The sequence below is a fragment of the Hippocampus bargibanti genome, linkage group LG15, assembly GCF_051943395.1.
Source record: "Hippocampus bargibanti isolate YZ-2025 linkage group LG15, ASM5194339v1, whole genome shotgun sequence".
NCBI lineage: Eukaryota > Metazoa > Chordata > Actinopteri > Syngnathiformes > Syngnathidae > Hippocampus > Hippocampus bargibanti.
This window is the reverse complement of record NC_142748.1, coordinates 10,035,713-10,157,608: the sequence shown is the minus strand read 5'-3', so window position 1 is coordinate 10,157,608 and position 121,896 is coordinate 10,035,713. Positions and strand designations below refer to the sequence as shown.

Below are 121,896 nucleotides of genomic sequence, written 5' to 3'. Positions count from 1 at the left end.
AAGAAGACCAAGACGACGACCAAGAAGACCAAGACGACGACCAAGAAGACCAAGACGACGACCAAGACGACGACCAAGAAGACCAAGACGACGACCAAAACGACGACCAAGAAGACCAAGACGACGACCAAGAAGACCAAGACGACGACCAAGAAGACCAAGACGACGACCAAGAAGACCAAGACGACGACCAGGAAGACCAAGACGACGACCAGGAAGACCAAGACGACGACCAGGAAGACCAAGACGACGACCAAGAAGACCATGACGACGACCAAGAAAACCAAGACGACGACCAAGAAGACCAAGACGACGACCAAGAAGACCAAGACGACGACCAAGAAGACCAAGACGACGACCAAGAAGACCAAGACGACGACCAAGAAGACCAAGACGACCAAGACGACGACCAAGAAGACCAAGACGACGACCAAGAAGACCAAGACGACGACCAAGAAGACCAAGACGACGACCAAGAAGACCAAGACAATGACCAAGACGACCAAGACGACGACCAAGAAGACCAAGACGACGACCAAGAAGACCAAGACGACGACCAAGAAGACCAAGACGACGACCAAGAAGACCAAGTCGACCAAGAAGACGACCAAGAAGACCAAGAAGACGACCAAGAAGACGACCAAGAAGACCAAGAAGACGACCAAGACGACCAAGACGACGACCAAGAAGACCAAGACGACGACCAAGAAGACCAAGACGACGACCAAGAAGACCAAGACGACAACCAAGAAGACCAAGACGACGAACAAGAAGACCAAGACGACGACCAAGAAGACGACCAAGAAGACCAAGAAGACGACCAAGAAGACGACCAAGAAGACCAAGAAGACGACCAAGAAGACCAAGACGACGACCAAGAAGACCAAGAAGACCAAGACGACGACCAAGAAGACCAAGACGACGACCAAGAAGACCAGGACGACGACCAAGAAGACCAAGACGACGACCAAGAAGACCAAGAAGACCAAGACGACGACCAAGAAGACCAAGACGACGACCGAGAAGACCAAGACGACGACCAAGAAGACCAAGACGACGATCTAGAAGACCAAGAAGACCAAGACAACGACCAAGAAGACCAAGACGACGACCAAGAAGACCAAGACGACGACCAAGAAGACCAAGACGACGACCAAGAAGACCAAGACGATGACCATGAAGACCAAGACGATGACCATGAAGACCAAGAAGACCAAGACGATGACCAAGAAGACCAAGACCACCAAGAAGACCAAGACGACGACCAAGAAGACCAAGACGACGACCAAGAAGACCAAGACGACGACCAAGAAGACGACCAAGACGACGACCAAGAAGACGACCAAGACGACGACCAAGACGACGACCAAGAAGATGACCAAGAAGACGACCAAGAAGACCAAGACGACGACCAAGAAGACCAAGACGACGACCAAGAAGACCAAGACGACCAAGACGACGACCAAGACGACCAAGACAACGACCAAGAAGACCAAGACGACGACCAAGAAGACCAAGACGACGACCAAGAAAACCACCAAGACGACGACCAAGAAGACCAAGAAGACCAAGACGACGACCAAGAAGACCAAGACGACGACCAAGAAGACCAAGACGACGACCAAGACGACGACCAAGAAGACCAAGACGACGACCAAAACGACGACCAAGAAGACCAAGACGACGACCAAGAAGACCAAGACGACCAAGAAGACCAAGACGACGACCAAGAAGACCAAGACGACGACCAAGAAGACTAAGATGACGACGGCGACGACGAAGAAGACGGCGACGACGAAGAAGAAGACGGCGACGAAGAAGAAGAAGGCGCCGACGAAGAAGAAGACGGTGACGAAGAAGACTAAGACGGAGACGGAGACGATGAAGAAGACGATGATGATGCAGAAGACAATGACGATGTAGAAGACGATGATGATGAAGAAGACGATGAAGAACTCACCCGCAGAAAAAAATATCCTGTGACTGTAAAGTGTCCTTGAGAGTTTTGAAAAGCGCTTTAAATGAAATGTATTATTATTAAGAACACGACGAAGAAGACGATGAAAGACGACGGAGAAGACAATGACGAAGATGATGAAGATGAAGAAGACGGTGACGAAGATGAAGAAGACGAAGACTTCAATGAAGAAGATGACGATAGAAATTAAATTTCTTCTTCTTCTTCTTCTTCTTCTTCTTCTTCTTCTTCTTCTTCTTCTTCTTCTTCTTATTATTATTATTATTATTATTATTATTATTATTATTATTATTATTATTATTATTATTATTCTTATATTGAGGGCAACAAGCTTCAGCTTTAGTTTTTTACTGACACTATTTGGACTGTAAAACAAACCAAAAAAGGCCTGCAAGTACATTTGCTCCAGCATATAAAACAACTGTATGATATGTTCCAAATATTTAAAAAAAATGTTCTTGATTCCTTCCATTGAAGAAAGCAACCCAGGGTTGCCGTGGTAATAACAGAGACACGATACGCTTTACGTTACAAGTTACACCATGAAAGCTTTTCTACAAAGGCTTTATAAAGTGCAAATATTTGATGAAACGATAACAATACATCCAAACTCTAACATGAGCGCAATGAATAAGCTGTCTGCATAGCAGTCCGCGATCCGCCTTGTTTTCATGTCAGCTTCGTCCTATATTACCATGGCAACATGTAGAGGATCTGTAAGTCGTAGCATAGCGACCGCGTTGTTTATTCGCACACACCCCCCCACCAGACCTCTTGATTCATTTTAGCAGAAAGTTGGAGGTGTGTAAAATACCACTGTTTATTTGGTGTGTATCTAACACCACGCCGTCACTGCTGTGCACCCGTGCGTTTCACGATATCACATGACAATCCGTAATGGAGGCCGACAGCCACCATAACGCCCTCGTATCCCGTTTGGCCGGCGTGTCTAATAGCTTTTATTAGCATCATGCTGACACTTGTCACTTGTGTTACGCTTTTGTGAGCGCACACGCCAGTTAAGTGATTCTGTCACTGCAACACTATATGTGTTCATTTAGAAAGACCTCTCATATAGCTTAGCAGCTTGTTTGTGACCGCTATTCATGCTTTAAGTTCATCATCAAGTTCAAGCATATTTGTGGTTTGATTTATGCTCCAACCATAGCCTGGTCTAATATTACATCGTTGCTTTGCCGCCATCTTGTCACCTTAGTGCAATGGGCAGTCGCTCTCCAGTCCCCGTTTCACATTGAAATTCAGATGACAAGCACCAAGGAGAAATCAAGTGGTGGAAGATTCACAGCCGTGAAGAAGTAAAGCGTAAAAGGGCGAGTGCGGTCATCGTTCTCCGCGTTCTACATTGAGGTCTCTCTTGCCCATTCAGCCGAGTTTAGCCCAAACGAGGCCCTCGCCGCCCCATCCAACTGACCCAATTATATCCAGTCTGAAGGGAAAGATAGCCCACTTTTAGCAACGCGAGAGACGTCCCTTCAAGCTTGGCCTGCCGTAGCCTTCTTTCATACCCCCCTTTATTTATTTAGTATATTGTTTTATATAACAAGATGTGTATTAGTTTCTGCTTATCTGTGGCTAGCTGAGTTTCAGCTGGCAGGCGAGCCCTTTTCCTAAAAATAGGCGTCCTTGGTGAGGTAAGGATGTGAAAGTCGGCTCAGAGATCCAGCATGCTTATTTTGCTCAGGACATCCAGGGGTAACAAATGCAGTCAGCCGTGTAATTACTGAGAAGCAAGATTAGCGTGGTTAGGTTAGATATTAAATAGATAAAATACAAATATGGCTGTCGGTGCCGTGTATAAAGAGGCACTGCATTGCTGAGAGCTATTCCATATTAGGGTGGAGAGAATTAAAAACTACGATGAAATCCAGATTTTTTTAAAAGCATTTTTTAAAAAACTATTGTGTTTCTTGGCTGTCATCCGGGATTGTGTGTTTGCATATATTTATTTCCATTATCTTCTGCATCTTACAAAGCAGGTGTGAGGGTTTTCTTTGCCTATAAACGTATGATAGTGACCCCCAACTACTTCCTTGTCACAGAAATATAAGACTGACGAAGGTTCCGTTTTCTGGTGGTGTCACCGGAAATCACTGGAGCACCTGTGACGTCACCGTCTGTAAAACAACCAACGTGGCACTTGAGTGACACACCGCATCCGAGCGATGATTGAACCCGGTCTGAGTGCTCTCCATCGCTCCTCATCAGTGACAGCGCGATGCGAAGCTGAAGGCTAAGTAGCCCGAGAAAGAGAGCAATATAGAGGACACAACTTGGCCGCTCTACTTTTGCCGGCCGTAGAAGTGGGGCAATCTGTTCCTTGGTTGATCGCCAATTCTACTTTCCGGGGACTGACACACCGAAAATATATCTATACACTCGCGCTGGCCTACATAAGCAATAGAGAAAATTGACAAAACAACGAAATGTGGGTTGTTGATTGATCCTTTTGTCTGGTGCCGCACCAAATATTCCCCTTTCGAGCAGAGTTATGAAAGGAAGAGGAAAGGAAGAAATAGAAAAACAAAATACAGAGCTGTATCTGCTATAAGCTAAATGTTGAAAGCGAACACAAAGCTGTAGCATCAATTAACGAACAGAGATTGTCTCACATCTCCTGTCCCACGTAAATCCGCTTCAATTCCATGCCGCGTTGACAGATGCAAATGTATTTTTTTACGGCCATTTCATCCCTCAGATCGTGTCCGTGTCTTGCTGCGACGTGGTTGGGAATGGCTTTTATTTCTTAGCGTTGAATTTCACGTAAACGAGAACCTCAGACGACTAAAATGTGACTGACTTCTCTGCCTTTTGTCCCGCAGCATGTTTCAAAGGAATGACCCCCGTCTCTCGGAATAGCCGCGTTTTATCTTCACGACAGTATTGTCACTCGCCCTTCTCCGCGGTGACCCCTGCGCCGCCAACCATGCTGGGAAATAACGAGCGCTTTTATCCCGGTCAGCATGACCGAGATGAGGAGGATGAGGAGCAAGGCGGAGAAAGCCGCCAAAGGGAAAGTGGACGTGACATCGACAATGGATGGTTAGACGGCCTGGGCGAGGAGGAGATGACGGGAAGAAGACAATCCTGGGACAACAAAGTCGGCGACGCGGCCCAACCGGCGGCCATTGTGCGGACCGGCTGGTCGGGTAACCCAGGAAAACGGGGGATCACTTCAACGTCCAATCCGGCCACCCTCCATCACCAAACGGCCAATAAGACGCAGCGTCATGGCGCGGGGTCCAATCAGCATCGGATAGGCTTGAATGGGGCTCACAAGAGAAGAGCTCCGATGGAGCGTAGCATGACCACCATGGCGCCGGCAGAGAACACGTTCCTGACCATGATGCTGTTCCGCATCGGGATTCCGGACATCAAGAAAACAGTAGGTGTCGAGTGTCGCCACCGACACAATGGCAGGCCCTGACAAACTATGAAGGCCAAATAACATCGTGCATCACATCATTCCCGATTCAGAGCAAACGTCTTGAATCTGAGGCGCCGCCATTTTTCCACACTTTGTTTAAACCACATCTCATTTGACGGTGTTGTCAGTCTGGCGAGTGACGACTCCCAGAAGCAAGCGAGAGAAAATAATGAGCTTGACTTCACCCGCCTCTGACGGCAGACATTGCAAGCACGTGCCCAAGGGTCAATCCGTTTTTTTTGGTTAAATAACCCAATCTGGCTGCCTCCTATTCACACTGAAAGCCGTTCTCGCTTCTGCAGAGGTGTCAGGTGAGAATTGACAAGCCCACACATTGCACGATTCAGTGCAAAACAGTATGTGCCCCCTGTGTCAGCCCCCCCGCTCCCCATTCGCTCCTTTACATGCTGGCCGTTCTACATGTCAGCTAATCTGCCCTCAATGTAGCAGTAATTGCTAATCATCTAATTGGATTTTAATGAGTTTGGGGAGGGATGGGACGCAAGGATACGGATATGGAATGCGGCGTATAGTACCCGCCTAAACCGCTGGAACATTACTTAAGTGATGAGAGAAAAGTGACCTCCGCATTCCCCCAATGGGAATACAAACTTCCATCTTGCAATATGGCGGAAGTGACAAATATGCACAAGTTGCAGTAAGGTACAGATAATGCAAAAAAAAAGGTACCGGTAATGGTAGACCCCTTCATGGATGATCCTGATCTGCCCCCAGTCTTTTCTTCAGTCTGTTGCATATCGCACACCGCACGATAAGCGCACACATATACCTTGATAATCGAATCTTATACGTCCTGTGCTGTGGCCCCTTGTGGCGGCAGGGACATCGCTACGGCAACGGTGGGGGTTTGCCTCTTTTAATGAAGTGGTTGCCATGCCAACTCAAGACTTGATAAAATGCTGTCAGCATTTAATGTGATGCGGTGGTGTGAGGAAAATGCCCACTCGCCAATGACCGTAAACTCCCAAAATGCATTCATGCGCATATTTTATTATTTTTTTGTGGCCGGGGAGTCTCAGGTGGGTGTCACATGCTCATGCGCTAATTTGTGCTTTTCTCTGCCGGATTGTTGCACAAATTCACCACATGGGATATACTTTGCCACGTACCCATCTATAGTCTTATTACAATGAGTTTACTCAAGGAGAGGATGAATTATTGAAAGTTTGTATTACATCTGGCCCTCATTTGGCTTGATGGCATAACATCAGAGTACAAAATCAGCTACTCTTTGCGCCAAATGCACCATTGGCGAATGAATGAGATAAGGAGACTTTTTCTCTGGGATGTCTTACAGAGTTGTGTCCAGTTTGACCAGGACTGCACGGTGTGGAACGCCAAGCAGCAAATCATCGGCTCACTCACCGAGACCTTGTGGGACGTCTACAACTACGGCCTCTTCCAGCCGGCGGCGGAAGGCCGGGATGCCAAGTTTTTGGAGGAGGAGAGGACTTTGCAAGAATACTCGCAGTCCTTTGAGAAAGGGGTGCCTTACCTGGAGGTAGGAGACCAAAGTGGAATAAGTTGTCTATCGAGTTCCTTTGGAGAACTAATATTTACTGCACACTTTTCTTTTACAATCTTCCAAACTCTCCCCTATGTAAATTGCAGATTTTGTTTCCAAGACACGTTATACTTTGGAATTTAGCAGCAAATGCAGTCATGAAATATTAAATGTGAAAGCAATAAAAAATTAATAAAACAATCCCAAGCAATCACTATGACATGTTGATCTTCCACCGCCCTCTGCTGGTGAAGCTTTCAGATCAGATCAGTTTTGATTTAATGTGCTAGTTTTTCAACGTTTAACTTTTTTTTGCATAACATTTTGATGTAGGCTGTATTTTATTATTATGTTTTTTGGCATGCAGTAACAAGTGACTGATTAAAACAACTTTTTGTCCACTCCTTAGTTTCGGTATAAAACCAGAGTATATAAGCAGACAATTCTTGATGAAAAGGCACTTTCCAAGCTTTGTGCAAAGGTGAGTCCATTTTTGAATCACTGAAAACATTGTTGTTCACCGCCATCTTCTTTTTTAAGCACTTTAACCTGTCTTGTACAGGCCAGTCTCAAGAAGTTCATAGATTACGTTCAGACTGGAGCACTGGATAAAATGCTGAAGGTCCTTGAGAAAGGTCTCGATCCAAATTTTCACGACCCAGAGAGCGGAGGTGAGTTTTGTTGTTCAGTTGGCGTTCTACCCGCGCGCGCACTTGTACATTTTCTCTCAACCTGCGACCTAGAGACCCCCCTGACGATGGCGGCGCAGTCGGGTCTGGCGGTGGAGGGCATCAGGACTCTGGTTCAGGGTGGAGCTCATTTGGACTTTAAAAGCAGAGATGGTCTGACTGCGATGCACAAAGCAGTCAGGGTCCACAACCACACTGGGCTGCTGGTAAGGATTTAAATGGCGAGGAATGACATTGGAATAAAGTGGCTTTCCACAGATTTTGTTGACAATTGGCTTCAGGTTCTCCGGTTCTTTTTGCTTGCTCGCCAGGCCCTTTTGTCATTGGGAAGCTCGCCAAACTTCAAAGACCGCTTTAGTCTGACTCCGCTGTACCACACCGTTCTGACAGGGGGTGACACCTCCTGCTGCGAGACTCTGCTTTATTACCGGGCCAGGTTGGGGACCAGAGATGAGAACGGTTGGGAGGAGTCCCGTCAGGTACTGTTGGACCGCTACCCCGTGTGTCCATTTTTATGTGCTTTGCGTCGTCTTGACATCAACTCATCTTTTCACTATCTCTCCTTCCTCTCATAGCACAGAGATGAAGAAGAGTTTGGAATGGAAGAAACACACAAGGTACTTTTCGTAGCATCTGATCACCACTCACAGGAGCCAATTGTGGCTCTCCGTGTAGCTCATATGTGGACATTATAGCACTTTTTTGCTGTTGAAAACATGACTCATCTTGTGCTAATTACCGCAAATGCGTAGCAGTGATCTGTGTGTGCGGGTACACTCAGACGCGGGGCCAGAGCTTCCTTCCATTATGCCTCCGTGCCACTCTGACTGATGAATGTGTGCTACAAGCCCGTTGTCATGGTATTTTATTTCGGTTTGCTCTGCTTCGTGCCTTTTTTTCCCCCCTTCCCTCTTTACTCTGCTGGGCACATGATTATTTTAGACTTTGCATGAAAATATGAGGAAACCTCTCTGGCTTTAGATAGTGTGGATGTTTCAATTCAAAAACATTGAATTTGCTGTTTTCTACCCCTATTACCTTGTTACGTACACCGTTTGCCTAATTTAACAATGTCCCCCACGGTTTTGACTTTGAAAGGCTTGCCAGAACGGCTTCGCCCAACACTTGGAGCATCTTCTGTTTTATGGGGCTGACGCGTCCTCTCGGAATGCCTCGGGGAATACCGCACTTCACATTTGTGCCCTGTACAACAAAGCAAGTAGAATTAATCCCCTCGTATCAAAGCGACTGCCAATAGAGCGCGTTATTAATGCTGCTGGTGATTCCCGTCACCAGGAAAGCTGCGCCCGGGTTCTTTTGTACAGGGGAGCAAATCGGGAGGCAAAGAACAAACGCGGTCAGACCCCTTTTCAGGTAAGCTCAGTGGCACCTCTCACACATTACATTTGGCGTTAGTGGTGCGTGCCGCTGGATTGCTTATTTAACTTTGAACAGCTTTGAAATGGGCGGTCCATGTTGTTTTCTGTTTCCAGCTAGCTGTCATGTCCGGTCACTTTGAACTCGGGGAAATCATCAAAAACCACAAAGATTCCGACATAGGTGAGTCTTCCTGCCCCGCACGTCTTTCTTCTTTGCGTTTTCCCTTCACTTTACACACTTCTTATTTTTTCTAGTTCCCTTTTTGGAGTCACCAAAATATGTCCCCAAGCGAAAAGAAAGTGCCCATACATTGCCTCTCCCCTCACTCCAGCCCCACCCCTTATTGCGAGCTAACAGCGACAACACAATGACGCATTCTGGTGCCGTGGTTATTCCCAACCAGGTCGCAACCGCTCCCAACCCATCTCAGGTAAATGAAATTGTACTGTGATGAAGAGGTAAGAGCATTCATTTAAATAGGGAACATTGACTTGGCATGGCCTGGCGAAGCAAATCTGCTCCACCAAGATGCCACTGGATGGGGCCAACATAGTATTTTTACATTAGACGTGACTGACACAAAGCCTGAGCACAAAGGGCTGCGAATGACAGATGATAGGTTCTCCTAAAAAAATCTGCAAATGGACACCTTTGCCAATAGCGGCCTTCTTGAGTGACAATCTTAGTCACCGACCGCATCAAAGATGGTACCCTTGCACTTTACGCAATCTGCAATCTTGATGTGCTTCTGCAGGGCCGCCGCAGGGCTTCCATCGGCCTGCGAAGTACCAGCAGCCCCAGAAATCGCACCCGTTCGCCATCGCGAGGAAGAGGAGGCCAGAGTGACACTGGGGAGAGGCACCGGCAGCTGCGAGGCAGGCAGGGGTAAGGAGTCCGCGGGGGATCGATAGCTTCTCCATCTAATCATGTCCTTTTGCTTCCATTTATAAACTGTGCTGAGCTTGGGTTGTCCCACTTACGTTTTCCGACTAATTATGGCAGTGTGAGTGTCACATTGTGGTATTTAGAGTGATCAGCTCGTGAAGTTTTATTCATAGAAATGGAGGGAGCAGTTGACGTCGCTTTGACCTCTATCCACAGAGTGGCCCCTGCAGCCGGTGGAGGAGGTCAAATGAAACGACTGTACGGCGCAGTACCGGGGCGAATCTATGTCGCCACTCGGGCACACGCTGCTGGTGGAGAGAGACAGCTGTCGCTCAAAAAAGGGGACAAAGTTAAAGGTGCGATGAGCTTAATTCTAAAAAGTGCAAGTGTGTAATTTTTTTGGTTTCTTGGCAGTGATAAGTGTCGGCGAGGGCGGATACTGGGAAGGAACGGTGAAGGGCCGCACCGGGTGGTTCCCCTCAGACTGTGTGGAGGAAGTGGCTCCTGTCAACAAGGACGATCGACCAGGTCAGATGTACAAAGTGGAAGAACTTGGGAGCTGCTTGGCAACCAAGGAAAAAAATTGATATAATCAGATAATTTTACCCAAAGGCAGTGATGCACTGCGAAGGTACAGATTGTAAGTGGTAGATATTTTTTTTCGCAGTACAACATTTCATTGGAAAAAAGGGCCGCTAACATGACTACCACTACAAATGTGACTCATTGAAGCCCCCTCAGCCCGGATTACAAAAATGACATGAAAGCTTCATGCATTGTCATTGGAGTTCTCATTCTGAGTAATTATTGGCTTCATAAGCGCAATGCTGACGCATTCAGATAAGAAACCATGAAAAAAAGCGTTACATGCAAAGTGATAAAATCCAAAAGGTGCCATAGGTGTTCCAGAATGTGTTTGCCTTGCAGAGACGCGGAGCGGGAAAGCCAAGAGGAAGCTTTTCCGGAACGTGACGGTCGGCGCCTACGACGGCACCGATGGACCCAGGTAAGATCCCACCCGACTGGAAGCACCCGATCATGTAATCCAACGCCCGCTTCCTGACCTCGCACCGCCGCCAGTGCTCAACACATGACTAGTATGGTACGGTTGTGCTATACTGGCTTTTATTTTATACCCTTGAAATAAAGGTTTGACAAGCGCCAATGTCAAAATGTGTCTCTTTCCTTGCGGCATCACAAGATATGAAATGATTGCCAGTGTAGATTGTGCAGAACACGACGTCTGTCTGTGGTTGTGGGAAGCAAGTGATCTGCCAGTTTGGTGGTATTAGCAGTGTGGAAGAAAACGCAATGTCTTTGAGCAAGCCCACTTGTTCCTCCCGCTGTGCTGCGATGTCTGCACTTGTGCTACATCACCAAGCGCCGCATTCTCTTGATTCTGTGTTTTGTCCTTTTTTTTCCCCGGAGGGTGTTGTTGCAGGGAACTGGACCATGTATGTCATCTTCAGCTCCTTCTAGCTCCATTTTTTTCAGTTTAATTTTTAACATCAGGCTGTACATGTTTTGCTTGGGAGTCGCTGTGTGCCTCGTCTTTGTGAGTAAATACATCATGTTGCTGATGATGACTCATGAGCAGGCTGAGCGTTGGTTGCATCCCTGGGCTAGTGAAGGGAGTTTACCCTGAGCTTTTACAGCCGCTTGCACACTGGGCCTGACATGGCCCTTTTTTATGCTGTATTGGAGTTGTAGATTTAATGAAATTGAAAATCGCAACGGCTACCAATTTCTGGGAATGTCAAATCGTATTCCATGTAGCAACTGGGAGAAGTGTTTGTGATGAAAAGCCCCACCATGTTAAAAATCTGCAAGTGTGCGTGTGCCTGTGTCTCAGTCTAGGGTGGGAATCAGCTGTTGGCCAATCTGATTCATCAACGCTTCAAGAGCGTACATTTGTACACCCTAATTTTATTATCGTCACCCTGCTATCTCACACAGACACACAAATATCTAATCCTCGAAATCTCATGTTGTCAAACTCTTCTAATGTCTCCACTCTTTTTCCTAGCTCGGAAGACAATTCGGTGCAACTTTTTGCCTTGTTGGTGACATACAATTGTCCTGCCCGCTACGCGGCACAGCATTTTAGACTGCTACCAAAACGCGAGATAATAACAGGTTGTAATTTTCATCTTTTTTTTGTTTTACCCATGACACAGTTGTCATCTTGTTTTAGCCTCGCTAGCAACATGTAGCTTAGCGGATTCTTCTGGTCATTTGTCATTCTATCGTAAGAAATACTGTATGTTATTAGTGCGCAGGTCAGTCATAAAAAAATGTCATTAGGAAAGATATTGTTATTCTCATATTTCACTAGTAGTGACAACGAGCATACATGGAAAAATTGTAATCAAAGCTCAAACGGCGTCTCATACGAGGTTAGTCATCCTCTCCCGCTCTCCCTCTCTCTCTTCCACTCCGGTTGCCTGAGCTCCCGTTGGATGGAGGGGGTAGAGAAGGAGGAGTGGAGAGGGGGTGAGATGGTAATGGGGGGTGGGGGATGCAGTGAGAGAGATTGCTCTCTCTCCCTCTCTTCTCCGTGGCCATCAGTGGGGCCCAGAAACCGGAGCGTGTGGTTCATTTACAGGTAGCGGCTGTTTCCTCGCTCATTGGCCGGCTATGGATGTGAGGAGAGGACAATGGAAAGAGGGGAGAGGTAGACCAATGCAACTGACAGACCATGGCCTTTTTTTTAAAAAAACCAAAAACGGCAAATTCATGCGCCCGGCGTAAGCGTTTCCATGTGTGTCATCGTTGCGTTTTGTGTCCGAGCGTGCGTGCCACTGCGTGTGTGTGGTGAGAACACACATAAATGCATTTTAGTCAGACAATGTGGGTATATCGCATTCTCTTTGCCTCACAATTACCTTCAAGCAGATTTTCATTTGTAGGGGCCGGGCTATTTATAACTCTCTCTTTAAAGACACATTGTATATAATTCATGATGTGTGTTCCTGTGCAAACGGCGTACTTTTGTGTGTGTGTATGTGTTAATATGCGCATGCCTTTTAGCGCCGAGAGAAAACGTGGTTCGGTCGTAGCACATCGGATCCTGTGGGTATAACCGCCGATATGCCAACACTGTTTAATACGTCGCCATCCTGTGCATGCCACAGACATTCATCAAATGCATCACTTCTGTGTGTCTGTGTCTCCATTCCATACTCAGCGGTTGGACAGAATAATAAGGGGAAAAAAAGCAAACCTGACTCGAAAAGAGGAGCTCCTGGAGGAGCGACGTCACGAGTTCGTGTTTCCCCCTCATACAAGGGGGATGCGCAAAGAGCCCAATGTTACCGGTCCACCCACTCTGTGTTACTTTGATCTTCAGAGAGGGAACGCGTGATGGAGGACAGGGTGGAAGAAAAAAGGAATGAGGTGTGAGGAGCAGATGGCTGGAAGGCGGCAAAGAGTTGGCGAATGAGCGCAAGGGAATGGACCATGGCGAGGGAGAGTGGCGATCGTCTTCGCTTCGGCGCTCAAGTTATGGCCTACCTTGTAGATCTTGCCACAGTTGCCCAAGTCCCAACAAATATACAGTGATTGCATCATCGTAACCTCTTTTGCCAATCTTGCTGGTTGCCTCGGAGCAACAAAAATTGCTTGTGGCGGACGATTAGAGGCCTGTCCAAGCTCCATTTGTACATCATCTCAAGTGTCATGTGTCTATGACTGACCGCGTTGCTGGGCAGTCCCTGAGGCCTCATCCTCGCAAAAGCAGCCTGGGGCTGTGAAAGCTAATGCTGCCGTTTAGGTACATTTGGTAGTCAGCGCTGGCGCTCAAGTGTATGCACGCGTTTATTTCATTGTCAAGTCAACCGAGGCTGGATCATGATGGAAGTTCTTTGCTATCACCATGTAGTTGTGCAACTGCTGTTTATTTTGACCCTGATGTTGCTTTTTTTCTTCTTTGTTTTCCTCTCAAATTCACAAAATTTACTTTCCTCACGCGACAAAACTCAAATGACTCCACTGTCATTTCTTGTCCTTGTAGTGACTACATCATTAAGGAGAAGACAGCTGTCCTACAGAAGAAAGACAATGAGGGATTTGGTTTCGTCCTTCGGGGAGCCAAAGGTGAGTGTCACCTCGCTCGTTAATCTCATATCCATTCATTATTTCTGCATAATCCACAACAGCTCAGACTCCCATAGAGGAATTCACTCCGACGCCAGCGTTCCCGGCGCTGCAGTACCTGGAATCCGTCGATGAGGGCGGCGTGGCGTGGAGGGCCGGTCTTAGGATGGGGGATTTCCTCATCGAGGTGCGTACGCCTTGGAACTGGTCATTTTCATCAGTCACGTGAATCGTCCATTTTGGAGGTGGCAAAACCGGATTTTGATGACTATAAGGCGCACCCAAAAGCCTTGATTTTCTTGAAAAGATGACTCTGCGCCTTATAAGCAGGTGCGCCTTAGGTGTGAAGTCATATTTAGCCACAACAGGTCTCACAACTACTGTGGTGTGCGTGGCCCATGCTAGGATATATAAAATGCTGTTTCATTTCATTAATCCCTTAAAATTACTTTGCAAGTAGGAATTTTCTCTTGATTACGGTATTCCCAGTACACATATGTAAGCATTCGATTAGTTGCCATCTGCAAATGAAGCAGTATGTGGTTCTCTTCAGGTGAATGGCCAGAATGTGGTGAAGGTAGGACACCGGCAGGTTGTCAACACGATCCGACAGGGCGGCAACGTTCTCATGGTGAAAGTTGTCATGGTTGCGAGAAATCCCGAGCTAGAGGATACTGCTCGAAAGAAAGGTTATCGCCGCTTTTTTCCCCCCGCTTTTTCATTCGCGATGCGACGTGGTTGCTTGTGTGTGTGGACAGTAATATAAAAGTAAAAATCCACCCTGAACTTGGCCCATGCAGCCCCTCAGCAGACGAAAAGACTGACCCCTCCCGCCCTAACCCTGCGCTCCAAGTCGATGACATCAGAGTTGGAGGACATGGGTGAGATTACTTTTTTTAACGACGTGTGAGGACAAAAAGGCGACAAGCAATCTGAACGCGGTTCCTGATTACTTGTTTACTGCCAATGACCAAATGTGTTTGTCTCATTTTTCCTTCCCACCCGCAACCCCCTTCAACCGAAATGTGCTGCGCTCAAGTGGAGAAAGGTGGGAGAATCACAAAATCGTGCGCTCTTATTGTCACTTGCGTTGCCATCACCATCCCTCCTCTGCATTCACACCGTCTTGTGTCTTGAGTATGTATTCCATCCACTCATCTGCCATATCAAACTAACGAACACAGCACTTGGATTTGCACCTCATTAATATTTCCCATTACGTATGCTTCAGCTGCCTCTCCGTGGAAAAAGAAAGCAGGTGAACGTCAGGCTTTATCATTTGCTCAATCAGCCCCGAGTCCTTAATTAAAAGCTTTTTGATGTGAGCGTTCCCCCCCCCCCCCCCTCTCTCCTACAGACTACGATTCCTCTCAGGGTCCAGATAAGAAGAGGACAGTCTATCAGATGGCACTGAGTAAAAAAAAACCAAAACGCTTGAGTGTTTTTACACCTTCGGGTATCAAGAAACACTCCTTTTCATGTATTTCTCTCTTTTTCAGATAAACTGGATGAAATCTTGGCTGCTGCCCAACACACGATGACATCAGACAACCAAGGTCAGAGAGGTCACAGAGACAAGAGGGACCGGAGCAAGAGTATTGTTCCCAATGTTCCCAATGAGGTATTTTCCTCCCCGAGTTCTCTCATCATTCTAAAATTTGGCAACCCGCGTGGTTGATTTTGGCCGTTCTCCTATTCCTTCCGACGTTGTCAGCTGTGGACTTGATTCTCACTCCTGCAGAGCGAGTTTCTGCTCTCCTCTCTGAAACTGCACAGATTTAATCATGCGGCCTTCCTTTTTTTCTTTTATCTATTGGGGAAGCTCTGCTTCCCCAATAGAGCATTTGAACATGATTGACAACGAGGAACCCACGCCATTGGTTAAGTCTGAGTCAGGCTGCGTCTATTCATTTACTCTGTTTGTTTGATTGCACGACCAATCCTCCAGGTTTTTTTGATATTGTCACGTGTTAAAATGAGCCACGCACAGTTTTTATTTGATCATGCATGTCCATTTCCGGCCTTCAAGCATTGCAATGACATTAAACTGTCCTTTTCTTCTTTTAATGACGTTTGTAACCTGAAGCAATCGTTCAACCATGCCCACTATCAACCAGCACAGCATGCAGTCATGGTGCGTCAGAAATCCATAGGTAAGACGACGTGCACATCTGTGTAACGCATTTACAAACGCATTTCAGGAGTCTCTCTCATTCAACTTTGCGGCGGCTTGCGTGGTTGTACTAAGGTATCACTGAAGAGGAGAGGCAATATCTTCATCCACCGGCGATTAAGTTGGCTCGCAGCTTGTCGGTGCCAGGGCCGGAAGATATCCCCCCGCCTCCGAATACGTCTGCACCCGAACCACCGTTATCTGCCGGCCCTCATCCTGGCAGGGGTCTTGCCATGCCCATACCTCCCGTCTCCGAAGCCCACTTCCAGCTGCAGTCCCAACCGGGCCATCCGAATCCATCAGCCTGGGAAAGAGGAGGCGGGATGAACCAGCAGGTCATGGTCACCACGCTCCGCAGACAATCGGAGCAAGAGGCACCCAGGCGAGGTGGCGGAAAGATGGGGGGTTTGAGAAGAGGCTGCAGTAGCGCCACGCCGCCGCCGAGCGCCAACCCCAAAACCCAACAAAATACGCCGCATCATTCGCACGGAACCGCGAGGGAGCAAAGCGGCGGGACCAGCAGGGGCGCAGCACGGCGGGGCGGTCGCGGCGCTCTGACTAAACAGTCTAAAGTGGAGGAAGGACTGCGACAGCACCGCGGGAAAGGCGGCGGAGCCAAAGAGAAGACCTCCATCCCCATCCCAACCATCATCATCAAAGCGCCCTCCACCAGCAGCAGCGGTCGAAGCAGCCAGGGCAGCAGCATGGAAGCCGAAGTGTCGCAGGATGCCGAGGACGCCGCCGCCTCCCTTCGAGGATCTGCGGAAAGCCCCAATTCCGCTCTCCCGTCACCTCTCACCGCCACGCCGCCGCCGCCGCCCACCGTCGCTCCTCAGGTTTCTTTGAAGCAAAACGCGGAGAACATGGACGCATTTGGAGGGGGAGGCGCACGCAGGGAGAGGCAACGTTTCTGTGACATGAGAAGAAAAAGTGCTTCATTTTTCCTGTCGTCTGAGGACGACGCGCAGGTGGAGGCGGGAGGCGGTGTTGGCGAAGGCGGGGAAGCGCTCAACGCGAGGATTCTGCCATTACAGAGCTCACACATGGAAGTCCCAACTCCTCGACTACGGCCCTCCAAATCCATCGACGAGGGCATGTTTTCCGGAGACAATTACGTCCACTACTCCAGCAGCATGCCTCCGGCCTTTGGCCTGCCCGAGTATTCTTCTCCTGTCCTCCATCAGGACGGACAACCCAAGTCGGCGCCGTCAACATACGGGTCTCAGCCAGCCACCACTTTCATCCACCCGCTCACCGGTAAGGTTCTGGATCCGTCATCGCCGCTCGGACTTGCGCTCGCCGCCAGGGAACGGGCCCTCAAGGACGACCGCAGCAGGACTCGCCGAGAGGAGAGACACTTTGTTCGACAGCTGTCCACGGCGGGAGCTTTCACCGCTCCGACTCAGACTCCAACGCCCTCCCTTTTTACAACCCCGACACAATCGACTTATACGTCCCCCGTTTCCCTTCACTTGACTTCCCCCACTAATACCGCCAGCACCTCGCCTGCTTCCCAAAGTCGGCCTCAGTCGCCAAGGGTCTTACGCGTGGCGGGAGGAGGTGAGAAATTGGAGCGAGAAAAGGACCCGGGTCATCGAGAAGGCCTGAGAGTTCGTTTCTCAGAGGACAGAAACAGCCAGCATCACTCCCCAAACGCCCGGGAGAGAGAAAGAGAGGTCCCTGATAGCAGACCGGTTCCACCCGTCCAGCCTCCGCCTCCCCCGTCTCAGCCCGCCCCGCGCAGGCCATCCTTCCTGCCGATGGAAAATAATCCGCACGGCAACTATAACCCTCACTACGCCGTCCTCACGGCACCCGATGCCATGGTGGAGAGCGGAGGAGAAAATCTGGGAATGATGCATCTGCCCCCCCCGGCGCCCTCGATAGATGTCGACGAGGAGTTTGTCTTTGCGGACCCTTTGCCCCCTCCGTTACAGTTTGCCAATGGCAAGAGCGGAAGGGTAAAGGACTACTACCCGAACGCCGGTCAGCGAGCCGCCGCCGCCCCGCCGCCGCCTCCTCTCCCGCCTCACGGCGTTCCCCAAACCTCTTCGCAAGGTGGGGACTCGGCCACCTCCAGCCTTACCTCCTACGACAGCGAGGTGGCCACCCTGACGCAGTCGGCTCTCTCGCCGTCTTTACCTTGCCCCGCTCTGCCCGCCGCGAACCTACACAGACCGCACCCCATGTCACTTTCCCACTCGTATTACGGCGGCTCCAACGAGCCGTCCGCGGGGCGTGACGCCGCACCTCACGACAGAGCTGCGGCCACCCTCACCGCGACCATGACATACGTCACCACAACCATGACGGCCAGCGCGGCCGCCGCCAACGATTACGGCGCGAGTATGGGAGGCGCCAACGCCGGCTTCAGCCCAGGGAGCAGAGCCGCCAACCATTTTAACCAGCACGCTCATGTCCCCAAAGGTGGAGAATGGCAGGAAGCAGTGGTGGATTCTGGGATTGAAGAGCTGGACAGTCACAGCAGCAGTGACCACCATATCGAAATGTTGGGATTGACGGGATTCCGAAAAGGGGATGCGGTGAACGACCCTTCTCCAGTTTACCCTGGCGGAGCAACGTTTGAGGTCCCGAACACCAAATTGGCGAACCCTGCGTTTCCCAAGACGACTCATTACAAGGAGGGAACGGGCAAGGTACTGCCTGTTGCTCTCCGCAGGCAAAACAGCATCAACCCCGCTCCTCTACAACTGCAGAGACAAAACATCCCGGGTCCTATCGGACTCGATGGACCCCCGCCTGACGAACAAAAACTTTTGCAGACTCGGCCCAAAATGGAGGAGGACGACTTCAGCGCGTCGTTGGCGGCCTGCCTGGACAGGCCTCTTGACGCTCGGTCGTCAGGCTGGGGTAAGGTCGGGGAACACGAGCCGCTCCAGAAGTCCGGCGTGGCGTTGGACGGGCGCAGGCTACATTCGCCTCTCTGGGGTGTCAAGGCTAGCATCATCAATGAGCTGAGCTCCAAACTTCACCAAATGAGTAGCATGAGGAGCATGGATGACTGGAGCCAAGCCCCCAAATCTCCCACCGTGCACAGGTTGGTTCTTTTCAATGTTGATTCTTTTTTTCATTTGGGTTGTTTGGGGACAAATTCTGATATTTTTACTGCCATCCCCAAATTTATTCGGGGATTGAAAAGTATGACGTTGAGCGTTTCGCCCAGATAACTGCAGACACAAGTCATTTAGGAATTAACTGTTTTTTTTCTGATGAAAGAAGAACGTCTAATGCCGTATTGAATGTTTATGTGGGGACTAAAACTCAATATTCTGTGCGTGAAAATGACAAAAACCCTGGCACTGGAATGGACACTGTTTTGCACATGGTCTGACAGTGAATGAGTTTAAAAAAAGATATCACAAAAGGGAAAGTTTCGGGATCTTCCTGAAGGTGGCACTCAAGGACCACATGAATGACTCACTGTTTGATGCTTGACGCTTGCTTTTTTGTCGTCCAGGTATTCAGCAGATTTCAGCGATGCGTTTCACAGCCCGCCTACTGGCCGCACCACCTCCCCCTTGCCCAGCTGCCCACCTCAACACCATCCGGTACTCCCGCCCAACCTGTCAGCCGCCCCCTCTGCATCCCCTTCCCCGCAGGTAACAGGGCAACAACGCACCCGGACCCGTTCGCCTTCTCCGCAGATGCCCACGTCCCCGGTTCACTCGCATCCCCCCCACTCGCCGACCTTCTGCCCGTACCCGACGTCGCCCAAACACCGGTCCAAGATGCGACGGCAGACTTTTGATTTCCAGTGCAGTCCCACCAAGGAGATGCGATCGGCCGTTTCCCGGCGCCGCGCCCCCAGTCCTCTGATCTATAACGCCGAGCAGCCCAACTGCTCCCCTCCTAGGCCGTCCTCCCTTCCCATCCTTCCCAGCACTCCGGTCTACAGCAACCCGTTTGAATTCCCAGGGCCCCTCACCCCTCCGTCTCCAGGCCTCCCGCTTGGCGACGCCTTCGCGGCCTCCGCCCCGCCGCTTTTCTCCCCATCCGGCGCAGCCAGTCCAAACCCATTGCTGGTCTCCCACTCTCTCTCCCCCACCCATTACCTGTCGGGGGCCTCCTCCCCGTTGCACTTGCCCCCGAGCCCGTCCCGCCTCACCTTCGCGCACCTCACCCCGCCGACGACGACCAAACCCTTTGCTCTCAAACCGCTGCCCTACTGGACCAAGTACGACGTGGCCGACTGGTTGGCGTACCTGAACCTGGGCGAACACATCGAGCGCTTTATTGATAACGAGATCGACGGATCTCATTTGCCATCGCTTACCAAGGACGATTTCTTGGACTTGGGCGTGACCCGCGTAGGCCATCGAATGAACATCGAGAGAGCGCTGAAGAAATTCTCTGACAGGTGAGGGAGGACTGAAAACGTATCCGGGGGTCTGAGAACACAAAGGAAGGTGAGCGTCCTTCCCGATAAAGCCGCGTCCTCCATTTTCTTTTTCAAATGTTTGTCATTTGAAGTTCCTTAACCCTTCGTCCATCGCAGATGACTTGAGTTTCCTTTTTGCCCGTTGATTTGTCCCCCCTTTTCTCCCCAGCTGGCCCTTTGCATGTCGCTACTTTCCCCCAGAGACTCAGACTGAGAGTGTTGGGGTGATAGCGAGGTGACCAAAAAATGTGTAAAAAACACTGGACGTGGCAAAGTTAACGCAAGATGTGGAAGAGGACGACAGTGGACTCAGACACGGTTTGTCAGTCTGGTTCTGGTTGCACTGGATCAGATTTTTTTGTTGGAGGATTTTTTTTTTGGGTGGGTGGGTAGATGATGAAAGTCTTTAGAATAGTAGTTTTCATATTTAGCCACTTTCCCCCAATTTATTTCCAACGATAAGCTTTATATATGTGAGCACTAAATATGTACCACATGTTTTACCTGAGTAGCTGTTATTAGCTTTGTACTAGCAGCAAACTCGTTCGCCATCGCTCACTTTGATTAGTTGTGCTGAGAGGGAAAGACGCTTTGATTTTAGTAGCAGCGGTGAGGCAAAAAAAATTGTTGCGTGATGAGGGAAAAAAAATTAAATTGGGTTGTTAGATTTGTGCCGCTTCGATGTAAAAAAGGACTACACAACTGAAGTTCACCATTACCCGTTTCCGCCATATTTTTAATGCCACATCATTTTTATTTATAGCCGTGCGACTTTTGTCCTGTAGTATTTCGACTACTTTGTCACATTGTTACTTATTCTTCTGGTCATAATATGACCTCTTTTAAAATTGAGACGCACTGTCAATGTGGGCGCCAAGTTCACATGGCGCATTTTAACTTGCATTTTAACACCTCTTGAATTTCCAGCCCGATAAGTTACTCAATTTTATTAGTCGGAAAACCGATACTTACCGATACTTACTGATGAAATCGCTCTTTTGACTTTACGACATTTTTCAAAGTTTGACAAAGTCAAATCCATGTGAACGTTTTGAAAATCTGTCTTCCAAATCGCATACTGGTGTGTTGTTTTATTTGGAGATGTGTGTCAAAGCCTTCTCTTCTGCCGCTCGACCCCGGGGAAGCCGACACCTGTTATTGAACGCATACTCTCGCCACGTGAGTAAGAAAAACACGACTCTATTCTTTCACGCTGAGTGGCCTCGGATGTGAAAATGGACTTGAGCTGTAGTGTAGGAAGAAGCACTACGACGTACCACGAAATAATTTATACAACTATTTTAGCTCTAGTGAAACGTATAACAAATATGGTCACAAGTGTCCCGTATGCAGAGTCTAACAAAGTATATATGAATATAAAGTTACATTTTAAATGCGATAGAAGTACAACTGTGACGAAATAAATACTTAAAAGTGATTGTTTTTATTCTGTTGTTGTTCCTTGAAATGTAACCAACCCCTCCTTTGAAAAATAATCCGACATTGGGTTGAGTTTGACTCGTTTGGCAGCCGCAAAGACAGACAAATGTTTTTCACGGGCAGGATTATTTTCCCATCAGGCCTAATAGCAGCAAAAGGATGGCGCCCGCTGGGAGGCACGAAACCCTTTGGTTTAATTCAAAGCAAGCAGAGGCCGCAGTTATGCAGTAAGTCAAAAAAACGCGCCCATGAGCGATTCATGTGAACTTGGAAACGGATAAATGTTTTTTTTTTATGTTGTTGTTGCTGTTTTTCCACCCCACTGCTCAGCTTCACGTTGGGAACTTTGTAGATTTGCTCCGTGAGGTCTTACAGAATAAATTAACAAGATCACGGAGGTTAGTGTTGGGAGACCTACTTCCTTTTCGACAGGATGTATTAAGAAAAAACACCCTGGGCTTTCTTTACTGTACCGCGACCACCTGTGATCTTCCGTTTTTCGAACTCAGCCTTGCATTAATATTTTCCATTTATCCAAAAGAACCCATGGGGTCCACGGTCACCGCTTTTGTATCTGATCATCATGTTGCCCCACGTGTTTCCATTTAAAATGAGCCGTGTCCAAAAAGGCCCCTGGACAGGCAACCACACAGCTGTTTTTGTTTTTTTTGTTTTAAACATACAAGCATCAATTCTTGTACATATGTACAGTTTTGACTTTTTCCCTATCTGAACATGAAAGAATGTCACCCACTGGCTCATAAACTCACATGATGTCGCACCAATTGACACAGGTCAAAATGACAGCAGAGCATCCCCTTAGCACCATATAGAGAGTGACAGAAGGAGGGGCAAGTGCAGCTCTGGATAGGTTGGGGGCTGTCCGGGGGGTATCCCGTGAGACTCCACAAGTGATAGTCAAGAGAAACAAGGGGATGGACTTCAAGTGAGGGGGGGTAACGGGAAGAAAAGAAGTAAAGCTTCAAGGTAAGACCGATTTGACTCCTAATAAGATGTGTGCGTGTCTAACTTGAAGTGAGGGTCATTGCGGGTGGGTGGGGGTGCGAGCCCTGGGTAACAAGCGCTGCTCACTTGAGTTATCACTGGTGATTCACAAACATGTAAGTGCTTGTGGCTGTGACTGAGTGCTCTGCTTCCACCTTGGCTTTGTTTTTGGATCACCCGCTCTGTTCTCTTATCACGGCTTTTGTGTGTCTTATTCCTGTCTGTCTCTTTTTTTTTTAAGGCTGCCGCCGATGACGACTTAACCCCAAAATAGACATGAACATAGAGAAGCCTTCTGCACTTGATCCCTACATGTAGCTTCATGAAAACATAGTCACTTAAAGCCTGCGGTGCCTAGACCTATGTTCCACTGAGTCATCCCGATGCTTATCCACTGCGCAACGAGGCACTCTAAAGAATACAAAACCCCTTTTCAAACACTGCCTCTTGTAAAATTAGTTTGGGGCCAACAATGAGGCACTCGTGAGCGGCATGCCGCTCCTAAGTACTAGTCCGACTGCAGCCAGTCGGGGCAGACTTTTAAAAACTGAAGTAAAATACAATAAACGTCACTCGTCAGTGCGTGAACTTGTGGCTGACAATGCGACACTTTAAAGCGCCTATGCTTTGGGCTCCCTCTGTCCTTGTTTGCCTCTGCTTTGTCACGAACGAAAAGGATCAGGATGTTATCAGAAAAACCGGTGGTCTGCCACTGAGTGCAGTTTCCTTTGATTCCATTCGGCGCTTCAAAGCAGCAAGCGTGGCTCCGTGCATTGGTGGGAGCAAAGGGAAAGATGACCTTTCACTGCTGTTTATTTTTGGGGAAGAATGCAGGAGCAGCTGTTCTATTCCTGCCGCTGCAATCCTCAATCCCAGCCCCTCCTTTGTGAATTCCCGTCTGCCACAGGGACACTTATCCGACCTGAGAGCGCTATAAATAACAAGTTGTTCGTTTTGGATGACATTTCTTAAAGTAGTCATTCAAAATGTGTGCCGACTGAAAGGTACGAGCCACCAATTTCTATCCTTCAACCAAAAATCTGTTTGTTCCCCTCTCTACGCTCACATTGTACAGTGTAGAACATTGAAATGCACTCCCACTAGATGGCAGAAAGTATGTAATAACCTGCAGCGCTTGCTCACCTTTTCCATTTCCCGCAATCAAGTTAACAGCTTTGTGCTCAACTCAAAAGCTTGTCCGTTCCCTTCTGCCGACAACAGTCCCGCTGAACGGCTCCGTTTACAACAGACTCGTCTCGAATGACACAGTCGAGGCGTCCAACCAGTTGCATGATAATCGCTGGCGTGGCTGAGCCAACAGAAAATTGCCTTCCCTTGATTGAAATGTGCGTTAAACGGCCCAGCAACTCAATCTTGCCTAACAGCCACAGCTCGACAAGGCACCGCCATGGCGAGCCTCCCCCAAGAACCGACTCAAGACGTGGCCAGGCGCAGTTTCTGGATGGTAAGACTTGCAACCGGCCGTCAAAACTCCCATATGACGAACGCCACGTGCCCTCTTCTAGCCGGGGAATTACGTACCCACGGTGCACAGAACCCAGCAGTCCTACCGGACCTGCAATGACCTGGTGGCCTGCTTCACGGAGAGGGCCAGGGTGGAAAGGCAGTACGCCCAAGAGCTCAGCCAATGGAGCAGCAAGTGGAAGGCCATCATGGATTCTCGTGAGTACGCCATGCTCGCAATGGGGATATCCAATCGGCAGTCATTTGTTGTTCTCCGCGGAGGATAAATAATATGTTGCACTTTTAATTGTCTCGCTCTTGAAGGCAAAGAGAACGAGAGTAAAGCCGTGTTACAAGTATTTCCACTTAATTCAGAACCGATGTTTCTTACTCACAGTGACATAAAAACGTTGCAAACATGCACACAGCCCTCGAAACAATCCCTTAATGGGTTTTAAATGAGGCCATGTGCTTTAGAGTGGAAAGATGGGGATCATTCCTTCTTTATTGGTTCCATGACTCACCTCAAGAGGCAGGCCATGTTCCTTCCCTTCCATTTGTCATGTTCCCCCCGTAGGGCCGCTCTACGGTTCGCTGATGACGGCCTGGCAGAGCTTCTTCGCCTCCACCGAGCGCCTGTCCGCCCTCCACTCGTCCATCTCGCAGTCTCTCGTGGCAGAGGAAGGCGTCCGGGTCAAGACCTGGCAGAGGGAAACCTTTCCCAAGAAACTTTTCTGCGGCTTTCGGGAAAGCTACGACAACAACACCAGTTTTTCGCGAGTGCAGAAACCATGGAACAAGAAGCTGACCAAGGTCCAAAATCGGTTCTTACCCTGAATCTTGGTTTCTTGTTCCGAAATGCGCCACCCTAAAATGGTCATTTTATGGCATGCTGAAATCCTCAGCGAGTCAATTCAACCAAGTGATGTTTGGTGAGAGGTCGCATCCTGTTTGCCACGAGACCACTCGCTTGGTGCGGACTATCTGGCATATGGATCTGATGAGCGCCGACTTAGCTCAGGATTTCCAATACAAAGCAGATGTTTCTCCAAGCAGAAGTCATGTCTCGGCGATGATTGACATCGATGTCAGTGGCTGCGTGCAACTCCCACCATTCAGATGTTTACACGAGAACCCAATTATCCGTTCTGGCGCCGGAGTCGCGTTGTCATATTACGTACACATCGCGGCCTGTGATGGAGCAAGTACGATCAAAGCGCTTTTGGAACCGCAGCGAGCACTGTCGTTTATACTTTGCGATGGATTATTTAGACTGGAAAATTGTTGTGCGTGTTTGGATAATTTTGTTTCGTTTGGGTGTTTATAAGCACTTGTGTTTGTGTTTGTGTAAAACAGCTGGAGAAGGCCCGGGCTATGTACCACAAGTGCTGTCAGAAGGAGCAGAGCGCCATGGACAAAGAAAAACAAGCTAACGACGCTGAAAATTGGAGTCCAGAGAAAAAGCAGAAGGTGATGCAGGCCAGAGAACTGTCCACAGTCGCCAAAGAAAAGGTGATTTTTCTGGATGACCAGTTACTTCTCAGAGCATTTTATTTTTTTAACTTTTAATGATCTCATCCAGGTTTCACTTCTACTGCAAGAAAGTTTTGCTGTCCCGGCGCACATGCTTGTGTTTATTCAGGCTTGCTACTTTCTTGTCCAAACAATGTCCTTTAACCTTGAATCTTTCCTCCGCGAGCTTCCCATATTTGGACATGCCTTGTCATTGGACTGCTCCGTGTTTGTGAAGCGCAGGATGGGAGCATCATGTCAAGCAAATAAGGCAAATGGTGTACTTAGGGGATATTATATGTGAGTGACTGCAAAAACGCCTCTCCATAGGCTCGCGAGCGCTACGAGAAACTCCTGGAGGACGTCACCAGCTACACGCCGCGCTACATGGAGGAGATGGAGGTCATTTTTGAGCAGTCGCAGGAAGAGGAGAGGAAACGCATCAGCTTCTTGAAACAGGCCTTCCTGTCCATCCACAGACACCTCGATGTCACCAATAACGACAGGTGCCAAGACGACCATCTCCTGACTTTGATTTGTTCCCTTTTTACAAACCAACGTGTGTGTTTGTGTGTGTTGTCGTCAGTGTGAAGGAAGTTTACAATGAACTCCATCAAACTCTGATGGCCATCAACGAGCAGGAGGACCTCAAATGGTGGAAGAACAATCACGGGCCCGGCATGATCACCAACTGGCCAAAGATCCAGGTACAGAATCCATACCATATTGAGCCCTGGAGACGAGTTTGTGAGTCAAGTCTTATTCGCCCACCCTGACGTTTTTGTTCAGGAGTGGGTGCCACCGGTAAAAAAGCTGAAACGAAAGAAGAGAGAGCAGAAAGGCAAAGAAGGCCGACCGTGAGTTACCTCGGTCCCCCAAAGTGACATTTTGATACCTCCTGATTCTTATGACTTTCTTATTAGAGTGATGATCGGAGGGGTGAAGGTTCGAGCCTTGTACGACTACGCGGGGGAGGAAGGTGATGAGCTCTCCTTTAAAGCAGGTAAATTTGGCCAATTTCAGTTCGGTAGACTGCGTTAATAATGTTCTTCACAGTTGTTATTGATGCGATGCTGGTTGTGTTGCCAGGTGAAGAGTTCCTGAAGGTCGAGGAGGAGGACGACCAGGGCTGGTGCCGCGGGGTCCTGAGCGGAGGGAAGGAGGGCTTCTACCCGGCAAATTATGTCGAACTCGTCCAGTGACGTTGCTTTTCCTCAACTATAATGTCCTGAAGCACAAATAGCTTTGGTGTGAAATGAACAGAGAGAACTTGGAGCCCTTTGGTAAAATCAATTCATTGATGAAAAACAACAACGGGCATGTTTGCCAGTCGGGCTCCAGCTCAGCCTATTCACGAGGTCGATGTTTACTGCTGAACATGGTTTCCCAAACTGCCACAAAACAAGGAGGGAAATCTAAAATTGTCAATCTTTGCATGATCATCAGGCATGCTTGTCATTTTTCTTGGCAACTTGACTCTGGGTGCAAGGTTTTATTTTATTTCTATTTTTTTCTGATGACAGTTCACATCTATCCCACGGTACTTGACAATGCACGTTTGGGTGTTGAAGGTGATGGCGTTTGGGGGCGTGCACTGAGTTTTTTCCCCCAAATAAAAACACGTCTTTCCAATCCACTCCTGCTTCTTGATACAATGCGTGCAAATGTGACTGGCGGAGGCGCTGCATTTGTCGCAAGTGTTTCAGAAATCTCCGAGCGGTGACGGCGACGACTCCGCCAGCCGCCCAACCGGTCCGATGAGATGTCTGGAAATGACATCACGGATAAACCCATGCCACGCTCGGAAAGGCTTTTGTAAGCGCCCATGTCTGCCATCGCTTGCCATTGCTTGCTTCACTGTCCGTGAGTAAATACACACAAGCGTCGGCTTCGATTGCAGATTCTGCTCAAGCCTTGTCCTTCCAACGACCAGGCCTGCTGTATTGCCATGGAATTTGCTTGCGGTTTTGTCTACGTCCCTCCACTAAAGGACAACCAGCAGCAAGCCTTCAAACGCTCAGGTGGGATGTGAAATGGGTGTTTCTTACTCTTAGGGGCAGTGCAAGCGGGTTGTTGCCATCACCTGTACCCGGCTGAGGTTGCATTCAGTGTATCGTTAAGAATGTCATATCGTCGTACAGCGTTCGGGTTTCATTAAAATAAGAAAAATCTTCCAAAATAGTGTTTGGAAAAACAGTTTTTTCCCATGGACGTTACGGTTGTCGTTGAATTAATGTCAAGATGTTTCGCTAAACCCTAACAGCCCCCCTCCTCGGAGTCTCACGGCTTGTGTGTTCATTTTCCTGCGCGTCAAATGATGTCATCGCAGTTATTCAAATGAGCTCCGTAATCGGCTGCAGGATAGGCTCGAGCTCTCCATTCACACAAATGAGCAAAGTGGATGAGTCATTTCATTTCGATTGATAAATTGCCAGTTTCATAAACGGTTTCAATCATTTTCTTGTTGAGTCAACGTAAAACTGCAAACGGCGCTGGGTCATTTCATGCGGATACGTGGAATTGATCATCACGCTTTGAAGCCACAATGCAAGACTCTTGGCCATCCTTACAATGGCTTTCCGATTGACGTAGTTTCGCAGATTACAACACAAAAACTTTTCCCAGATACTTTCCCAGTCTTGTGTTTGTTCATATACTCACCTACTACATCCTTGGTGGAATATAAAATGTAAGAATGACAACCGTGTATCCTTGGATTGGATTTGATTAGCCTTTATTAGTCTCGCAATGGAGAAATTTACATTACACAACAGTAATGTGATGAAAGGAAGAAGAAAGGAAAGAAAGAAGTAGAAAAACAAAATACAGAGCTGCTGTAGAGGCAGCCACAAAAATAAAAACAAAATAAACAGTAATGTGACAACACAGAAGACACAGACAATTCAATCTTAAGCACTTCCTGCACCCTTTTTGATGTATGAAGTACGCTGACCAAGGCTACATTTGTTTCTTGGTCAAGTATGATGAAACAACCTTTTCTGTCATCCTTTGGTAATAAATGTTTTCTCGGCGATAAGCTCGCCTAAAAAGCCTTCCATGTGAGTCATGCGGGCTTGACGGCCTCAAAAGGAACACAAAGGCGCAATCTCTGGTATTTGCATTCCTCGCAGCGCTTCTCCCTCCCGTCAGCTGGGCCCGTCCCGTCAGAGCGCCCCCTCCTCCGCCCCTTGAGATTAAAGCCACCAAGGTGGACGAGTCGCCCCCCAAGATCAGCCAGCGGGCGCGCAAGAGCAAAGGGCGACCGTCTTCAACGTCCATTTTCTATGACAATGTCGACGTTGAGAGTGATTCTCCCAAGCAGCTCACGCCCACCCGAAAGACAGGTAACAGCACGGCTTGTTTTCAAGTTCTGGTTGCTCGGGATCAATGCGTACTGTGTCTGGCTTTCCCGTAGCTTTGCTTCCTCCCCACCTGAGACCCGCGGCAAGCAGCCACTCGCCTTCTTCCAGCCAGCCGTGTCCTTATGACAACATCGTCGAGTCGCCGTGGTCCCCAAACAGCGCATCGGTTTCACCGGAAGGCGCCAAACTCAGTGGAAATGCACCTGGCCAGGTGACACGTAAGCAAAGACGGCAAAAAAATCAAATACAAACAAAAACAAAAAAGCTCATTTGAGATTTGTGATACGCGACCCCCTCAGCCCCTCTCCGTCCTCCTCGTCCTTCCTTAATGAAGAACACGCCAGAATATTTGGTGCTTCTACCCACTTCTACCACCACAGAAAAAAATCTCCTGAGCTCGGATCCAGCCACGCCACCTCCAGGTATCCTCATCGCCATCCCTTGATCACCTTGTGTCACATGGCCACATAACCACAGTTGTACTCAAGTCAGTACTTTTCCCATCTGCGTTCCACCGTAGACACAGAAGATAAAAGGCCGCTGTCAGGGAACCCCAACGTGATCCTTGTCAGTTTGGGAAAGCTGCTCTCTGAGAAAGGTCAATAAACTGCTATGCATTGGATTAGCCTTTAATAGTCTCGTTGTGGAGCACGAAAAAAAAACGAAAACAATTTCTTTGACATCTCCCGGACGTAAATCCGCTTCAATTCCAAGCCGCGGAAGTTCCACATACGCATCGGTGCTCTGCACTGATCTTCTTTTCGCGGGCTCCTCAAGCCATGCATCCTTCCAGCCACTGACATTTCCGCTGAACAAAGCGATCCTGTGAAAATGCTGCCCATGACAGGCGCAAAACTAGCCCAATCAAAAACAGTGCTGGCATATTCATGCTGCCTTGATGAATGTCGTGGCCAAAAAATCTGATTGGCGCATAATGATGATCCTTGTGGTTTTTCCAGTGCAGCACACGGAGGGAAAACCGGCTTCCTGCTCTCGCTGTGGCTCCGTGCTGGACTGGACTTATGACAACCTGGTAGGCAAAGCTTAGAGAGCAATGGTAGAGCAGTCAATCATCTAATGGATGTCACGTGACCTCTTCTTTAGCTGCAGTGTCAGGGTTGTTACTTCTGCGACTCGCCCGAGCAGAGCGGCGCCCAGAGTGCCGGTTTGGAACACGGACTGTTCGTGCTGAGCCCAGCCGAAAACTGCCCGAGGGCCTCGCAACCTCTTCTCATCTTTTGCATCGACATTTCAGCCTCCATGAGCATCACTTCTCAGGTGCACTGCAACACCCAAAGGGACCGACAGGTTAGCTGGCGGCACAGATTGTGATTATGATCTTGTCTTGTCAAGATGTTTACAGGGGAGGAGTCCATCCACAGATCACGGCTGGAGGTGAGAGGCTCTGCAAAGTTGCAACGGCTAATCCATCGAGCTATTTCACAACACATTGTTTTGTGGAAGATTAAGTGATTGTGTTGATTCCAGTTTGTCCAGGAAGCTGTTTTACTCTGTGTTCAAAAGCTGAGCAAAAAACAGCCTGACACACCCGTGGGGCTCATCACCTTCAACTATGAGGTACAGTTTAATACAAATTTCAAGAGAGTCCACCACCACCACGCAAAATTCTGCGTTGTAGGTGACAGTACACGGATGCGGAGATTTCCCTTCACGCGTCCTGAGTGGTGACGAACTGACGGACAGTGGCAATCTCAGAACAGCGGCGTCTTTTTTCACCACTCCGGCGCCGCTTTCGCACACAAAAAAATTCCTGCATGAGCAAGTCAGCAGGTACAAGGAGCATCCTTTCAAATCAGTCTTGGTGTGCGAATGCTAAATAGACGGACAGTTACTGCAGAATTTGACGTTCTTGTTGCGTTCAAGCTTATCCGCGGTAGGCATCACAGCGCTGGGCCCGGCGGCTCTCGTCGCCATCACCATGGCCTCCAGGCATCCGGGCTCCAAGGTATGCCATTGTCCGCACCCAAATGACGTATTTTTAACTAAATCGAACCAGTCATGTGAACTTTACCTCTGAAAAGGTGATCATCTGCACAGACGGGAAGGCCAACACCACATTGGGGAATCTGGAAGCGGAGGACAATGGCGCACGCACGCTTCTCTCGTCCACAATCTTCTACCAGGAATTGGGCGAAGAGGCTGCCAATCAGGGGTCATTCCCAAATCATTAGCCATCAGTGTGCATTTTCATTTTTGTTTTAGATCTGATGATCGACAGTCAATTGTGCCCCTTTTACTAGTGTGACCGTGTCAGTCCTCTCTATTGAGGGAACGGACTGCAGGCTGGATGAGCTGGGAAGACTTGCCGATCGCACGGGAGGAAAAGTAAACCATTCTCATCGGATTCTTTTTACATCCCATTTTTTTCACGATTGTGTCCTTGACCATCAGGTGGTGGTCGTGAATCCCACGATGCTCCAGTCCGAGTTTGAGCAGATCATTGAGAACAACACCATCGCCACCAAGTGCACCGTCACATTGATGGTGCCCAACTCACTGTAAGATAAGGCGTCTTAACTCTATTTTTTTCTGATGAAAGAAGAATCGAATGTTTATGTCGTCCTAAAACTCAATATTATGTGGCTCCTGTAATTTGAGTGAAAATGAGAAAAACCCTGGCACTGGAGTGGATACGTTTGTGCACATCGTCTGGCAGTGAATGAGTTCATGTTTGTCTGACAATAATGCTATGCTAAAAATAATTCACGGGTGTCAATGATGTTCAACAGGAGAATGAGAGGAGAGAAGGAGGCGGGACACAAAGCGGTAAGGAAGGTGGGAAATGTGCACCTTGAAAAGGAGATCACCTTCCAGTTTGTGGCCAATGAGAGCGACGGTAAGAGAAGCTGATTAAGTAATGCTGAGTTAGGAATTCTTTTTAGAATGGATGGGAAATTTCAACATGGTGCCAGATCAAAAAAAGGTCAACAACAAACTAAAAGGGGAGTCACAGTGATGCCTAAGTTGACTCTGAGTAGAAGTCAAAGTCACAAAAGGGCTTTTGGCAACAACCAATCAGCACCGTACATTCAAGGTGAAGTTGCAAAACTGGTTTGTGTTGCCAAGAAAAGTGTTGTCAGGGTAAATAAACAAATACCATATAATGGAAAAAAGTGTTGGCAAATGAATGAGAATAAATTCACCCATTTTTCAACGGTGTAAAATCTGTTGTTGGCATAAAAGAAAAAAATAATCTGGGAAATATCTTCCTTTCGATAGAAAAAAAGCCTTCATTTTAATGTCTTAATCAATCTTGCAGCGACGCCGCCGCCCCTGTCCGGCAGCACCGTGTCCATCCAGCTGCAAATCCGATACATGCCGAAAAACGGACAGATGATGCTACGTGTGTTCACCGTCACCCGAAATGTCACTCATGAAAGGTGAAGTCGTCACGTGACTTGAGCATCCGCATCGTTTTCCGAAATCGCCACCGCTCAGAGCAACAAAAAAATGCTTCTCTCTTCCTCCTCCTCAGCTTGGCGGCGCTGACCTCCCTGTCGCTGCCCATCATTCAGCTCAACTCGTCGCAGGCCAGCGCCGCTCTGGCTGTCCGAGGCCGCTTCCTGGACGCCCGGCGTGAGAGCGAGCAGCAGATGAAGCTCATCGAAAGAGCCATGTAAGTACAGCGAGCTTGGACCACAGCCGTGTCGTTCCCCCCCTCCTCACGTCACGTGTGCTTCCCGTGTGGCTTCAGAGGGCACAACCGCAGCGCCGAGGAAAGACAAACGTACAAGGAGTGGGTCATCACCATGGAGCCTATTTACAACAACATCTTTAACTTCACCAGGGTCAGTTCTTTTTTTTTTTTGTTCATATGGATTTTCTTAAGGCTTCATGTCAGGTGACCTTTTTTTTCCATCCTTTCCAGGCTAAATCTGTCGCCTCCGACTCACAGGTAAATGACATCAAAACACATGGGGCAAGTGTGCCCACATGTTTTCATATACAGAAAAATGGAAGGATGAAAGGACCACATACTTTCATGAGCTTTCTGTGACAACACTTACTCCAAAAATACTTCCAACGAACACTTTTTTTGCGTGAAATTCTTCAAGCGTGCAGCAATGTCGAAACTAGAGTACTTCCAGCTATTGTTGCAAGCTGCTAAAATATTTCCTGCTGCAATGACTCCCTAACGCGCCCCCCCGACAGTCTCTGACAGATGCCGGCGCGGTCTTGCTGTACACGATGAAGCAGAGCAACAGGAAGACCATCATGATTAAAAGTCAGCAGAACCTTTACTCCCCATCACTTTGATGCGCATACACGCAAAGTGCTGACGAGCCGCAATTCCTTTGGTGAGTCCACTGTGTGAATTGCTTTTGTGCACTGTACGGTATGTGATACAGACTTAAAATCAACGACACTGCTCGTTCGTTATGAATGACAACTTATAGACACGGTAGAAGATTTAAATGTGTCTTTTTCTAGCCCACGTGGTAAAATTAAAAGACAATCTTGATCAGTACAAGCGTGCTTGTTCTTCAGGTGGGAAAAGGACGACCAACAACTCTCGGGTGTGCTTAATACAAATATTTTATTTCTCTTGGTATGACAAGTTTTCTTTTCTTGAGGTTGATGTCAGTACACAGTCAAATGTTCCCGCATGGGCAATACTAAACAATGCATATATTCTTTGGATAAGCCCCCAAAAATGAAGACAATAATACCAAAAAAAGTTAAGCACTTTATGTAACTGGACACCTTTTGGAAACGTGACCATTCCCGTATTTGTTCAGGTTTTGCCTTTTCTGCAGGAGGGGTCAGGGTGGGGGGTATTGATAAAGTGCTGGTCAGACCTCTGGCAATGTTTTTTTTTCCTTTCTCAAGGGGGCAGCATTTGCCTTTTGTCCATGCTAGTGCTTTTCTACAGCTTCAGCTGTTGTTAAAGCGCTATGTAAATTATTATGTATGTATTGTATTGTATTGTATTTTGTACAGCCGGCCTTATTTCAAGCTCATAACTCCGGACCCATATAATTTAGGAATTTACTTTTTTTCTAATGAAGGAAGAGAGTCTAACGTTTCTTACGCTGCATTCAATGGTTGCATGTAGGCGAGGAGAGCTATTTAATTTTCTGATGTCAAAAGTAAAACTTCAGTCTCAATTGTCATTAAGCAAACACTAATATTCTTCCCACACTTGTTCAATCTTAATTCCACATGAATCCAGCATACATGTTGGATTCCCCTCTCCACATTGGTCCCAAGAACTGTCAGTTGACGGCCACGAATGAATTTTAAAGTCCTTCCTCCTTGATCAGGCACTCTGGCAGAGTGTGAAGAGTGGCCTCGGCGGGCAGCGGGTGGCTGGGGGGCAAGGGCAGCAGGTCAGTGTGGATAATGTTCAGGTCGGACCGCGAGGAAGCCACGTGAGTCCGTAAGTGCCTCTGGAGGTAGGTGGGGAACCGGAAGGCTTTTCCGCAGTGGGGGCAGAGTTGAGGTTTAGTATTGGAGTGGATCTTCTGGTGCCTGCGCAGGCCGACCCGGTTCAGGAAACCTTTGCCGCAGGTGGCACACATGTGAGGCCCGGGCATGGGATGCTGCTTCTCGTGCTCCCGCAGCTCCGCCGCCTCCGAGAACTCCGCCTGGCAGGCGGAGCAGATGTGCGAGGACGGCTGGACGTGGAGGTTCTCGTGCGCCCGGACTTCATCCCACGTGACGAAGGTGGCCTGGCACTGAGCGCAGGAGAACTGCGACGGAGCGTCCTCGTCCCTTGCTCGCCCGGTTAAGTGCGTCCGCTGGTGTTTGCGCAGGCTCGAGGACACCACGAAGGACTTGAAGCACTCGTCGCATTTGAAGGGGCGCTCCCCCGAGTGCACGCGGCGGTGCTTGTTGAGGCTGGAGCGCTCTGCGAACGACTTCTCGCACTCGCTGCAGGAGAAAGGCCGCAGGCCCGTGTGGACCAGCAAATGCCGCCGCAGGTCCCACGACGCCACGAAGGCCTTGTCACAACTTTCACACTTGTAAGGTCGCTCACCAGAGTGGACCCGTTCGTGCATGGCCAGATCGGCCGGCTGTCGGAATCGTTTGGAGCACTTGTCGCACGGGTAGGGCTTGAATCCCAGGTGGGCTCGCTGGTGCCGGCGGAAACTGGACGGGTCGGAGAACATCTTGCCGCACTGCGGGCACAGGAAGGGCTTCTCGCCCGAGTGCGTGCGCAGATGAGACTGGTAGGACGAGAGCTGCGTGAAGCCTTTCCCGCACTGCTCGCACTGGTAGGGCTTCTTCTGGGAGTGGATGCGCTGGTGGCACACCAACGACGACGAGCGGGAGAAGGCTTTACCGCACTCGGAGCACAGGAAGGGTTTCTCCCCGGTGTGCGAGCGCTCGTGGTTCTTCAGGTCCTTCACCTCCGTGTAGGTTTTGCCGCAGTCCTTGCAGGCGTACGGCCGGTGGCCCTGGTGGTTTCGTCTGTGCTTCCGGAACACAGAGGGGTCGGCGAAGCTCTTGCCGCACTCGCCGCAAAAGTACGGCTTCTCGCCGGTGTGAGAGCGCGTGTGCACCTTGAGTTTGGACAAGGTGGGGTAGCTTTTGGAGCACTGGCGGCAGGAATAGGGCCGCTCGCCGTTGTGCTGCGTCATGTGGATCCGCAGGCAGATGGCCTGCATGAAGGCCTTGCCGCACTCGGCACACACAAACGGTTTCTCGCCCGTGTGCGAGCGGCTGTGGTTGCGCAGCTCGGTGGGCGTCTTGTACGCCTTGTGGCAGTCGGGGCACTGGAAGGGCCGCTGGGCCGAGTGGCTGCTCTCGTGCTTGGAGAGCTGGGCCTTGCCGGAGAAGATCTTTTGGCACTGAGAACACGCGTGGGAATGTTGCAGAGGATCCTTGGCGTGCGCCGACAGCTTGTGGTCGCGCAGCGCCGCCGCGCTCCCAAAGGACTCGCCGCAGGACGGGCACTCGGGGGAAACTTTGGCTTTTGGGGGTCGCCCCCTGCCTCGTTTCTTTACTAGCACGTCGCTCTGCGCCACCTCCTCTTGTTGGCCATCCTCATCTTGCCCTGGGGGGCTGTGTTGCTCCGTAGGAGGTGCGTTGCCATCCTGCGGGGATGAAGCCATCTCTCGTTTTAAAGATGTTTTCCAAAGCAAGAGCAAATCTTTCCCTTGGATTCGACACACTGATAATCAGTCTGTGGACAACAGATATCACATCATATTTACTGTTGAGAAGTTGAAATGCTTCTTTCAATGTAAAAACAGGGTGTGCCAATCAATAACAGATATTCATTCATTCATTTGAGAATTGATTCATTTGCGATTAACCGTACCTCTAGTGGACAACGAAAATTCGTTTTTACTTTTGTACTTTCAGATTCTGTACTTTTCGGTGGAGTTGAATGAGTACAGGTTTTACCGGAGCTTCTTGTAGTACCTGTACAGGTACTACAAGTAGTACCTGAAGTACAGGTACTGAAGTACCTGTACTTCAGTTTGAGTACAGACGGCTATTATTACAAGCAACAGGTACATAATCCTTCCGCCACCTCCTGGAAGACCATTTCATTGTTCTGCCTGTACTGTACATCGCTGATTCAGAAAGCTGGACACGCATCATATTATTTTGAGTTGATACAAGATCATTTTTTCACCGGATCATCCAAAACTGGAGCATTTCCCTTTGCACATGTAGAGAATGGATGGCAAAAAAAATCAGTGTCTCAGAACAATTCACGGGATGGTTTATTTGACAGCAAGCAGGCGTTGCAGCCACTTCTTATTCCTCACGTGGAATTACGACCTGTGCATGGACAAATATTACAACATTGCTGGCATTAGGACCTTAGGGACAATAAGCTAAACGCCACAGTGACAGAGGAAGTCGGCGATGTCAAGACATCAATGTAAATATTATTTATTTATACATTTATTTATTTGCCCGACACCACCACATTTCGTTTTTAGTGTCCGTGGTGAGATGTGAACGTAACCGTGTCAACATTCTTGACTTTACGTGCACGTCGCGCCCTCGTTAGCTGGCTTGCTAATTTAAATTCAACTCAAAATGGCTGGCTTTAGGACCGCCTGCACCTATTTTGCTCGACGCGGCGTCGGTTTCTCTCTGTTAATTTTTATTTTTTAAATTATATTTAACGATCGAGTGACAGCCTCACCTGAAGCAGATCATGAAAGGGTTGATAGTGCTTGGAAGAAATAAATGGAAAAGACGACTCCCCACACGACGACATTTGTTGTCGGACTCAGTGTTACATTTGAACTGGCTGACTGATGGATGGGTGTGGACGGCGCTAGGACCGTACTGACGACATAATGCAAGAGTGAAGCAAGTTGTGTTTACAATACGCCGTCTCGTCATTTTTTTTGTATAATTATTGATCAATATTCCAATGTACCACTAGTAATTTGGGAATTTTAAACATCTGGAAAATGTGATTGTTGGACAGCAGTGCTTCCAGGTCTGAAATAGTAAAACTACTAGCATTGAAACACTGCGCAGTTTGAACAACACCATACTTTGATGTAGTAAAACAAAATTATTTCTTGAAAACATGCTGAATATAAATTATAGATTCACAATCGGGCGTTACGAACATTATATTGATGACTATGATTCTGAAGGGAGTACATGTAGTCATTCTCCGGGGGGGGACATATTTAGCGGATGCACATTTCCTGTTCCTTAGCAACAAGGCCAGTGTGCAACTGGGAATGGGAAGAAGAATGAGACAATTGAAAGAAGAGAGTCCCTTTGGGCAGCATCGCAAAATAAGATCTTTAATTGGCTAACGAGAAGGCGTACGTCCACTGTCATTGACGTCGCGTCGAATTGGAGGTATTAAGTTTTCCACACTTGATATCGTTGTGCTTCCTGTCTCTTTTGCTGCAATGTTTGTTTTGCTAGCTCAGACAATGCTAGCATGTCGCGCCGCTAACGTTGCCAATAATTCGCGCAACAAATGCTCCTGCGCGAGTTTCTACACCGTTAGAAAAGTGTAAAGTTACCTGGAAACGTCTTCTGCGTTACTTTAGCGACTGTGTTGTCAAAGAAGGGGGAAAAGGGCGTTGATGTCCTGGTTTATTGACACAGCTAATCGAATTAGTCTGTGCAAGTGCAAAGTGTCACTTCATGTATTCCCTCATGACCATTTAGTTTTGTTGTTGCTGATGCTGAAATAAATGAACAGTAACCTGCATAGTTAACGAAAAAACTCCTATAAAACCCCTCTAAATTGATGAAGGAGCTGGGAATGAGAGGCTCATTTTCTATGTCGTCAATATAGTTTCTTCATCAGTCAAATGACAAAAAGTGAAAGAACCGCTGCACCAGCTTTTAAGATAAGTCACCGCTGAGGTTTGAAGTCTGTAAAGAATTTAAATGAATATAAACGATTAATCTGTGTTTTGTTTCCCCTTAGTCTGGATTCGTCCTCTGCTCTTTGGACCGCTAATGGACTGAAACAACCGTTCTTCGTTGTGAATGAACAAGGAAGGCATCTCATGTATCACCCTCTTGCATTCACTTTATATCCGGTGTGTGTATTTTGGTCCTCATCGTCATGGCGACGCATGACTTGGCACGGACCGCAGATTTCCCGTGCAAACAGTGCGGGCTGATGTGTCCTGACATGGCCGCGCTGGTCGAGCACACAAACGGTCACCTGGAGCAAGAGGAGGAGCGCAAATACAAATGTGACGAATGCGGACGGGGCTACCGGCACGCCGGCAGCCTCGCCAATCACAAAAAGGCTCACGACGTGGGGTGGTTTGAGTGCCACTTATGCGGCAAAGAAAATTCCAACGCTTTGGCTTTGAAAAGTCACATGCGGAGTCACACGGCGCGCAAGAAGTATACCTGTTCCCAATGTGGCAAGGCTTTCCGCCTGGCAACGCAGCTGGCGACGCACCAGCGGGTTCACCGTCCCTCGCAAGCCAACAAGCCGGAAGTGGACTTTGAAGCCCCGCATGAAATCGCGGAAGATCAATGGAGCAACCGGTCGCCCGTGGGGATTCAAAGTGAAAACCGAGCCGCCGACGACCCGGCGCGTGACATACTGGATGACGAGCGACCGTTCAAATGCAACCTGTGCGACAAGACGTACATTCACCTCCGAAGTTTGAACAACCACAAAAAGAGCCATCAGGTAGGAATGTTTGAGTGCACCGTATGTTTCAAACTCTTCAACAACATGGCGGGGCTCTATAGCCACCAGAGGACACACAAGGACAGAAGCGGCGGTGGAGGAAGTAGCTCAACATTTGGCTTGGACGCCAATTCCACACTGGAGCAGTTTCCCCCCCAGAGCCCAGACGGCCCCCTCAACTTCTGCCATTTATGTCAGGTTGTGTTCCCAAGTGAAGAGGACTTCCAGGAGCACATCCGTGTGCATAACTCTTCGTCGCCGTCCTTCGGCCTGCGTGGGGGCGCCGCGGCGCAGAGCCACGGTATGACGTACAAAAGCGTGACTTGGCCCGAAAGCGACTTTTACACGCCTGACGTCAATCCGGTTCCTTCTTTGACGTCTCCCAATCATCGGCAAGGCTTCGATCAGACGCAGGGAAGCGTTAGCGCCAACGGTCACGTGTATTCCAACTGCTTGCTGAACCAAACGTCATCTTCAAGCTACTCTCAGGGACAACTGCCACTCACGGGTCCCAGAATTCTCAGTCAGGCCGCCGACACGGACGACGCTCGCGTGGCCGATTCCGAAGAGCGTCCCTTCAAGTGTCCGATTTGTGGCAAGAGCTACCGCCACTCCGGGAGCCTCATCAATCACAAGCGCTCGCATCAGGTGGGGATTTACCACTGCTCCATCTGCAGGAAAAAGTATCCCCACCTGGCCGCGCTCAAGAGTCACCTTCGCCTACACAAAGGTCACAAAACATCGTTCGAAGATGGCCGTTGGCTGACCCCGCTGGAGCAGTTTAGTACCGCCAACCAGCAGGGGTTGTTGTTCTCCTCAAGACGGGATGACGAGGAGGAGGACGGTGCTCATCTCGCGCCCGGCGTTGATCAGGAGAACGGCGCCGTGTACCGCCGTCTTCCGGACTCGAGCGCGCTGCTAACTCGCGCCGATCACCCGATGCCGAGGCACATGTGCGCCGACTGCGGCGACACTTTTGCAGACATCGGCGGAATCGTGGCCCACGCCTGCCACCTGCATGCGGTCGAGGGCCACCACACCAACGGGAGCTTTACGGACACCCTCCCGCACTTTCACCAAGCAGAAGATGCGGATGGGCACAATTTGTTTGAGTGCAGCTTCAGAGGAGACGTGAGCGGGGAGCACCTGAACGGCAACGCCGAAGACGATGACGACGGTGATCTTTTTCAGTGTTCCGTTTGTGGGAACAGTTACAGCAGCATGCAAGCCCTCCGGAGCCATCTCGGAGGACATGCACAGTCCCAATGCGCCGCCGTTGGCTCGGGACCCTCGTCCACGTCCCCGACAGAGGAGGCCAAAGAGGACGAGCTGGGGGAAATGATGATCTGCAGTACCTGCGGAGAAAGCTTCGCCAGCAGGCAGGCCTTAGCCACCCATCAACTGGTGCACGTCAAGCATGGAGAAGATGGCGGCGAGGAACCGGGAGGCAGCCACGAGACTCAAAGTATCATTTGCGGCCGCTGCGGAACCTCCTGCGCCGGCTCCCGCCATCTGGAGAGCCACATCTGCATCGCAAAGAAGGAAGAAGAAGAAGTAGCGACAGAACCTGGCGAGGAAATGAAAATCAAGGCAAAGCTCTCGCAGCACCAAGGCCAGAGCGACGGCGAGGATCGCCAGCACAGATGCGATCAGTGCGGCCGCTCGTACAGGCACTCGGCTTCCCTCCTCAACCACAAGAAGTCTCACAAAACCGGAGTGTTCAAGTGCGCCGTGTGCCAGAAACGATTTTACAACTTGTTGGCTCTGAAAAACCACCAGAGGTCCCACTTCGACGTGAAAAGGTAACGTACTCTGACAACGACGATTGTCTATTTTACATTTGGGGGAAAAAATATTGTACAGCCATTTTGCGGGCGACGTAATCCTTCAACGTGGGTATATTTCCCACTGTGGCGGACCGTGCATGTCACTCCTAGGCCTTCAGTAGTTCTAGGCCGGCTTTGCTAGCCTAAACGACCCACCACTGGTTTCCAAGGAGGCTTTCCAGTTGTGGGGATTTGTGAAAGTGCCAGTAAAAAAGGGCAAAATCCAAATGTGAGGGTACACCTCCACATGAGGCGCGCTAACTAAAACGAGAGAATTCCGCCGACTCGCCGTTGACCCTATTACTCATCTCTCCATTCCAGGCACGCCTGCCCCGAGTGCGGCAAAGCCTTCAAAATCCAAAAGCAGCTTTTGATCCACCTCAGGAGGCACAAGGTGAACCGAGCCAAGATCCAAGAGCTTAACAACCAGATCCAATCTCGGATGCAGGTGAACAAGTCGGAAGCCGAGGACGACGGTGGCGCGCAGACGGGCGACATTCGACCCTTTGCCTGCGAGCAGTGCGGGCGTACATATCGCCACGCCGGCAGTCTGGTCAACCACAAAAAGTCCCACAAAAGCGGCGAGTATTCCTGTTCGCTCTGCAGCAAAGCTTACGACAATCAGCTGGCCTTGAAGAATCACCTGCGCGCGCATTTCGCCCGCTGCCGCGAGTATTCTTGCCAAAAGTGCGCAAAGACCTTCGGGGGGAAACGCCAGCTGTCTGCTCACGTTTGCACCGACTCGCCGAAGGGCGGCGGGAGGAGCTTGAGGAGCTCCGAAGAGGAACGCGTGTTCTCCTGCAACATTTGCCAGCGTAGCTACCGGCACGCCGGCTCGCTCCTGAACCACAAGAACACACACAAAACGGGCCACTTCTCCTGCACCTTCTGCGCCAAGCCCTTCAGCAACCCCATGGCATTGCGCAACCACACGCGCATCCACACGCAGAAGAAGAAATACGTCTGCCTCATCTGCGGGAAGGCCTTCCGCCTCGCCAGCGTCCTGCGCAACCATCAAAAGGTGCACATCCGCGCGGGCGGACGCTTTAGCTGCACGGCGTGCGGGAAGAGCTTCCGAGGGAGGTCCGGACTCAAGAGGCACCGCTGCCGTCGGGGTTGGGGAGGTGACGGCGTTTTGGCGGGAGAAAGCCCGGACAAGTGCTTCACGTGAGTCATTTTGCTTTTCCGCCGCCGCCGCCTGTTTGTTGACAACTTAGCCGTGAGCAGTTTGCTAGGCACTGCTGAAAAAATAGCTTAGATTTGATTACATTAGTCTCGCAGTGGAGAAATTGACATTTCACAGCAGCAAAGTGATGAAAATAAGTGGAAAGGAAAGGAAGAAGTAGAAAAACAAAATACAGGAGCTGCTGTAAAGGCATCCACTCTCCCGGCGCCATCTTGAGGTCAGAACAACAACAAAAAATAAGATAACAAATAACGTGAGACAACACAAAAGACACAGACATACATTAAGCTCTTTCTGCATAGGAGAGTATCTGCGTCCTTTTCACCAGTGGATCAGGGACATCATGGTGGTATGTGCACATCTGCCACGAGCTAAATGTTGAAAGCAAACATGAAGCTATAGCATCTGTGTTGATGCTTGCTCGCCGCCAATGAATGACGATCTTGGTCCATGTGACGTGCGCGTGATAGATCCCAAATTGTCCACCGCAGGTGCGACCTGTGCGGGCGCTCGTACCGCCACGCCGGCTCCCTCCTCAACCACAAGAAGAGCCACTCTGAAAACCTCCACCACTGCGGCCTTTGTCTGCAGACCTTCCCGGACCCCCTGACGCTGCAGATCCACTCTCAGATGAGGCGCCATTGCTGTCCCCAATGCGGCAAGACCTTCTGTCTGCTGGCGCACCTCCAAAGCCACGTGGAGGCGCACTCCAAGGATCGCTGTCGGGGCGACTTGGGCGAACCCGAGCTCGGCGACCCCGCATGGACCGAACCTTGGTCCCGGCGTCCCGAGCGGGCGGAGAAGAGCCACGTGTGCGAGCACTGCGGCCGCGTGTACCGCCACGCCGGCTCGCTCCTCAACCACAAAAACAGCCACAAGACGGGCTCCTTCTCCTGCGCCGTTTGCCGCAAGGATTTCTCCAACCTGATGGCCCTCAAGAACCACCGCCGCATCCACACGGAGCCCAAGCGCTACCAGTGCTCGGAATGCGGCAAGGCCTTCCGCGTCTCGGCGCAGCTGGTGTGCCACCGCAGGATCCACAGCAAGGAGAAACCGTTTGCCTGCCCGGTGTGCGGCAGAAGCTTCTCCAGCAAGTCCAATCTGAGGCATCACGACAAGTTGCACCAGAAGCGGCGCCGCCCTCACGACGACGCCCGCTCCTTCGGCTCGGATGCTCAGCGCTTCGTCGATTTGGACGTGGGCTCTTTCCTCTGAAGTCCACCTTCACCTTCCTTCCGAGGGCCAAAAACGCAAAGGTGTGCTCCTCCGCTCCCAAAATGTCTTAGCATTTTGTTGACCGAGAGACTTTTTCCACTCCGACCTTTCCAGGTACGCCCCATCGAAATATTTATTATGACAGGGGGTCGCATTTCCGACGGGTCTCCGCAGGGTTCACACACCCCGTTGTGAATTTTGCCGTGGGAACAAATGCCGAGATACGCGCTTGCAAAAAGTTAGCCGGTCAAATCCGGTTCGAGAACCTTTTTTTTCTTGTTGCGCGTTCGTGTGTGTTCACGTCACACTAACCTCTTGTACAAAACAAACAGTGAAAAATACCTCATCGAGTTTGCGTGATGCTCACTCAACAGACTTGAATCTAGTACGTAGCTCTTCAACTTCCTCATAAAATTGTTAGAATTCAAGTGACATTGGATGCTAAAAGCTCTAGATTGCAGTTTTCTTTTTATGTGCGTAGAATCTTGTTTCAAATGTTTCATTTGAACCGTGAAGCGGCAGGAAATGATCACATCCGATTGCGCGCCGACGTATTTCTGTCTTCACTTTGATCCATTAGGACCGACCTTCCTCCGAGGTCTCGTAAGCACTTCTGACAGGATTTTCTTGGCCTTATTTCCCGACGTTGCCACATTTTCTAGCGTTATTTAACTCTTTGTGGTATTCCTAAGCCGTAAACTCGGATTTTTATCATGGTCGCCGACACGCCGAACAGCAACTAATATTTAGTTGTGGTTTGTTTTATGTTTCAGCCTTGTCGTTTTCGTCTCTTGTGTCACTCGTAGAATAAATCCACTGGATCTTTGGACAGTTTTTATATGTAGGAGAAGTGCTCGATTAGCTATTGTGTCATGCAATACCGGGGAAGTGTCGAATTAGCACTTTGTTTAGAAGCTCATTTAGGATGGAAATCAAAGTCGTTATGAAAAAGATTTAAAAAAAACTATCGCGTGCCTCTTGTTTATGTTTCCTGTTGGCACCAAAAAATCCTCTTCAAAGTTTCACTTTTTTTATTGTGAAAATACATTTTGGTTCTCGAAAGCGCTGAAGAATGACTGCAATCGGGTCAAAAGAAGCCAGTGCATGTATACAACATTGATATCCATTCCAAAGTGTGTGTGTGTGTGGGGGGGGGCATTGAACTCATTTGGAGTATGTTAGTTTAAATCACAAGCTGGCCTGGTAGGAAAAGGAAAAAAAACCTTAAACATGTGCTTGAAAAGGACAAAAAAACACTAAAACATGTGCTTGTAATTTCCTCCGTCCCCCCCCCCCCCCCCCCCAAAAAAAATCAAGCATGACGTGAAATGTTACTCATGCACTCTGTAAAATATATTCGTCATTTGTAGAAAAAACTAAAGTTACACCTCACATTTGAACAGTGGGTGTGTTGACCTTTTAGCTTCAGTCCTGCAGTTGGAATTTTGCGCACTTTTTTAGTGGCAGAGGAAAAAAAACGTTTTGAACCAAGGAGTATTTGGGCCGCACTGCAACAAGACAAAAAAATGGCACTTTTAGTGCTAGATGAAGAAACACAAAAAAATAATAATAATAAAACCCAAAAAAGCCGACCAGAACAGCTGAATGGGAGCCTTTTTTCATACTCTGTTGTCACACCATTGAAATGTTTCAGTGCGGCCCAAATAGTCTTTTTAGGAGGAACCATGTGTGTGTGTGTGTTCGGTCGGAATCCGCAGTAACAGTGCACGGTTGTCTAGAGAGAAAACCCTTCACCTAAACGTTAGCTACATTCAAACAGACCCCGACAGTGTGAAGCCCGACATTTGACCTCTTCAGACTTGCACTCCTGCTATGACGTCACATCATCGCCCCCTTGCGAGGGTCCAAGTGTTTATTCTACCTGGGGGGGTGTTAGTAAGGGGGCGTGTTGTCGCCGTTTCTGCAGTTCAATAGAAAAATGTCTCGGTTGTCAGGGGAGAAAGCCTGCGGTTGCCCCGTCAGTCAGAGCACACAGTGGGCGGTCCAGAAGGTCCTTAGGTCGGGTCGGGCCTCAGTGGGGGCAGTGGGAGGGTCCGGGGGGTCACCCCGTGCTTCCGTCAGTCACATGGGTTAATTCCCAGAGGAACACGAGGCTGCCGATGACAAACGACGACAATTCAGTTAGCATACGGTAAAGGCGTAGGTCCAAAATTTGTCTTCTGAACCTTTGCTTGGAATTAAACTTCATGAACCGCTTTTAACTCATTCACTGCCAGACGTGCTAAAATGTGTCCACTCGAGTACCAGCGTTTTTGTCATCTTCACTCCAATTGCAGTTTTAGGACGTCATAGACATTTAATGCAGCGTAAGAAACCTTACACTCTCGTCCTTCATCAGAAAAAATGACTTAATTCCTAAGTTATATGGGTCTGGAGTTATCTAAGCTTGAAATGGGGGCGGCTGTACAAAAGGCAAAAAAAAAAAAACATCGGAAGGTCGGAAATGGCAGTGAATGAGTTAATCTGTGGAGAAAAGTGCACTCACCAAAATGTTTAAGCTTGATAAAGTGGCCCCGCGGTTTCTTCAATTGGATCTGCGTAAAACAACAAAGAACGCAGTTAAGTAATGTTTTACCACACGCAAACGCCGCATCTGCTAACAAGTAAAAAAAAAAAAACGCTTGTTCGCCATCGACAAGCACCCGAAGAAAGGAAAAAAAGAACGAAAGAAAGAATGTACCTCGTAGAGGCAGTTTGTGTGACTTGCGCCGATGCACCATGACCCCGATGATGAGCGCGGCGCCCACCAGGATCGCGGCTAGCACCGAGAAACTACTGATGGCCGCCAGCTTCCAAACATCCGACGTCTCCTCCACCAATTTGCCTACAGCCCCCAAAAAATGCGTGAAGCCGCTTTAAAGGTAATGAATGACTCGTAGGGGGGGGGGGTATGCAGATCATGAAGTGATGCCTCACATGTGTTGCAGGACGGCGTCTTGGGGTACTGCTTGCAGGACGCGCACGGCACACATGCGTCCAGGTCGGCGTTCCAGAATTCGGAAAGGCCGCACTTAGCTGCGCAGAAGAAAGCCTCACGTCAACTTCCTAGTTTGAACCCCCCGAGACGCGGTAGGTTCTTCTACCTTCACCGTCGGGGAAATGATAGCACTTAATATTGGATTGGATTAGCCTTTATTAGTCTCACGGTGGAAAAAAAATACATTATATAGCAGCTAAGTGATTAAAGGAAGAGGATAGGAAAGGAAGAAGTAGAAAAACAAAATACAGGAGCTGCTGTAAATGCAGCCACTCTCGCGGCGCCATCTTGGAAGTCACAACAATAACAAATAGTGTAACAGAACACACTCATTCAATCTTAAGCACTTTCTGCACCCTCTTTGTTGCATGAAGCATGTCCGCTACAAGCTAAATGTTGGAAGCAAATGTGTAGCATCCATTGACCAAAGATTGTCTCACGTTAATTCGCATCAATTCCAAGCCGCCACAGTTCCACATAGGCATTTGGCGCTCAGTCTTTGATGAATGTTGTGGCCAAAAATGCTGAGAAACAATCCGTATCCGTTCCATGTGATGCACAACAAGTCCAAGTGACAAAAGAAACACCAAAAAAAGCAAGGCTTGTGAAAGCACTTGCTGATGGCTGCCATCTTGGATTTGATGGAGAGAAAAAAAAGAAGTCCTGCACAATAGTTTAAGTTTTGATTTGAAATCATAAAAATCTGATGCGCAATTATTGGAGATGTTTGTAAGCGTTGTGGCTTTCTATTTGACACGCCATCATTTCAAGCCGAAGCTGAAACTGAGCCCACAAGTGCTCCTTCCTTGCCATTGTTTGTGTGTCTTCCACAGAACGTTGCCCAGATGAAAACAAGATGGCGCTTGATGGAATCGCTTCCTTCCCGTCCGCTCGCTGTGGACACAATGGAAGGCTTCATTTGTTTCCCTGACAGCCAGACAGACAAGTGGTTCAATGTGTGCCCACCCCCACCTCAGTCAGTACTCCCTCACCCCAACTTCTTTCAACTCAACTTGTTTGGATGACGCCGCAGCACTTAATAACATCCATGCTTATCCCAAACAGGGTCGTCGGAGGAAAGGGGGGGGGGGGCTGTATTCAGCCGAACTCGACTGACAAACTTCCTCAACCGAGACGACCAACCACTCGTCCACGTCGCCGAGTGGGAAGCGATGACGGACGTCAGGTGAGTGTAACAAGTAAATAGGTAGCAAATAGCTAGCTAGAAACAGCCACATTCGCCAGCATTCACTCAACCCGGAAGTAACTCAAATGGATAGAAAGCTAGCTGGCTAGCCAATAGATAGCTAATACCCGCCAAAAAAAATATCCTGTGACTGTAAAGTGTCCTTGAGAGTTTTGAAAGGTGCTTATAAATGAAATGTATTATTATTATAATAGCTAGATAGCTATATCGCTAATAGATAGCCAGCTCGATAGCCGTCCACGGAGCTAGATAACAAATAGATGGCAAATTGCGAACTAGCGAGATACCTAGCTGGATAGCTAGATAAATAATAACATTATATATATATATATATATATATATATATATATATATATATATATATATATATATATATATATATATATATATATATATATATATATACACAGTAAAGTCTCGTTATATCGATATCGGATATATCGATAGTCCCGGTTATATCGATGCTATTTCTATGCACACACGGCGAAAATTACATGCAAACAGGGTCGGATATATCGATAGTCCCGGTTATATCGATATTTTTTCGGACTCCCTTGAATATCGATATAACGAGACTTTACTGTATATATATATTTATTGAAAATGCACCATTGGGGTGCGCTTAATACACTGGAAAATATGGTACTATTTTAGCCCCTCCGACCCCTCCACCAAAAAAAAACCCAAAAAGCTCCACTAGTAGTGACTTTGGAATGCGTGGTCGCCACTCTGGGAATGGCCAAGGTCACCGGGAAGCAGCGTTGGCGTTGACCGTCCGCTGACCCCGTGTGTTGGACCAACCGCGCCTGCGCCGCAAAGTGTCGCAAGGCAGCCAACGTCCTTGCTGGCCTGACGTCACGTCACGCGCTAGCTAGCTCGTCCGCTCAGGGAGTTTTCTCACCGCTGCGCTCATGCGCAATCTGGCGCCTGCTTTCGCATTCCTGATGTTGGGGAGTCTCGTCTTTTTGGGTGTGGGGCTGTTGCGTTTTGTCATAAAACGGACGTGAGCGGGCGGAGCAACAGCTGATATCCAGATGTGCGAGGTGGCCCCTCGCCGCTGTGAGACTGTACTTCGTGTTTGTAACAGCGGCGTTCGTAAGCATCAGGAAATGATCTGAAGGCGAGGCGTGTTTTCGTATGAACTCGGCCTGCTGTTCTCCGTCGGGAGTCCACGGCAACGCTAAACAAAACAACGGCAAACTCTTCGGATCGGGTCGCTTTACAGCGCATGGCTGAAGGAACCGTGATACACTCGGATTCGTTTTGCATGGAATGCTGATCTGAGCACGGGTGTCAGACTTTGGGATGACAAAAAAGCTTTTTTAGCAAATACAAAAGTTGCACTGTTTTGTCAAATGAAAGTCTTTCCGCATTCAATTACCAAAACTTGCCATTAATGGAAAACAAATGTCAATTTTTCCCGTTAACTTGCAAAAAAAGACCATAAAAGACACACTTTTTAACTGTGCAAAAATGTGTCCACTCCAGTGCCAGGGTTTTTGTCATTTTCTCTCCAATCCCAGGACCTAAAGAATATTGAGTTTTAGAACGACATAAACATTCTACGCAGCGTTAGGAACCTTGCTCTCTATTTCATCCGAAAAAGAGGTTAATTCCTGAGTCATGTGGGTCTGGAATTATCTGAGCTTGAAATGGGGGCAGCTGTCCAAAATAATATACATAAATATTGATTTATATAGTGCTTTAATAACGGCTGAAGCTGTAACAAAGCGCTAACGTGGACAAAAGGGGAAATGCTGCCCCTTGTGGAAAGGAAAAGCATTGCCAGAGGTCTTACCAGCACTTATCGGCACCCAAGCAAGAAAAAAAAAACAAACCTATTCAGGAATGGCGCTCGACGTTATATTTTCAATTCCCAAATAAACTTGAGAATGGCAGCCAATGAGTTAATGGCTCGCATCCCAGCTAATTTGTTTTCTGTCAAACCAAACAAAACATGTTGTGCTTCGGGATGCCCTTGCTAGCTTAATGTGAATTTGCGAGCATATATTCTTTATCCTCTGAAAAGACGACAACTTTGATTCCATTTTGTGAGTCAGACTGGGCCTGTAGGCAACATCTGGGGATGAATTATCTTCAATTATTTTGTGAATCTAAGATTGGCGTGTCAGATCAAAAAAAATTGATGAATACATAAATGAGACAAAGTGAGAAAAGTTCTCATTTCAGACGATCCCCGAAGGCCACCTGACATCTATCTGATGATTGTGACCTTCGCTGTCAGTCTGAAATTAAAGATTCAGCCATCCACCCATGTGTAGCGATGACGTCAGGAGAGCGCCGATGTTTCGACTGTCCTCGAAAACGTCACGTTAAAGTTACATAAATTGCGTTGCCTTCAGGGTCAGCACGAAATCAGCGTGACAGAATCAATCTCCTCACTTACACGTGGAAAGGACAGATTTCTGATTGTCATGCAAGGCAACACCAGACCGACTCCGAATGACAGTCCTTGAAACATAATGTCCCCTTCAGGGTCCGTCTGAAAGCAGTTATTCCCTGCTACAAAATAATATCCGACACTTGTTCTGCGTCAGCGCGAAGCGTCTTTTGACGACTTTTTCAATCTTGCTTTTCACCCCAGACTTGAAATCTGGGCATTGGAATGCGGAACCGGTCAACAACGTAAACCGGGGAACGGAGCCGCTTTGCAAACACTTGACGGATGCTCACGCACGCACATACCCCCCCCCCCCCCCCCCCCCACCTCAACTTACTTTTCTGTGCGCACGTGCCAGAGAGAATGCTCAGTAACGCCACGACAAATCCGCAAAGGGTGCAAAAAGCCTGGGAATCCATCGTTCCGCGGTGTGCGTTTGTGCGCTCAATATGCGCGTCTTTCACAATAACAAGAAATAATAATAAAAGAAAAATAACTGGCTAGCGGGGGGGTGGTTGCACACAAAAAAATGGAGCGACGAGCTCACGGTGGTCGTCGGCATGGAAAAACGAACATCACGGAGTGACTCACCGGGACCACTGGGCTCCGTGTTTTGAACGCGGGTGTACACACCCACGCTCTCTCGCTCGTGCTCACTCTCTCTCACACATACGCTCACACCATGAGTCATTTCCTATCGAGTCCACTTCACTCAGGAAACTCCACCAGTGGACTTTTTTCCTCCTCATCTTTTCCCACACGCCGTCCATGTACTCAAGCAGCTCATGGACACGCACGCACGCGCGCTAAATGTTTCAACTCGTAACTTCTTTAATTCGATTTAATATTTTACACATGTGGGGGGTTAGAAAGAGGAAAGGGGGGGGGGGGTAGAGAGAGACCTTGTCGTCTGGATTCAATCGTGTACTCATTGTTATGACCACTCCCGACGACGTCATCCCGCTTTCGGCCAACAAGCGCGTGCACGCCCACGAAACTTGATGACATCCAATGGAGCAACGAACGCGCTTTGTTTTTTTGGGGAGAAAAGTTCAACACAAAGTTTAGGGAGCATCCTGGAATAACAGGACGGCGCCACAAGGCAATTAATTGGTATCTTAACTCATTTGCTGTTATTCACACATTGTATTAATAATCCATTTCATTTCTAAGCGCCTTTCAAAACTCTCAAGGTCACTTTACAGTCACAGGATACATTTTTTTGTGGATGAGCAGCGGCAGCCATACGCGCCAGCGTTCATTCAACCCGGAAGTAACTCAAATGGATGGAAAGCTGGCTAGCTAGCCAATAAATAGCTAATAGCTAGCTAGATAACTAGCCTGCCAGCTCGATAGCAGAAGGATAAACAAATAAAGAAATATTCAGACTCAATGCAGATTTTTTTCCCCTTTAATCATTAATTTAACAATTTTCAACAGCAGACGATAGCCTAATTGCTAACGAGATTTTAGTGTTCGTTTTGCCGCTAACGAGTAGCAAAAAAAAAAAAACTCATGAAAAAAATTATTTACACTCAATATTCTTTGTCTTGGGTTTTCTTACTGGGGTGCCGATAAAGCGCTGGCAAAACCTCTGGCAATGTTTTTTTCCCTTCCACAATGGGCCAGCATGTGCCTGTTTTCTATATTAGCGCTTTGTTCCAGCTTCAGGTGTTGTTAAAGCGGTAGAGAAATCAATATGTATTGCATTGTAATATGTATACCTGCCCCCATTTCAAGCTCCGATAACTCCAGATGCATATAATTTAGGATTTAACTGTTTTTTCTGTGTAATGAGTTAAACGACGACGTCAATCGCGTGACCTTCTCACTTTGGAAGACGTGAGTGTCCCTGACGCACAGCGGTGGGGTTATTAGCGTCTGGGGGTAGGGCGGTGTCTCGCGCAGCCGTGCAAAATTTACAATAACAATGCCGTCAAGCTGCAAATGCTCTGGGCCAAACATCTGGAGGTGCGCGACGCGACCCGACTGATTTGTGCTTGTTGCAGAGTTTGCACTCGGAGGGGCAATCATCGACCTTCATCCCGAGCAGGCATCTCCAGGACTGTCAAAACTTTATCAGGTATGTTGTCAAGTGTGATAGCGCTCGAATAAATTAACCCCACCACCCTCCGTACCTGAATTTCAAAGCATCTGCCTTGACAGGTGACACGCATCGAGTACATGAACGACGAGCCAGCCACGGTGGACGTCTTGTCTGCAAAAGTCAACGTACTCCCAAAAAAAAAAAACAACAACCGTGTATAGTAAGGTGTTTTTAGGTGAAAAATTAAACGACCATGTTTCGTAAGGCGTTTTTCGATGGGGGAAAAAAACACAATGTATAGTAAGGCGTGACTACTTTATTTGTTCTTTAGTTGCAACACATTCATTCAAAAGCTTTTGTCGCATTTCAAGCCAAATGAAATGCTGCCAATTTGAAAAGAAGAACCTCCGTGCCTATGATGTCGTCCCAATCATCTCCGGCAGCCAGGAGGGCCTCGACTGCGCTCCGCCAGGCTGAAAGTCTTGGACACCTGGTCTCTCTCGGCCGGCCCGTACAAGTCTGACCAGATGACAGGATCCGCAGCGTTCGATATACCCCTTGTATCTAGGTACCTGCAGCAGATTTAAAAAAAGATGAGTAAAAATCAAATAATACACAAGTAAACCAAAGTATTGACAATGTCAACATTTTACCAGTTAACATCTAAAACTTAACTAAAAGTACAAGTTGTCTTCACAGCTAGTACACAGTTTGGTAACATGCCTAAATTGTCCTACTAGTTTACAGTTGTTGGGTAAAAAACACTTTGAAGACTTGTGGTAGCGAATAGAACTTTCTTAGGAAACTATTAGCCTTATGTCACACAGTTTATGGTTCTACCAGAGGCAAGGATGGCCACTATCTAGCACGTAATACGGTATTATCCTGATCCTGGAAGTGTTCCAAAGTCCCACTGCTTGTGTGCTGAGTATAAAACATGTAAACCGGAAGACGCGTTTTCCACTCGTTGAGACGAGGGCGTTCTACTTGTCATATATTATCAAGAAATGTGCTGAGAAATGAAACGTATTATTACTATTGTTTATTATTACTTGATATTTTTGTATCGCCTTCGTGTCGCTTTCCAATGACGTCGTTAAATCGCCCATGATTGGCTGAAGAATGACAGGTGTGTGAGTTGTGCCGCTGCTGTCAAGTTTTTTTTGTCGTTCTGTGGAGTTTTTTGTTTTAAATAATTGGAAGCAGTTTGAATATCTTTTACCGTTGTGCATGTGAAGCGGACTGGAAAGAAGTTCGAATGTTTCTCAATGACAGGGAAGGAAAAGGGCCATTTCTGAAACACAGCTGATGCTAATCACTGTCGAGAACGGTCCCTCGACGAAAGCAGGAATGGCCGCCGGGTTTCTTATCTGGTAAGGTTTCTTTTGAGTTCGCTACTAAGTCTCTTGAAATGTGTGACTCTTGTATTTTAAGGCAAACTGTTAATTCATTTTCGTTGAGAGTCGCTGACGTTGTCCTTCGTCGTTGCGCCGCCACTTAAAAGTAGCACTAAAATGCGTTCTTTTGCCCAAAGACGTCGACGGCCTTGCTTACGTTATATCTTCAGTTGCTAAGTAAACGTTTAATAGTGATTGAAATGGCAGACACGAATTGAGACTAAAGTTGTTCAGTAAACGTTTAATAGTGACTGAAATGGCAGACATGAATTGAGAATAAAATAAAACGTAAGTTTTCAACGTATTGGTTACAGTATAATGTCGACCGATAAGCAAACCGTGCTACTTTTTAGCATTCAGCCTACAAGTATGTTCTCGTGTTTGTCAGTCAACCACGTTTGACTCCGCGTCACGTTCGGTCTCGTCCACGGCGAAGCCCCGAGTCGGAACAAAGAAGCGGGCGACGGGGCACGCCTCCCGGAAATAGGCGGGGTGAGGGTGGGTCATTCCGCCCGTTTCCATGGCGACCGCCACCAAGGACAACGGCTGCACAGGATAAGTCGAAGTGCCTTTAAAAACAGATTTTGAGCTGTAATTTCATGAGAAGGAAAGCATTTTCCAAGCAATCGGTGACCATAAATCGATTGTGTAAGCTCTGTCGTACAGGAGCAATCCATCGATGAGAAGGTTTCTTCAGACGTCATCTGTACTGTCAGGACAATAGAAGTAATCAGTGTACCTTCAGGGAATAGTCCTCTGCCCCCCCCAAAAAAAAAATTAATAATAATAGTTCGCTGACGAACTGTATAATAAAGTAAATGAATGATACAAAACTAGTTTGGTATATAATAAGCATAATCTACAACTACAATATATATAGGTCCAGAGCTACCAGCAAAAATTTGAGTTTGCTGATGAAGCCTCTTGGATGAGAAGTGAAAAACATCCGACACCTTGAAAGAAGTACAGATGACGGCTGAAGATTCCTTTTCATCGATGGACCACTCCAGTACGACTGAGAGCGTACACAGAGGGAATCATTCAAAATACGTACATTCGAATGAATGAATTTTTGTGTCCCGAAACGTCAAGCTATTGATTATTTATTTTCAAATAAATAAGATACGAGCAATGATGCACCGTCAATTTGTTTCCGTTCAGGGTTGGACTTGACCGAGGCTTCCCAATCATGCGCAGGCAACTTTCTGGGCTGAGGTGAGTCACGAATGGGCTTTGGTGCATTTTTGGGGCTTTCCATATTCAAAATGATTGCGAATTGAATTTTCTAATACAAATGTATGATAGGTTTGCTCGCGCAACAGACGCTTTTGTTTTGAGTATGCAGTGGTGGGCACATCGGTAAATTTTCAGGGCCCATAAAGGACCACTGACTGGCATGCCTCTGACATCATCAGTCTGCCCTGCATACTTTTTCAATTGTTTAAAAATCTGTTTAGCATCCTCACTGTTTATTGCTAAGGTTTGCCACTGCTATTTTAGGACCATATGTCAAAAAACAAAATGACAAAGTTACAAGGTGACACCGTTTTATTCATTCAGAAACAGTTTGGAACACTTCACCCAAAACTATCTTAAAACACCACAGCTTCACCTCCTGCTTCTCCCCCCAAACTGCCGCTGGTAGCTGGGGGATCCCAACAGGGACAGCATTCGCCGAGAGCTGGGACCGGCCCTCTTGCGCCCGAAAACGTCGCCGGCAACGCTCGATGCGGGGGCGTTGTGCTCCTTGGAGAAGAAAGAAGATGGCCCAGGAGAAGGCTTCCCGCCGGGGTTTGAGGTCCTGCATGCCAGCACTCAGCAAACGGTCTACATCCTGGTTCCCCCACCCTCAGGTCAGTGCCAAACAGTGGGTCGCACGAGAAAGTATGGGTTGTGGGGGGCGCCTTCGACCAGGGACCCTTCCAGGTCGCACTAGAAAGTATGGGTCAAGTATTTTTAACCAAGTCTTTTTGTACTTGAGAGAAGAATATAAAAGAACATACCTGAACATATTTATTGTGCCCGTGGCTGACTGCTTAAGCCAATGGACTCCAGATGCAAACGTTTGTGGTTCAATCCCAGCTCTGGGCAACATGTCCAATGTGTACTTTTGTGCAACCAATGACCTTCAGAATAAGATAGAAGCAAAGCAACCGCAATTTCAAATGGGGGTCTGAGAAAAGACAAGTTTTTTAGTCTAAGTCTTTTTGTACTTGAGAAAAGTCTATGATAGGCCACAACCGAGTCATACTTGTGGTCCTTGTGGCTGACTGGTTAAGTCAATGGACTCTCGCTGTGAAGGTCCTGGGTTCGATCCCAGCTCTGGGCAACATGTCTAACTTGTGCTTTTATTCCAACAGTGACCTTCAGAATAGGATATAAGCGAACAAACCCGATATTCAATTGGGGCCCCGTGGGCCGCTGAGAAAAGTACAAGGGTGTCGACTGCGCGGCACGGGTTCGAAACCAAGTCACAGCGAAAGGTACAAGGGTGTCGACTGCGCGGCACAGGCTCGAAACCGAAGCGTAAGGTACAAGGGTGTCGACTGCGCGGCACGGCCTGGAAACCAAGTCGAAGCGAAAGCGACCGAGCGAAGCGAGGTCGCTGGAGCGAGTTCACGGGTCCACAAGTGGACAGCCTCCCAGGGCCCCGACAAGCACAAGTGTGAACCTGCGAGCGAGCGAAGCGAGCGAGCCAAGTGTCTCAATGCGAGCGAGCGAAGCGAGCTCGCTAGGCAGGTTCGAGGCGCGAAGCGCCGAGAACCTGCAAAGAATTTTACTAAGTGTCAACGCGGTATCGCATGATAAATACATGAATTTCGAGCGAAATCGGCCACGCCCCATGGCCAAGTGGGCAGGGCGGAGACTTTCGACGCAGCAGTTCGGGGTTCAAGACCAGGCACGGGCAACTGCTACAACCTGTCATTGTGAGAGATTCTTCCCTCAACAAACACACATAGGAAGAAGATTGGCACGAGGTGACACTTCAAACTTCACCTTGGAGGTGTGGAAAGGGAGTTTGCCATCACCCGCCTGCCCTCCTTCTCAGCACGCACTTGGAAAGGGCAAGCCACCCCAAATACGTGCTGGACGTGTCTGGTCCATGTATTTGGGGTGGCTTGCCCTTTCCAAGTGCGTGCTGAGAAGGAGGCCAGGTGGGTGATGGCAAACTCCCTTTCCACACCTCCAAGGCGAAGCTTGAAGTGTCACCTCGTGTCAACCTCCTTCCTCTGGGTGCTCGTCGAAGCCATCAATCTTGTCCTGGAAAGTTTCATTAATACAATAATAAAGCAAGCATTGTTTAAATTCAAGATATTCCTTCCTTTAATTATTATTTCTTTTTGTCATCATCCCCATTCCCGAAAATGGTTTGCCCAAGATATGAGGGTGAGGGTGAGCACCTTTGCTGTGGATGACTTGGGCGTGAGCTTCATGGTCTGAAGAAACTCGAGCAACTTGAGATGAGAGTCCTGCCAAATAACATCAAATTCACAATCAACATTTGTCATAGTTGTATTAAGTTCGTCCAGTCTACTTGATATCTAATTTAAAACAGATTCCTTTCTTCCAGACAGTGTATTGTAGGTGTTCAAATACCTGACATGTTTCGGCGTTTACGTCAGAGTGGCGAAACATGTCAGGTATTTGAACACCTACAATACACTGTCTGTAAGAAAAGAATCTGTTTTTAATTAAACATTTGTCATCTAATGGGGCAATATTATGAAGCATTTTGCACAGGTACAGTATACACCTCAGTCTTGTGACATTATGATACTTGAAATAAGGACGGCTGCTTTTCCGTGAGGCTAACGACGAATTCAGCTGAAATATAAGCACCTTCCGACTTCCATTGTTGAGTCCCACACCCCTAAAACAGCTCACTTCCAACTTACAACCCAAGTCAATATTAGCCGGCTTTAGCAAGTTAGTTCGGAGCGACGTTAGCTTTAGCTAGCTCGATTGGAGTGACGTTAGCTTTCGGGGCCTAGCTCGTTAGCTTTAAAGAAATAGCCCGAATATTCTGCACGGTGGTCAAACCAAAGCCTTTTTCGAATTTGAAGATGCGACACGACGAAATGACAACATTAGCAGGTGTGACGTTAGCTTTAACGAGCTATCTCGGAACGACGTTAGCTTTAGCGAGCTAGCTGGGAACCACGGTAGCTTTAGTGAGCGAGCTCGATGATTCGGCGTGGTGGTCAAACCTCTTTTGTCGATGATTCCAAGATGTTCGTCTCAGCGCACACTTTGGACACCAAACATAAAACGTCAAGCCGGTAGACCTCGTCGACGTCTGCCATCCTTGGTCGGGTTTTGTTCACTAGTTCGGGCAGAATAGAAGCAAACAATCCGTGATAGCACGCCACAGCAAGAGAGCTAACAACTTCCGCTTCCGGCCCGGGCGGAAAACACGTGCTGGAACGTAACGCAGTTCAGGTGATGCCATTCGAAATTCGTTTGTAAGTCGCGACAGCGCCCCATTGTGGATGAAACCGGCTTTTTTTTTAGGTGTTCAATTACCTTCCACGTTACGGCGTATACTTCCGCCTTCGTCACAGTGCCGTGCTTCATGACGATGGCGGAAGTATTCCATTTGTGATTGCATTTTATTATAGTACCTATGCTTGTCTGCAACTGTAAAGTGTCCTTGAGAGCTTCGAAAGGCGCTTAAAATGTATTATTATTGTAATTGAACACGTCAAAAAGCCACTTTCTGTAAGAAAAGAATCTGTTGTAAATTAGATAAGTAGACAGAATGAACTTAACCCCACTAACATGAAATAAAGTTCCATTTTATTGTGATTCTTTGGCAGTTTCAGGTTCTTCGGACCAGCCGAGACCACGCCACAACCATTCAGGTCAGCCTTTTCCTGTGGAATTGCCCTTATCGACAAAGCATCTTGAAGCAATGACCAAAGTATGCTTTCATGGTTGCAAGTCTGCGGTTGGATGTTTGAATTGTGACTGAAACAGACAAGAACCTTTCAACAGTAGCCAAAATGGAACTGTATAGTGCCACTTAGCAGTTTTTTTGACAACGATACTAGTGCAGCGTGTTCTACCGGAAACAAATTCCTTGTGTGTCCTACATACTTGGCAATAAAGATGATTCTGATATTTTATTTAATGACTTTATTTGTGATGGCCAATAAAGCAAAGTAACAAACTTGAGACTTGACATTATAAAGGGGCTGTAGTAGTGGGGATCAATTTCAATTTCATCACGTCATCGAGGGTCACCGTCCATTTTCCAGACAGCTTAATCCTCGGTAGGGGCACTCGGCGGGGGACACCCTGAATTGCTCGCCAGCCAATTGCACAACACCTATGTATATTTGTATGTGTGTGTATGTATGGCACAGCCTTTGACTCACCGTCCATTCCACGAAGAAGCCCCTCTGGTAGGACAACAGCGACTCCCCATCAAGCCGACCGACCCTTTTCTTTTTTACGAAATGTCCAAAAGGGAAACAAAAGCTGCAAACGCTGTCTGTCGTCCATTTTGTTTTTTTAGGTGATATATATGCGATGGAAATCATTGGCCCCGAAGGCGCAGTTACACTTGGGGCATTTACGCTGTCGCGTATCGTAGCGCATCTTCAGGCAATCGTAGCAGAAAACGTGGAAACACTTGGTGAGCACCGTGTCTTTGTCGCGCGTGTTGCAGCACGGGCAGCGCAGCTTGGCCTGCACGGGACGCAAAAGGAAACAACACGGCGTCATCGCCGCACGGATGAAACGAGATGCCGGGAAGGTGCTTCCTTTTGCTCATTGAATTTGTCCCACCTTGTACTGGTTGATTTCCTCCTGCAGGATCTCGTCGGCGTCAGAGTACACCTCCACCTTCTTCTGTTTCTCCAGCTTCCGTCGGAGTCTGGACAGGTCCTCCTGAAAAAAAAGCAACTTTTATTTCAATCGACTCATTCACGGAAAAAATGAAATGAAGAAAGGCGACCTGCGCTCGCTTGAGATTGCCGCTCTCCCTCTCGCGGGCCGTGCGGTTCTCGGCCACGGCCACTTGGATCTCCTTCAGCTTGGCCTGCGTGTGCTCCAGCTGCACCTTCTGGTCCTCCGCCAGCTGGGCGGCTTCCACCGCCTGGACAAGCAATTTGTTGCGGCGACAGAAGACGAGCCGTGAAAAGCGAGTCTCTCTCGCGACGTCCCGTCTCTCTCACCTTGCGCTTGTTGAGCTCCAAGGCTTGAGTTCTGAGCGACAGCTCTTTCTCCAGCGTGGCCAGCGCGCTCTGAAGGACGCCCTCTTTTTCCTCCAGCTTCTGCACCACCAGCAGCTGAGCGTCCACCCGCGTCTTGAAGGCGAGGACCTGGTCGGCCAGCTCCTCTTTTTCCTCCTTGAGCAGCTTGTAGATCTGGTTGGATTTGATGCGCTCGCTCATCAGCTTGAAGTTGGCGTCGTCCTTCTCGCGCAGTTGCTGCAGAAGCCGACTGTTCTGCTCCTGCATGTCCTCGAAGGCTTGGCCCGTCACGTCCATCTCGCTCAGAAGGGCTTCCTCCTCCTGCGCAGAAGAAGCAAAGTCCCGCTTGAGCCCGTCGGATCGTTCGGAGGCAAATTGCAGGGCGGCTCCCGGCGTGCCGTGACCTGCTTGGTGGCGGCCAGCTTCTTCTGCAAATGCTCAATGGTGTCTTCGGCCACTCTGATCTTCCTGAGGGCGTCTTCGTCGGCCAGTTTCTTGCTCTCTTTCTTCTCGCGCTCCTCCAGCTCGCGCACGCGTAGCCGCAAATCGTCCACCTCCGCTTTGGATTTGCGCTCGGCCGCCATGAGCTGCACCTTGTCCCTCTGCTCCTTGGGAGCCGATTTGTACATGTCCAACAGGAGCTTCATCTCCTTCTGGGACTCCTGAGCTTTCCTAGAGGGACGCAAAGCGAGAGGGTGTAGGGGGCGACGCGGGTGGGGGCAACGGGGACGTACTTGAGCTCGACTCGGAGCGTCTTCAAGGTGTCCGAGTCTTTCCTCTTGAGCTCGTCGCCGCGCTGCCTGTCGCGTTCCCGTTCGCGTTCCCGCTCGGCTTCCCGCTCCCTCTCGCGGGCTCGCTGCCTCTCCAGCTCCTTCCTCCGCTCCTCTTCCGCCTCCTCTTGGTCTTCATCTTCGTCTTTCTTGACGAGGGCGTCGCCGCCCGCCTCTTCCGGGGCGGCGTCGCTGTTCAGGCAGCGCAGCTTGCGGAGAAAACAAAAGCGGTTGAGAATGGCGGAGAGGCGCCTGGACGCGGCGCTAAAGGGGGCATCAAACCTTGTTGATTTCCATCTGGGTTTCACGCAACTTCCTTTTGAAGCGCTGCACGTCCCCTTTCAGCTGCAGGTTGTGGTTCTGAAGGCTGCTGATTAAGTGGCGCATCTCCCTGTTGATCGGTCCTGGGGGAGGAGGACGGACGGACGGAAGAGCTCGATGGATGACAAGAGTCGGCGGGACGCCAAGCGACGCCGCATACGCTACCCGCTTGCTCGTTGGCGGCCAGATTTTGCTCAAACTCGATGCGCAACATTTCGTATTCTTTGCGCACTTGGGCGAGCGTGTCCTCCAGCTGGATGACTTCGGTGCGCAGCTTCTTCTGAAGGGACAGCTCGTCGCTCTGCGCGACGAGATGCACGCGTTCAGGGCGTCATACGGCCATGCGGCGGGAATTTGTTGGACGGGTACCTCCATGTGCTCAATCTGTCGGAGGTGCGCGTTTTTGGCCGTGAGCAGGAGGGCCCGAGCCTCGTCCAGCTGCGTTTTCACTCCCAGGGACTCGTTGTAGAGCAGCGAAAACTGAGACTGCAGACATTTGTACTCCGGCGTCTCCTTCACGACCTCCTCCGGAATATTACGCAGATCCATCTGGAACAAAGAGGCGCAAGTGTTTTTTTTCCCTCACGCTTGGCTTTTGAGGAGGCGGCGACCAGAAGAAAGGAGCGCCGATGCGTCACCTTGAGCTTCTCGCTCTCTCTGACGGCCTCCTGGAGCTCCGCCTGCAGCTTCTCCAACTCTGCCATGCGGCTATTGGCCAACTCCTGGTTGTGCTCCAGCTCCGTGTTAAGACTCTCAAACTGGAAAAAAAAATGAAGGGATGAATAGAAGATGGCTAAAACGGACCGCGGGTGTCCTCTTTACAAGCACACACCTTTTGAATGGTTAATGTGATTTGGCCGCCAGCGAGGCCCCCCGAGCCGCCCGTGCTGCTGTAACCAGATTTGAGCTGCAGACCACAAAGAAGAGGACAGAAGTCTTTCACCATTTCACGCGTCTTGGATTGGATGCTTTTCGGCTGCTTAATGTATCACGTCCAAATAGCGCCAATGATAAAAGTGCACCTGCTCCATGGCTTCTGCCAAATGCTTGTTGAGCTTTTGTTCCCTATTTCGGAGTTTCTCAATGTCCCATTGCAGATCCTCCACAGTGGTTTCCATTTCTGACACTTTGGTCTCCGCGCTGGTCACCTTGTCCACCCATTCGTTGTACTGCGGGGAGAAGATAGAAGGCCCGTTTGTTTATAACGGGCGTACGCGGTGGAGTGAGCGCGCACGTGGCGTCTTACTTCCATGGACGTTTTGTGATGTCGGCCCTGCAGCAGAGTGACCTGGTCTCGCAGTCTGCGGTTCTCGTCCGGCAGAGTGCGGTCGACGGCGTCCTCGCACCCTGCGGCGAGAGAACAAGCGGCCTCGTGGATGACAATCGACTAAATCTACTAGCGTGGTCATCGGTCATACCCGCCGCCTGGATCTGTTTGCACATGTCGTCAATGCAGCCGTGCAGCCCGTCAAAGACGCGCACGAGGCAGGCGACGGCATCCTTGCTGAACAGCATGCGGTCCTGGAGATGCAGTGAGACCTCCTCTTCGCTGCTCTGCTCCAGCGTGACCAAGAAACCTTTGGCGCCGCTGCTCAGGGGGGGAGGCGGTGGCGGAAACGATTCTGCTTGCAAGAATAACTTGATCTCAACGATTGGATTAGAAATGCGGAAAAAGCACTAAATAGATCTGAACCTGCGGTCGGTTGCCGTGGGGACTCTGTCGGGGTGAACGGCTCCGATCCATCAGGCGGCGCGGGCTGCTGAGGAGTCGCCGGTTGCCCCTCTTTAGTTGGTTCATCTTGATGCTCTGGTTGTTTTCGGTCATTCAGTGCCTCGGGGAGCGGAGGCACCAAACCGGCGGTCGGCGACACTACACGGACACCGTCTGTCTCCGTGGGGACAGGATCAGGAAGGGGTGCAGGTGGGGGAATTGGCGTTGAGGCTACCGGGGCCTCCGGTTCCATTAATTTGCGCAGAATATGGACCTTTTCTTCCAACTGGAATGAAAAAGGTTTTCCGCAATGATGTTATGTCGAAGAGACCGCGATCGTGCAATTGTTTGATGTCCTCGTACCTCAGACCAGTAGCGGTTTACAATCAGCAGGGTGGTGTCATCAGTCGCTTGCCTCTTTTCAAGCTTCTCTATTTTCTCTCGTAACTCATCTTCCATCGCCTGCCGCTGCTCCAGGCGCTCACTCAGCTTCTTATTCTTGAATTGGATCACTTTCATGTCCATTTCCTCCTAAACATCAAATAAGGGAGGCTTGACCGTGCTGAATTCGAGTGGGGACATTTTCTATGCGGTTAGGCTGGCTCACCGTAGATGAGACTCCTCCGATGCGAATGGGCTCTATGAGAGTGGTGGTGGTCTTCTCCTCCTTTTTGCTTTTCTTCTCCGGTGGGCCGGGGGGACTGTCCCCGCCGGAGGGACGCTTCCCTCCCCCTGCACCTGACATCTTGATTTACCCTGCAAGAAAGCAAACATTAAGCCCATTTAGATTTGTTTTGAAGGGACGATAGCAAAACAACATTCATTGATTCGTGTCAGCAGTTACCAACCAATTTAGTCGGGTATGCGTGCGCCCGAAATTAATGTATCTTTGATTTGTTAATCCGGGTGACGAGGGGCTAGCCAAAACGAAAATACAATTTAGATTAGCCCCAGCGGCTAAAGTAAGGTGGCTATCGCTAACACCAACTCCGCCAAAGCACACACAAAAATAAACTAGACAACGGGAACAACATATATAGGTAATTTCGGCATATTTATGGAGTAATGTTCACGTCTGAAACCACTTCTAACAATACGAACCTGAGCAGGAGCGAATTACACGCTTCAAGACATCGGAGTAGCGAGCGGAAGTAGCGGTACGCACTTCCGCTCACGAGAGACGTTTTCCGGCAAAACATCGAAGAATAATTTTAATTTCCACGACTTTAAACTGAAATTATTCAAACATTGCTAAAACTGGAACGTTCATGTTCTAATTCCAATAAAACATACTCCAAAATAAAAACATTAAAAACAGTAACGCACTCCGGCCACACGAGGGCGATACTGACGGCGAAAGCAATTATCCAAACCGAATCAGATACAAGGAATGCGGGCAAAATGTCATCGCTTTCCAAATATTGTTTTGTTTTGGCCGAGTCGCTTGGGATACTATCGCCAGTGACGCGGGGGTAGTGATGGCTTCACATTAGCTTTGTTGCATCACCGTGCACCATTTTGACCGCTCCCGCGGTGGCTGTTGTGAACGTTTCTGTGGCATACATGGTGAGTTACGGTCAGTGAACTGCGGCGTGCAAGGCCATAACTGGCACTTGGATTTTACCCAGAGCATGCATATTTGACTGACAACGCGATAAAATGTGCAAACGTCAACTATGGAATGACAGCAAGCAAAAAACGCTAAATACATATGTACAACACACACTTCCCTGTACGTCCCGCAGTTCCTGTTATTGAGTACAGTATTTCCTTGAAGTTGAACTCTTACTAGCTTTTTTTCCTGGTTATCTAAAGAGTCCCGTTCCGTCAGCATGACAAAAGACATAGTGCTTGGAGACGATCTGCCTGACTGGGTGGGCGCTAAAGAGTTTTACCAGAAGTATGACCCCAAAGAAGTGATTGGCCGGTGAGTCCATTTCAGGAACAAACGGAGTATCCCTTTCCTTATTCATACTTCCTGGTGGATGACCAAGAAGGCGTTTCTCATCATTTTGTATATATTTTTTTTTGGTCAGGGGCGTGAGCAGCGTCGTGCGCAGGTGCGTGCACCGACTCACGGGCCAGGAGCTGGCCGTCAAGATCATCGAGATCACCGCCGAGAAGATGACCATCCAGCAATTGGAGGAGGTGAGGACATCGACGCTCAAGGAAATCCAAGTCCTCAACATGGTCAAAGGCCACTCGTCAATCAGTAGGTCCAAAAAGCACTCGCGACACACTTTGGAACAGCAGCGTTTTTGATAAGACCTTGATTTTTTTTTCTTCCTCACCTAGTTACTCTGGTTGATTCCTACGAGTCCACGACCTTCATCTTCCTGGTGTTTGACCTGTGAGTAGAAGATACATATCGTAAATGCAATATAGCAACCAATGCCAAGTATTGAAATGTTTTTTTAAAGCAAACTGGTGACGCTGATATGAAAACGATATCCGCGTAATCAGAATGGTTGACTTTAGATTTTCTTTGACAGTATGAGGCGCGGAGAGCTTTTTGACTACCTCACAGAAAAGGTTACCCTGAGCGAGAAAGAAACAAGGTGAGTTTTCACCGTTGACGTTTCCCCCCCAAATCTTTTCATGGAATTTGGCACCTGAGCGCAGGAGCATGATGCGAGCTCTGCTGGAAGCGGTACGCTACCTCCACTCCCGCCACATCGTCCACCGCGACCTGAAACCTGAAAACGTTCTGCTGGACGACCAGGGGCACATTAAACTGTCCGACTTTGGCTTCTCGGTGCAGCTGCAGCCTGGAGAGAAGCTAAGAGGTCCTCGAGCGACAATCATAAAGTGTTCAGAGTTGCCGCTTGGATACGAGATGCCCTTCAATGGTATTTCTCCTTTGATTTTTGTTGTCATTAGAACTTTGCGGAACGCCCGGCTACTTGGCTCCCGAGATATTGAAATGCTCCATGGATGAAATGCACCCCGGCTACGGAAAAGAGGTTGATCTGTAAGTCCACAACATTGCCGGCATTCCATCTCAAAGTCGGTGCAGTAACGTGATCTCCCCTAATCGCAGCCCAATGTGTTTGTGCGCCGCCGCAGATGGGCGTGCGGCGTGATCCTTTTCACCCTACTGGCCGGCTCGCCGCCCTTCTGGCACCGCAAACAGATGCTGATGCTCAGGATGATCACGGAGGGCCGCTACCGGTTCGGCTCGCCCGAGTGGGACGACCGCTCGGACACCGTCAAGGATCTGGTCAGCCATCCAAGCGCCGAGCGTATTTACCGGCGCTGCGACAAGCTTCGCACTGACCTGCTTGTGCTTTGGCCGCCGCCGCTCAGATATCCAGGCTGCTGGTGGTGGATGCCGCCGCGCGTTTGACGGCCGAGCAGGCCTTAGCGCATCCTTTCTTCAGGCAGTACCAGAAGGAAGACGTGCGACGCTTCAGTCCCAGAAGGTCGTTCAGGGTGAGCGCCGTCACCAAATCGGGCTGCGAGAAGACGTGATTGAGCTTACTCGACTTTTTGAGATGTCATCAAAATGCAGCGGCACTCCTCGGCCTTCAGTAGTGCTACGTCTGAATCACTTGACAGCCGCGAGTGTGTTGTGATATTACTCCACGTCCACTAGAGGGTACAAAATCCCACCTCGCGATGGGCTGCCATCTTTGCTCAGGTGTTGATCGTGACGGCGCTGGCGTGCATCCGGATGTACGGCCGCTACCGCAGGGCCCGCCCGCTGACCCGCGAGGTGTTGACCCGGGATCCTTACTCGCTGCGAGGGGTGCGCAAGCTCATCGACGGCTGCGCCTTCCGCATCTACGGCCACTGGGTGAAGAAAGGCGAGCGGCAGAACCGGGCCACCCTCTTCCAGAACACCGCCAAGGTCACGCTGCTCGAGCTGGAAGACTTTGAAACATAAAACCTCATCTTTAGTCATGTTGTTTTTTTCACTGGCGCTATTGCGTGTCATGGTGCTGTTTCGTTTGAACAAGAGGGATTTGGGAATTTCTGCCTTTCCGCATGTTGTTTCCAGCATGTTGAACACAAATAAGAATCCCCATGAGCATTTTTTTTGGTTGCTTCAAACTACGTCAAGTTACTTTTTTTTCAGTACACTGAAGGGCATTTATGCACGTATTCATTCGTTTTGGGGGAAATACTGTGATTAGCTAGTTGTGTTAAGTTCATACTGTCTCATTATTATCTAATTTCTAACAGATTTTTTATTACAGACAGTGGCATTTTCGGTGGTTCAATTAATGACCTGACATGTTTCGGCATGCACACGCCACCTAAAACACCACCGTCTGTAATAAAGGAATCCGTTATAAACTGATTAGCTATTTAACATGAAACGACTCACTCTGAATCGAAAACGCAGCTCCGAGAAGGTCAAATCAAAAGGATCTTTTGCATTTTAACGTCATCCTCAAATGTCAAGCAAAACATTTTGCAAGTCGTCTTACGGCGAGATGGCATCTCCCATTTCCAGATGTTCCAACATTATGACAACAAATGTGAAATATTTACAGCGCGTACTGTTTGGCACATTTCTTTGAAAAGGAAACCAAGCGTCTATTCTTCTGTGACAAACTCATTCCACTGCACCACGACCGTTGAAAGTGACAATAAAAACGATTTCATATTCGCTCCTGAACTTCCTTGTCATTTATTTATTTTTAACCCCATCCCCCCTCCACTCAACACCTCTGATTCAAGTGTTCAAAAACTTTTAGTATATGAACTAAATTTCTACACTTTAGCTGGTGTATATAATGTACAGTCACTGTACATTATAAACACGGTACTGCAGTGTTTATTTTATTTTAATCAAAACTGTGCATAGGTGAGACACACAGTTCTAGCCCATGACAGGGGGCGCTGGTGATTCCAGAGATTCTTGCGACTCAGCTGCAGAATAATACAGTAGAATTAGTGACAGCAAGCTAGTTTGTATGTATAAAGAATGCTGACGTGACATTTTAAACAAAACACGTTTGCCAATCAAATGGTGAATAAGGTACGTTTGTAAATATGACTGTGATGACGTCAGTGCGTCACCAGCCATCAACCTCACCGCACGTTGACTGTCCATTGACGATATGTTTTCGACGTTTTTTGGCGTGGCTCTTTGTATCAAAATGCGTCATAGAAACCGGCGGCAGCTACTTTCACGTCTTTTTTTGCAAGCAACACAATACGAATATTCCACACCTTTCTTCGAAGCACGTATCTCATCCCTCGTAAAGTCCTGACATTTGCTCCACCTCTTTGTGATGCTTGCATCTTCCATTTAAGTTACGGCGTTTTAATTCAGGTTCGGCCATTGAGACTTGATTGTATTAAAAGAAAATTCAAAACTATGTTGGTACGTACGCCGACTGCTCTGCTTTCGCTTTGTTCACGTGCGATCGGAATGATGCAATGGGAAATCCCCAGGCGGCAGACGCATTCGCACAGTAGCACTGAACTCGTTTGACTTGATTGATTTGCATTTTCGTGATAGTCGGTGTATATATAATAATAATTAATATATACATATATATAATAATTGACTAATTTGCGTTTTTCCGTACATATTTTCTTGTACGTCGTACACCTCTTAAAATGCATAATAAACATACTTTGTACGGCAAAACGTACAGGTTGACAGGTATGCAGTGATGAAAATAGATTCATTTGACGGTCGAAAAGCGAATCAAAGAGTCGTTCAAGTGCGCGGTGGAAACGTTCATCAAGAAAGGAGATAACAGTAGGTTTGATGTTGTCCCAGAGATCCATTTTGATGAAGCAACAGAAGAAACCAGACCATTGGCCAATGGTGGTGGCCAACTGGGACCCGTGCCAAAGGAACCGCGAACAAAAAGGCCTCTCGGATCAAACGCCGCTGCTGATCTGCCAGTCCCTGAGCAACATCTCCCTCAGCGGTTGGTCCATCGGCAAAAATCACCAGCTGTGCATTCACAAACGTTGAAAAAAATAATCATTTCTATCCAATTTCACGGCAAGAGCAAGCGGAGCACACGCACGACAACCCGATGGATGTCGTCGCGCTGGCGGACTGCGACGAGGGGGCCTTGGGCGAGGACCCTGCGGACATCGACTTGGACGGCGAGCAGGAGGAGTCGGAGGATGGCCGCGCGCACGTGGGAAGCAAGACTAAAAAGAAATACAAAGTCAAAGGCAAGTCACAGATTTTCAGACGCTGGAAGGATGTCCGGAGCCATTCACAATTGAACCCCCAATAATCGCATCTGCAGCAGACGATGACGAACAGGAGAAACCCGAGAGACAAACCAAAAAGCAGGACAAAGCAAAAGACGTTGGACAAAAGACAAAGAAAACCACCAAACCTGAACGCACAAGTAAGCACGACAACCTTGCTTGTCCAGATGATTCGGATTCCGTGGAAGCTCATCACCATTTCGGTTTTGTGCAGAGAAGCACCTGCTGGACGCATCCCACTCGAACCCGGCGCAGATGAAGAACGGACACCGCCAAAGAGGCGATGACAAGCAAGACGGGAGTAAAAAACATCTGGACACGTGTAGGCATCCGGGGTGCAGAGAGGGGGCGTGGTTATCTGCTTGAAATAATTCCGCCGGGACTCTTCCCCCTACAGCCAGGTGCCAAATCAGCATTGACAGCAAAAACAAAGACGTCGGCTTGGAAGGGAAAGAAAAGAAGAACAGAGTGGAGAAGAACACACCCAGCGTGCTATTTCTCAATTCAAACCACAAAGAGAGCTCGTCGTCTAAGGCCAGCAAGTCCACCAACTGGGTGAGTCGCCAAATAAGACAACACAAAAACAACACTTGCCTAATCGGGCGCCATCTTGGATTTGAGCCACGTTTGGGACAATTCCCTTTTTGGAAGCAACCCAATTAAAACAATGAAACAAAAGATTTTTTTTGGACACCGCAGATGACTCTTTGCAACTCGGGCGACCTGGAGGCCTTTGCCTCTTGTCCTGCCCCCATAGGCCGGACCATCCAGTGTCGGGTGACCCGGGACAGAAGAGGCGTGGACCCAACGTACTACCTTCACATGGAGGGAGATAAAGGGAAGACGGTGAGTTTCTCATCTCCACAAAAGCACTCGTGCCACCTCCATCGTGTCCCTGGTCCAGCCCAAAGACCTGACTTAGACTCTGTCTGTGGCTTTCTTTGTACCGCATGTTGAACGGTGGAGGTGTTTCTCATGGCGGGCCGCAAAAGGAAGAGGAGCACAACGTCCAACTATCTCATCTCGGCAGATCCGACAAACCTGCACAGAGACACCAGCTGCTACATCGGAAAGCTACGGTTGATTTTTTTTCTCTCCTTTTCTATTTTGCCAAAAGCGCTTGAAGTCGTCGTCAAATTGCGCCATACTTTGCAGGTCCAACGTTCTGGGAACAAAGTTCATCCTATACGACGCGGGCAAGAACCCGCAGAAAAAGCCTTTCACGAAAGAGAGTGAATCCGTGCGACAAGAGCTGGCGGCCATTTGTTACGTGAGTATCATTCGTCTTCTAATCAGATGCCGATCCATCGACTAAAAGAAGCTTTCAAATTTCCATCCGAGGAGTCCAACATGCATAAATTTGAGCCTCGCCGCATAACAGTCGTCATCCCAAAGATGCTGGAAAACGACGACAGGGTGTTCATTCGGCGCAAAAATGTCAGGTTAACGAGGCGGGCCCTGGTAGGATTGCAATGGCGGAAATATTTGACCAGAACGCCAACCACGCTTTCAGGAGGAGGAAACGCTGCTGGCGCGCCACGCTAACAACAACGTCGACAAGCTGATTACCCTGGTCAGCAAATGTCCCACCTGGGACAAGAAGACGAACGCGTACATGCTCAACTTTCACGGCCGCGTCACGCAAGCGTCCGTGAAGAACTTCCAGATCATCCACCCGGAGAACGGTGAGATTTTTTTTCCTGTGATTGCATATTTCCAATCAGAACCTGGCCATTTTAGAGGAAATTAGCTCGAATGCTAACAGTTGGCACACCTTGTGGCATTCAAACAGCTTGAGAAGCATTTGGAGATTGATTCAAACATGCTAACAGTTGGAGTAGCTGAAGGTCAAAGTGCGCATCTGACTTACCACAACGTTGGCGTGTCTGTCTTGCAGGCGACTACATCGTGATGCAGTTCGGCCGCGTTTCCCAGGACGTCTTCTCCATGGATTACAGCTTCCCCATGTGCGCCCTGCAGGCCTTCGCCATCACGCTGTCGTCTTTAGATAGCAAACTGGCTTGCTACTGACCCATCAAGTGCTTCTGCTTTTTCTTGGATTTCGACTGCACACACACAAAAAAAGTCACAAAATAGCCCAGCCCCCTTGTTTTTACTGCCACATGTCCTCAGATATGCCAATAGGATAGCTAACGCAAAAAAAATGATTTCTGGCTCGGTTTTACTGTATTTTATGATGTATCAGATGCACTGGAGTATAAGGCGCACCCTCAATGAATGGTATATTATCAAACTTTTTCCATATATATGGCGCATCCGGGGGAAAAATGTATATTCATTTGATTTCTGGACTTTATACATGGCTGCAATTCGAAAGGTGCTTTCTTGATCGAAACGGTGCACAGAAATCACATTGAAGACACTGCGCTCATCTGATTGTGATGACGATCGACGCGTTTCCGATTCGCAAGAGCGGAGGCTCCTTTTGCGCCACTTCACACAGCAAGGAAGGATCAATGGAAATTCTTGCAACAACTTCATTTTATTTATTGTTTTTTAGGAGTAAGGTCAAATCAAAAGGATCGTTTGCATTTTAACATCATCCTGAAATGTCAACCAAAACTCGCCTGTCTAATGACGGCAAGATGGCGGCTCCCATTTCCAGATCTTCCAACATGACGACAAATGTGAAATATTTAGTGCGTACTGTACTTGGCACGTTTCTTTCATAAAGGAAACCAGGTGTATTTTCCTGTGAAACTCCTTCCACTGCACCACGACCGTTGAAAGTGACAAAACGATTTCATATTTGCTCCTGAACTTCCTTGTCATTTATTTATTTTTAGCCCCCCACTCCCCCTCAACTGCTGATTCTTGTGTCAAAAGTTACAGTGCATCGCAGCAATACAAAATTGACTTCGTAAAATGATAATCCACGAAAACAAATGTGATGGGCATACATGTGACGCCCTTTCCGCCATCCCTGCCACGTGGCTGCGTCCATGGAAACTGGATACCCCACCCCGCCCCCCGTGGAATCCATTAAGTCGAGAGGGGCGTTTGATCTTACAGGAGCCTGTTTGGGCCACTTGCCTGATTTGAAAACACCTTCATTCTCCTCTCATCAAGATGACTTTTTTTTCAATTTGGGAACAATTTGCAGAGTTCCCCCCCTAAGAAAAAAACAGCAATTATGTTGTTGCTTTTAAGAGTGTTGACTAGAAAAAAAACCCTTTGTGCCTTACTTGGTTGGCTGAGCCATCGTTCAATTTAAGAACATTATCCCCTCCTTGTAATCCACTTTGCCTTCTGTTGCGTGCAGGTGAGCAGACAGACAGATGAAGCCGGGGGGGCCGCCGCTGCCACCTCCCCTTTGAATTGCTTATTTTCCAGCCCGCCATTGTGCTCTTTGTACAGTTTTCAAGAGTCTTGCCACCATTGTCGCTCATCAGGATGGAGGATCCGGACCTACGGCAGCAGAAATTGGACAATCAGGTAAATGAACAACAAGGAGACATAGCTCACTGCTCTGCGTCAAAGTGCATGTGCTGGATTTGTTATTTTCTTGATTTAGAGTTGTGAACAATGAATATGGTGTGTTGTGTTTACTTGTCATCGTATCTGACTCACTGCGCAAACGCATCAATTCTGATTTGGTGACTGGTTTGATCAGACCACGAGGGAAAAAAAAATTGTTGGTTGTTGGCTGAAGTCAAAAGTAGCTATCTGAAAATAGCTAATTCGCTACCTAGCTGACATTCCAAGGATTTCAGCAATTTACAAAAAGATAAATTCATCAGTGATGAAAATGGATTCATTTGACGGTCGAAAAGCAAATCCAAGCGCCGTTCAAGTGCGCGGTGGAAACGCTCGTCAAGAAAGGAGATGACAGAAGCTTTGATGTTGTCCCAGAGATCCATTTTGATGAAGAAGCAACAAAAGAAACGAGCCGATTGTCAAATGGTGGTGGCCAACCGGGACCCGCGCCAAAAGAACCGCAAACAAAAAGGCCGCTCGGATCAAACGCCGCTGCTGATCTGCCAGTCCCTGAGCCACATCTCCCTCAGCGGTTGGTCCATCGGCAAAAATCACCAGCTGTGCATTCACAAACGTTGAAAAAAGTAATCATTTCTATCCGATTTCACGGCAAGAGCAAGTGGAGCACGCGCACGACAACCCGATGGATGTCGTCGCGCTGGCGGAGTGCGACGGCGACGAGGGGGCCTTGGGCGAGGAGCCTGCGGACATCGACTTGGACGGCGAGCAGGAGGAGTCGGAGGATGGCCGCGCGCACGTGGGAAGCAAGACTAAAAAGAAAGACAAAGTCAAAGGCAAGTCACAGATTTTCAGACGCTGGAAGGATGTCCGGAGCCATTCACAATTGAACCCCCAATAATCGCATCTGCAGCAGACGATGACGAACAGGAGAAACCCGAGAGAAAAACCAAAAAGCAGGACACAGCAAAAGACGTTGGACAAAAGACAAAGAAAACCACCAAACCAGAACGCACAAGTAAGCACGACAACCTTGCTTGCCCAGATGATTTGGACTCCGTTGAAGCTCATCACCATTTCGGTTTTGTGCAGATAAGCACCTGCTCGACGCATCTGACTCGGCGCAGATGAAGAACGGACACAGCCAAAGCGGCGATTACGAGCAAGACGGGTGTCTCGCCCGTGACTCGCCCGGGAGTAAAAAACATCTGGACACGTGTAGGCATCCGGGGTGTAAGGGGGGGGGGGGGGGGGGGGGCATGGTAATCTGCTTGAAATAATTCCGCCGGGACTCTCCCCCCCCCCACAGCCAGGTGCCAAATCAGTGACGACAGCAAGGACGAAGACGGCGGTTTGGAAGGGAAAGAAAAGAAGAAGAAAAGAGTGGAGAAGAACACACCCAGCGTGGCATCTCTCAACTCAAACTACAAGGAGAGCTCGTCTTCGGCCAGCGAGTCTACTGATGGGGTGAGTCGCCAAATAGACAACACAAAAACAACACTTGCCTAATCGGGCGCCATCTTGGACTTGAGGCACATTTGGGACAATTCCCTTTTGGGAGACACCCGGAAACATCTGCGCACAATGAAGACAATGAAACAAAAGATATTTTTTGACACCGCAGACAGCTTCTCACATTTCATTGGAGGACCTGGAGGCTTTCGCCTTTCGTCCCGCCCCCAGAGAACTGACCATCCAGTGTCGGGTGACCCGGGACAGAAGAGGCGTGGAGAAGGGCATGTACCCAACGTACTACCTTCACATGGAGAAAGATGACGGAAAGAGGGTGAGTTTGTCATCTCCATCGTGTCCCTGGCCCAGCCCAAAGACTTGACTTGGACTCAGTGTGGCTTTGAACGGTGAAGGTGTTTCTCATGGCGGGCCGCAAAAGGAAGAGGAGCAAAACGTCCAACTATCTCATCTCGACAGATCCGACCAACCTGTCCCGAGACACTACCTGCTACATCGGAAAGCTACGGTTGATTTTTTCTCTCTCCTTTTCTAGTTTGCCAAAATCGCTTAAAGTCGTCGTCAAATTGCGGCATACTTTGCAGGTCCAACGTTCTGGGAACTAAATTCATCGTATACGACGCAGGCGAGAACCCAGAGAAAAAGCCTTTCATTCAAGAGTGTGAATCCGTGCGACAAGAGCTGGCGGCCATTTGTTACGTGAGTTTCATCTTCTAATCAGATGCCGATCCATCGATGAAAAGAAGCTTTTAAATGTCCATCCCAGGAGACGAACGTGCTCGGATTCAGGGGTCCCCGCAAAATGACAGTCGTCATCCCGGGGATGCTGGAAAACGACGACAGGGTGTCCATTCGGCCCAAAAACGTCAGGTTATCGAGGCGAACCCTTGTAGGATTGCATGGCGGAAATGTTTCACCAGAACGCCAACGACGCTTTCAGGAGGAGGAAACGCTGCTGGCGCGCCACACTAACAACAACGTCGAAAAGCTGGTCACCCTGGTCAACAAATGTCCCACCTGGAATGAGCAGACGCAGTCGTACGTGCTCAACTTCCACGGCCGCGTCACGCAAGCGTCCGTGAAGAACTTCCAGATCATCCACCCGGAGAACGGTGAGGTTTTTTTTCTTCTGTGATTGCATATTTCCAATCAGAACCTGGCCATTTTAGAGGAAATTAGCTCGGATGCTAACAGTTAGCATTCATACAGCTTGAGAAGCATTTGGAGATTGATTCAAACATGCTAACGGTTGGTCACACAAACACCAAGCACAATCGTCCGTGTTCTATTGAGTAGCTGAAGGTCAAAGTGCACGTCTGACTTACCACAACGTTGGTGTGTCTGTCTTGCAGGCGACTACATCGTGATGCAGTTTGGACGCGTTTCCGAGGACGTCTTCTCCATGGATTACAGCTTCCCCATGTGCGCCCTGCAGGCCTTTGCCATCACGCTGTCGTCTTTCGATGGCAAACTGGCTTGCGAGTGACCATCAAGTGCTTCCGCTTTTCCTTGGACTTTGACTACAGACACAAAAAAGTAAAAAAAAGAGCCCAGCGCCCTTGTTTTACCGCCATGTGTCCTCAGATATGCCAATCGGATAGCTAACGCAAAAAAATGATTTAGCGCAAGGGAGTTGTGCATAATTCTGGCCCGGTTTTACTGTATTTTCTAGTTTATTTTCAAACTTTTTCCATATATAAGGTGCATCTGGGAAATACGGTACATTCATTAGACTTCTGGACTTTATACATGGCTGCAATTCGAAAGGTGCTTTCTTGATCGAAGCGGTGCACAGAAATCACATTGAAGACACGGCGCTCATCTGATCGCGATGACGATCGACCCGTTTCCGATTCGCAAGAGCGGAGGCTCCTTTGCGCCACTTCACACAGGAAGGAAGGATCAATGGAAATTCTTGCAACAACTTCATTTTATTTATTGATTGATTTTTTTGATAGGAGTAAGCGTTTTTATCGGTTGTGTGCCGATGAGCATTTTTGAACAGAATTGGACTACTCACATTTTACAGGGTGCATGTCGGACAACTGTTGATCTTTTGCACCATCAGCACACGGGCCACTTCATCGTTTTAGGGGTTGTGCAACTTCATGCGGTTCCTTGACATGATGAGATTGGTCAATGCTGCCCTAGAAAGATAAAAAAGACACATGGCTGGTATTTGCTATACGCAAGAATTATTGCAAAAGTGGACTCATAAACGCAACACACAAAACAAAGCAAAATTATTGTTAGATTTGTTCGGTGTCACTTTAAGGGCCGGGTAAAGATTGGATGTGCAGCGTGCGATTAAATCTTTCAGCGCACGTGCGCCTATCGGCCTTGTTGTCGAGATAAGAGCGCGCGAGCGAGCCTTCCTCCGCCTCCTCGACCCTTCAAATACAAGTTGTCAACAAAACGCGCCCGAGAGCCCCGCCGCAAGTACCGAGGGAGGATGGAGAAGATCAAAGTGATGCTGCTTTTAATGCACATTGGACTCTCTCTCGCAGGTGACATCCTTATCGCCAATTAATTTATTCAATACGATGCTAATCAAATTGATGGCGACGCGTAGAATTCGGTAAGTGCTGAAAAAAAAGATCCATTTGTTTGATTGGTAGACACAAGGTTAAGTTTTGAGTGCGCCAACGATTACATGCTCAGCATCAGTTGCTCCTTCAAGCTGACGTCAAGCCACGCCACCCGCCACTGGCTGACTTTTGGAAAAATGTATACAAGGTAAGCCTCCTCCGCCGCGATTTCATTTGCAACTTTAAATGCAGACAAAAGGCTAGCGATATTTATTTCTTTGCAGCGAGAGCTACAGGTGTAATTTGACAAACTCCGGCGAAGGCCGCCACTCGTGTTCCATCGCGGTGAAGGAGTCTTGCGACTTTATGGATTTTGACTCATACGAGATCTCGCTGTGCGGAAAACCCACAGACGGAGGCCAGTGGTGTCAGCTGATGGACGAACAATACATGCCGAAGGATCACAGTTGGTCATCATAAACATCATCCACTCAGTAGATTCAGCAGAAGCACTCAAGACACAAAAATAAATTAAAAAAAAAAGAAGCAGAAAATTCACACATTTTCAGATGAAATAAACTGATGCTAAACTGCTAAATTATTTTTAACTAATTCGCTGCCATTTTATACGGGAATTGTAATCATTTATAAGGGAAGCTGTTAGCCAAGGTATGTCTATGTATTGTGTTTTGTACAGCCGCCCCATTTCAAACACAGATAACTTCAGACCCATATAACATGGGAATTAACTCTAAGGTTTCTTACAGTACACTGAATGTTTATGCAGTTCTAAAATTCAATATTCTGTGCGTTTCCTGCAATTTGACTGAAAATGACAAAAACCCTGGCACTGGAAGGACAGTTTTTTTGCATATTATCAGGCAGTGAAAAAAAAAAACATCACCAAGGACTCCTCTGCTTACCCGCAGTTAAACCTCAGGCGCCGCGCTGCCTGGAAGTCAGCCACAATTCCAGCCAGCACCGCTTCACGTGGAAAAACACCTACGAGAAATGTCGATTCACCACCTTGAAGGACAACCTGGATTATCAACTCTGTTTCTACAAACGACGGGACAAAGGCAGCGTAAGGTGGCCTTTTTCTAACAGTTCAAAGGTCACAAAATGAGATTGTCAAGACCCCCCCCACCCCTCTCGCAGATGAGATTCCACTACACAGACGGTACGGACTATATCGTGGATGACGATGACCTTGAGGCGGACACGGAGTACAGTACCAAAGTGAGATCGAAACCCAGCGCCACTCACTTTCACGGCCAGTGGAGCGACTGGTCGCAAGAGGTCTACTGGAGGACCATCTCGGCCAACGGTGAGGTCGAAGCGGGATCAAAATGAATTAATATGCTGCCGTGAGTAGCAAAGGTCATTGTCTGTGCCAAAGTGACTGAAAAACGGTTCACATCGGCCAACAAACTCATCATTTGTATGCTGGAGGCTGTTGGGTTATACTGCAGCCCTGCTTACCCATTGGCTTGGATGTGATTTTTCAGTTTTGTGACATTGTTGCTCTTCTCAGATTCCTCAGTCGATGAATTCTTTTCCATCCACGGGAAAACCGTCTTCCTGGCCGCGGCTGCGACGGCTGCAGTTGTCCTGGTTTTGTGCAGCGCTTTGCTGAAAAAGTAAGTCACTACCCATTAAACATTCGAAACAAGTTTCATTGGTCGAGATTTGTGCAATCGCAGGTGGAGGCAAAGTGCTTTGGTTCCCACTCCGGCGCCATATTTCCAAAGCCTGTACTCCAATTGTCACGGGGATTTTAAGGTCAGCCGAGTCAAGCTTCAAGACAAGAGTCTCCTAGCAATGTGGTTGTGACCCACGCGTCGGTCCTTCCACTTCATTCTAGATTGTGACGATTTTTGCCAATGTTATCGCAGAGCTGGATGGACACGCAAACAAGCGTGACCTTCACACTCAAGCCGGAAGACACGCTCAGAGTGAACAGCCACGCGCAGGAATCGACGACACGGGTTGACGAGACGCCATATGAAAACCTCAAAAGCCACACAGAAAGTTCGCCACCAGATGAGGGCAAGTCGAGATGCAGGCCCGAATATTGCACAATGAGCGACTTGCAGCAGTGCGTGCAAGGACCAAACCTGAAATGAAGCACATCGGGAAGTTAATGTATGAGCACCGAAGCCACGGCGGAGCTTTCCGGACATTCTTTTCAAATTGCAGGAGGTGCAATGTCCTTTGGAGAAGGTGTCAAGATGATCACAAAAGGGTTAGGGGGGGAGGAGTATCAAGTTTCATTTTAAACATAATTGAATGTCTTTCTCACACAAGATTAGCATGAACGTTTTTTTAAGTCAATAAAATCTACTCGCCGGCCCTTATGACTTGGTGCGCGCAGATCGCGATGGATACAAAGACAAACTTGGCAACTGAGCGGCTGATTCTGAAGGACCAAACGGCGAGACTGGAGATGACGTTGTCCTGCAGGAATACAAATTATTGGGTTAAAAACAACACAGGTTGAGAAACCTTTTGTAGAAAGTTTTATTGACGGTATCACATACATGAACAAAGCACCGTTTTCACCTTAAAAGTCTGATACAATGGTAAGCCTACCTGCCTCGCTCATTTGCAGACTTTTTTTTCCTCTTCATCCAAAGAAGAAAACACTCTGAATTAACAAAAAGACAGCCAAGGCAGCAGATTCTATCATATGTTACAGCATGCTAAATAGAAAAACCCGGGAAAGAATTAGACCATCTGGAGACGCTAAGTGAAATACAACAGTATAAAAGTGCCATTCATCAGACAGCAGTTGAAATACTGTCAATGAAATAAGCCGATGTGGGCATTAAATGTGCACGTCAGGCGCACAGGACGGGGTCAGGCCGGGATCCGTCAACCGGCAGATCGCCGGCATCCGACCCCTGCCCTCCCCCTGCCCCTGCAGCGCCCGTCGCCGCCTTCCCCGCGTCCGCACAGCTTTGCCGCCGCTTGCGTTGGCACCGCAGATGGCTCTTCGTGGCATAGCAATGCCAGAGTGGCTTGTTAGCTGCAGCAGACTCCAGATCGAAGCGGTATAATTTGGATTTTCCCCAGTGTCCACATCCATATTAGGTATTTTTCCAGGCTTGTACTGTGGCCTCTCCCAGTTCTAGCAAGTTTTTCTTTTCACTTTGGTTTCCTATTCAGGAGGTACTAAAATGCAGGACCTTCCAGATTTTCTTCCCCTTATGACGTCCTTTGTTGTCCTTGTAGTGTTTTGGTTTTGTTGATGTGGTGTAAACTCACTGGCCGAGAGTTGGGTATTCAGCGCCTTTGGTGTTGGTTCTGGAGAGGCCTTGTCATAATGGCACATGGGAGCGGGGGTTCCTCCAACAGCGGGCAGGGCCCGGTCGGGACTAAAGTCGAGGTGCATCATACGGCCGTGGGGTAGAGCCGCACGTCAGGCGCACAGGGACGGGGTCAGGCCGAGATCCGTCAACCGGCAGATCGCCGGCATCCGACCCCTGCCCTCCCCCTGCCCCTGCAGCGCCCGTCGCCGCCTTCCCCGCGTCCGCACAGCTTTGCTGCCGCTTGTTGAACATTTGTAAAGACGGTAATGTACACAAGTGGGGTCCAGGGGAGATGCTGAGAGGGCTGCCATGATGACCTCTTCGACTTCCTTCAGACTCTGTCAACTGGATCTGTGCCGTTGGTGGGGCAGGGCTGAGGAGTGCTCACTTTTTTTGGTTTGTTGTTTTTCCTATCCACTTCTTGTCCTGGATTACGCTTCACTTTTTACATGCTTGCAAAAACGTTTTAGATAGTCACTGCATTTTATTCAGCACAATAATAATAAAAAAGTATGGCATCCGGAACTTGTGTGGTTTCGTTGCTGTTAGTTTTTTTGCACATTCAGTTTGAGCTGTTGATTGTTCAAATCCACTTGTTAGCAGTGTGAAATACAGATGTGTCTACAGTCAGTTGTGTGTGCTCCTTTATGACTGCTACACTGGATCACGTCGGTGTCACCAGTGCTACACAGGATCACGTCGGGGTCACCAGTGCTACACTGGATCACGTCGGGATCACCAGTGCTAAACTGGATCACACCGGGGTCACTAGTGCTACACTGGATCACGTCGACGTCACTAGTGCTACACTGGATCAAGTCGGGTCACCAGTGTAGCAGTCAGAAAGGAATACGCATGACTGACTAAAGACATGTCTTTAGTTCACACTGCTAACAAGTGGATCCAAAAAGAATAATCGGGAAGTGTGCGAAAAAATATTGAACTTAAACACAGCCCTGCTGTATGCCTGCTGGGTGAGAGGCATGGTCCTCGTGCCCGCCACCAAATGACCAAATTTAGGCATGCTGCCTGGAATTGATGTTGTGATGGTCAGGTCATCCATGTAGGCTCTTATGGGGGGTTGTCGAAAACCTAATCTGGCTCTTCGTGGCATAGCAGCGCCTTTGGTGTTGGTTCTGGAGAGGCCTTGTTATAATGGCACATGGGAGCGGGGGTTCCTCCAACAGCGGGCAGGGCCCGGTCAGGACTAAAGTCGAGGTGGGTCATACGGCCGTGGGGTAGAGCCGCACGTCAGGCGCACAGGACGGGGTCAGGCCGAGATCCGTCAACCGGCAGATCGCCGGCATCCGACCCCTGCCCTCCCCCTGCCCCTGCAGCGCCCGTCGCCGCCTTCCCCGCGTCCGCACAGCTTTGCCGCCGCTTGCGTTGGCACCGCAGACAGCCACGGAGTCGGCCGCACGTGAGGCGCACAAGACGGGGTCAGGCCGAGATCCGTCAACCGGCAGATCGCCGGCATCCGACCCCTGCCCTCCCCCTGCCCCTGCAGCGCCCGTCGCCGCCTTCCCCGCGTCCGCACAGCTTTGCCGCCGCTTGCGTTGGCACCGCAGATGGCTCTTCGTGGCATAGCAATGCCAGAGTGGCTTGTTCGCTGCAGCAGACTCCAGATCGAAGCGGTATAATTTGGATTTTCCCCAGTGTCCACATCCATATTAGGCATTTTTCCAGGCTTGTACTGTGGCCTCTCCCAGTTCTAGCAAGTTTTTCTTTTCACTTTGGTTTCCTATTCAGGAGGTACTAAAATGCAGGACCTTCCAGATTTTCTTCCCCTTATGACGTCCTTTGTTGTCCTTGTAGTGTTTTGGTTTTGTTGATGTGGTGTAAACTCACTGGCCGAGAGTTGGGTATTCAGCGCCTTTGGTGTTGGTTCTGGAGAGGCCTTGTCATAATGGCACATGGGAGCGGGGGTTCCTCCAACAGCGGGCAGGGCCCGGTCGGGACTAAAGTCGAGGTGCATCATACGGCCGTGGGGTAGAGCCGCACGTCAGGCGCACAGGGACGGGGTCAGGCCGAGATCTGTCAACCGGCAGATCGCCGGCATCCGACCCCTGCCCTCCCCCTGCCCCTGCAGCGCCCGTCGCCGCCTTCCCCGCGTCCGCACAGCTTTGCTGCCGCTTGCGTTGGCACCGCAGACAGCCACGGAGTCGGCCGCACGTCAGGCGCACAGGACGGGGTTAGGCCGAGATCCGTCAACCGGCAGATCGCCGGCATCCGACCCCTGCCCTCCCCCTGCCCCTGCAGCGCCCGTCGCCGCCTTCCCCGCGTCCGCACAGCTTTGCCGCCGCTTGCGTTGGCACCGCAGATGGCTCTTCGTGGCATAGCAATGCCAGAGTGGCTTGTTAGCTGCAGCAGACTCCAGATCGAAGCGGTATAATTTGGATTTTCCCCAGTGTCCACATCCATATTAGGTATTTTTCCAGGCTTGTACTGTGGCCTCTCCCAGTTCTAGCAAGTTTTTCTTTTCACTTTGGTTTCCTATTCAGGAGGTACTAAAATGCAGGACCTTCCAGATTTTCTTCCCCTTATGACGTCCTTTGTTGTCCTTGTAGTGTTTTGGTTTTGTTGATGTGGTGTAAACTCACTGGCCGAGAATTGGGTATTCAGCGCCTTTGGTGTTGGTTCTGGAGAGGCCTTGTCATAATGGCACATGGGAGCGGGGGTTCCTCCAACAGCGGGCAGGGCCCGGTCGGGACTAAAGTCGAGGTGCATCATATGGCCGTGGGGTAGAGCCGCACGTCAGGCGCACAGGGACGGGGTCAGGCCGAGATCCGTCAACCGGCAGATCGCCGGCATCCGACCCCTGCCCTCCCCCTGCCCCTGCAGCGCCCGTCGCCGCCTTCCCCGCGTCCGCACAGCTTTGCTGCCGCTTGCGTTGGCACCGCAGACAGCCACGGAGTCGGCCGCACGTCAGGCGCACAGGACGGGGTTAGGCCGAGATCCGTCAACCGGCAGATCGCCGGCATCCGACCCCTGCCCTCCCCCTGCCCCTGCAGCGCCCGTCGCCGCCTTCCCCGCGTCCGCACAGCTTTGCCGCCGCTTGCGTTGGCACCGCAGATGGCTCTTCGTGGCATAGCAATGCCAGAGTGGCTTGTTAGCTGCAGCAGACTCCAGATCGAAGCGGTATAATTTGGATTTTCCCCAGTGTCCACATCCATATTAGGTATTTTTCCAGGCTTGTACTGTGGCCTCTCCCAGTTCTAGCAAGTTTTTCTTTTCACTTTGGTTTCCTATTCAGGAGGTACTAAAATGCAGGACCTTCCAGATTTTCTTCCCCTTATGACGTCCTTTGTTGTCCTTGTAGTGTTTTGGTTTTGTTGATGTGGTGTAAACTCACTGGCCGAGAGTTGGGTATTCAGCGCCTTTGGTGTTGGTTCTGGAGAGGCCTTGTCATAATGGCACATGGGAGCGGGGGTTCCTCCAACAGCGGGCAGGGCCCGGTCGGGACTAAAGTCGAGGTGCATCATACGGCCGTGGGGTAGAGCCGCACGTCAGGCGCACAGGGACGGGGTCAGGCCGAGATCCGTCAACCGGCAGATCGCCGGCATCCGACCCCTGCCCTCCCCCTGCCCCTGCAGCGCCCGTCGCCGCCTTCCCCGCGTCCGCACAGCTTTGCTGCCGCTTGCGTTGGCACCGCAGACAGCCACGGAGTCGCCGCACGTCAGGCGCACAGGACGGGGTTAGGCCGAGATCCGTCAACCGGCAGATCGCCGGCATCCGACCCCTGCCCTCCCCCTGCCCCTGCAGCGCCCGTCGCCGCCTTCCCCGCGTCCGCACAGCTTTGCTGCCGCTTGTTGAACATTTGTAAAGACGGTAATGTACACAAGTGGGGTCCAGGGGAGATGCTGAGAGGGCTGCCATGATGACCTCTTCGACTTCCTTCAGACTCTGTCAACTGGATCTGTGCCGTTGGTGGGGCAGGGCTGAGGAGTGCTCACTTTTTTTGGTTTGTTGTTTTTCCTATCCACTTCTTGTCCTGGATTACGCTTCACTTTTTACATGCTTGCAAAAACGTTTTAGATAGTCACTGCATTTTATTCAGCACAATAATAATAAAAAAGTATGGCATCCGGAACTTGTGTGGTTTCGTTGCTGTTAGTTTTTTTGCACATTCAGTTTGAGCTGTTGATTGTTCAAATCCACTTGTTAGCAGTGTGAAATACAGATGTGTCTACAGTCAGTTGTGTGTGCTCCTTTATGACTGCTACACTGGATCACGTCGGTGTCACCAGTGCTACACAGGATCACGTCGGGGTCACCAGTGCTACACTGGATCACGTCGGGGTCACCAGTGCTAAACTGGATCACATCGGGGTCACTAGTGCTACACTGGATCACGTCGACGTCACTAGTGCTACACTGGATCAAGTCGGGTCACCAGTGTAGCAGTCAGAAAGGAGTACGCATGACTGACTAAAGACATGTTTTTAGTTCACACTGCTAACAAGTGGATCCAAAAAGAATAATCGGGAAGTGTGCGAAAAAATATTGAACTTAAACACAGCCCTGCTGTATGCCTGCTGGGTGAGAGGCATGGTCCTCGTGCCCGCCACCAAATGACCAAATTTAGGCATGCTGCCTGGAACTGATGTTGTGATGGTCAGGTCATCCATGTAGGCTCTTATGGGGGGTTGTCGAAAACCTAATCTGGCTCTTCGTGGCATAGCAGCGCCTTTGGTGTTGGTTCTGGAGAGGCCTTGTTATAATGGCACATGGGAGCGGGGGTTCCTCCAACAGCGGGCAGGGCCCGGTCAGGACTAAAGTCGAGGTGGGTCATACGGCCGTGGGGTAGAGCCGCACGTCAGGCGCACAGGACGGGGTCAGGCCGAGATCCGTCAACCGGCAGATCGCCGGCATCCGACCCCTGCCCTCCCCCTGCCCCTGCAGCGCCCGTCGCCGCCTTCCCCGCGTCCGCACAGCTTTGCCGCCGCTTGCGTTGGCACCGCAGATGGCTCTTCGTGGCGCAATGCCAGCTTGTTAGCTGCAGCAGACTCCAGATCGAAGCGGTTCCATATTAGGCAGATCGGCCGGCAGGCGCACAGGACGGGGTCCGACCCCTCGCCCTCCGACCCTGCCCTCCCCCTGCCCCTGCAGCGCCCGTCGCCGCCTTCCCCGCGTCCGCACAGCTTTGCCGCCGCTTGCGTTGGCACCGCAGACAGCCACGGAGTCGGCCGCACGTCAGGCGCACAGGACGGGGTTAGGCCGAGATCCGTCAACCGGCAGATCGCCGGCATCCGACCCCTGCCCTCCCCCTGCCTCTGCAGCGCCCGTCGCCGCCTTCCCCGCGTCCGCACAGCTTTGCCGCCGCTTGCGTTGGCACCGCAGATGGCTCTTCGTGGCATAGCAGCGCCTTTGGTGTTGGTTCTGGAGAGGCCTTGTCATAATGGCACATGGGAGCGGGGGTTCCTCCAACAGCGGGCAGGGCCCGGTCGGGACTAAAGTCGAGGTGGGTCATACGGCCGCGGGGTAGAGCCGCACGTCAGGCGCACAGGGACGGGGTCAGGCCGAGATCCGTCAACCGGCAGATCGCCGGCATCCGACCCCTGCCCTCCCCCTGCCCCTGCAGCGCCCGTCGCCGCCTTCCCCGCGTCCGCAAAGCTTTGCCGCCGCTTGCGTTGGCGCCGCAGACAGCCACGGAGTCGGCCGCACGTCAGGCGCACAGGACGGGGTCAGGCCGAGATCCGTCAACCGGCAGATCGCCGGCATCCGACCCCTGCCCTCCCCCTGCCCCTGCAGCGCCCGTCGCCGCCTTCCCCGCGTCCGCACAGCTTTGCCGCCGCTTGCGTTGGCACCGCAGATGGCTCTTCGTGGCATAGCAATGCCAGAGTGGCTTGTTAGCTGCAGCAGACTCCAGATCGAAGCGGTATAATTTGGATTTTCCCCAGTGTCCACATCCATATTAGGTATTTTTCCAGGCTTGTACTGTGGCCTCTCCCAGTTCTAGCAAGTTTTTCTTTTCACTTTGGTTTCCTATTCAGGAGGTACTAAAATGCAGGACCTTCCAGATTTTCTTCCCCTTATGACGTCCTTTGTTGTCCTTGTAGTGTTTTGGTTTTGTTGATGTGGTGTAAACTCACTGGCCGAGAATTGGGTATTCAGCGCCTTTGGTGTTGGTTCTGGAGAGGCCTTGTCATAATGGCACATGGGAGCGGGGGTTCCTCCAACAGCGGGCAGGGCCCGGTCGGGACTAAAGTCGAGGTGCGTCATACGGCCGTGGGGTAGAGCCGCACGTCAGGCGCACAGGGACGGGGTCAGGCCGAGATCCGTCAACCGGCAGATCGCCGGCATCCGACCCCTGCCCTCCCCCTGCCCCTGCAGCGCCCGTCGCCGCCTTCCCCGCGTCCGCACAGCTTTGCTGCCGCTTGCGTTGGCACCGCAGACAGCCACGGAGTCGGCCGCACGTCAGGCGCACAGGACGGGGTTAGGCCGAGATCCGTCAACCGGCAGATCGCCGGCATCCGACCCCTGCCCTCCCCCTGCCCCTGCAGCGCCCGTCGCCGCCTTCCCCGCGTCCGCACAGCTTTGCCGCCGCTTGCGTTGGCACCGCAGATGGCTCTTCGTGTCATAGCAGCGCCTTTGGTGTTCGTTCTGGAGAGGCCTTGTCATAATGGCACATGGGAGCGGGGGTTCCTCCAACAGCGGGCAGGGCCCGGTCGGGACTAAAGTCGAGGTGGGTCATACGGCCGCGGGGTAGAGCCGCACGTCAGGCGCACAGGGACGGGGTCAGGCCGAGATCCGTCAACTGGCAGATCGCCGGCATCCGACCCCTGCCCTCCCCCTGCCCCTGCAGCGCCCGTCGCCGCCTTCCCCGCGTCCGCACAGCTTTGCCGCCGCTTGCGTTGGCACCGCAGACAGCCACGGAGTCGGCCGCACGTCAGGCGCACAAGACGGGGTCAGGCCGAGATCCGTCAACCGGCAGATCGCCGGCATCCGACCCCTGCCCTCCCCCTGCAGCGCCCGTCGCCGCCTTCCCCGCGTCCGCACAGCTTTGCCGCCGCTTGCGTTGGCACCGCAGATGGCTCTTCGTGGCATAGCAATGCCAGAGTGGCTTGTTAGCTGCAGCAGACTCCAGATCGAAGCGGTATAATTTGGATTTTCCCCAGTGTCCACATCCATATTAGGTATTTTTCCAGGCTTGTACTGTGGCCTCTCCCAGTTCTAGCAAGTTTTTCTTTTCACTTTGGTTTCCTATTCAGGAGGTACTAAAATGCAGGACCTTCCAGATTTTCTTCCCCTTATGACGTCCTTTGTTGTCCTTGTAGTGTTTTGGTTTTGTTGATGTGGTGTAAACTCACTGGCCGAGAGTTGGGTATTCAGCGCCTTTGGTGTTGGTTCTGGAGAGGCCTTGTCATAATGGCACATGGGAGCGGGGGTTCCTCCAACAGCGGGCAGGGCCCGGTCGGGACTAAAGTCGAGGTGCGTCATACGGCCGTGGGGTAGAGCCGCACGTCAGGCGCACAGGGACGGGGTCAGGCCGAGATCCGTCAACCGGCAGATCGCCGGCATCCGACCCCTGCCCTCCCCCTGCCCCTGCAGCGCCCGTCGCCGCCTTCCCCGCGTCCGCACAGCTTTGCTGCCGCTTGCGTTGGCACCGCAGACAGCCACGGAGTCGGCCGCACGTCAGGCGCACAGGACGGGGTTAGGCCGAGATCCGTCAACCGGCAGATCGCCGGCATCCGACCCCTGCCCTCCCCCTGCCCCTGCAGCGCCCGTCGCCGCCTTCCCCGCGTCCGCACAGCTTTGCCGCCGCTTGCGTTGGCACCGCAGATGGCTCTTCGTGGCATAGCAGCGCCTTTGGTGTTGGTTCTGGAGAGGCCTTGTCATAATGGCACATGGGAGCGGGGGTTCCTCCAACAGCGGGCAGGGCCCGGTCGGGACTAAAGTCGAGGTGGGTCATACGGCCGCGGGGTAGAGCCGCACGTCAGGCGCACAGGGACGGGGTCAGGCCGAGATCCATCAACTGGCAGATCGCCGGCATCCGACCCCTGCCCTCCCCCTGCCCCTGCAGCGCCCGTCGCCGCCTTCCCCGCGTCCGCACAGCTTTGCCGCCGCTTGCGTTGGCACCGCAGACAGCCACGGAGTCGGCCGCACGTCAGGCGCACAAGACGGGGTCAGGCCGAGATCCGTCAACCGGCAGATCGCCGGCATCCGACCCCTGCCCTCCCCCTGCCCCTGCAGCGCCCGTCGCCGCCTTCCCCGCGTCCGCACAGCTTTGCCGCCGCTTGCGTTGGCACCGCAGATGGCTCTTCGTGGCATAGCAATGCCAGAGTGGCTTGTTAGCTGCAGCAGACTCCAGATCGAAGCGGTATAATTTGGATTTTCCCCAGTGTCCACATCCATATTAGGTATTTTTCCAGGCTTGTACTGTGGCCTCTCCCAGTTCTAGCAAGTTTTTCTTTTCACTTTGGTTTCCTATTCAGGAGGTACTAAAATGCAGGACCTTCCAGATTTTCTTCCCCTTATGACGTCCTTTGTTGTCCTTGTAGTGTTTTGGTTTTGTTGATGTGGTGTAAACTCACTGGCCGAGAGTTGGGTATTCAGCGCCTTTGGTGTTGGTTCTGGAGAGGCCTTGTCATAATGGCACATGGGAGCGGGGGTTCCTCCAACAGCGGGCAGGGCCCGGTCGGGACTAAAGTCGAGGTGCATCATACGGCCGTGGGGTAGAGCCGCACGTCAGGCGCACAGGGACGGGGTCAGGCCGAGATCCGTCAACCGGCAGATCGCCGGCATCCGACCCCTGCCCTCCCCCTGCCCCTGCAGCGCCCGTCGCCGCCTTCCCCGCGTCCGCACAGCTTTGCCGCCGCTTGCGTTGGCACCGCAGACAGCCACGGAGTCGGCCGCACGTCAGGCGCACAGGACGGGGTTAGGCCGAGATCCGTCAACCGGCAGATCGCCGGCATCCGACCCCTGCCCTCCCCCTGCCTCTGCAGCGCCCGTCGCCGCCTTCCCCGCGTCCGCACAGCTTTGCCGCCGCTTGCGTTGGCACCGCAGATGGCTCTTCGTGGCATAGCAGCGCCTTTGGTGTTGGTTCTGGAGAGGCCTTGTCATAATGGCACATGGGAGCGGGGGTTCCTCCAACAGCGGGCAGGGCCCGGTCGGGACTAAAGTCGAGGTGGGTCATACGGCCGCGGGGTAGAGCCGCACGTCAGGCGCACAGGGACGGGGTCAGGCCGAGATCCGTCAACCGGCAGATCGCCGGCATCCGACCCCTGCCCTCCCCCTGCCCCTGCAGCGCCCGTCGCCGCATTCCCCGCGTCCGAAAAGCTTTGCCGCCGCTTGCGTTGGCGCCGCAGACAGCCACGGAGTCGGCCGCACGTCAGGCGCACAGGACGGGGTCAGGCCGAGATCCGTCAACCGGCAGATCGCCGGCATCCGACCCCTGCCCTCCCCCTGCCCCTGCAGCGCCCGTCGCCGCCTTCCCCGCGTCCGCACAGCTTTGCCGCCGCTTGCGTTGGCACCGCAGATGGCTCTTCGTGGCATAGCAATGCCAGAGTGGCTTGTTAGCTGCAGCAGACTCCAGATCGAAGCGGTATAATTTGGATTTTCCCCAGTGTCCACATCCATATTAGGTATTTTTCCAGGCTTGTACTGTGGCCTCTCCCAGTTCTAGCAAGTTTTTCTTTTCACTTTGGTTTCCTATTCAGGAGGTACTAAAATGCAGGACCTTCCAGATTTTCTTCCCCTTATGACGTCCTTTGTTGTCCTTGTAGTGTTTTGGTTTTGTTGATGTGGTGTAAACTCACTGGCCGAGAATTGGGTATTCAGCGCCTTTGGTGTTGGTTCTGGAGAGGCCTTGTCATAATGGCACATGGGAGCGGGGGTTCCTCCAACAGCGGGCAGGGCCCGGTCGGGACTAAAGTCGAGGTGCGTCATACGGCCGTGGGGTAGAGCCGCACGTCAGGCGCACAGGGACGGGGTCAGGCCGAGATCCGTCAACCGGCAGATCGCCGGCATCCGACCCCTGCCCTCCCCCTGCCCCTGCAGCGCCCGTCGCCGCCTTCCCCGCGTCCGCACAGCTTTGCTGCCGCTTGCGTTGGCACCGCAGACAGCCACGGAGTCGGCCGCACGTCAGGCGCACAGGACGGGGTTAGGCCGAGATCCGTCAACCGGCAGATCGCCGGCATCCGACCCCTGCCCTCCCCCTGCCCCTGCAGCGCCCGTCGCCGCCTTCCCCGCGTCCGCACAGCTTTGCCGCCGCTTGCGTTGGCACCGCAGATGGCTCTTCGTGGCATAGCAGCGCCTTTGGTGTTCGTTCTGGAGAGGCCTTGTCATAATGGCACATGGGAGCGGGGGTTCCTCCAACAGCGGGCAGGGCCCGGTCGGGACTAAAGTCGAGGTGGGTCATACGGCCGCGGGGTAGAGCCGCACGTCAGGCGCACAGGGACGGGGTCAGGCCGAGATCCGTCAACTGGCAGATCGCCGGCATCCGACCCCTGCCCTCCCCCTGCCCCTGCAGCGCCCGTCGCCGCCTTCCCCGCGTCCGCACAGCTTTGCCGCCGCTTGCGTTGGCACCGCAGACAGCCACGGAGTCGGCCGCACGTCAGGCGCACAAGACGGGGTCAGGCCGAGATCCGTCAACCGGCAGATCGCCGGCATCCGACCCCTGCCCTCCCCCTGCAGCGCCCGTCGCCGCCTTCCCCGCGTCCGCACAGCTTTGCCGCCGCTTGCGTTGGCACCGCAGATGGCTCTTCGTGGCATAGCAATGCCAGAGTGGCTTGTTAGCTGCAGCAGACTCCAGATCGAAGCGGTATAATTTGGATTTTCCCCAGTGTCCACATCCATATTAGGTATTTTTCCAGGCTTGTACTGTGGCCTCTCCCAGTTCTAGCAAGTTTTTCTTTTCACTTTGGTTTCCTATTCAGGAGGTACTAAAATGCAGGACCTTCCAGATTTTCTTCCCCTTATGACGTCCTTTGTTGTCCTTGTAGTGTTTTGGTTTTGTTGATGTGGTGTAAACTCACTGGCCGAGAGTTGGGTATTCAGCGCCTTTGGTGTTGGTTCTGGAGAGGCCTTGTCATAATGGCACATGGGAGCGGGGGTTCCTCCAACAGCGGGCAGGGCCCGGTCGGGACTAAAGTCGAGGTGCGTCATACGGCCGTGGGGTAGAGCCGCACGTCAGGCGCACAGGGACGGGGTCAGGCCGAGATCCGTCAACCGGCAGATCGCCGGCATCCGACCCCTGCCCTCCCCCTGCCCCTGCAGCGCCCGTCGCCGCCTTCCCCGCGTCCGCACAGCTTTGCTGCCGCTTGCGTTGGCACCGCAGACAGCCACGGAGTCGGCCGCACGTCAGGCGCACAGGACGGGGTTAGGCCGAGATCCGTCAACCGGCAGATCGCCGGCATCCGACCCCTGCCCTCCCCCTGCCCCTGCAGCGCCCGTCGCCGCCTTCCCCGCGTCCGCACAGCTTTGCCGCCGCTTGCGTTGGCACCGCAGATGGCTCTTCGTGGCATAGCAGCGCCTTTGGTGTTGGTTCTGGAGAGGCCTTGTCATAATGGCACATGGGAGCGGGGGTTCCTCCAACAGCGGGCAGGGCCCGGTCGGGACTAAAGTCGAGGTGGGTCATACGGCCGCGGGGTAGAGCCGCACGTCAGGCGCACAGGGACGGGGTCAGGCCGAGATCCATCAACTGGCAGATCGCCGGCATCCGACCCCTGCCCTCCCCCTGCCCCTGCAGCGCCCGTCGCCGCCTTCCCCGCGTCCGCACAGCTTTGCCGCCGCTTGCGTTGGCACCGCAGACAGCCACGGAGTCGGCCGCACGTCAGGCGCACAAGACGGGGTCAGGCCGAGATCCGTCAACCGGCAGATCGCCGGCATCCGACCCCTGCCCTCCCCCTGCCCCTGCAGCGCCCGTCGCCGCCTTCCCCGCGTCCGCACAGCTTTGCCGCCGCTTGCGTTGGCACCGCAGATGGCTCTTCGTGGCATAGCAATGCCAGAGTGGCTTGTTAGCTGCAGCAGACTCCAGATCGAAGCGGTATAATTTGGATTTTCCCCAGTGTCCACATCCATATTAGGTATTTTTCCAGGCTTGTACTGTGGCCTCTCCCAGTTCTAGCAAGTTTTTCTTTTCACTTTGGTTTCCTATTCAGGAGGTACTAAAATGCAGGACCTTCCAGATTTTCTTCCCCTTATGACGTCCTTTGTTGTCCTTGTAGTGTTTTGGTTTTGTTGATGTGGTGTAAACTCACTGGCCGAGAGTTGGGTATTCAGCGCCTTTGGTGTTGGTTCTGGAGAGGCCTTGTCATAATGGCACATGGGAGCGGGGGTTCCTCCAACAGCGGGCAGGGCCCGGTCGGGACTAAAGTCGAGGTGCATCATACGGCCGTGGGGTAGAGCCGCACGTCAGGCGCACAGGGACGGGGTCAGGCCGAGATCCGTCAACCGGCAGATCGCCGGCATCCGACCCCTGCCCTCCCCCTGCCCCTGCAGCGCCCGTCGCCGCCTTCCCCGCGTCCGCACAGCTTTGCTGCCGCTTGCCGGCATCCGACCCCTGCCCCCCCCTGCCCCTGCAGCGCCCGTCGCCGCCTTCCCCGCGTCCGCACAGCTTTGCCGCCGCTTGCGTTGGCACCGCAGATGGCTCTTCGTGGCATAGCAATGCCAGAGTGGCTTGTTAGCTGCAGCAGACTCCAGATCGAAGCGGTATAATTTGAATTTTCCCCAGTGTCCACATCCATATTAGGTATTTTTCCAGGCTTGTACTGTGGCCTCTCCCAGTTCTAGCAAGTTTTTCTTTTCACTTTGGTTTCCTATTCAGGAGGTACTAAAATGCAGGACCTTCCAGATTTTTCTTCCCCTTATGACGTCCTTTGTTGTCCTTGTAGTGTTTTGGTTTTGTTGATGTGGTGTAAACTCACTGGCCGAGAGTTGGGTATTCAGCGCCTTTGGTGTTGGTTCTGGAGAGGCCTTGTCATAATGGCACATGGGAGCGGGGGTTCCTCCAACAGCGGGCAGGGCCCGGTCGGGACTAAAGTCGAGGTGCGTCATACGGCCGTGGGGTAGAGCCGCACGTCAGGCGCACAGGGACGGGGTCAGGCCGAGATCCGTCAACCGGCAGATCGCCGGCATCCGACCCCTGCCCTCCCCCCTGCCCCTGCAGCGCCCGTCGCCGCCTTCCCCGCGTCCGCACAGCTTTGCTGCCGCTTGCGTTGGCACCGCAGACAGCCACGGAGTCGGCCGCACGTCAGGCGCACAGGACGGGGTTAGGCCGAGATCCGTCAACCGGCAGATCGCCGGCATCCGACCCCTGCCCTCCCCCTGCCCCTGCAGCGCCCGTCGCCGCCTTCCCCGCGTCCGCACAGCTTTGCCGCCGCTTGCGTTGGCACCGCAGATGGCTCTTCGTGGCATAGCAGCGCCTTTGGTGTTGGTTCTGGAGAGGCCTTGTCATAATGGCACATGGGAGCGGGGGTTCCTCCAACAGCGGGCAGGGCCCGGTCGGGACTAAAGTCGAGGTGGGTCATACGGCCGCGGGGTAGAGCCGCACGTCAGGCGCACAGGGACGGGGTCAGGCCGAGATCCATCAACTGGCAGATCGCCGGCATCCGACCCCTGCCCTCCCCCTGCCCCTGCAGCGCCCGTCGCCGCCTTCCCCGCGTCCGCACAGCTTTGCCGCCGCTTGCGTTGGCACCGCAGACAGCCACGGAGTCGGCCGCACGTCAGGCGCACAAGACGGGGTCAGGCCGAGATCCGTCAACCGGCAGATCGCCGGCATCCGACCCCTGCCCTCCCCCTGCCCCTGCAGCGCCCGTCGCCGCCTTCCCCGCGTCCGCACAGCTTTGCCGCCGCTTGCGTTGGCACCGCAGATGGCTCTTCGTGGCATAGCAATGCCAGAGTGGCTTGTTAGCTGCAGCAGACTCCAGATCGAAGCGGTATAATTTGGATTTTCCCCAGTGTCCACATCCATATTAGGTATTTTTCCAGGCTTGTACTGTGGCCTCTCCCAGTTCTAGCAAGTTTTTCTTTTCACTTTGGTTTCCTATTCAGGAGGTACTAAAATGCAGGACCTTCCAGATTTTCTTCCCCTTATGACGTCCTTTGTTGTCCTTGTAGTGTTTTGGTTTTGTTGATGTGGTGTAAACTCACTGGCCGAGAGTTGGGTATTCAGCGCCTTTGGTGTTGGTTCTGGAGAGGCCTTGTCATAATGGCACATGGGAGCGGGGGTTCCTCCAACAGCGGGCAGGGCCCGGTCGGGACTAAAGTCGAGGTGCATCATACGGCCGTGGGGTAGAGCCGCACGTCAGGCGCACAGGGACGGGGTCAGGCCGAGATCCGTCAACCGGCAGATCGCCGGCATCCGACCCCTGCCCTCCCCCTGCCCCTGCAGCGCCCGTCGCCGCCTTCCCCGCGTCCGCACAGCTTTGCTGCCGCTTGTTGAACATTTGTAAAGACGGTAATGTACACAAGTGGGGTCCAGGGGAGATGCTGAGAGGGCTGCCATGATGACCTCTTCGACTTCCTTCAGACTCTGTCAACTGGATCTGTGCCGTTGGTGGGGCAGGGCTGAGGAGTGCTCACTTTTTTTGGTTTGTTGTTTTTCCTATCCACTTCTTGTCCTGGATTACGCTTCACTTTTTACATGCTTGCAAAAACGTTTTAGATAGTCACTGCATTTTATTCAGCACAATAATAATAAAAAAGTATGGCATCCGGAACTTGTGTGGTTTCGTTGCTGTTAGTTTTTTTGCACATTCAGTTTGAGCTGTTGATTGTTCAAATCCACTTGTTAGCAGTGTGAAATACAGATGTGTCTACAGTCAGTTGTGTGTGCTCCTTTATGACTGCTACACTGGATCACGTCGGTGTCACCAGTGCTACACAGGATCACGTCGGGGTCACCAGTGCTACACTGGATCACGTCGGGGTCACCAGTGCTAAACTGGATCACATCGGGGTCACTAGTGCTACACTGGATCACGTCGACGTCACTAGTGCTACACTGGATCAAGTCGGGTCACCAGTGTAGCAGTCAGAAAGGAGTACGCATGACTGACTAAAGACATGTCTTTAGTTCACACTGCTAACAAGTGGATCCAAAAAGAATAATCGGGAAGTGTGCGAAAAAATATTGAACTTAAACACAGCCCTGCTGTATGCCTGCTGGGTGAGAGGCATGGTCCTCGTGCCCGCCACCAAATGACCAAATTTAGGCATGCTGCCTGGAACTGATGTTGTGATGGTCAGGTCATCCATGTAGGCTCTTATGGGGGGTTGTCGAAAACCTAATCTGGCTCTTCGTGGCATAGCAGCGCCTTTGGTGTTGGTTCTGGAGAGGCCTTGTTATAATGGCACATGGGAGCGGGGGTTCCTCCAACAGGGGGCAGGGCCCGGTCAGGACTAAAGTCGAGGTGGGTCATACGGCCGTGGGGTAGAGCCGCACGTCAGGCGCACAGGACGGGGTCAGGCCGAGATCCGTCAACCGGCAGATCGCCGGCATCCGACCCCTGCCCTCCCCCTGTCCCTGCAGCGCCCGTCGCCGCCTTCCCCGCGTCCGCACAGCTTTGCCGCCGCTTGCGTTGGCACCGCAGACAGCCACGGAGTCGGCCGCACGTCAGGCGCACAAGACGGGGTCAGGCCGAGATCCGTCAACCGGCAGATCGCCGGCATCCGACCCCTGCCCTCCCCCTGCCCCTGCAGCGCCCGTCGCCGCCTTCCCCGCGTCCGCACAGCTTTGCCGCCGCTTGCGTTGGCACCGCAGATGGCTCTTCGTGGCATAGCAATGCCAGAGTGGCTTGTTAGCTGCAGCAGACTCCAGATCGAAGCGGTATAATTTGGATTTTCCCCAGTGTCCACATCCATATTAGGTATTTTTCCAGGCTTGTACTGTGGCCTCTCCCAGTTCGAGCAAGTTTTTCTTTTCACTTTGGTTTCCTATTCAGGAGGTACTAAAATGCAGGACCTTCCAGATTTTCTTCCCCTTATGACGTCCTTTGTTGTCCTTGTAGTGTTTTGGTTTTGTTGATGTGGTGTAACCTCACTGGCCGAGAGTTGGGTATTCAGCGCCTTTGGTGTTGGTTCTGGAGAGGCCTTGTCATAATGGCACATGGGAGCGGGGGTTCCTCCAACAGCGGGCAGGGCCCGGTCGGGACTAAAGTCGAGGTGGGTCATACGGCCGCGGGGTAGAGCCGCACGTCAGGCGCACAGGGACGGGGTCAGGCCGAGATCCGTCAACCGGCAGATCGCCGGCATCCGACCCCTGCCCTCCCCCTGCCCCTGCAGCGCCCGTCGCCGCCTTCCCCGCGTCCGCACAGCTTTGCTGCCGCTTGCGTTGGCACCGCAGACAGCCACGGAGTCGGCCGCACGTCAGGCGCACAGGACGGGGTTAGGCCGAGATCCGTCAACCGGCAGATCGCCGGCATCCGACCCCTGCCCTCCCCCTGCCCCTGCAGCGCCCGTCGCCGCCTTCCCCGCGTCCGCACAGCTTTGCCGCCGCTTGCGTTGGCACCGCAGACAGCCACGGAGTCGGCCGCACGTCAGGCGCACAGGACGGGGTTAGGCCGAGATCCGTCAACCGGCAGATCGCCGGCATCCGACCCCTGCCCTCCCCCTGCCCCTGCAGCGCCCGTCGCCGCCTTCCCCGCGTCCGCACAGCTTTGCCGCCGCTTGCGTTGGCACCGCAGATGGCTCTTCGTGGCATAGCAGCGCCTTTGGTGTTGGTTCTGGAGAGGCCTTGTCATAATGGCACATGGGAGCGGGGGTTCCTCCAACAGCGGGCAGGGCCCGGTCGGGACTAAAGTCGAGGTGGGTCATACGGCCGCGGGGTAGAGCCGCACGTCAGGCGCACAGGGACGGGGTCAGGCCGAGATCCGTCAACCGGCAGATCGCCGGCATCCGACCCCTGCCCTCCCCCTGCCCCTGCAGCGCCCGTCGCCGCCTTCCCCGCGTCCGAAAAGCTTTGCCGCCGCTTGCGTTGGCGCCGCAGACAGCCACGGAGTCGGCCGCACGTCAGGCGCACAGGACGGGGTCAGGCCGAGATCCGTCAACCGGCAGATCGCCGGCATCCGACCCCTGCCCTCCCCCTGCCCCTGCAGCGCCCGTCGCCGCCTTCCCCGCGTCCGCACAGCTTTGCCGCCGCTTGCGTTGGCACCGCAGATGGCTCTTCGTGGCATAGCAATGCCAGAGTGGCTTGTTAGCTGCAGCAGACTCCAGATCGAAGCGGTATAATTTGGATTTTCCCCAGTGTCCACATCCATATTAGGTATTTTTCCAGGCTTGTACTGTGGCCTCTCCCAGTTCTAGCAAGTTTTTCTTTTCACTTTGGTTTCCTATTCAGAAGGTACTAAAATGCAGGACCTTCCAGATTTTCTTCCCCTTATGACGTCCTTTGTTGTCCTTGTAGTGTTTTGGTTTTGTTGATGTGGTGTAAACTCACTGGCCGAGAGTTGGGTATTCAGCGCCTTTGGTGTTGGTTCTGGAGAGGGCTTGTCATAATGGCACATGGGAGCGGGGGTTCCTCCAACAGCGGGCAGGGCCCGGTCGGGACTAAAGTCGAGGTGCATCATACGGCCGTGGGGTAGAGCCGCACGTCAGGCGCACAGGGACGGGGTCAGGCCGAGATCCGTCAACCGGCAGATCGCCGGCATCCGACCCCTGCCCTCCCCCTGCCCCTGCAGCGCCCGTCGCCGCCTTCCCCGCGTCCGCACAGCTTTGCTGCCGCTTGCGTTGGCACCGCAGACAGCCACGGAGTCGGCCGCACGTCAGGCGCACAGGACGGGGTTAGGCCGAGATCCGTCAACCGGCAGATCGCCGGCATCCGACCCCTGCCCTCCCCCTGCCCCTGCAGCGCCCGTCGCCGCCTTCCCCGCGTCCGCACAGCTTTGCCGCCGCTTGCGTTGGCACCGCAGATGGCTCTTCGTGGCATAGCAGCGCCTTTGGTGTTGGTTCTGGAGAGGCCTTGTCATAATGGCACATGGGAGCGGGGGTTCCTCCAACAGCGGGCAGGGCCCGGTCGGGACTAAAGTCGAGGTGGGTCATACGGCCGCGGGGTAGAGCCGCACGTCAGGCGCACAGGGACGGGGTCAGGCCGAGATCCGTCAACCGGCAGATCGCCGGCATCCGACCCCTGCCCTCCCCCTGTCCCTGCAGCGCCCGTCGCCGCCTTCCCCGCGTCCGCACAGCTTTGCCGCCGCTTGCGTTGGCACCGCAGACAGCCACGGAGTCGGCCGCACGTCAGGCGCACAAGACGGGGTCAGGCCGAGATCCGTCAACCGGCAGATCGCCGGCATCCGACCCCTGCCCTCCCCCTGCCCCTGCAGCGCCCGTCGCCGCCTTCCCCGCGTCCGCACAGCTTTGCCGCCGCTTGCGTTGGCACCGCAGATGGCTCTTCGTGGCATAGCAATGCCAGAGTGGCTTGTTAGCTGCAGCAGACTCCAGATCGAAGCGGTATAATTTGGATTTTCCCCAGTGTCCACATCCATATTAGGTATTTTTCCAGGCTTGTACTGTGGCCTCTCCCAGTTCTAGCAAGTTTTTCTTTTCACTTTGGTTTCCTATTCAGGAGGTACTAAAATGCAGGACCTTCCAGATTTTCTTCCCCTTATGACGTCCTTTGTTGTCCTTGTAGTGTTTTGGTTTTGTTGATGTGGTGTAACCTCACTGGCCGAGAGTTGGGTATTCAGCGCCTTTGGTGTTGGTTCTGGAGAGGCCTTGTCATAATGGCACATGGGAGCGGGGGTTCCTCCAACAGCGGGCAGGGCCCGGTCGGGACTAAAGTCGAGGTGGGTCATACGGCCGCGGGGTAGAGCCGCACGTCAGGCGCACAGGGACGGGGTCAGGCCGAGATCCGTCAACCGGCAGATCGCCGGCATCCGACCCCTGCCCTCCCCCTGCCCCTGCAGCGCCCGTCGCCGCCTTCCCCGCGTCCGCACAGCTTTGCTGCCGCTTGCGTTGGCACCGCAGACAGCCACGGAGTCGGCCGCACGTCAGGCGCACAGGACGGGGTTAGGCCGAGATCCGTCAACCGGCAGATCGCCGGCATCCGACCCCTGCCCTCCCCCTGCCCCTGCAGCGCCCGTCGCCGCCTTCCCCGCGTCCGCACAGCTTTGCCGCCGCTTGCGTTGGCACCGCAGACAGCCACGGAGTCGGCCGCACGTCAGGCGCACAGGACGGGGTTAGGCCGAGATCCGTCAACCGGCAGATCGCCGGCATCCGACCCCTGCCCTCCCCCTGCCTCTGCAGCGCCCGTCGCCGCCTTCCCCGCGTCCGCACAGCTTTGCCGCCGCTTGCGTTGGCACAGCAGATGGCTCTTCGTGGCATAGCAGCGCCTTTGGTGTTGGTTCTGGAGAGGCCTTGTCATAATGGCACATGGGAGCGGGGGTTCCTCCAACAGCGGGCAGGGCCCGGTCGGGACTAAAGTCGAGGTGGGTCATACGGCCGCGGGGTAGAGCCGCACGTCAGGCGCACAGGGACGGGGTCAGGCCGAGATCCGTCAACCGGCAGATCGCCGGCATCCGACCCCTGCCCTCCCCCTGCCCCTGCAGCGCCCGTCGCCGCCTTCCCCGCGTCCGAAAAGCTTTGCCGCCGCTTGCGTTGGCGCCGCAGACAGCCACGGAGTCGGCCGCACGTCAGGCGCACAGGACGGGGTCAGGCCGAGATCCGTCAACCGGCAGATCGCCGGCATCCGACCCCTGCCCTCCCCCTGCCCCTGCAGCGCCCGTCGCCGCCTTCCCCGCGTCCGCACAGCTTTGCCGCCGCTTGCGTTGGCACCGCAGATGGCTCTTCGTGGCATAGCAATGCCAGAGTGGCTTGTTAGCTGCAGCAGACTCCAGATCGAAGCGGTATAATTTGGATTTTCCCCAGTGTCCACATCCATATTAGGTATTTTTCCAGGCTTGTACTGTGGCCTCTCCCAGTTCTAGCAAGTTTTTCTTTTCACTTTGGTTTCCTATTCAGGAGGTACTAAAATGCAGGACCTTCCAGATTTTCTTCCCCTTATGACGTCCTTTGTTGTCCTTGTAGTGTTTTGGTTTTGTTGATGTGGTGTAAACTCACTGGCCGAGAGTTGGGTATTCAGCGCCTTTGGTGTTGGTTCTGGAGAGGCCTTGTCATAATGGCACATGGGAGCGGGGGTTCCTCCAACAGCGGGCAGGGCCCGGTCGGGACTAAAGTCGAGGTGCATCATACGGCCGTGGGGTAGAGCCGCACGTCAGGCGCACAGGGACGGGGTCAGGCCGAGATCCGTCAACCGGCAGATCGCCGGCATCCGACCCCTGCCCTCCCCCTGCCCCTGCAGCGCCCGTCGCCGCCTTCCCCGCGTCCGCACAGCTTTGCTGCCGCTTGCGTTGGCACCGCAGACAGCCACGGAGTCGGCCGCACGTCAGGCGCACAGGACGGGGTTAGGCCGAGATCCGTCAACCGGCAGATCGCCGGCATCCGACCCCTGCCCTCCCCCTGCCCCTGCAGCGCCCGTCGCCGCCTTCCCCGCGTCCGCACAGCTTTGCCGCCGCTTGCGTTGGCACCGCAGATGGCTCTTCGTGGCATAGCAGCGCCTTTGGTGTTGGTTCTGGAGAGGCCTTGTCATAATGGCACATGGGAGCGGGGGTTCCTCCAACAGCGGGCAGGGCCCGGTCGGGACTAAAGTCGAGGTGGGTCATACGGCCGCGGGGTAGAGCCGCACGTCAGGCGCACAGGGACGGGGTCAGGCCGAGATCCGTCAACCGGCAGATCGCCGGCATCCGACCCCTGCCCTCCCCCTGCCCCTGCAGCGCCCGTCGCCGCCTTCCCCGCGTCCGCACAGCTTTGCCGCCGCTTGCGTTGGCACCGCAGACAGCCACGGAGTCGGCCGCACGTCAGGCGCACAAGACGGGGTCAGGCCGAGATCCGTCAACCGGCAGATCGCCGGCATCCGACCCCTGCCCTCCCCCTGCCCCTGCAGCGCCCGTCGCCGCCTTCCCCGCGTCCGCACAGCTTTGCCGCCGCTTGCGTTGGCACCGCAGATGGCTCTTCGTGGCATAGCAATGCCAGAGTGGCTTGTTAGCTGCAGCAGACTCCAGATCGAAGCGGTATAATTTGGATTTTCCCCAGTGTCCACATCCATATTAGGTATTTTTCCAGGCTTGTACTGTGGCCTCTCCCAGTTCTAGCAAGTTTTTCTTTTCACTTTGGTTTCCTATTCAGGAGGTACTAAAATGCAGGACCTTCCAGATTTTCTTCCCCTTATGACGTCCTTTGTTGTCCTTGTAGTGTTTTGGTTTTGTTGATGTGGTGTAAACTCACTGGCCGAGAGTTGGGTATTCAGCGCCTTTGGTGTTGGTTCTGGAGAGGCCTTGTCATAATGGCACATGGGAGCGGGGGTTCCTCCAACAGCGGGCAGGGCCCGGTCGGGACTAAAGTCGAGGTGGGTCATACGGCCGTGGGGTAGAGCCGCACGTCAGGCGCACAGGGACGGGGTCAGGCCGAGATCCGTCAACCGGCAGATCGCCGGCATCCGACCCCTGCCCTCCCCCTGCCCCTGCAGCGCCCGTCGCCGCCTTCCCCGCGTCCGCACAGCTTTGCTGCCGCTTGCGTTGGCACCGCAGACAGCCACGGAGTCGGCCGCACGTCAGGCGCACAGGACGGGGTTAGGCCGAGATCCGTCAACCGGCAGATCGCCGGCATCCGACCCCTGCCCTCCCCCTGCCCCTGCAGCGCCCGTCGCCGCCTTCCCCGTCCGCACAGCTTTGCCGCCGCTTGCGTTGGCACCGCAGACAGCCACGGAGTCGGCCGCACGTCAGGCGCACAGGACGGGGTTAGGCCGAGATCCGTCAACCGGCAGATCGCCGGCATCCGACCCCTGCCCTCCCCCCTGCCTCTGCAGCGCCCGTCGCCGCCTTCCCCGCGTCCGCACAGCTTTGCCGCCGCTTGCGTTGGCACAGCAGATGGCTCTTCGTGGCATAGCAGCGCCTTTGGTGTTGGTTCTGGAGAGGCCTTGTCATAATGGCACATGGGAGCGGGGGTTCCTCCAACAGCGGGCAGGGCCCGGTCGGGACTAAAGTCGAGGTGGGTCATACGGCCGCGGGGTAGAGCCGCACGTCAGGCGCACAGGGACGGGGTCAGGCCGAGATCCGTCAACCGGCAGATCGCCGGCATCCGACCCCTGCCCTCCCCCTGCCCCTGCAGCGCCCGTCGCCGCCTTCCCCCCCTGCGTCCGAAAAGCTTTGCCGCCGCTTGCGTTGGCGCCGCAGACAGCCACGGAGTCGGCCGCACGTCAGGCGCACAGGACGGGGTCAGGCCGAGATCCGTCAACCGGCAGATCGCCGGCATCCGACCCCTGCCCTCCCCCTGCCCCTGCAGCGCCCGTCGCCGCCTTCCCCGCGTCCGCACAGCTTTGCCGCCGCTTGCGTTGGCACCGCAGATGGCTCTTCGTGGCATAGCAATGCCAGAGTGGCTTGTTAGCTGCAGCAGACTCCAGATCGAAGCGGTATAATTTGGATTTTCCCCAGTGTCCACATCCATATTAGGTATTTTTCCAGGCTTGTACTGTGGCCTCTCCCAGTTCTAGCAAGTTTTTCTTTTCACTTTGGTTTCCTATTCAGGAGGTACTAAAATGCAGGACCTTCCAGATTTTCTTCCCCTTATGACGTCCTTTGTTGTCCTTGTAGTGTTTTGGTTTTGTTGATGTGGTGTAAACTCACTGGCCGAGAGTTGGGTATTCAGCGCCTTTGGTGTTGGTTCTGGAGAGGCCTTGTCATAATGGCACATGGGAGCGGGGGTTCCTCCAACAGCGGGCAGGGCCCGGTCGGGACTAAAGTCGAGGTGCATCATACGGCCGTGGGGTAGAGCCGCACGTCAGGCGCACAGGGACGGGGTCAGGCCGAGATCCGTCAACCGGCAGATCGCCGGCATCCGACCCCTGCCCTCCCCCTGCCCCTGCAGCGCCCGTCGCCGCCTTCCCCGCGTCCGCACAGCTTTGCTGCCGCTTGCGTTGGCACCGCAGACAGCCACGGAGTCGGCCGCACGTCAGGCGCACAGGACGGGGTTAGGCCGAGATCCGTCAACCGGCAGATCGCCGGCATCCGACCCCTGCCCTCCCCCTGCCCCTGCAGCGCCCGTCGCCGCCTTCCCCGCGTCCGCACAGCTTTGCCGCCGCTTGCGTTGGCACCGCAGATGGCTCTTCGTGGCATAGCAGCGCCTTTGGTGTTGGTTCTGGAGAGGCCTTGTCATAATGGCACATGGGAGCGGGGGTTCCTCCAACAGCGGGCAGGGCCCGGTCGGGACTAAAGTCGAGGTGGGTCATACGGCCGCGGGGTAGAGCCGCACGTCAGGCGCACAGGGACGGGGTCAGGCCGAGATCCGTCAACCGGCAGATCGCCGGCATCCGACCCCTGCCCTCCCCCTGCCCCTGCAGCGCCCGTCGCCGCCTTCCCCGCGTCCGCACAGCTTTGCCGCCGCTTGCGTTGGCACCGCAGACAGCCACGGAGTCGGCCGCACGTCAGGCGCACAAGACGGGGTCAGGCAGAGATCCGTCAACCGGCAGATCGCCGGCATCCGACCCCTGCCCTCCCCCTGCCCCTGCAGCGCCCGTCGCCGCCTTCCCCGCGTCCGCACAGCTTTGCCGCCGCTTGCGTTGGCACCGCAGATGGCTCTTCGTGGCATAGCAATGCCAGAGTGGCTTGTTAGCTGCAGCAGACTCCAGATCGAAGCGGTATAATTTGGATTTTCCCCAGTGTCCACATCCATATTAGGTATTTTTCCAGGCTTGTACTGTGGCCTCTCCCAGTTCTAGCAAGTTTTTCTTTTCACTTTGGTTTCCTATTCAGGAGGTACTAAAATGCAGGACCTTCCAGATTTTCTTCCCCTTATGACGTCCTTTGTTGTCCTTGTAGTGTTTTGGTTTTGTTGATGTGGTGTAAACTCACTGGCCGAGAGTTGGGTATTCAGCGCCTTTGGTGTTGGTTCTGGAGAGGCCTTGTCATAATGGCACATGGGAGCGGGGGTTCCTCCAACAGCGGGCAGGGCCCGGTCGGGACTAAAGTCGAGGTGCATCATACGGCCGTGGGGTAGAGCCGCACGTCAGGCGCACAGGGACGGGGTCAGGCCGAGATCCGTCAACCGGCAGATCGCCGGCATCCGACCCCTGCCCTCCCCCTGCCCCTGCAGCGCCCGTCGCCGCCTTCCCCGCGTCCGCACAGCTTTGCCGCCGCTTGCGTTGGCATCGCAGACAGCCACGGAGTCGGCCGCACGTCAGGCGCACAGGACGGGGTTAGGCCGAGATCCGTCAACCGGCAGATCGCCGGCATCCGACCCCTGCCCTCCCCCTGCAGCGCCCGTCGCCGCCTTCCCCGCGTCCGCACAGCTTTGCCGCCGCTTGCGTTGGCACCGCAGATGGCTCTTCGTGGCATAGCAATGCCAGAGTGGCTTGTTAGCTGCAGCAGACTCCAGATCGAAGCGGTATAATTTGGATTTTCCCCAGTGTCCACATCCATATTAGGTATTTTTCCAGGCTTGTACTGTGGCCTCTCCCAGTTCTAGCAAGTTTTTCTTTTCACTTTGGTTTCCTATTCAGGAGGTACTAAAATGCAGGACCTTCCAGATTTTCTTCCCCTTATGACGTCCTTTGTTGTCCTTGTAGTGTTTTGGTTTTGTTGATGTGGTGTAAACTCACTGGCCGAGAGTTGGGTATTCAGCGCCTTTGGTGTTGGTTCTGGAGAGGCCTTGTCATAATGGCACATGGGAGCGGGGGTTCCTCCAACAGCGGGCAGGGCCCGGTCGGGACTAAAGTCGAGGTGCATCATACGGCCGTGGGGTAGAGCCGCACGTCAGGCGCACAGGGACGGGGTCAGGCCGAGATCCGTCAACCGGCAGATCGCCGGCATCCGACCCCTGCCCTCCCCCTGCCCCTGCAGCGCCCGTCGCCGCCTTCCCCGCGTCCGCACAGCTTTGCTGCCGCTTGCGTTGGCACCGCAGACAGCCACGGAGTCGGCCGCACGTCAGGCGCACAGGACGGGGTTAGGCCGAGATCCGTCAACCGGCAGATCGCCGGCATCCGACCCCTGCCCTCCCCCTGCCCCTGCAGCGCCCGTCGCCGCCTTCCCCGCGTCCGCACAGCTTTGCCGCCGCTTGCGTTGGCACCGCAGACAGCCACGGAGTCGGCCGCACGTCAGGCGCACAGGACGGGGTTAGGCCGAGATCCGTCAACCGGCAGATCGCCGGCATCCGACCCCTGCCCTCCCCCTGCCTCTGCAGCGCCCGTCGCTGCCTTCCCCGCGTCCGCACAGCTTTGCCGCCGCTTGCGTTGGCACCGCAGATGGCTCTTCGTGGCATAGCAGCGCCTTTGGTGTTGGTTCTGGAGAGGCCTTGTCATAATGGCACATGGGAGCGGGGGTTCCTCCAACAGCGGGCAGGGCCCGGTCGGGACTAAAGTCGAGGTGGGTCATACGGCCGCGGGGTAGAGCCGCACGTCAGGCGCACAGGGACGGGGTCAGGCCGAGATCCGTCAACCGGCAGATCGCCGGCATCCGACCCCTGCCCTCCCCCTGCCCCTGCAGCGCCCGTCGCCGCCTTCCCCGCGTCCGAAAAGCTTTGCCGCCGCTTGCGTTGGCGCCGCAGACAGCCACGGAGTCGGCCGCACGTCAGGCGCACAGGACGGGGTCAGGCCGAGATCCGTCAACCGGCAGATCGCCGGCATCCGACCCCTGCCCTCCCCCTGCCCCTGCAGCGCCCGTCGCCGCCTTCCCCGCGTCCGCACAGCTTTGCCGCCGCTTGCGTTGGCACCGCAGATGGCTCTTCGTGGCATAGCAATGCCAGAGTGGCTTGTTAGCTGCAGCAGACTCCAGATCGAAGCGGTATAATTTGGATTTTCCCCAGTGTCCACATCCATATTAGGTATTTTTCCAGGCTTGTACTGTGGCCTCTCCCAGTTCTAGCAAGTTTTTCTTTTCACTTTGGTTTCCTATTCAGAAGGTACTAAAATGCAGGACCTTCCAGATTTTCTTCCCCTTATGACGTCCTTTGTTGTCCTTGTAGTGTTTTGGTTTTGTTGATGTGGTGTAAACTCACTGGCCGAGAGTTGGGTATTCAGCGCCTTTGGTGTTGGTTCTGGAGAGGGCTTGTCATAATGGCACATGGGAGCGGGGGTTCCTCCAACAGCGGGCAGGGCCCGGTCGGGACTAAAGTCGAGGTGCATCATACGGCCGTGGGGTAGAGCCGCACGTCAGGCGCACAGGGACGGGGTCAGGCCGAGATCCGTCAACCGGCAGATCGCCGGCATCCGACCCCTGCCCTCCCCCTGCCCCTGCAGCGCCCGTCGCCGCCTTCCCCGCGTCCGCACAGCTTTGCTGCCGCTTGCGTTGGCACCGCAGACAGCCACGGAGTCGGCCGCACGTCAGGCGCACAGGACGGGGTTAGGCCGAGATCCGTCAACCGGCAGATCGCCGGCATCCGACCCCTGCCCTCCCCCTGCCCCTGCAGCGCCCGTCGCCGCCTTCCCCGCGTCCGCACAGCTTTGCCGCCGCTTGCGTTGGCACCGCAGATGGCTCTTCGTGGCATAGCAGCGCCTTTGGTGTTGGTTCTGGAGAGGCCTTGTCATAATGGCACATGGGAGCGGGGGTTCCTCCAACAGCGGGCAGGGCCCGGTCGGGACTAAAGTCGAGGTGGGTCATACGGCCGCGGGGTAGAGCCGCACGTCAGGCGCACAGGGACGGGGTCAGGCCGAGATCCGTCAACCGGCAGATCGCCGGCATCCGACCCCTGCCCTCCCCCTGTCCCTGCAGCGCCCGTCGCCGCCTTCCCCGCGTCCGCACAGCTTTGCCGCCGCTTGCGTTGGCACCGCAGACAGCCACGGAGTCGGCCGCACGTCAGGCGCACAAGACGGGGTCAGGCCGAGATCCGTCAACCGGCAGATCGCCGGCATCCGACCCCTGCCCTCCCCCTGCCCCTGCAGCGCCCGTCGCCGCCTTCCCCGCGTCCGCACAGCTTTGCCGCCGCTTGCGTTGGCACCGCAGATGGCTCTTCGTGGCATAGCAATGCCAGAGTGGCTTGTTAGCTGCAGCAGACTCCAGATCGAAGCGGTATAATTTGGATTTTCCCCAGTGTCCACATCCATATTAGGTATTTTTCCAGGCTTGTACTGTGGCCTCTCCCAGTTCTAGCAAGTTTTTCTTTTCACTTTGGTTTCCTATTCAGGAGGTACTAAAATGCAGGACCTTCCAGATTTTCTTCCCCTTATGACGTCCTTTGTTGTCCTTGTAGTGTTTTGGTTTTGTTGATGTGGTGTAACCTCACTGGCCGAGAGTTGGGTATTCAGCGCCTTTGGTGTTGGTTCTGGAGAGGCCTTGTCATAATGGCACATGGGAGCGGGGGTTCCTCCAACAGCGGGCAGGGCCCGGTCGGGACTAAAGTCGAGGTGGGTCATACGGCCGCGGGGTAGAGCCGCACGTCAGGCGCACAGGGACGGGGTCAGGCCGAGATCCGTCAACCGGCAGATCGCCGGCATCCGACCCCTGCCCTCCCCCTGCCCCTGCAGCGCCCGTCGCCGCCTTCCCCGCGTCCGCACAGCTTTGCTGCCGCTTGCGTTGGCACCGCAGACAGCCACGGAGTCGGCCGCACGTCAGGCGCACAGGACGGGGTTAGGCCGAGATCCGTCAACCGGCAGATCGCCGGCATCCGACCCCTGCCCTCCCCCTGCCCCTGCAGCGCCCGTCGCCGCCTTCCCCGCGTCCGCACAGCTTTGCCGCCGCTTGCGTTGGCACCGCAGACAGCCACGGAGTCGGCCGCACGTCAGGCGCACAGGACGGGGTTAGGCCGAGATCCGTCAACCGGCAGATCGCCGGCATCCGACCCCTGCCCTCCCCCTGCCTCTGCAGCGCCCGTCGCCGCCTTCCCCGCGTCCGCACAGCTTTGCCGCCGCTTGCGTTGGCACCGCAGATGGCTCTTCGTGGCATAGCAGCGCCTTTGGTGTTGGTTCTGGAGAGGCCTTGTCATAATGGCACATGGGAGCGGGGGTTCCTCCAACAGCGGGCAGGGCCCGGTCGGGACTAAAGTCGAGGTGGGTCATACGGCCGCGGGGTAGAGCCGCACGTCAGGCGCACAGGGACGGGGTCAGGCCGAGATCCGTCAACCGGCAGATCGCCGGCATCCGACCCCTGCCCTCCCCCTGCCCCTGCAGCGCCCGTCGCCGCCTTCCCCGCGTCCGCAAAGCTTTGCCGCCGCTTGCGTTGGCGCCGCAGACTCGGCCGCACGTCAGGCGCACAGGACGGGGTGGCCGAGATCCGCAACCGGCAGATCGCCGGCATGACCCCTGCCCTCCCCCTGCCCCTGCAGCGCCCGTCGCCGCCTTCCCCGCGTCCGCACAGCTTTGCCGCCGCTTGCGTTGGCACCGCAGATGGCTCTTCGTGGCATAGCAATGCCAGAGTGGCTTGTTAGCTGCAGCAGACTCCAGATCGAAGCGGTATAATTTGGATTTTCCCCAGTGTCCACATCCATATTAGGTATTTTTCCAGGCTTGTACTGTGGCCTCTCCCAGTTCTAGCAAGTTTTTCTTTTCACTTTGGTTTCCTATTCAGAAGGTACTAAAATGCAGGACCTTCCAGATTTTCTTCCCCTTATGACGTCCTTTGTTGTCCTTGTAGTGTTTTGGTTTTGTTGATGTGGTGTAAACTCACTGGCCGAGAGTTGGGTATTCAGCGCCTTTGGTGTTGGTTCTGGAGAGGGCTTGTCATAATGGCACATGGGAGCGGGGGTTCCTCCAACAGCGGGCAGGGCCCGGTCGGGACTAAAGTCGAGGTGCATCATACGGCCGTGGGGTAGAGCCGCACGTCAGGCGCACAGGGACGGGGTCAGGCCGAGATCCGTCAACCGGCAGATCGCCGGCATCCGACCCCTGCCCTCCCCCTGCCCCTGCAGCGCCCGTCGCCGCCTTCCCCGCGTCCGCACAGCTTTGCTGCCGCTTGCGTTGGCACCGCAGACAGCCACGGAGTCGGCCGCACGTCAGGCGCACAGGACGGGGTTAGGCCGAGATCCGTCAACCGGCAGATCGCCGGCATCCGACCCCTGCCCTCCCCCTGCCCCTGCAGCGCCCGTCGCCGCCTTCCCCGCGTCCGCACAGCTTTGCCGCCGCTTGCGTTGGCACCGCAGATGGCTCTTCGTGGCATAGCAGCGCCTTTGGTGTTGGTTCTGGAGAGGCCTTGTCATAATGGCACATGGGAGCGGGGGTTCCTCCAACAGCGGGCAGGGCCCGGTCAGGACTAAAGTCGAGGTGGGTCATACGGCCGCGGGGTAGAGCCGCACGTCAGGCGCACAGGGACGGGGTCAGGCCGAGATCCGTCAACCGGCAGATCGCCGGCATCCGACCCCTGCCCTCCCCCTGTCCCTGCAGCGCCCGTCGCCGCCTTCCCCGCGTCCGCACAGCTTTGCCGCCGCTTGCGTTGGCACCGCAGACAGCCACGGAGTCGGCCGCACGTCAGGCGCACAAGACGGGGTCAGGCCGAGATCCGTCAACCGGCAGATCGCCGGCATCCGACCCCTGCCCTCCCCCTGCCCCTGCAGCGCCCGTCGCCGCCTTCCCCGCGTCCGCACAGCTTTGCCGCCGCTTGCGTTGGCACCGCAGATGGCTCTTCGTGGCATAGCAATGCCAGAGTGGCTTGTTAGCTGCAGCAGACTCCAGATCGAAGCGGTATAATTTGGATTTTCCCCAGTGTCCACATCCATATTAGGTATTTTTCCAGGCTTGTACTGTGGCCTCTCCCAGTTCTAGCAAGTTTTTCTTTTCACTTTGGTTTCCTATTCAGGAGGTACTAAAATGCAGGACCTTCCAGATTTTCTTCCCCTTATGACGTCCTTTGTTGTCCTTGTAGTGTTTTGGTTTTGTTGATGTGGTGTAACCTCACTGGCCGAGAGTTGGGTATTCAGCGCCTTTGGTGTTGGTTCTGGAGAGGCCTTGTCATAATGGCACATGGGAGCGGGGGTTCCTCCAACAGCGGGCAGGGCCCGGTCGGGACTAAAGTCGAGGTGGGTCATACGGCCGCGGGGTAGAGCCGCACGTCAGGCGCACAGGGACGGGGTCAGGCCGAGATCCGTCAACCGGCAGATCGCCGGCATCCGACCCCTGCCCTCCCCCTGCCCCTGCAGCGCCCGTCGCCGCCTTCCCCGCGTCCGCACAGCTTTGCTGCCGCTTGCGTTGGCACCGCAGACAGCCACGGAGTCGGCCGCACGTCAGGCGCACAGGACGGGGTTAGGCCGAGATCCGTCAACCGGCAGATCGCCGGCATCCGACCCCTGCCCTCCCCCTGCCCCTGCAGCGCCCGTCGCCGCCTTCCCCGCGTCCGCACAGCTTTGCCGCCGCTTGCGTTGGCACCGCAGACAGCCACGGAGTCGGCCGCACGTCAGGCGCACAGGACGGGGTTAGGCCGAGATCCGTCAACCGGCAGATCGCCGGCATCCGACCCCTGCCCTCCCCCTGCCTCTGCAGCGCCCGTCGCCGCCTTCCCCGCGTCCGCACAGCTTTGCCGCCGCTTGCGTTGGCACCGCAGATGGCTCTTCGTGGCATAGCAGCGCCTTTGGTGTTGGTTCTGGAGAGGCCTTGTCATAATGGCACATGGGAGCGGGGGTTCCTCCAACAGCGGGCAGGGCCCGGTCGGGACTAAAGTCGAGGTGGGTCATACGGCCGCGGGGTAGAGCCGCACGTCAGGCGCACAGGGACGGGGTCAGGCCGAGATCCGTCAACCGGCAGATCGCCGGCATCCGACCCCTGCCCTCCCCCTGCCCCTGCAGCGCCCGTCGCCGCCTTCCCCGCGTCCGAAAAGCTTTGCCGCCGCTTGCGTTGGCGCCGCAGACAGCCACGGAGTCGGCCGCACGTCAGGCGCACAGGACGGGGTCAGGCCGAGATCCGTCAACCGGCAGATCGCCGGCATCCGACCCCTGCCCTCCCCCTGCCCCTGCAGCGCCCGTCGCCGCCTTCCCCGCGTCCGCACAGCTTTGCCGCCGCTTGCGTTGGCACCGCAGATGGCTCTTCGTGGCATAGCAATGCCAGAGTGGCTTGTTAGCTGCAGCAGACTCCAGATCGAAGCGGTATAATTTGGATTTTCCCCAGTGTCCACATCCATATTAGGTATTTTTCCAGGCTTGTACTGTGGCCTCTCCCAGTTCTAGCAAGTTTTTCTTTTCACTTTGGTTTCCTATTCAGAAGGTACTAAAATGCAGGACCTTCCAGATTTTCTTCCCCTTATGACGTCCTTTGTTGTCCTTGTAGTGTTTTGGTTTTGTTGATGTGGTGTAAACTCACTGGCCGAGAGTTGGGTATTCAGCGCCTTTGGTGTTGGTTCTGGAGAGGGCTTGTCATAATGGCACATGGGAGCGGGGGTTCCTCCAACAGCGGGCAGGGCCCGGTCGGGACTAAAGTCGAGGTGCATCATACGGCCGAGGGGTAGAGCCGCACGTCAGGCGCACAGGGACGGGGTCAGGCCGAGATCCGTCAACCGGCAGATCGCCGGCATCCGACCCCTGCCCTCCCCCTGCCCCTGCAGCGCCCGTCGCCGCCTTCCCCGCGTCCGCACAGCTTTGCTGCCGCTTGCGTTGGCACCGCAGACAGCCACGGAGTCGGCCGCACGTCAGGCGCACAGGACGGGGTTAGGCCGAGATCCGTCAACCGGCAGATCGCCGGCATCCGACCCCTGCCCTCCCCCTGCCCCTGCAGCGCCCGTCGCCGCCTTCCCCGCGTCCGCACAGCTTTGCCGCCGCTTGCGTTGGCACCGCAGATGGCTCTTCGTGGCATAGCAGCGCCTTTGGTGTTGGTTCTGGAGAGGCCTTGTCATAATGGCACATGGGAGCGGGGGTTCCTCCAACAGCGGGCAGGGCCCGGTCGGGACTAAAGTCGAGGTGGGTCATACGGCCGCGGGGTAGAGCCGCACGTCAGGCGCACAGGGACGGGGTCAGGCCGAGATCCGTCAACCGGCAGATCGCCGGCATCCGACCCCTGCCCTCCCCCTGTCCCTGCAGCGCCCGTCGCCGCCTTCCCCGCGTCCGCACAGCTTTGCCGCCGCTTGCGTTGGCACCGCAGACAGCCACGGAGTCGGCCGCACGTCAGGCGCACAAGACGGGGTCAGGCCGAGATCCGTCAACCGGCAGATCGCCGGCATCCGACCCCTGCCCTCCCCCTGCCCCTGCAGCGCCCGTCGCCGCCTTCCCCGCGTCCGCACAGCTTTGCCGCCGCTTGCGTTGGCACCGCAGATGGCTCTTCGTGGCATAGCAATGCCAGAGTGGCTTGTTAGCTGCAGCAGACTCCAGATCGAAGCGGTATAATTTGGATTTTCCCCAGTGTCCACATCCATATTAGGTATTTTTCCAGGCTTGTACTGTGGCCTCTCCCAGTTCTAGCAAGTTTTTCTTTTCACTTTGGTTTCCTATTCAGGAGGTACTAAAATGCAGGACCTTCCAGATTTTCTTCCCCTTATGACGTCCTTTGTTGTCCTTGTAGTGTTTTGGTTTTGTTGATGTGGTGTAACCTCACTGGCCGAGAGTTGGGTATTCAGCGCCTTTGGTGTTGGTTCTGGAGAGGCCTTGTCATAATGGCACATGGGAGCGGGGGTTCCTCCAACAGCGGGCAGGGCCCGGTCGGGACTAAAGTCGAGGTGGGTCATACGGCCGCGGGGTAGAGCCGCACGTCAGGCGCACAGGGACGGGGTCAGGCCGAGATCCGTCAACCGGCAGATCGCCGGCATCCGACCCCTGCCCTCCCCCTGCCCCTGCAGCGCCCGTCGCCGCCTTCCCCGCGTCCGCACAGCTTTGCTGCCGCTTGCGTTGGCACCGCAGACAGCCACGGAGTCGGCCGCACGTCAGGCGCACAGGACGGGGTTAGGCCGAGATCCGTCAACCGGCAGATCGCCGGCATCCGACCCCTGCCCTCCCCCTGCCCCTGCAGCGCCCGTCGCCGCCTTCCCCGCGTCCGCACAGCTTTGCCGCCGCTTGCGTTGGCACCGCAGACAGCCACGGAGTCGGCCGCACGTCAGGCGCACAGGACGGGGTTAGGCCGAGATCCGTCAACCGGCAGATCGCCGGCATCCGACCCCTGCCCTCCCCCTGCCTCTGCAGCGCCCGTCGCCGCCTTCCCCGCGTCCGCACAGCTTTGCCGCCGCTTGCGTTGGCACAGCAGATGGCTCTTCGTGGCATAGCAGCGCCTTTGGTGTTGGTTCTGGAGAGGCCTTGTCATAATGGCACATGGGAGCGGGGGTTCCTCCAACAGCGGGCAGGGCCCGGTCGGGACTAAAGTCGAGGTGGGTCATACGGCCGCGGGGTAGAGCCGCACGTCAGGCGCACAGGGACGGGGTCAGGCCGAGATCCGTCAACCGGCAGATCGCCGGCATCCGACCCCTGCCCTCCCCCTGCCCCTGCAGCGCCCGTCGCCGCCTTCCCCGCGTCCGAAAAGCTTTGCCGCCGCTTGCGTTGGCGCCGCAGACAGCCACGGAGTCGGCCGCACGTCAGGCGCACAGGACGGGGTCAGGCCGAGATCCGTCAACCGGCAGATCGCCGGCATCCGACCCCTGCCCTCCCCCTGCCCCTGCAGCGCCCGTCGCCGCCTTCCCCGCGTCCGCACAGCTTTGCCGCCGCTTGCGTTGGCACCGCAGATGGCTCTTCGTGGCATAGCAATGCCAGAGTGGCTTGTTAGCTGCAGCAGACTCCAGATCGAAGCGGTATAATTTGGATTTTCCCCAGTGTCCACATCCATATTAGGTATTTTTCCAGGCTTGTACTGTGGCCTCTCCCAGTTCTAGCAAGTTTTTCTTTTCACTTTGGTTTCCTATTCAGAAGGTACTAAAATGCAGGACCTTCCAGATTTTCTTCCCCTTATGACGTCCTTTGTTGTCCTTGTAGTGTTTTGGTTTTGTTGATGTGGTGTAAACTCACTGGCCGAGAGTTGGGTATTCAGCGCCTTTGGTGTTGGTTCTGGAGAGGGCTTGTCATAATGGCACATGGGAGCGGGGGTTCCTCCAACAGCGGGCAGGGCCCGGTCGGGACTAAAGTCGAGGTGCATCATACGGCCGTGGGGTAGAGCCGCACGTCAGGCGCACAGGGACGGGGTCAGGCCGAGATCCGTCAACCGGCAGATCGCCGGCATCCGACCCCTGCCCTCCCCCTGCCCCTGCAGCGCCCGTCGCCGCCTTCCCCGCGTCCGCACAGCTTTGCTGCCGCTTGCGTTGGCACCGCAGACAGCCACGGAGTCGGCCGCACGTCAGGCGCACAGGACGGGGTTAGGCCGAGATCCGTCAACCGGCAGATCGCCGGCATCCGACCCCTGCCCTCCCCCTGCCCCTGCAGCGCCCGTCGCCGCCTTCCCCGCGTCCGCACAGCTTTGCCGCCGCTTGCGTTGGCACCGCAGATGGCTCTTCGTGGCATAGCAGCGCCTTTGGTGTTGGTTCTGGAGAGGCCTTGTCATAATGGCACATGGGAGCGGGGGTTCCTCCAACAGCGGGCAGGGCCCGGTCGGGACTAAAGTCGAGGTGGGTCATACGGCCGCGGGGTAGAGCCGCACGTCAGGCGCACAGGGACGGGGTCAGGCCGAGATCCGTCAACCGGCAGATCGCCGGCATCCGACCCCTGCCCTCCCCCTGCCCCTGCAGCGCCCGTCGCCGCCTTCCCCGCGTCCGCACAGCTTTGCCGCCGCTTGCGTTGGCACCGCAGACAGCCACGGAGTCGGCCGCACGTCAGGCGCACAAGACGGGGTCAGGCAGAGATCCGTCAACCGGCAGATCGCCGGCATCCGACCCCTGCCCTCCCCCTGCCCCTGCAGCGCCCGTCGCCGCCTTCCCCGCGTCCGCACAGCTTTGCCGCCGCTTGCGTTGGCACCGCAGATGGCTCTTCGTGGCATAGCAATGCCAGAGTGGCTTGTTAGCTGCAGCAGACTCCAGATCGAAGCGGTATAATTTGGATTTTCCCCAGTGTCCACATCCATATTAGGTATTTTTCCAGGCTTGTACTGTGGCCTCTCCCAGTTCTAGCAAGTTTTTCTTTTCACTTTGGTTTCCTATTCAGGAGGTACTAAAATGCAGGACCTTCCAGATTTTCTTCCCCTTATGACGTCCTTTGTTGTCCTTGTAGTGTTTTGGTTTTGTTGATGTGGTGTAAACTCACTGGCCGAGAGTTGGGTATTCAGCGCCTTTGGTGTTGGTTCTGGAGAGGCCTTGTCATAATGGCACATGGGAGCGGGGGTTCCTCCAACAGCGGGCAGGGCCCGGTCGGGACTAAAGTCGAGGTGCATCATACGGCCGTGGGGTAGAGCCGCACGTCAGGCGCACAGGGACGGGGTCAGGCCAAGATCCGTCAACCGGCAGATCGCCGGCATCCGACCCCTGCCCTCCCCCTGCCCCTGCAGCGCCCGTCGCCGCCTTCCCCGCGTCCGCACAGCTTTGCCGCCGCTTGCGTTGGCATCGCAGACAGCCACGGAGTCGGCCGCACGTCAGGCGCACAGGACGGGGTTAGGCCGAGATCCGTCAACCGGCAGATCGCCGGCATCCGACCCCTGCCCTCCCCCTGCCCCTGCAGCGCCCGTCGCCGCCTTCCCCGCGTCCGCACAGCTTTGCCGCCGCTTGCGTTGGCACCGCAGATGGCTCTTCGTGGCATAGCAATGCCAGAGTGGCTTGTTAGCTGCAGCAGACTCCAGATCGAAGCGGTATAATTTGGATTTTCCCCAGTGTCCACATCCATATTAGGTATTTTTCCAGGCTTGTACTGTGGCCTCTCCCAGTTCTAGCAAGTTTTTCTTTTCACTTTGGTTTCCTATTCAGGAGGTACTAAAATGCAGGACCTTCCAGATTTTCTTCCCCTTATGACGTCCTTTGTTGTCCTTGTAGTGTTTTGGTTTTGTTGATGTGGTGTAAACTCACTGGCCGAGAGTTGGGTATTCAGCGCCTTTGGTGTTGGTTCTGGAGAGGCCTTGTCATAATGGCACATGGGAGCGGGGGTTCCTCCAACAGCGGGCAGGGCCCGGTCGGGACTAAAGTCGAGGTGCATCATACGGCCGTGGGGTAGAGCCGCACGTCAGGCGCACAGGGACGGGGTCAGGCCGAGATCCGTCAACCGGCAGATCGCCGGCATCCGACCCCTGCCCTCCCCCTGCCCCTGCAGCGCCCGTCGCCGCCTTCCCCGCGTCCGCACAGCTTTGCTGCCGCTTGCGTTGGCACCGCAGACAGCCACGGAGTCGGCCGCACGTCAGGCGCACAGGACGGGGTTAGGCCGAGATCCGTCAACCGGCAGATCGCCGGCATCCGACCCCTGCCCTCCCCCTGCCCCTGCAGCGCCCGTCGCCGCCTTCCCCGCGTCCGCACAGCTTTGCCGCCGCTTGCGTTGGCACCGCAGACAGCCACGGAGTCGGCCGCACGTCAGGCGCACAGGACGGGGTTAGGCCGAGATCCGTCAACCGGCAGATCGCCGGCATCCGACCCCTGCCCTCCCCCTGCCTCTGCAGCGCCCGTCGCCGCCTTCCCCGCGTCCGCACAGCTTTGCCGCCGCTTGCGTTGGCACCGCAGATGGCTCTTCGTGGCATAGCAGCGCCTTTGGTGTTGGTTCTGGAGAGGCCTTGTCATAATGGCACATGGGAGCGGGGGTTCCTCCAACAGCGGGCAGGGCCCGGTCGGGACTAAAGTCGAGGTGGGTCATACGGCCGCGGGGTAGAGCCGCACGTCAGGCGCACAGGGACGGGGTCAGGCCGAGATCCGTCAACCGGCAGATCGCCGGCATCCGACCCCTGCCCTCCCCCTGCCCCTGCAGCGCCCGTCGCCGCCTTCCCCGCGTCCGAAAAGCTTTGCCGCCGCTTGCGTTGGCGCCGCAGACAGCCACGGAGTCGGCCGCACGTCAGGCGCACAGGACGGGGTCAGGCCGAGATCCGTCAACCGGCAGATCGCCGGCATCCGACCCCTGCCCTCCCCCTGCCCCTGCAGCGCCCGTCGCCGCCTTCCCCGCGTCCGCACAGCTTTGCCGCCGCTTGCGTTGGCACCGCAGATGGCTCTTCGTGGCATAGCAATGCCAGAGTGGCTTGTTAGCTGCAGCAGACTCCAGATCGAAGCGGTATAATTTGGATTTTCCCCAGTGTCCACATCCATATTAGGTATTTTTCCAGGCTTGTACTGTGGCCTCTCCCAGTTCTAGCAAGTTTTTCTTTTCACTTTGGTTTCCTATTCAGAAGGTACTAAAATGCAGGACCTTCCAGATTTTCTTCCCCTTATGACGTCCTTTGTTGTCCTTGTAGTGTTTTGGTTTTGTTGATGTGGTGTAAACTCACTGGCCGAGAGTTGGGTATTCAGCGCCTTTGGTGTTGGTTCTGGAGAGGGCTTGTCATAATGGCACATGGGAGCGGGGGTTCCTCCAACAGCGGGCAGGGCCCGGTCGGGACTAAAGTCGAGGTGCATCATACGGCCGTGGGGTAGAGCCGCACGTCAGGCGCACAGGGACGGGGTCAGGCCGAGATCCGTCAACCGGCAGATCGCCGGCATCCGACCCCTGCCCTCCCCCTGCCCCTGCAGCGCCCGTCGCCGCCTTCCCCGCGTCCGCACAGCTTTGCTGCCGCTTGCGTTGGCACCGCAGACAGCCACGGAGTCGGCCGCACGTCAGGCGCACAGGACGGGGTTAGGCCGAGATCCGTCAACCGGCAGATCGCCGGCATCCGACCCCTGCCCTCCCCCTGCCCCTGCAGCGCCCGTCGCCGCCTTCCCCGCGTCCGCACAGCTTTGCCGCCGCTTGCGTTGGCACCGCAGATGGCTCTTCGTGGCATAGCAGCGCCTTTGGTGTTGGTTCTGGAGAGGCCTTGTCATAATGGCACATGGGAGCGGGGGTTCCTCCAACAGCGGGCAGGGCCCGGTCGGGACTAAAGTCGAGGTGGGTCATACGGCCGCGGGGTAGAGCCGCACGTCAGGCGCACAGGGACGGGGTCAGGCCGAGATCCGTCAACCGGCAGATCGCCGGCATCCGACCCCTGCCCTCCCCCTGTCCCTGCAGCGCCCGTCGCCGCCTTCCCCGCGTCCGCACAGCTTTGCCGCCGCTTGCGTTGGCACCGCAGACAGCCACGGAGTCGGCCGCACGTCAGGCGCACAAGACGGGGTCAGGCCGAGATCCGTCAACCGGCAGATCGCCGGCATCCGACCCCTGCCCTCCCCCTGCCCCTGCAGCGCCCGTCGCCGCCTTCCCCGCGTCCGCACAGCTTTGCCGCCGCTTGCGTTGGCACCGCAGATGGCTCTTCGTGGCATAGCAATGCCAGAGTGGCTTGTTAGCTGCAGCAGACTCCAGATCGAAGCGGTATAATTTGGATTTTCCCCAGTGTCCACATCCATATTAGGTATTTTTCCAGGCTTGTACTGTGGCCTCTCCCAGTTCTAGCAAGTTTTTCTTTTCACTTTGGTTTCCTATTCAGGAGGTACTAAAATGCAGGACCTTCCAGATTTTCTTCCCCTTATGACGTCCTTTGTTGTCCTTGTAGTGTTTTGGTTTTGTTGATGTGGTGTAACCTCACTGGCCGAGAGTTGGGTATTCAGCGCCTTTGGTGTTGGTTCTGGAGAGGCCTTGTCATAATGGCACATGGGAGCGGGGGTTCCTCCAACAGCGGGCAGGGCCCGGTCGGGACTAAAGTCGAGGTGGGTCATACGGCCGCGGGGTAGAGCCGCACGTCAGGCGCACAGGGACGGGGTCAGGCCGAGATCCGTCAACCGGCAGATCGCCGGCATCCGACCCCTGCCCTCCCCCTGCCCCTGCAGCGCCCGTCGCCGCCTTCCCCGCGTCCGCACAGCTTTGCTGCCGCTTGCGTTGGCACCGCAGACAGCCACGGAGTCGGCCGCACGTCAGGCGCACAGGACGGGGTTAGGCCGAGATCCGTCAACCGGCAGATCGCCGGCATCCGACCCCTGCCCTCCCCCTGCCCCTGCAGCGCCCGTCGCCGCCTTCCCCGCGTCCGCACAGCTTTGCCGCCGCTTGCGTTGGCACCGCAGACAGCCACGGAGTCGGCCGCACGTCAGGCGCACAGGACGGGGTTAGGCCGAGATCCGTCAACCGGCAGATCGCCGGCATCCGACCCCTGCCCTCCCCCTGCCTCTGCAGCGCCCGTCGCCGCCTTCCCCGCGTCCGCACAGCTTTGCCGCCGCTTGCGTTGGCACAGCAGATGGCTCTTCGTGGCATAGCAGCGCCTTTGGTGTTGGTTCTGGAGAGGCCTTGTCATAATGGCACATGGGAGCGGGGGTTCCTCCAACAGCGGGCAGGGCCCGGTCGGGACTAAAGTCGAGGTGGGTCATACGGCCGCGGGGTAGAGCCGCACGTCAGGCGCACAGGGACGGGGTCAGGCCGAGATCCGTCAACCGGCAGATCGCCGGCATCCGACCCCTGCCCTCCCCCTGCCCCTGCAGCGCCCGTCGCCGCCTTCCCCGCGTCCGCACAGCTTTGCCGCCGCTTGCGTTGGCACCGCAGATGGCTCTTCGTGGCATAGCAATGCCAGAGTGGCTTGTTAGCTGCAGCAGACTCCAGATCGAAGCGGTATAATTTGGATTTTCCCCAGTGTCCACATCCATATTAGGTATTTTTCCAGGCTTGTACTGTGGCCTCTCCCAGTTCTAGCAAGTTTTTCTTTTCACTTTGGTTTCCTATTCAGAAGGTACTAAAATGCAGGACCTTCCAGATTTTCTTCCCCTTATGACGTCCTTTGTTGTCCTTGTAGTGTTTTGGTTTTGTTGATGTGGTGTAAACTCACTGGCCGAGAGTTGGGTATTCAGCGCCTTTGGTGTTGGTTCTGGAGAGGGCTTGTCATAATGGCACATGGGAGCGGGGGTTCCTCCAACAGCGGGCAGGGCCCGGTCGGGACTAAAGTCGAGGTGCATCATACGGCCGTGGGGTAGAGCCGCACGTCAGGCGCACAGGGACGGGGTCAGGCCGAGATCCGTCAACCGGCAGATCGCCGGCATCCGACCCCTGCCCTCCCCCTGCCCCTGCAGCGCCCGTCGCCGCCTTCCCCGCGTCCGCACAGCTTTGCTGCCGCTTGCGTTGGCACCGCAGACAGCCACGGAGTCGGCCGCACGTCAGGCGCACAGGACGGGGTTAGGCCGAGATCCGTCAACCGGCAGATCGCCGGCCTTTGGTGTTGGTTCTGGATCCGACCCCTGCCCTCCCCGGGGTAGAGCCGCACGTGCCCCTGCAGCGCCCGTCGCCGCCTTCCCCTTTGCGCCAGAGTCCGCACAGCTTTGCCGCCGCTTGCGTTGGCACCGCAGATGGCTCTTCGTGGCATAGCAGCGCCTTTGGTGTTGGTTCTGGAGAGGCCTTGTCATAATGGCACATGGGAGCGGGGGTTCCTCCAACAGCGGGCAGGGCCCGGTCGGGACTAAAGTCGAGGTGGGTCATACGGCCGCGGGGTAGAGCCGCACGTCAGGCGCACAGGGACGGGGTCAGGCCGAGATCCGTCAACCGGCAGATCGCCGGCATCCGACCCCTGCCCTCCCCCTGCCCCTGCAGCGCCCGTCGCCGCCTTCCCCGCGTCCGCACAGCTTTGCCGCCGCTTGCGTTGGCACCGCAGACAGCCACGGAGTCGGCCGCACGTCAGGCGCACAAGACGGGGTCAGGCAGAGATCCGTCAACCGGCAGATCGCCGGCATCCGACCCCTGCCCTCCCCCTGCCCCTGCAGCGCCCGTCGCCGCCTTCCCCGCGTCCGCACAGCTTTGCCGCCGCTTGCGTTGGCACCGCAGATGGCTCTTCGTGGCATAGCAATGCCAGAGTGGCTTGTTAGCTGCAGCAGACTCCAGATCGAAGCGGTATAATTTGGATTTTCCCCAGTGTCCACATCCATATTAGGTATTTTTCCAGGCTTGTACTGTGGCCTCTCCCAGTTCTAGCAAGTTTTTCTTTTCACTTTGGTTTCCTATTCAGGAGGTACTAAAATGCAGGACCTTCCAGATTTTCTTCCCCTTATGACGTCCTTTGTTGTCCTTGTAGTGTTTTGGTTTTGTTGATGTGGTGTAAACTCACTGGCCGAGAGTTGGGTATTCAGCGCCTTTGGTGTTGGTTCTGGAGAGGCCTTGTCATAATGGCACATGGGAGCGGGGGTTCCTCCAACAGCGGGCAGGGCCCGGTCGGGACTAAAGTCGAGGTGCATCATACGGCCGTGGGGTAGAGCCGCACGTCAGGCGCACAGGGACGGGGTCAGGCCGAGATCCGTCAACCGGCAGATCGCCGGCATCCGACCCCTGCCCTCCCCCTGCCCCTGCAGCGCCCGTCGCCGCCTTCCCCGCGTCCGCACAGCTTTGCTGCCGCTTGTTGAACATTTGTAAAGACGGTAATGTACACAAGTGGGGTCCAGGGGAGATGCTGAGAGGGCTGCCATGATGACCTCTTCGACTTCCTTCAGACTCTGTCAACTGGATCTGTGCCGTTGGTGGGGCAGGGCTGAGGAGTGCTCACTTTTTTTGGTTTGTTGTTTTTCCTATCCACTTCTTGTCCTGGATTACGCTTCACTTTTTACATGCTTGCAAAAACGTTTTAGATAGTCACTGCATTTTATTCAGCACAATAATAATAAAAAAGTATGGCATCCGGAACTTGTGTGGTTTCGTTGCTGTTAGTTTTTTTGCACATTCAGTTTGAGCTGTTGATTGTTCAAATCCACTTGTTAGCAGTGTGAAATACAGATGTGTCTACAGTCAGTTGTGTGTGCTCCTTTATGACTGCTACACTGGATCACGTCGGTGTCACCAGTGCTACACAGGATCACGTCGGGGTCACCAGTGCTACACTGGATCACGTCGGGGTCACCAGTGCTAAACTGGATCACATCGGGGTCACTAGTGCTACACTGGATCACGTCGACGTCACTAGTGCTACACTGGATCAAGTCGGGTCACCAGTGTAGCAGTCAGAAAGGAGTACGCATGACTGACTAAAGACATGTCTTTAGTTCACACTGCTAACAAGTGGATCCAAAAAGAATAATCGGGAAGTGTGCGAAAAAATATTGAACTTAAACACAGCCCTGCTGTATGCCTGCTGGGTGAGAGGCATGGTCCTCGTGCCCGCCACCAAATGACCAAATTTAGGCATGCTGCCTGGAACTGATGTAGTGATGGTCAGGTCATCCATGTAGGCTCTTATGGGGGGTTGTCGAAAACCTAATCTGGCTCTTCGTGGCATAGCAGCGCCTTTGGTGTTGGTTCTGGAGAGGCCTTGTTATAATGGCACATGGGAGCGGGGGTTCCTCCAACAGCGGGCAGGGCCCGGTCAGGACTAAAGTCGAGGTGGGTCATACGGCCGTGGGGTAGAG

At 53.3% G+C, this 121,896-nt stretch overlaps 11 protein-coding genes and 2 long non-coding RNA genes across 26 annotated transcripts; 8 read left to right on the top strand and 5 right to left on the bottom strand.

The window, feature by feature from the left end:
* Window positions 1–3,056: 3,056 nt before the first annotated feature.
* LOC148887733 (SH3 and multiple ankyrin repeat domains protein 1-like) lies at window positions 3,057–22,734 on the top strand. The gene is made up of 26 exons (XM_089014698.1): window positions 3,057–5,381; window positions 6,742–6,945; window positions 7,358–7,429; window positions 7,511–7,619; window positions 7,692–7,843; window positions 7,949–8,116; window positions 8,213–8,254; window positions 8,736–8,852; window positions 8,934–9,011; window positions 9,131–9,197; window positions 9,272–9,447; window positions 9,772–9,902; window positions 10,119–10,258; window positions 10,317–10,430; window positions 10,830–10,908; window positions 13,915–13,997; window positions 14,060–14,184; window positions 14,551–14,686; window positions 14,798–14,878; window positions 15,037–15,045; window positions 15,229–15,255; window positions 15,355–15,411; window positions 15,497–15,618; window positions 16,084–16,150; window positions 16,246–19,228; window positions 19,649–22,734. The coding sequence occupies exons 1-26, from the start codon at window positions 4,833–4,835 to the stop codon at window positions 20,550–20,552; spliced, it is 6,792 nt and encodes a 2,263-aa protein (XP_088870824.1). The 5' UTR covers window positions 3,057–4,832; the 3' UTR covers window positions 20,553–22,734.
* A 151-nt stretch (window positions 22,735–22,885) lies between these two features.
* Window positions 22,886–27,626, top strand: LOC148887732 (protein kinase C and casein kinase II substrate protein 3). The gene is made up of 10 exons (XM_089014719.1): window positions 22,886–22,996; window positions 24,400–24,479; window positions 24,541–24,697; window positions 25,056–25,291; window positions 25,835–25,990; window positions 26,321–26,496; window positions 26,577–26,697; window positions 26,780–26,847; window positions 26,914–26,993; window positions 27,080–27,626. Exons 2-10 carry the CDS (start codon window positions 24,423–24,425, stop codon window positions 27,190–27,192), a joined length of 1,164 nt encoding a protein of 387 aa, XP_088870845.1. The 5' UTR covers window positions 22,886–22,996; window positions 24,400–24,422; the 3' UTR covers window positions 27,193–27,626.
* A 30-nt stretch (window positions 27,627–27,656) lies between these two features.
* LOC148887730 (circularly permutated Ras protein 1) lies at window positions 27,657–38,886 on the top strand. Of its 5 annotated transcripts, none has more exons than XM_089014703.1 (21): window positions 27,658–28,011; window positions 29,122–29,334; window positions 29,406–29,570; window positions 29,652–29,774; window positions 29,873–29,950; window positions 30,312–30,385; window positions 30,457–30,630; window positions 30,706–30,747; window positions 30,841–30,930; window positions 30,992–31,143; window positions 31,237–31,318; window positions 31,395–31,525; window positions 31,614–31,698; window positions 31,765–31,871; window positions 32,103–32,209; window positions 32,633–32,753; window positions 32,849–32,989; window positions 33,068–33,161; window positions 33,242–33,268; window positions 33,526–33,671; window positions 38,747–38,886. In XM_089014703.1, exons 1-20 carry the CDS (start codon window positions 27,939–27,941, stop codon window positions 33,628–33,630), a joined length of 2,184 nt encoding a protein of 727 aa, XP_088870829.1. In that variant the 5' UTR covers window positions 27,658–27,938; the 3' UTR covers window positions 33,631–33,671; window positions 38,747–38,886. The 5 variants fall into 5 exon arrangements, with proteins under 5 accessions (XP_088870831.1, XP_088870829.1, XP_088870828.1 ...); XM_089014702.1 differs by lacking the exon at window positions 38,747–38,886 and having other exon boundaries at window positions 27,659–27,853; window positions 27,924–28,011; window positions 33,526–33,661; XM_089014704.1 differs by lacking the exon at window positions 38,747–38,886 and having other exon boundaries at window positions 27,673–27,805; window positions 27,891–28,011; window positions 33,526–33,661.
* Window positions 34,613–37,686, bottom strand: znf668 (zinc finger protein 668). The gene is made up of 2 exons (XM_089014707.1): window positions 37,484–37,686; window positions 34,613–36,502 (listed from the first exon to the last, which is right to left on the bottom strand). Exon 2 carries the CDS (start codon window positions 36,429–36,431, stop codon window positions 34,614–34,616), a length of 1,818 nt encoding a protein of 605 aa, XP_088870833.1. The 5' UTR covers window positions 36,432–36,502; window positions 37,484–37,686; the 3' UTR covers window position 34,613.
* Window position 38,887: 1 nt separating the features above from the next.
* znf646 (zinc finger protein 646) lies at window positions 38,888–44,525 on the top strand. Its single transcript, XM_089014699.1, has 3 exons — window positions 38,888–41,274; window positions 41,620–42,465; window positions 42,976–44,525. Exons 1-3 carry the CDS (start codon window positions 38,888–38,890, stop codon window positions 43,697–43,699), a joined length of 3,957 nt encoding a protein of 1,318 aa, XP_088870825.1. The 3' UTR covers window positions 43,700–44,525.
* A 187-nt stretch (window positions 44,526–44,712) lies between these two features.
* On the bottom strand, window positions 44,713–51,011 carry LOC148887728 (tumor necrosis factor receptor superfamily member 12A). 2 transcript variants are annotated; one of them, XM_089014721.1, is made up of 5 exons: window positions 50,897–51,011; window positions 46,637–46,735; window positions 46,401–46,544; window positions 46,206–46,254; window positions 44,713–45,813 (listed from the first exon to the last, which is right to left on the bottom strand). In XM_089014721.1, exons 1-4 carry the CDS (start codon window positions 50,994–50,996, stop codon window positions 46,214–46,216), a joined length of 384 nt encoding a protein of 127 aa, XP_088870847.1. In that variant the 5' UTR covers window positions 50,997–51,011; the 3' UTR covers window positions 44,713–45,813; window positions 46,206–46,213. The 2 variants fall into 2 exon arrangements, with proteins under 2 accessions (XP_088870847.1, XP_088870848.1); XM_089014722.1 differs by lacking the exon at window positions 50,897–51,011 and adding an exon at window positions 50,643–50,890.
* Window positions 51,012–55,279: 4,268 nt separating this feature from the next.
* Window positions 55,280–58,160, bottom strand: LOC148887727 (uncharacterized). Its single transcript, XR_016117277.1, has 4 exons — window positions 57,958–58,160; window positions 57,151–57,219; window positions 55,753–55,875; window positions 55,280–55,681 (listed from the first exon to the last, which is right to left on the bottom strand). It is a non-coding gene; the product is annotated as an uncharacterized LOC148887727 (long non-coding RNA).
* Window positions 58,161–59,087: 927 nt separating this feature from the next.
* Window positions 59,088–66,163, bottom strand: rnf40 (ring finger protein 40). Of its 2 annotated transcripts, XM_089014700.1 has the most exons (19): window positions 66,026–66,163; window positions 65,040–65,096; window positions 63,356–63,504; window positions 63,112–63,279; window positions 62,731–63,034; window positions 62,456–62,659; window positions 62,284–62,384; window positions 62,060–62,206; window positions 61,870–61,944; window positions 61,676–61,795; window positions 61,407–61,586; window positions 61,203–61,338; window positions 60,999–61,120; window positions 60,681–60,925; window positions 60,351–60,618; window positions 59,929–60,267; window positions 59,709–59,849; window positions 59,540–59,641; window positions 59,088–59,440 (listed from the first exon to the last, which is right to left on the bottom strand). In XM_089014700.1, the coding sequence occupies exons 3-19, from the start codon at window positions 63,491–63,493 to the stop codon at window positions 59,264–59,266; spliced, it is 2,967 nt and encodes a 988-aa protein (XP_088870826.1). In that variant the 5' UTR covers window positions 63,494–63,504; window positions 65,040–65,096; window positions 66,026–66,163; the 3' UTR covers window positions 59,088–59,263. The 2 variants fall into 2 exon arrangements, with proteins under 2 accessions (XP_088870826.1, XP_088870827.1); XM_089014701.1 differs by lacking the exons at window positions 65,040–65,096; window positions 66,026–66,163 and adding an exon at window positions 63,850–63,906.
* phkg2 (phosphorylase kinase, gamma 2 (testis)) lies at window positions 64,068–67,364 on the top strand. Its single transcript, XM_089014718.1, has 10 exons — window positions 64,068–64,314; window positions 64,564–64,675; window positions 64,785–64,960; window positions 65,044–65,098; window positions 65,241–65,306; window positions 65,371–65,534; window positions 65,629–65,719; window positions 65,815–65,968; window positions 66,055–66,180; window positions 66,389–67,364. Exons 2-10 carry the CDS (start codon window positions 64,581–64,583, stop codon window positions 66,632–66,634), a joined length of 1,173 nt encoding a protein of 390 aa, XP_088870844.1. The 5' UTR covers window positions 64,068–64,314; window positions 64,564–64,580; the 3' UTR covers window positions 66,635–67,364.
* Window positions 67,365–67,428: 64 nt separating this feature from the next.
* Window positions 67,429–70,985, top strand: LOC148887724 (tubby-related protein 3-like). Of its 5 annotated transcripts, none has more exons than XM_089014714.1 (12): window positions 67,429–67,735; window positions 68,489–68,642; window positions 68,725–68,898; window positions 68,979–69,080; window positions 69,155–69,262; window positions 69,338–69,495; window positions 69,640–69,786; window positions 69,907–70,019; window positions 70,096–70,210; window positions 70,282–70,377; window positions 70,454–70,625; window positions 70,838–70,985. In XM_089014714.1, the coding sequence occupies exons 1-12, from the start codon at window positions 67,724–67,726 to the stop codon at window positions 70,969–70,971; spliced, it is 1,485 nt and encodes a 494-aa protein (XP_088870840.1). In that variant the 5' UTR covers window positions 67,429–67,723; the 3' UTR covers window positions 70,972–70,985. The 5 variants fall into 5 exon arrangements, with proteins under 5 accessions (XP_088870840.1, XP_088870842.1, XP_088870839.1 ...); XM_089014716.1 differs by having other exon boundaries at window positions 68,976–69,080; window positions 69,670–69,786; XM_089014713.1 differs by having other exon boundaries at window positions 68,976–69,080; window positions 70,285–70,377.
* LOC148887722 (uncharacterized) lies at window positions 68,769–76,014 on the bottom strand. Of its 2 annotated transcripts, XR_016117278.1 has the most exons (5): window positions 75,887–76,014; window positions 75,192–75,386; window positions 71,995–72,369; window positions 70,811–71,006; window positions 68,769–68,874 (listed from the first exon to the last, which is right to left on the bottom strand). It is a non-coding gene; the product is annotated as an uncharacterized LOC148887722 (long non-coding RNA). The 2 variants fall into 2 exon arrangements; XR_016117279.1 differs by lacking the exons at window positions 68,769–68,874; window positions 70,811–71,006 and having other exon boundaries at window positions 71,934–72,074; window positions 72,147–72,369.
* Window positions 72,087–75,359, top strand: LOC148887723 (tubby-related protein 3-like). 3 transcript variants are annotated; one of them, XM_089014709.1, is made up of 12 exons: window positions 72,087–72,223; window positions 72,319–72,396; window positions 72,814–72,970; window positions 73,053–73,232; window positions 73,310–73,414; window positions 73,489–73,614; window positions 73,706–73,863; window positions 74,021–74,182; window positions 74,262–74,374; window positions 74,451–74,565; window positions 74,633–74,978; window positions 75,219–75,359. In XM_089014709.1, exons 2-12 carry the CDS (start codon window positions 72,355–72,357, stop codon window positions 75,350–75,352), a joined length of 1,638 nt encoding a protein of 545 aa, XP_088870835.1. In that variant the 5' UTR covers window positions 72,087–72,223; window positions 72,319–72,354; the 3' UTR covers window positions 75,353–75,359. The 3 variants fall into 3 exon arrangements, with proteins under 3 accessions (XP_088870835.1, XP_088870837.1, XP_088870836.1); XM_089014711.1 differs by lacking the exon at window positions 72,087–72,223 and having other exon boundaries at window positions 72,262–72,396; window positions 74,633–74,731; window positions 74,807–74,978; XM_089014710.1 differs by lacking the exon at window positions 72,087–72,223 and having other exon boundaries at window positions 72,262–72,396; window positions 73,313–73,414.
* A 292-nt stretch (window positions 76,015–76,306) lies between the features above and the next one.
* LOC148887721 (interleukin-21 receptor) lies at window positions 76,307–79,513 on the top strand. Its single transcript, XM_089014720.1, has 8 exons — window positions 76,307–76,373; window positions 76,485–76,602; window positions 76,679–76,860; window positions 77,324–77,478; window positions 77,553–77,721; window positions 77,929–78,034; window positions 78,098–78,176; window positions 78,290–79,513. Exons 1-8 carry the CDS (start codon window positions 76,319–76,321, stop codon window positions 78,518–78,520), a joined length of 1,095 nt encoding a protein of 364 aa, XP_088870846.1. The 5' UTR covers window positions 76,307–76,318; the 3' UTR covers window positions 78,521–79,513.
* Window positions 79,514–121,896: the final 42,383 nt, after the last annotated feature.

Excerpts from the sequence above, each read along its gene's own strand:
- rnf40 (XM_089014700.1), bottom strand. The coding sequence starts at position 63,493 with ATGTCAGGTGCAGGGGGAGGGAAGCGTCCCTCCGGCGGGGACAGTCCC. Across the intron at positions 62,207-62,283 it reads ATCACAAAACGTCCATGGAA|TACAACGAATGGGTGGACAA; the intron begins GTAAGACGCCAC and ends TTCTCCCCGCAG. Across the intron at positions 61,339-61,406 it reads GACAGATTGAGCACATGGAG|AGCGACGAGCTGTCCCTTCA; the intron begins GTACCCGTCCAA and ends CTCGTCGCGCAG.
- LOC148887724 (XM_089014712.1), top strand. Across the intron at positions 68,643-68,724 it reads GAGCAACATCTCCCTCAGCG|AGCAAGCGGAGCACACGCAC; the intron begins GTTGGTCCATCG and ends TTTCACGGCAAG. Across the intron at positions 70,378-70,453 it reads TGTTCATTCGGCGCAAAAAT|GAGGAGGAAACGCTGCTGGC; the intron begins GTCAGGTTAACG and ends CCACGCTTTCAG.
- LOC148887721 (XM_089014720.1), top strand. The coding sequence starts at position 76,319 with ATGGAGAAGATCAAAGTGATGCTGCTTTTAATGCACATTGGACTCTCT. Across the intron at positions 76,861-77,323 it reads ATACATGCCGAAGGATCACA|TTAAACCTCAGGCGCCGCGC; the intron begins GTTGGTCATCAT and ends GCTTACCCGCAG. Across the intron at positions 78,177-78,289 it reads ATTGTCACGGGGATTTTAAG|AGCTGGATGGACACGCAAAC; the intron begins GTCAGCCGAGTC and ends ATGTTATCGCAG.
- LOC148887733 (XM_089014698.1), top strand. The coding sequence starts at position 4,833 with ATGACCCCCGTCTCTCGGAATAGCCGCGTTTTATCTTCACGACAGTAT. Across the intron at positions 15,412-15,496 it reads AGTCTATCAGATGGCACTGA|ATAAACTGGATGAAATCTTG; the intron begins GTAAAAAAAAAC and ends TCTCTTTTTCAG. Across the intron at positions 15,619-16,083 it reads TTCCCAATGTTCCCAATGAG|CAATCGTTCAACCATGCCCA; the intron begins GTATTTTCCTCC and ends TGTAACCTGAAG.
- LOC148887728 (XM_089014721.1), bottom strand. The coding sequence starts at position 50,996 with ATGACTCATGGTGTGAGCGTATGTGTGAGAGAGAGTGAGCACGAGCGA. Across the intron at positions 46,736-50,896 it reads CACGGAGCCCAGTGGTCCCG|CTAAGTGCGGCCTTTCCGAA; the intron begins GTGAGTCACTCC and ends TCTTCTGCGCAG. Across the intron at positions 46,545-46,636 it reads GACGCCGTCCTGCAACACAT|GCAAATTGGTGGAGGAGACG; the intron begins GTGAGGCATCAC and ends TGGGGGCTGTAG.
- LOC148887732 (XM_089014719.1), top strand. The coding sequence starts at position 24,423 with ATGGCGAGCCTCCCCCAAGAACCGACTCAAGACGTGGCCAGGCGCAGT. Across the intron at positions 25,991-26,320 it reads CCACAGTCGCCAAAGAAAAG|GCTCGCGAGCGCTACGAGAA; the intron begins GTGATTTTTCTG and ends GCCTCTCCATAG. Across the intron at positions 26,994-27,079 it reads TGAGCTCTCCTTTAAAGCAG|GTGAAGAGTTCCTGAAGGTC; the intron begins GTAAATTTGGCC and ends TTGTGTTGCCAG.
- znf646 (XM_089014699.1), top strand. The coding sequence starts at position 38,888 with ATGGCGACGCATGACTTGGCACGGACCGCAGATTTCCCGTGCAAACAG. Across the intron at positions 41,275-41,619 it reads TCCCACTTCGACGTGAAAAG|GCACGCCTGCCCCGAGTGCG; the intron begins GTAACGTACTCT and ends TCTCCATTCCAG. Across the intron at positions 42,466-42,975 it reads AGCCCGGACAAGTGCTTCAC|GTGCGACCTGTGCGGGCGCT; the intron begins GTGAGTCATTTT and ends TGTCCACCGCAG.
- znf668 (XM_089014707.1), bottom strand. The coding sequence starts at position 36,431 with ATGGCTTCATCCCCGCAGGATGGCAACGCACCTCCTACGGAGCAACAC.
- LOC148887730 (XM_089014703.1), top strand. The coding sequence starts at position 27,939 with ATGGAATTTGCTTGCGGTTTTGTCTACGTCCCTCCACTAAAGGACAAC. Across the intron at positions 31,319-31,394 it reads CCAGGCATCCGGGCTCCAAG|GTGATCATCTGCACAGACGG; the intron begins GTATGCCATTGT and ends ACCTCTGAAAAG. Across the intron at positions 31,699-31,764 it reads CCGATCGCACGGGAGGAAAA|GTGGTGGTCGTGAATCCCAC; the intron begins GTAAACCATTCT and ends CTTGACCATCAG.
- phkg2 (XM_089014718.1), top strand. The coding sequence starts at position 64,581 with ATGACAAAAGACATAGTGCTTGGAGACGATCTGCCTGACTGGGTGGGC. Across the intron at positions 65,535-65,628 it reads GCCTGGAGAGAAGCTAAGAG|AACTTTGCGGAACGCCCGGC; the intron begins GTCCTCGAGCGA and ends TGTTGTCATTAG. Across the intron at positions 66,181-66,388 it reads GTCCCAGAAGGTCGTTCAGG|GTGTTGATCGTGACGGCGCT; the intron begins GTGAGCGCCGTC and ends ATCTTTGCTCAG.
- LOC148887723 (XM_089014709.1), top strand. The coding sequence starts at position 72,355 with ATGGAGGATCCGGACCTACGGCAGCAGAAATTGGACAATCAG. Across the intron at positions 73,615-73,705 it reads TAAAAAACATCTGGACACGT|CCAGGTGCCAAATCAGTGAC; the intron begins GTAGGCATCCGG and ends CCCCCCCCACAG. Across the intron at positions 74,183-74,261 it reads AGAAAGATGACGGAAAGAGG|GTGTTTCTCATGGCGGGCCG; the intron begins GTGAGTTTGTCA and ends TGAACGGTGAAG.